General features: G+C 38.6%; 4 protein-coding genes and 1 pseudogene across 4 annotated transcripts; 3 read left to right on the forward strand and 2 right to left on the reverse strand.

The window, feature by feature from the left end:
- The first annotated feature begins 3,635 nt into the window (after window positions 1-3,635).
- gnrhr4 (gonadotropin releasing hormone receptor 4) lies at window positions 3,636-11,760 on the forward strand. The gene is made up of 4 exons (XM_072695176.1): window positions 3,636-4,453; window positions 5,233-5,909; window positions 9,086-9,290; window positions 10,378-11,760. The coding sequence occupies exons 2-4, from the start codon at window positions 5,370-5,372 to the stop codon at window positions 10,890-10,892; spliced, it is 1,260 nt and encodes a 419-aa protein (XP_072551277.1). The 5' UTR covers window positions 3,636-4,453; window positions 5,233-5,369; the 3' UTR covers window positions 10,893-11,760.
- Window positions 11,761-30,365: 18,605 nt separating this feature from the next.
- Window positions 30,366-33,107, forward strand: pex11a (peroxisomal biogenesis factor 11 alpha). Its single transcript, XM_072694512.1, has 3 exons — window positions 30,366-30,753; window positions 30,884-30,999; window positions 31,532-33,107. Exons 1-3 carry the CDS (start codon window positions 30,698-30,700, stop codon window positions 32,098-32,100), a joined length of 741 nt encoding a protein of 246 aa, XP_072550613.1. The 5' UTR covers window positions 30,366-30,697; the 3' UTR covers window positions 32,101-33,107.
- Window positions 33,108-33,308: 201 nt separating this feature from the next.
- LOC140574645 (RNA polymerase II elongation factor ELL2) lies at window positions 33,309-66,098 on the reverse strand. Its single transcript, XM_072694511.1, has 12 exons — window positions 65,928-66,098; window positions 61,160-61,207; window positions 47,686-47,813; window positions 45,953-46,116; window positions 42,713-42,954; window positions 40,444-40,568; window positions 38,035-38,152; window positions 37,247-37,697; window positions 36,724-36,787; window positions 35,939-36,110; window positions 35,785-35,829; window positions 33,309-35,512 (listed from the first exon to the last, which is right to left on the reverse strand). Exons 1-12 carry the CDS (start codon window positions 66,063-66,065, stop codon window positions 35,402-35,404), a joined length of 1,806 nt encoding a protein of 601 aa, XP_072550612.1. The 5' UTR covers window positions 66,066-66,098; the 3' UTR covers window positions 33,309-35,401.
- A 613-nt stretch (window positions 66,099-66,711) lies between these two features.
- Window positions 66,712-66,862, reverse strand: LOC140576025 (U1 spliceosomal RNA; annotated as a pseudogene).
- A 4,503-nt stretch (window positions 66,863-71,365) lies between these two features.
- On the forward strand, window positions 71,366-110,181 carry fkbp16 (FKBP prolyl isomerase 16). Its single transcript, XM_072695691.1, has 8 exons — window positions 71,366-72,019; window positions 72,423-72,592; window positions 73,552-73,640; window positions 100,116-100,333; window positions 102,700-102,878; window positions 104,180-104,257; window positions 109,837-109,974; window positions 110,095-110,181. Exons 1-8 carry the CDS (start codon window positions 71,428-71,430, stop codon window positions 110,179-110,181), a joined length of 1,551 nt encoding a protein of 516 aa, XP_072551792.1. The 5' UTR covers window positions 71,366-71,427.
- Window positions 110,182-111,268: the final 1,087 nt, after the last annotated feature.

Genomic DNA, 111,268 nt, shown 5'->3' on the forward strand with positions numbered 1-111,268 from the left:
AGCAACACCAACCACAATATCATACTGTCAAGACTGGAGAGCACCAAATGAAGCACATGTTTCTTAGAGTGTACCTTGTTTTCACTGTATAAAAACACGCCACTGCCTTTATAGTTGGATGTACTAACTGAGCCCACATTTACAACAGAATGATCAGCATGTTAGGCTACTGATTAGCTTTATCATACTAACAAAAGAAAACTCATGTAAATGTATGACATGGACATTTATGACAAAACACAAATCAGTATAGGTTTGTAAGATCACATTCTTTATACATAAAAAAAAAATACATTGTGAATGCTTGTTTTAGTGATGATAAGATTCAGTGACAGAAAAAATGTCTGTTAGAATCTGTTTTTTGCATTGACTTTGACTGTCAGGAGGCTTTGATGGATTGTCTAAATGTTTTGCACCTTGAACGTTCAGCACACACTAATGTCATGTTGGGGGGATAGGCACAGACAGGGAAACAGCTTTGAATAATTGTGTAAGATAAGCTTTGAAGTCAATTGCAATGTTCATCCCTATGTTCATCCACCATGTATTTTTTTATTTGAAATATTATAAGCAGTCAACTTGCATCAAAATTTATCAGCTTCTTTTTTCGAATGTACACACATATGGATGCGTGCAGAGAGAAGGAACAGGAAAAAGGCAGCAAATAATACTGAAAGAGCAGTGAAAGAGTGGTGAAAGTCATTATATAAATCTAGATTGGCCTTTTCACCTGCGGTTATAATGACATGACAGAAGCATGGTGCACCACTTACATCTCAAAGAAGAATGTCAGAGTGAGTCACTGAACACACAGTATAGGAAATAGCAGGGACAAACATGTCAATTACAAATAAACATCATCCTACAGCATGAGTGCTGTTAAACACAGCATCATACATTAGAAAACCATATACACAGGTTACAAAAATGTCACAAATCTATATGGACAAATAGCACTTTTACACTTAGCCTTACTGCAAAACAAGATTCTGTGAACTCCAGCCACTATTAGGATTTGTTCAATTCCATCAGCAGCTCATCTGATTTTGCTTAATGCATTTAGTAACATGAAATGTAATGTGAAAGTAATTTAGAATTGTCAACGCACTATAAAGATTCCACAGTGTATCACAGTAAGTAGTGTACAAACAATATACACTAACAGACATTGAATACCCATGATCCATTGCGCGGTTTGGTTTTAAGATTGACATATCTGAGGAAGACTGACATTCAGATTGTTTATGTGATGTCTTCTGTCGCACAGTAAAGAGCTCACACGCATAATGAGGTGTCCAAAATCATTCACTACCATGTTGCATTCTGTTCCTTATAACAGTGCTCTACATAGTGATCCAAATGTTCTATGTGTATGTGTTCTCACTACTAGTGTGTTCACTGCCAAGGATGAGTTAAATTGCCTAATGTACCACTAATTCCTTTATTTACAATTTGCACTACTCTTTCTTCTTCATCTCTCAATTTCTGATTGCATTCGAAAAACACACTCTTTCTATAAGGATATGCTGAAAGGTAAGACAAGAGTAAAGTATACTTTGTGATGTCAAGCATAAGTATAAGCATTTGTGAAATCTTTTTTCACAATCCATTTAGTAATTTTGTAATATTGTGTATTTAGTTATTTGTGTTTGCTGCTGCTGTTTTGTTTTCCTTGTGTGTTGGCAGTTTGCAATCCAGTGATTGGTGACCAGGGGGTACTCTCTACTAGGGGCTCCAGACCAACCTGGCACTCTACACTTTTGTTCTGTAGGCTTGTTAGCTTTGTTACACTTTGTCAAACTCTTTCAAATAATTGGAGAAAGTTAGGTGGTGAGCTCTTTTTTTCTGGCCAGGGCATTTGGGCATTTCTTTGTTTTTCTGTTTCCTTTATTTCAGGTTTAATTAGCTGTTTTGTTTGTTGTTTTGGCATATGCATTCCTATTGAAGCCCATTCCTATCACTTAAAGTATAAATAACCCAGTAAATAATTATTGCTGTGTCATTATTTTTAGATTTTATCTCATTATGTTGAGATACTGACATTATTTTGAAATTGTATCTACATTATTGAAATACAGAGTTGTTGTTTTGAGGTTTTATCTAGGACTTATTTTGATATATATTATTTTATGTACTTGTTATTTAAAAAAAGCTTTTGAAATAAAATAAAATACATAATTTATACCAGCAGAAATTGCCTGCCATACAAACAAAATGACTAATTAACAATAAATCCATACTGGTGTGTGCATTCATACTATGTCCTGTCTGAGGGTATGGGGAGAGAGCCCACTCTCACATTCTGTTACCATCTGATCTTAGACTGGGTCATAACATGTGCCTCTGCCAGTTTTCTCTAGATAGTCTTCCAAAAATACCTCAGAGAGCAGCAGATTTAAAATCCCTCCCAAGCAAGTCATCTTCTGACTCTGCCTCTCTAATCTAATTTGCTGTGCATATTATACCTGTAGTGCAGGTAAAATAAGTTTCTCTATTTTTCACCTGCTGCCGTCCTGCATATCAGTATTTATGACTGTGGCTGTGTGTGTGTAAGTGAAAGTGTAAGTATGTAGGTGTTCCAGTATGGGGAGATGTATTAAGAGTAGACTGGGCTGGGCAGTGTTTGTTTTGGTGCTTAATGTAGCAGACAGCTCAGCTCCCCACTGCAAGGAAACAGGGCCGACTCAGGAATGCACTTTTGGGGGTTCCAATTGGGCTCAGCTTTTCTCCACACTGATGCTTCACCTCCTGGTTCAAGTGGCAGAATAGGGGAGGTCACATGACTGTAATTCCATTTCATTATTTAATTTCAGTCAATCAGAACAGCCATTACATTATTCAGTTTTCAGAAGATTACATATGAGATCATCCATGTTAGTTTCCATATCTATACTTCAAAAAAAAATTCAATTAACAGTTTGTGATAAAGCATGACCCTTAACTGCTGTAGTGTGAACAGTTGGGGGCGCAATTTATGGGCAGTGTAGGGTGAATAGTGGGAGGACCTGAATAATGAAGCATCCACAAAAAGTTTCCTTTTCCCGGGTCACTTTCTTATTTACTGCAAAGAACATACTTTATACACGTTTACAGTTGTGCACTGCATTAAAAGTGAAGGAAAAAATAAGAGAAGGAATACGCAGATGTCCAGTTAGTTAACAGTGGGCTAAGACCAAAGACTGCAAAGTTATATTGGTCGAACACCAATTCTTCAAATCTTCTCTCTATGTCTACAGGTATAGCACACCACATACAGAATCGAATAATTAGCATCAATGAAGCATACACAATCATGAGGTTATCAACAGTTAGATGGCTATTGTGTGCACTTATTTACACTTCTGTCCCCTTTACAGGTTCTAACCTCCAGGCCCCTTCAGCAGATGTAGTACTCATCCAAGTAAGTAAAACTTTCATGTTTTACTCTTTTTTGGTCTCAGAAGATGAATATGACCAGTCAACTGAAAAGCAGGTAAGTGTATGCAAAAATGCCTATTGGTAATGAGTAAGGGGTACCTCACATCATTACACAGACATATAGAAAATGGAACCTGAAACAACTGTTCAAATCCTGCTACATACACACTTCAAAGTTTTATTTTCTTATCTGTCCTTCCTTCCTACAAACTGTTAATATACGTTATAAATCATACAGATGTTACAGTGGGATGTTTTCCTTCACTAATGTTTTTAACAATGCTTAGTCCACGCCACAATTATTCTTATGCTTCTTTTTTGCGGTCTACATCCCCCTCCCCGAAGGAATGAAATTCAATTTCAGTCTACCTGCAGTTTTGTCATGCCCATCCAAAACAGCAATCATAGCATAGAAGCATGTTTCAAAATAACAACAAAAACGAAAAATGTTGGACTACTCCTTTAATCGATGCAAATGAATGGGGGTGCGCCATATGCTAGCGCTGCAGGTTGCTCCATCATTTCACAGTTTGATGACGGTTGGAGGGAGGAGTCGAGTAAAGTGGCGCTCGGGGAATCAGCGTGGAAGAGTGAGAGGTTGAAGACACACACATACAGAACCTGGACCACAGAGGACGGCAGGAACGACTTCACACCCCACATTCGCCGAAACTCAAATCGATAAACTCAACAGTATCCTCACAAACACGTTGACTCTATATGCGCTACATGCTACTGCAGTTTTGTTTAAACGTTTCACCAAATACACATCGGTGATACAGACGGTATTCCTTTTTTGTTTTGTCGAATTTAAAACGTGTCTCAGCCGTCTCGCTGAAAGACGCTTTCCTCTCGAACACTCCTCAGCGTGGAGAACCGGCCGCGCACCTGTTTCCACAAGTTCATAGTGTGTTTGAATGTGTCCTCTGTCCTTCTCAGCGCGGGATTCAAGACGGGCAGACTCACATTTCTGAGACAGTCGTTCAACGTCGTCGGATTCTGCACCACGACGCCAGTACAAGCTTAAGATCATGAGGTAGGTGTAAACAGGCTGAATGAGACAATATTAATCGAAGAAACCCTGGGATGGATATTGTTTTCGGCATGATACTTTACAATGACTTAACATCTCTTTGCGAAGTAATAAACTTTTTACATACTGTGTTCAAATGACTTATTAATCAAAATGAAATCGATGAATTCTCTTTGGAAAAGACGTTTAATTAACATGTTTGATGATGGATGATATCATTTCACCCTTTACATCATTTGGGTCTGACAATCCATGAAATCTGCGGACAATTAATTAATAGCTAGAAAAAAATGCTTCCCCCTTTTGATTATATCTATTTATTGTATTAATTTATTTTTTGCACATATTTTGTTCTCTCTTGGTTCCATATTTTCCCATTTCTGTGTAGTCAAATATGTTACTTCATATTCTGGCCATTCAAATGAGATGCGTTTAGCTCTTTTTCTTTCGATTTCTTTCGAATAATTACTGTTTTCCTCTGCATCACTACCAGCAGTCTCTGCACCCCAGAGGTGGGAAAAGCCCACATATGAAGACTGCCTCTAGTTGCACAGAGACGAAGGAAAAAGATCTTCCCATTTTCCCCATCCCCTGTGAGAATACAGAGGACCTGTACAGGTGTCAGGCTATTGTGCACAGTTGGATTCTGTCCCTGCTACCAGCCACAGACATGCTTCTGCACTAATGTTTTTACTGTATGCATCTGCAGGCTACTCAAATGCACTGTTGACACAATGTCAAAAGTAAATTTATGCTACTCCTCTACCTTTTTTCCCCTGCAGGTGATTTGGAATGACAGCGCTATCATGTGGAAGAGTACCCCCTCAGCAAGCTGCTCCTATTTCCACCATTTTAATGTCAGCTTAATGCCAGAGGAAGACAAGCGACTGAGGCAAGTCTGCTCTGCTGTTCTTCAGAGATGAATTACATCTCTCCAAGCATTGCTACCATGTTCAATCAGCTGACAGAGAGTGCCCCAAATGCTAGCTGCGAGTATGGTGAATGCAACAGCACCACCAGGGAGGCAGCTTTGCAGCTGCCCACCTTCTCAATGGCGGCCAAAGCCAGGGTGATCATCACTTTTACTCTGTGCGCTGTTTCGGCTGCATGTAACCTGGCCGTACTGTGGGCGGCCAGCACCAGCACCCGTCGCAAGTCACACGTGCGCATCTTGATCATCAATTTAACTGTGGCCGACCTGCTAGTCACTTTCATTGTGATGCCTGTGGACGCGGCTTGGAACATCACGGTGCAGTGGCTAGCTGGTGACTTTGCCTGCCGGCTACTCATGTTCCTCAAACTGGTTGCTATGTACTCCTGTGCCTTTGTCACTGTGGTTATCAGCCTGGACCGCCACTCTGCAATTCTTAACCCTCTTGCCATCAGTGAGGCCAAGAAGAAAAGCAAGATCATGTTGAGTACTGCCTGGGCCATGAGCATCACATTTTCTGTTCCTCAGGTAAGGAGTGATTTGATGGGGAATTTGTATTAGTGTTTTATTTTATTTATTTTTTTTAGTTTTAGTCATCTCTGAGAGGCTGCACTGACTGCACTCACTGGAAAAATAAACAGAAGCTGGAATTATCTGGGCTGATCACATTATGATTAAATGCAACAGATAGTTCTGTTTCATCTAAGGGGCCTTTGTTCATCATAATTTCATTATCATAATAACATTGTCATTTTTTGTTTTTATTTTAAGATCCTATTTTAAACCATGATTGTACAGTTTATGTTGTAAATATGTTTATGAACGTCTAATACAATTATTCTCTCCCATCTTTTATTGACCCCCCCCAATGGAGAAGTACTAGATTAATCATTTGAAAACTACTAGATTGGTTTGGAGCTAGGGGGGCTCATTGGAGAGGGCTCACTATCTTTGCTATTGTTGCCTTAGGATCATAATATCAGAAGTAGAACAGAGCAGAAAATCTGCCACCACTGACTTCTGTCTCAATGAATTTGCTCAGCCATGAAGATGCTTGGTCTCTTTGTAGTGGGAGATCGCTGACCGCAAATTTCCAATTCTGTCATTCCTAATCCTTAATGAGACATGGTGGGTAGGAATCTGATTTAGATTTGTTCATCTGCACCAGGCTTATGTAAAATAGTCCATTTTAATATTTTTTACATTGATTAATAGATATATAGATACAAAGGCAGACAAGTGATTGTCTTCAGTGAGGAAATCAGGCCTGTCTTGATGTGTGTGTGTGTGTGTGTGTGTGTGTGTGTGTATATATATATATATATATATATATATATATAAGTGCTTTTTACAATTGACATTGTCACAAAGGAGCTTTACAGACTTAGGGGACTTAGGGGTCCAAGCCCCAAGTGAGCAGGCGAGAGGTGACAAGGCAAGGAAAAATTCATTACAGTAAGAGGACGAAACCTTGACAGGAACCATGCTTCATAAATGGGACCATCCACTTTTGTCTGACACTAGGTTGCAAAATAAATAAATAACACATAAGCATGAAATAAAGAAATAACTCAGTTTGATTAGTATGTTATGTTAGTAGATTTTAGTAAGAGTCTCAGTCTCAGGGATCAGTCTTATCATAGGGATGAGTGGAGCATGCTTTTGATGTTTTTTGGCTGGTCCATGGTCTATGATGGTGGAATCGGTCTAAAAGGCAGGCAGCAGATTTCGCTCCACAGTGTTATGTCTGACAATGTGCTGAGCTATTTTAATTGTTCTTTTTTTTATTGGTTTATTGCAAACAGCTAAGAGGTTGTAAATAAATTAAATATATTATATTAATGTAGGACACATTTTCAGGCAGTGTTTATTTTTGCTGTATGGATCATTGTTTTTGAATAGATCCAAAATGTGCATTGTGGAGATATGACAAAGCATTGTAGAGAATGCCCTGTTGGTCAGATTAAGCTGGTCAGAATGGTTGACCATTGTAGCTTATGACCAGCATAGGCCATGTTGTTGTTTTTTTGTTTGATGGTTTAGCTGATCTGTCAGCATGACCAACTTGACCAAGCTACTCAACCAGTATGACCAAGCTTGCAGATTGACCTGCATGGCCAGCCTGACCACGCTGTTCCACCAGTACCAACTAGTTAAATAGCATGCTGAAATGAAACCTAAAAGAAAACATACACTATGCCGATAAAGAACTAAGCTGGATAACCAGCTCTCTATACCTGCATAAACTACAGTCAGACTAGAATGTCTGCATAGCTTTCTCACCATATTATGTAACATTTTGACTTATTATACAATAGATTGAGTTCATTTTTTGCCTCAAACATATACACACAATCGTCAATAATTACAAAGTGAAAACAGGTTTTTAGAAGATAAGCTGTTTCATTTTACTATTATTTACTTTTATTTAGGTTATTACATAATGGTACACACTCACGACACACTTCTTTCTGGACATACTGCCCCTTCCTCTAGGCATATCCTTGCTTCATCAGGTTGAATGGGGACCGTTGGTACACAACTATTTTCAGGTACCTTCCACAGATGTTCACTTGGATTCAGGTCTGGGTTCTGGCTGGTCCACTCAAGAACATTCACAGACCTTCCTCTTTTGTTCTCTTGGCTGTGTGCCTCAGATCATTGTCATGTTGGACACATGTTGCAGACAACTGGCACCAAACGTCTCCCATCTCTAATCTTTAGCAAGTTATGCAACAGCATGGATTGTCTTGATTTATAATCACCTTAATCTACTTTTTGAATGTAAATGTGTAATATTGAACTTCTTTCAGCACAGTGTGCCATACTTAATGTCTTGTACATGAGTGAAGTTATTCATCTGCTGATTTAAAGACATTATGCTTCCTAGAAACCAAAACACATTAAATCAAAGAATTAATGCTTATTTCCATTATATATGGGTACATACATTCAGTATCACAATCAATTTTCAGATTTTATATTTTTAATTAAATTGAAAATCTATGAATACCATGTAAAATTACATTTCAGACATATGTTTGTGTTGTGTGACCTTCAACTATACATTCAAGCTGGTCAGATGTCTCTATTTTATATTTCACCTTTCTCGTCCGGTTTCTCAGCTGATTCTTCTTAGTAAGGATTTGATAATTGACTGCACAGCCTTCAGTTTTGTTGGATTAGGAGACCATTAAACTTTGTAAACCAGGGACAGGAATTAGGTTGAAAACCTTAGGATGTAGGAATAAAGAACTGTGTGAGGGACACTGATCGATCTCCATGTCACATTCACACATGTTGCTCTGTCTACTAGACTGAGTGTATGCTCAGTCAAGCTTCATTACATCAGGTTCACAGTGTGAATAAATCTATTCAGTGGAGACGTCCAAAATACTAAAGCCTCTTGTCTAGAGGATCAGACTGCATCTTTCAGCACAGTTGACAAAATGCATTTGATTAGTAGGCTTTAGGATTACACACATCATATCCGTGTGAACCCCACTAACGCCCACTAAACAGAGCAAAAAAGCTGAAAAGATTTCTGTTTTATTTCCTTGATGTGTATTAGTGAATAACTCCTCTAACATGTTCTGGACTGATAACCATGATTCAGCAAGTTCAGTAACTTCTTTTTTATACTGCTGCGTTTGTACCAATGGCATGTGTACCAAATGGTCAGAGATATTTCTGTTTTTCAACAGATGTTCATTTTTCACACTGTGACCATCACAGTTCCTGCGAACTTTACACAGTGTACTACACGAGGCAGCTTCGTAAAGCACTGGCAGGAGACACTTTACAATATGTTCACCTTTGTCTGTCTGTTCCTGCTGCCTCTGGTCATCATGATCTTCTGCTACACACGCATCTTGATGGAGATCTCTCAGCGAATAACCAAAGGAAACAGTAGGTCATATTTAAGTCATTAGCCATAATAGAGGACAAAAAAAAAATGTGATTGGCAGTTTAAGGTAATTATTATTCAAGCAACAATAGACATTATTTTTATTATCACTTTGCTCTAATAATTAGGTGTTGCTCCGAAACATTGGGCCTCATTGATGAAACCTTCATAAAAACACAACGCAAATTACAATTAAAATGAACCTTCCTTAAAACCTTCCACCAGATTCACAAATGTGTGAACCCCAGATTTATTACAATAAGGCATGTGAAGAAATACCAGTGGTTTGCAAATTAGGCGTGCATGCACATTTATTTTAAAATTACAATACCATTATCACAAACCACACCCATGAATTACAAATGACGACCATATAAGAAAGACCTTAGACTGAGGAATCACAGCGAAAATCATTCAACATCTTTACAAAAAAGTAAAAAAAAAAAAAAACTATTGACATTTTAGTGAATGAAGGGTGTTCAAATTAGCACCTTTTATTTTCACTCAAACACTATAATCATTTCTTCTTGATGCAGCCTCCTTCCATGAGTTTTGAGCAGTTTGACCATCACTGTAGAGGGATCATACAAATGCATGTAGAGTTGTACCTGCTCTGCAAGAGCTCTGTTAAATTTGTACATCTTGAATAAAGCTCAGGGCATGCTGTTAGAAGAAACACACAACTACGTGCAGCAGGGCACAAGCACCCGCAATTTGAATTGAAGTCATTTAGAATCATTTTGGACTATACGCACACTCTAAATTTTCAGGTGTGAATTGTGTTTGTACTTGCGAACATTTTGAGGAAACTAACAATTTATATGTGAAGTTGTTCTGCTTGCTTTTCATGAATAAGGCCCACTGTCTTTATGAAAACCTTTCAAATACATTATATTCTTATATTAAGCTTGAATTAGTATTTCTCCCAAAAATGCTAAGATTGCTAATGATAAGTGGGATCACATCTTTCTTTTAGCTTTAATTTGTCATGATTGTATAAATATGAAGTTAATATAATATGAGCAATTATGAAATAATTATGAAAATGAGCAAAAACATAAGAAAAAAACTTTTCTTCTTTGTTGCCAGTATCTTCAAAAGAGGTCCACCTGCGCCGCTCCAACAACTACATCCCAAAGGCCAGGATGCGAACTTTAAAAATGAGTATCGTCATTGTGACATCGTTCATTGTGTGTTGGACACCATACTATCTACTAGGCCTGTGGTATTGGTTTCTTCCTGACGACTTGGAGGAGACAGTCTCCCACTCACTTACTCACATCCTTTTTATTTTTGGCCTCTTCAATGCTATCCTGGACCCCATCACTTATGGCCTATTTACTATCCACTTCCGCAAAGGGCTAAGACGCTACTGCCACGGCGCAGCTGCTCTGACTGAGCCAGAGAACACTACGGTTCTAACCGGCTCTTTAAAATGTTCACCATCTCCTTTGTGCATGAAAACGTTGCCTCAGCAGGGCCGGAAAACTAAGGCTATGGAAAGTAAAGGGGGCAAGAAGTCAGGGTCACAGAGAAGCAATCTTGTAGTGCCTAAAAGGGAAGGTGGTGACCTAAATCTGTCCACTCCAGAAAGTGTTATATAACTATTGGATAATAAATGCTGCAGCAAACCCAAGGCTCACTCTTCAGACTCATAAGTGCATTACCACCCCTGCTGGCTTGATGTATGTCAGTTTTTCTGTATTGCCTGTTTTACAGCTGTTTTACACTGTTCAAAGCCATGGTTTTTCATTGACATGCAAACAAGATGTTGATTTAAGTTGTGATATATTACAAATGCAAATTGTGTAAACATGGAACCCCAGACCATTTTTAGACGTTTTTTTGAGTTGTTTAATCTTTCTGGAATATTATCCCCACCCTTCGGTTTGACTTTACATTTGGGGTTTCTGCAGATAATAAGTGTGCGGGCATTGAATAACAGTACACATTGCTGTACACATTGCTTTGCTAATAAACACCAGGGCATCGTTCAGATTGCTGATTTTACTGTATTAAAATAATGAATATGTACTGCATGACGGCCTATAACTTTAAAATTAGATTTTTGGTAAAGGGAAGAGGAGGTGAATATGTTGTACATACAATTCTCAGGGAGAGCGCTGCCTTCATTATTAAGGTACTGGAATCCAACTGGAGACAAACAACCTGTATAATGTTTCTCAATAATGCCACATGAAAATATATTTTAATGTAGTGATGTGATTTAAGATTTAGGAATGTTCATGTTTTACCAGTGTTCAGTAGTCACTAGCATTCTAATGTCAGCATGTATAAAACACATTTTTTCAAAATGTCTCTGGATCTTGAGATAGGAAAAAAATAACCTGAATATTTTGTTAGAGCTTTCCTTGTTTTAATCTTTCTGACTACAGAACCACAGAAAAATAATGTTTTCACATACATTTGAAAATGTTTTTTGTTTATCAAAACCATTAACCTTTTGCATTTACTGGAAGCTGTTCTTTGAGAGTACTCTTGAACAACAAAGCTTGCTGAATAGCGCAAAAAAAAAAAAAGCTAAAAAGTTTACCCCTCTCCTAGGCATGACAGACACAATCTGCTGTATTAAATAGATGCTGGTACAAACATGCTTACAAGGCAACTATTCGGGAGATCACTTCTGAACTATACATATTAAGAATGACATGCTGGACCACTATAGCAGCTTAAGATGTTTCACAAGAAAAGACCACATTCATGGTTATGGGGCAATCTTTGTTGAATAAAAATAAAAAAAACAGAGAGAACAAAAGTTAAAATACTTCTGTTATACAAATTCAATGGTCATCTACAGTATCTTTGTAGGTCATCTACAGTCTGTGGTAACGGTCTTGTGCAGAAAGTAAATTTGAATATTGTATATTATATTGTATATTTGCTTAAATGTATATGCAAACCAAATGTTACTGAGTAGGTGTGATACAAGAACATCTGAGTAAATACTGCTGTATGCATGGTAATACAGCATGTGCAATCTGTTTTATTCTTTGTAGCTTGCCATTGCAGTTTACATGTTTTCCTTTCATTTGCAGCGTGTTCTTAGTTTCTCTCACAACAAAATGTTAACACTGACATTGTATTATATGTATTATATTTATTATATGTATACGTATATATAATATGTATCTTTTACTGTACTAAGGTACAGTATATAAAGTGTCTAAAAGTGATAATAATAAATATGAGACGAAAATAAAAGTTATCTATTCTACAAATCTAGCAAATCCACTTTTCCTATGTAGGACTTTTATATACATCACACCATTGTTTGGACTGAGTGATTGATGCACATTTGCAACAGAAATACTTCAACATACAAAATTGTAATTCATATCAAAAGGTTTAGCTACTGTTATATTTTTAGCAGCGTCGCACAACTGGCATCTCCTTTATTTGCAGCAATGACACTAAGAAGCTTTGTGTAATACAGTTACAGCCAACTAGCAACAGCCAAGTCAGAAGTCATATTTAGGAGGCATTACAATGAGTGAATGTTCATTCTTGCTAAAACCTGCACAGTGCTGGAAGCACTGCAGTATTTCCAGTTGTCATAGTCTTACAGTTTTATTAGTCATCCTTCAAACTGTGATGTCTAAGAAATATAGAAAAAATCTTTCTAAAATGGATATGTTCAGACCAATTTTTTTGTGCATTGCGAACTCATAGGAGTCCAGCTGACCATTTCAAGATCCCAATTAATGTTAATTGTCTTACAGTACATTATTGCATTTTATTGCTAAGAAAAAGTCTATTTTATTCTCACTACCATCAGCCTTATTTCACAATTCTTTCAAAAAACATGACTCTGTCCACTCTGGTCATTGTGAACAGTTTACTCAGCTGCAACTAAGGATCCAAGACAATCCAAGACCCAGCTGCAGCTTTCATATTGATCATAAATAATGTAGAGAGATAGATTTGGGAAGAGAAAGCAAAACAGGGAGGCAAACACCAAATACAGGGCAGACATGATGGTGGAGTCTGACAGAGAGATTATTTGAGGTTGGTATAAAATAATCATCTTATAAAGGTGAATACACTGTAACAAATCATTCCTGCACCCTCTTAACAGAGTGATCAATAAGAACTTATTCGTAGTGAGTGAAATCTTCCTTCGAAAGTAATTTGTAAGACTTTCAATTAAATGAGACTCAATTTTTATTTATATTTTTATGTTGGTGGTGATCTGAATAGTCTGGAGCATTCTAGAGGTCAGCAAATCTGGGTACAATACAATGCATCATATATCTTGCGGTGACAGACAGCACATCATTCTCTTAGCTTTGTTGGACAGTGTGTCATATTCCTTGCGGGGGTACATAGTGTATCATTCTGCTTATGGTGGTAGACTGTCATGACTCAGCAGCAGCCCCCCATAGCCAAAATGGCATGTTGTAACAGCACAAAAGATATCCACATTATACCTGAACACAGCACTTTCTGGTTGATATCCATGAAAACAAGAACAATATTCTGACCACCCTCAACCATTCCTTTCTTAAATTGAATGGTAAAACTGCCAGCAATTAGAGATTTATCAGCAACTGGCAGATTTATCAGCAATTGCCTACAACTTTAATATAAAAACAATTCACTGACAGTCAGCAAGCAATCACTACAATCAGAGAAACAAGCATAAAAAAGGCCCAGGGCTTATACTGATGAGTTAACCAGCTGAAAAAAAAGGCATGCCCTAAATGAAATTAATTCAAGACTATGTTTATTGAGAAACAGCAGATGAGTAAGTATACTCAAGTGTGTAATGTGTGCAAGGAAAAGAGCTAGTGTTGGCTTAAACCGGCAGTCAAAAAGAATCACTCAGATGCAGGTATATCTTGGTATATCTTTTGCTGATGTTCAGAAACAGTTCTGGGTGTGCTTGGAGAGAACCACAAAAATCACTTGATTCACCAACACGATAATAAAAGATGACAGTGATGGAGTGGAGAGAAGTGAGGAACTTTAAGTAAGATCTCTACAATTTAACACAACCACCAGATAAACAGCACTAAGAATGCGTGGGACTAGGGTTAGAAAATGTGTGGAGAAAACAGGAGGTGTGTGTACAGCATTGACGAATGTGCATGAAAAATTGTTTAGTGTAGGTCCACCTTTTTTACTAATTACTGATTGTGTAAAGCTGCTTTGTGACAACACCAAAAAGCGCTATACAAACAAATTTGATTTGATTTGAATTGTTTGAATTCTTTGATGGGCTTTTCAAATGTTTTAAAAAGCCCATCAAAGACGTTCAGCGTGTGAACAACTAAAGTTTGCAGCTAAGATTATTTATGATAGTTACAGATAGTCAAATGTATCAATATGACATGCTGTATTCATACTTGCTCATCAGCTTGTTATTTTGAAACTAGTGGTAGGTCAGTAAGTGCTAATGTAAAACATTTGCAGCCTTATGGTTTGTGTTGGTGTTGGTCTATCTGTGATCTCTTAAACATGGATATTTGATACACATGATAAACCTGCTGCTAACTCTTCCCTGGCTGTAACTGCCACATCACATTCAAAACCCTGATGCTGGCCTTCAAAGCCAAGAATCAACCAGCCCCTCGGTACTTGATGGCAATGGTCAAAAGCCGATCTGCACCACGAGCCCTTCAGGCTTCAAGTACGGCTCGGCTTGACCCGCTTTCCCTTAAGCTCCACAGAAGACAAGTGTCCAGCCTTTTTTGTCCTGGCACCGAAGTAGTGGAACTAACTTTCCCTGGGTGTCTGAATGGCAGAGTCGCTCGCTGTCTTCGAACGAAGACTGAAGACCCACCTCTTCCGAGAGTATTTGGGCGAAGTGTAGAGTATTATGGTCTCCATATTGACTTGTGTTTAGTAGTATCTAAGCTTGGAGGTATCTTGGAATTTTAGTCTACTGAAGAATAACCTCAGCCACTTTTGTAAAACACTGCTAAATGCCGTAAATGTAAATCATATTCCAAAAAGTGGTTCATCGATTCAACCACAAAAAAATTTATATGGTAAAAAACAATTGAACACCCAACACCATCTCCCAGCATATTCAGATTAATTGATATATATATATGCACAAATGTACATTTTTAATTCAGTTTCTGATCTTATGAGGGGGCAGCTACAAGTTCAGGTCAAGTAAAGAATGTCACATTGGAAAAAAGGAGGATAATCAAAAATATTTATGAGTGCTAAAACCACTGAAAAATGAAAGCTAGCAAGAAAAAAACAGCTGACCATAAGAAACGATACATCTATTGTTTTGATGAGGTTGGTTAAAAAAATCTTTTAGTTGTTTATTGATTTTTCTACATTTTAATCAGTAATGATGAAAATCAAATGAAGAAATGGTGGCAGATTCTCACCCCTCTCATTTGTGCTGCCCACAGAAAATACCTGACCTAATCTAAGAGCCCAAGGACTGATCTTTGGTTCAGTCCCATTCCTCTTTATGTTCCACTGCTAATACCACACACAAGGTTAATTGAAAAGGTTAATTGCAATAATTATTTGTTTATCTTTCTCTTAAAATTAGAAATTATCAGCACTGGATCTACTACTGACATACAAAACCCTACACATGGCATCGCTTCTGAGTACATGCAAGATTTAATTTCCTATTATGAACCATCACAATTAATTGCATCACAGGGTGCTGACATGAGGAAAATCTTTCCTTATTAATAGAAGAGCAGCCCTCCACCAAATGATAAAATAATGTATTTCATAAAGGACAGAAAAACATTCCCTCTCTTGAGTATCAAGTATCAAGTCATCAGAATAGAATAAACCTACAGTGGCTGGAACACATGCAGAGAATACCTATGTTTGTATGACATTTTACAATGGCAAATAAATACTGAAAATGGTTGATCTGGTAAAATGTTTAAAACTGAAAATGTATGTCCTGGAGCATATTGGCCACAAATTAAAATCAAAGTCCTCTAAATGATATAGTAAACCTTGTTTAAATGTTTTATGTAAAAAATGTTTTATGTGAGTAAGCAGCTTATGTAATTGGCATCATATTATGGATAATATTTATTAACTGTTTAAAATCATTATTATTGTAAAGAAACAATAATAACACAAAAGACATTCAATACTATGCTAAAGTCACTTTGCAGACATCTGAGAAAATTATGTGTAAAGGTACACCTGCATTCAAAATTATTAAATGAGTTGACAGTATGTGGCAACACAAAGATATGCTAATTACTATCAAAATTGAGGAGTGCACTGATCTTGGTCACATCATCTGCTGCTGATGCTCCTATCCTGAAAAGGTTCACCTTATCAAATATGACTTCTAGGACACCTCCTAGATGCTGACAGAAGTTCCCTTTCAGTTTTGGCTTTGAAGCTCCACAAGCTAAGGTTCATAAGTGTTCTGATATGCCAGGGGTTGTAACAGGCTGTGCTGCACACAATGCTGGCAAACAGTGAGCAGCAGAACACACTGCTCCCACCTATCCACTACAAGAGACATCAGAGGTAATGCTTGTGAAGATGTCGCTAGCCTGTGGTGACATCCACACAGGGTAGGTGGGTAGATGGTTCTGGGCTTTGGTCTATTTTGGGGTGGCAAAAAAACGTAGGCCACCCATCTGGTTTTCCTCTTTCTGTTAAGGAGTGAAATACCAGGCTGGGGTGATGTGAAAAGCTATATCTGGCATGGTAGTTTCTTGACAGTTTTATGGACCAAAACTAAACAAGCAAAGGCTGTTGCCTTGTGTATGTCAGCCCCATAGCTTGTGTGTCATTAGGCACAAAAGCACAAAGTCAGTGGGTGAAAAAGCAATGCTCACTAATAATCTGCTGGCAACAACGAAACTCTGTTCTAGAAATGTGGCATTTGGAATCTGGGGAGAGAGGAAGATGATTGTGTTCTTGGCTTTATGGGCATGGTGTGTAATTAATTCCAATTATGTAATCATCATTTAAAGCAGGATTATGATCATGCTTTGAGTTATCGTTAAAGGACACTCTTTCCACATGAATTTCTGGACAGGCTAAGAGTAAAAGAAGCATGTGGACTGATTTATATCAATATTAAATTAATATCAGAGCATTTTTTTAAAATGCATTTTTTCTTATTACAGTTTCTGGTGTGCCGCACGTGTAGTATAACAGAGATGCTATTCTTAATATCACATATTGGTGGAGAATCACAATAGTTTTGAAGCTGTTGTAGGGTAGGTAAAAATGCTACATGCTGCTTTTAAATTCACAACAGTAAATTCCTTTTGAATTAGAAATTAGAAATGACAGGTAACCCTGGAATGGAGTATTGACTCGTTTAACAGAGCAGGAGTTTTGGACAGGTTGTGGTTCATAATTCCAATGTAAAGCCAAACTCAGACAGGATTAAATATACATGGGGTCCTGTGACAATTTTATCTTTTACTGGTACACTGATCTTTGTGATTTTTTCAGGCACATGACTCCTAGTGCATCACACACATCACTGATCACAAAACAGTGGATGCTTTTGAAAAGTCTTTCAAACATTTACGGAAAAGCCTTTCAATCATTTACTTGGTATGGATATAAGATCTCATATGCTCATTATAAGGATCCTTATGACAACATTAGATATAAAGCATTATTTTATATTTGCATCAACTTTATGGTCTCTATGATCTAATAACCTCCACACTACTTTCTTCAAGACATCATTCAGACAGTTTTGTCTTATTGAAAACTAAAACAAAAAACACAACAAAACACTCCAGAGCTCCTGGACATTCAGTTTACACTTCAAGTTCAGTAAGATGGTGGGATGTTGAGCATTGATTTAATATGCAAACCAGTACAAACCCAACAATGAATATTTACTTCCATTTGGGCAGAAGGCATGCAAGGACAGTCATTCAGACCTCCAACTGGCCTAGATTTAATTACATCCAGGAAAGGAATCTTCAAATGAGCGGCATTCAAAGGACAGCTTGAATAGACTTGCAGGTGATTCAGGTGACGTCAGAGAGCTTGATTTTAGGCATGATTTTCATGATATCTAAACAGGTACACACTGGCCTGTGTTCCTGGTAAGGCACAACACCTGTCATATGAGAGCTATTAAGATGCTAAATTGTTGAAATGGCTTGCTAATGAAAAACTGCCGACTGCTGACTTCACACTAGAAGAGCTTACAATTATTTTTTTAACAACCCGCTCAAATGCATGTGGTTGCTAAAAGGCTGAAGGATCCCCTTCCGTCCTATTTTCTAAAATGAACTATATGCAGGAGCATACATAAGAGTGGCAAATGTAGCAGATCTGCTTATGCTAGACTCACTGTTACACAATCACAGTACAGAGAATGTAATGTAATCTGATTTACCTTTTTGCCCCTCTTGCAGAATAAAATCTATACTGACAAGCAGGTAACTAAATTAACAGTATCAAGGCTAGATGCTGTTATCAGCTATATAGACATTAGGTGAAATATTTTAAACCACAGTCAATACATCTGCCCTTTAATTGCTATCCACAGATTCTGGTCAGTTCAACCTGCCCTTCCATAGACAGGTGAAAATGAGGGCAGCGTGAGATACTGATCCAGAGCATGTGTGTTGTCAGGAATCAGAGCTTAAGGGCTTACTTGTATGCACAGCTCACTTGGCTTTGATTCAACAGGAAAGTCTCCATGACTACAATATACCAATACCATTTTTTTTCCTTTAGTTTTTTTTTTTGAAGTCATAATCATACTCTCTGTCTCCATAGGGAATATTGATCCCCCTCCTAATTCAAGTACATATTCAAAATTGTAATCAAACACCAGAAGGCCAAAGATAAAACACAAAAGAGGGGCTCATCAGGGGCTCATTAGAACGGATTGTCTACTAAAGTGTGTTGTGTCCCAAGGTAGTTTCAAGCTTAGCACAGTTCCATACAGGAACCCCACTGCTGCAAACCATGATAGTTCCACACACTTTGGCTGTTTTGTCAATTAATCCAATATAATTATTTAATTTGTGTTTTTGATTAAAAAAACAAATTACTGTTTATGGTTGGCAAATTGGCTAATAGTAGCATGGTAAACACCAAAATGGTGATTACTTATTGTTGACTAAGCTTACAGTAAGCCCCGAACCACACCCATTTTGCAAAGCATCACAAACTGCAAAGTTCTAGCGTGACTACAATTTCAGAGTTAATTATTGCCGGGGGTTGGCAATAGAGGTCTAGCACTGGGCTGTTGAGTGGAACTGCATTATCTGAATCCACTGTTTGATCTACAAAATCTTCAGGATGATTGCAATCAGATTATCTCAGCTATGTTTCAAAGTAATTACAAAACAATTAATTTGTTTGACCATAAACTGAACAGGATCGCTCTCTTTGTACAGCGGCAAGAGTAAATTCTAAATTCAGTCAGATTCAGTGTCTCTTCATGAACCCACTGTTTTTGTTGCCAGCACCTGAGGTCATAATATGCATGCTTGCCTTCTGTCTTATGCAATATATTTTGAGTCCAACTATTTGCATTCAGAATACAAGCCTTATCATTTGGCTGTGCACATGACACTGAGGTGATAACCAGAAGCGACAAGCAAGGTTTTCTTTCTTTTGAAAGTATTTCTTTTAAAAGTCGAATCATGGGAGCTACATCCTAATTTAGGCTGGGTCAGGCTCACCAGTTTCAAAGAGTTTCAAAGAGACTTTTACTGTAGCAAGGTACTTGTCTGTAGGGTACATGGATTTGTTTGAATTAATTAAACATCATGTTGTCCATATTGTACTCTAATTGATGCACTAACACAGGACAATGAGATTTATGGTGTGCAAGCTAAATCAGTAAAATAAAATTGGTAGGGAAAAGGTTTGACTTCCCATACAATTTTATTTGTGTACATGCAATTAGTAAATCTTGATTACAATGCAAATATTAAGTGAGTGATAAGGCTTGTTGGATAACCTCTTGCTGATGTTTTTGTAATTAACCTTTTTAAAATAGTTCTAGGTGTACAGTTTCACCATCCAACACTACGCTTGGTAATGGTAATGCAGATAAATACTGTTCTATTACAAATATATTTAAATTTGTGTGTAATTTGGGATTAAACCTTTGTGTTTTCTTTCTTTTTCATGGTTTTAATGTCTCACTTTATAAGGCACTATCACTCCATATATGGCTAGCATGCTCTTACGTGCTCTCTGTGTGGACGGAAATATTTTCAAAAACAGAGAATGTTACCCTAAATTGTCTTTATGATTGTATGAATTGCACTAATGCCATGTGAACAGCTGATTAAATAACTGCATTAGTTGGTGTACCGGTGTTCTTAATGCAAAGCTAAGTATATGTTTAAAGGTTTGTAGACACCTGCACTTCCAGACCTTTGTCTGAGAACAAGGGTACCAAGGGTAGTAGCCAAAAGTTGATATGTGGACTTGATTGCATTTAGTCACTGGATTGAATTCAGTTTGGTATAGCATCATGGTTACAGTGCTACTGTCCTCCATGCATCCATCATATCCACACATTACATGAAAGCAATATGTGTCCTTAGGCAGGACATCTTAAATTATGTTCATGTACCTCTGTAATACAATTTGAATTGCTCTGGATAAAAGCACCTAATCTGACAAGTCTCAATTTCACACAGATGGTAGGGTCAGAATTTGGCACAAACTCATGGATCCAGAGTCCAGACTGGTGGAGGTAGTGTAATGCTGTGGGGAATGTTTTCTTGGCACACTCTGAGTCTGAGTTTGTGTTAATACCAATCAATCATGACTTGATTGAAATGGCCTATTTGAGGAATAAAAAGGCCCTACCCAGTATTAATGTATTCCTTGTACGTAAGTCCTTGGTAGGTGTACAATAAACGTTCATTAACATATATTTTATATATACATATATTATCGAGTTGTATAACATTTAAAGTAGATAGATCCATTAAAACAACAGTTCTATAAACAATGACTTTTGTAATGGTCAAAATTCTTGCATTAAGCTTTGAAATTTTATTATATAATGATAAATAAAAATACTTAATAAGAACACTTCTCTTTAAACACTCCACAACAATGCCTTCATTCCTTTTGGAAAACAAGCCAACATGCCCCCAAGCAACAGCGTCAGGTTGTGTTAAAAACTTAAAGAAGTATTGTGCTGCTGTCAGTAGTGACTGACAACTGTGGCATGTGCTACCAAACTGTCATCACAGTGTTTCCTAGCTAATATCACTATGGAACACGCACCTGATTCCTGTCAGCAAATTTAGTGATACTGTTATGTGGAATATGCCAACTCTCTACCATAATAAATAATTATTTGTTTGGACAAATGTCAATTGCTGCTGTATACAACTATGTTTCACTCCATTTTCAGTTTTTTTTTAACAAAACTACTACTAAATGTGGTCAGGGTGAGGTATGCCTTTCAAAGCTCCTGTGTGTATACATGCAAAAGAGAGCACTGAGGAGATTACAAACCTGGCAGAGCTTGTCACAGAGAAAAAAAGATTAGCCTAGATGATCACCTTTGGTATTAAGAGACAATGTCCCTCCTCTTTCTGATTATTCCCTTAAGCATCTTACCAGTTCTATAAAAAGTGTGTACACATTCCAGTTAGTTTTTTAAACAATAAGAAATTGAACAGAGATTGAACACAAGGAATGTTGATATTGTAATGTCTCCCTCTGCTGGCCTCAGAGGGGAGCCCATGCACAAGGGCAGGGCTCCGCCTCTCACCTGAGGCTTGACTCCAGGTGCAGTTCATTTCTGTACTGATTAGGACTCCACTTAAGCTTCCCTGTTTTATGTGCTGGTGTGGGGTCTTATTGATGGCATGACCTAATCTTGATGTGCTTGTAGTGTTAGGTGGGTTACTAACACACTGCTACACAGGTGCATCTTGTTTGTTTACATTGCAGTGGTGATCATTACTGAATAAAACTGTTAACGATTAAACTGAATGAATGTTTGTTTTAATTACATGTTCACCCAAAACAAGCTATATTTTATTTATTTTGTATTTCCTTTCAGTCACTGTAACACAGAGCCAGACGGTCATTCTAAGACTGCTGAAAGCTAATCTATGTTCTGTTAAGGTTTTATTATCAATCAAAAAAGTAACCTTAATTAACAATGGTGTATTCCACTGAAGAAATATTGGCATTGGGATGCCCCCAAAAATTATATTATTAACTTGATAATCAATAATTTAATGGCTCCAAATCTAGTCAGACAACATATCAACTCTGCTCTGATTGTCCTGCCTATGCAGTAATGACACACTAAAGAAAAGCAGAAGAAATCTGAAGCAGAAATATTGCTTGTTTTTTTATTGGTTGTTTTTCCAACCCACTACAATTCCAGTATAATTGTGTCCAATTTGTTGGGGGTGGGGTTAAGCACTACTTGCTGTAGACTTTCAAATAAACTCGAATTGGTATTCAGTAGACTCCATTAGCTGAGCAAGATACCAAGATAAAATGATTAATTTTGGATATTACATCCTTTCATTTCTCTTCTACATACTAACCCTAGTGGCCATATTGACCACAAAAAAGAACTGCAGTTTTCTTGTGAGGGAAAAAGTTAATGCCTTATGCCCTAATAGCTGGTATTTCCCCTTTTGGCTGAAATTACTTCAGTTAGACATTTTCTATAATTATCTACCAGTCTCAACTGGGAGAAAAGGTTTTTTTACCCTCTCTCCACTCCTCCATGCAGACGTCTTTCAGCTATATGATATTTCAGCCCCAAACCATGAAATTTCCATCTCCATGCATCACAGTTAATATGTTTTCTGCTCAAATGCTGTCTGGGTTGCCAAACATGTTACTGTGTCCACATAGTTCAACTTTGGAATTATGTGTCCAAAGCACATTGTTTCAAATGTCCTGTTCTCTGAAATACTTTAGTCTTGCTTTGATTTATTTATTTTTTTAAAGAAAGGGTTTCCTCCTTGCACAGCTCCAATGAAAATCAAATGTGTTTGGTCCCTTTCTTACTTAAAAATTAAACTTCCACCTGCAGTTCAGAGAAATAAGAATATTTAGTAAAAAATATACTGAAGCATAATCTTGGCTAAAATAATTAGCTATGATACCAAAACAGTTGAATATTAAAGCTGCTTCTCAATTTCAATTAATGAGCAATTTCATTTTAGACTAGTTTACCAAGGCTAACAGGTTAGCAAGAGGTTATCTTACCAAGGCCAAGATAGGCCTATATTTCTTTGCCCCAACAGGTTTCTATAACCTAGAATTAATACTTATTAATTATTCATTATGAACATCAAATCAATTAAAGTGTATTTTAATTCAGTGTGTACTGTGCCATGTGCCTGTTTTGGCATCATATCTAATTTGTTTAACTAAGATTATGCTGAAGATTATGCTAATATTTTTGTTACCACTTACTTTGAATATTCCCATAATTATTAATAATTTAATTCCCATGGTAATTTTTCCAACTATTAAAAAGAAAAAAAACCATAATATTGCAACTCTAGTTACAACCAAGCAAAAGAAAGCTCAGGAATGTTTATGGCTTAAAAACACACTGCCATTCTTTCAGACTCATGTGAATGCTCGACCTCGTAAACCTGGTGAGAGCTTGCATGTGTACAGTGCAGAGATCACTCGCTTTGTGCTGGACATTACTCTGTGACTGGTTTAGAGACAAATTTGAAGCAGGCATAATCAAACACCTTAAACATACTGGCAATGCTACTCCAATTAAGCAGAGAGACTATAGAGTAACAGAACAGAAAGCAGAAATAGAGAGTAGAGGAAAGCTATAGTCCTTGGGCTGCACCAGTTGTCTTAGGTCAGAAAAAGGATAGCACCTGGAGATTTTGCCTAGACTATAGAAAGCTTAATGCTGTGACCAATAAAGACTCTCATCTGTTCTCAAGCTGACAATGCACTTGATGTTTTATCAGGCTCTGCATCTGTTTTCAACCATGGATCTTCAGCATGACTACTGGCACCAGTCTGCACCAACACACAGAGCAGGGAACACTCTGGACCTGATCTTCAGCAGACCTGTCCCTGCTCTGGATGTGGCTGTGACTCCTTTGGACTTCTCTGATCACCACTTTCTCTCCTTCAACCACTACTTCTGCAAGTTCTTCCACTCTTCACCGCAATCTTCACTCTGTTTTCCCCTCAGCTCTTGCCTCAACTGTCCTGACCACTCTTCCTCATCTTGAATCTTACTCCTCTCTCCCTACAGACACTCTCCTCTCATCTATCTCCACCTCTGTCGACCTTCTCTGCCCTTTCTCACCTAGGTCAGCAAATTCTCCTTCACCTTCCCCGTGGCTGTCAGATGTTCTCCGCAACAACCGTAGAGAGCTAAGAATGACTGAAAGGAAGTGGAGGAAGTCCCAACACGACTCCGACCTCCACTCCTATCAGTCTCTTGTCTCTTCAGAACGGAAGCTGCTGCTGCTAAAGCATCTTACTACAGGGGGAAACTGGAAGCATCTGCATCTGACCCACGCAAACTTTTCACCATCTTCTCCTCTCTCCTCAACACTCCTACTCCCCCACCTCCCACTACCCTGTCTGCACAAGATTTTGTCTCCTTTTTCGAAGAAAAGGTTGACAAGATCCGCCTATCTTTCCCCCCTGCCTCCTCCTTCCTCTTCTCTGTCCTGCTTCTCTCCTCTTTCCACAGATGACCTCCTACATCTTCTCACCTCCAATAATCCCACCACCTGTCCACTAGACCCTGTTCCATCCCCTCTGTTCCAAACAATCGCTCCAAACCTCCTTCCTTTCATCTCCTCTATCATAAACAGCTCTCTGTTGTCAGGTCAGGTACCATCCGCCTTCAAGTCTGCCAGAGTTGTGCCTATCCTAAAGAAGCCAACTCTAGACAGCTTGGACATCGGCAACTACAGACCAATTTCTCTTTTCTCCTTCCTCTCAAAGATTCTCGAACGTTCCGTCTTCAATCAACTGTCTCTCTTTCTCACTCAGAACAATCTACAGGACTCTAACCAGTCTGGCTTCAAAGCTGCACACTCTACTGAAACTGCTCTCATTGCAGTTACAGAGGAGCTCCATGCAGCAAAAGCTGCAGAGAAGTCAAGGAGGATCAGAACCGATGACAGTTTGCTGCCAAACTGTCATCGGTTCTGATCCTCCTTGACTTCTCTGCAGCTTTTGACACAGTGGACCACAAGATGCTCCTGTCTATCCTCGCCGGCCTTGGAATTACCGGCTCTGCATGGCGATGGTTTGTATCATACCTGCAGGGACGCTCATACCAGGTAAAATGGCAGGGGGACACATCCGCTCCTTGTAGTCTCTCCACTGGCATTCCACAAGGCTCGGTTCTTGGTCCTCTTCTTTTCTCACTCTACACTAGCTCTCTTGGTAAAGTGATATCCTCTCATGGATTCTCTTACCACTGTTATGCTGATGACACTCAACTCATGCTCTTTTTCCCACTGTCTGACACAGGTTTCTGCCCGCATCTCAGCATGTCTTGCTGACGTCTCTTCTTGGATGGCGGCTCACCATCTCAAACTTAACCCCAGCAAGACAGAGCACCTGTACATCCCGGGAACTGCTGGACCTAAAAACGATCTTGCCATCTCCTTTGGGAACTCAATGGTCACTCCTTCTACAGAAGCTCAAAGCCTTGGTGTAGTCATGGATGATCAGTTATCGTTCTCAAGCCATGTCGCAAACGTAACTCTGTCCTGCAGATTTCTCCTGTACAACATCCGGAGAATTCGACCCTTTCTCTCTAGAGAGGCCACCCAGGTGCTTGTTCAGTCTCTCGTCACTTCCAGACTTGATTACTGCAACTCTCTTCTGGCTGGTCTCCCTCTGGCCCCTGCAACTCATCCAGAATGCAGCGGCACGGGTCGTCTTCAACGTTCATAAATTCAGCCATGTCACTCCACTGCTGCGTTCCCTTCACTGGCTCCCTGTAGCTGCCTGCATCAGATTCAAAACCCTGACACTGGCCTACAAAGCCCAGAACGGACCAGCCCCTTCATACTTGATGGCAATGGTCAAAAGCCAATCCGCACCGAGAGCCTTCCAGTACGGCTTCCAGTACGGCTCGGCTCGACCCGCCATCCCTTAAAATCCACGGAAGACAAGCATCCAGGCTTTTTTCTGTCCTGGCACCAAAGTGGTGGAACGAGCTTCCCCTGGGTGTCCGAACAGCCGAGTCACTCGCTGACTTCAAACGCAGACTGAAGACTTGGACGAATAGCTGAGTACTATGGTCACCTTATTGACTTGTGTTTAGTAATGTCTAAAGCTTAGAGGTATCTTTGAACTATTAGTCTATTCTAACTAGCTATGGTCTTTCTTGGGTAAATAGCAAAGCACTTTTGTAAGTCGCTCTGGATAAGAGCGTCTGCTAAATGCAGTAAATGTAAATGTAAGTGGAAGAAGAGAGAAAGAGAGAAAAAAACTGGCTCTGGGCCAGCTGAATCGCTCTGTAGATGCAGAGGGCTCTCTGGGCTCTCACCACACCATAGTGCTCTGTGTGGTATTGTGTAAAATAATCTGAACGTGCAAAATTATGCTCAAAGCTAGCTAACAGTTTTAAATTGGTTAGAAAGTTCATATCGTTTTACTGAACCGATCCCGTTGTACTGAATCAGATTCAACTGAATAATTCAGATTGTTGAGTCCCAGTTCATACATAAGCTTAAAAATAGTCATATATCAGTCTCATCATCTTAACAATAAAATTAATGTGTTCTGATATTATTAAATAAAATGTAATGTCTGAATCAGTTCAATCCATTCAATGAAATGAACAGTTTAAATGAATCGGTTCTGTGAGAAATGATGACAATATTGATTAATCTTGTGTATACAGCATGTCCGATATAAAACCTATTTTAAAAGACTAATTTAAAGGTTTTAATAACAAAAGTAGAAAAAGTCTATACCTGTGGATCCACTAAAGATTATGTCTGTGTTGGATTGTTTAAAATACATGCAAGTCCTTTTAAAGCATTAAAGTGTGTAACTTAGGTTCTCATACTTGTGTGTAAATTGTCATATGTTGAGCAGTTTTACCATTCCTGACTGAGAAAACCATTTATTACGCCACACTCTTTAATGCTATCCATGCTTGTGTACCCAACCCACAACCCAACGTTAGTACTCTTCCCCATCACATGTAATGCTCTTAGCACATTTACTGAATGCTTATCATTGCTGTTCAATCAAAAACATGCATGACTTTACAGGAGAGGATGGAGAAAATGGAGATGTGTGTTTTGCATTGGGCAGCAGATATATGTTCTGACTAATTTTAAATTGGTCATCCAAAATTGGAGAGAAATATTGTGTAAAAAACAAAACAAAAAACAAAAACAAAAAAACCACACACAACAGCTTACAGACCCTTTTACACAAAATCTGAAAATACACATAGGTCGTCCAAAATTGGAAAGAAATATTCCATTTCCAAAAAAAAAAAAACACAAAAAAAAAACACAACAAAAAACACACACAACAGCTTACAGACCCTTTTACACAAAATCTGAAAATAAACACAGCACTTTTAGGCAAACAAGTCCAAATTTTAAATTTTCACCAAAAAAAAAAGAAAAAAGAAATTTACTCTCCCTCTTTAAATTGTCCTTCACCATGGAATGCATTTCCTTTTGTGTTTGTGTTTTGTGTCTCAGTACATGAATGCATAATGCATATAGTAATGCATAAAATGATCAGTACAGTTCCAAAGAATTTACTTTTATGAATTCATTGAGCACATAGGATTGGTAGGATTTGGCTTTGGTGGACAGCAAGACCTACAGTTTTATTTGCTCTAAAATCACCTTCCAGCTTGAATTTAGATAATGTGTTATTTAAACAAAATCTACTGGTATTTACATTCACACACAGCTTTTTGATGACAATTAACTATGAAGAACAAAGCTGAATGAGGAAATATTTTCAATTTTTTTCCTAATTTTCAACATGAATAAAGCATGCTGAGTGTTGGTAATGGATTCATTATGTGTAAGTGTATGATGAAATCTAATCTGAATGTATGCGTAACAGTAAGTTAACCACATCTGATCATGTAAACCTTAACCTTGTTATTATGAACATCCAAGTGACTCTCTGTAACACATTTTATCTAACTCATATGGAGCGTACTGGCTACTCAGACCTCCAATTAAACAAATGTTATCATTAAGACTTATTGCTCTTTAAAAATATTCTCTTTAAAATCAGTAAATTTGTGATCAAACTAAAGTGGTAGTGGAGCAGAGGTTGTAAAATATTCTTGAGCTGGAATAACCAGTTAATATATAGGGGGCTTTGTCTGTGTGAAATTCTCAGAAACACTACGTTTACAAAATTCTTTTCATTATTTTCATATATTCATTTAAGCATTCATTACTTCAAAAAAGGCTACACAAATAAAAATATAAATAAAAAAACCTTCAAAACCTAAATCATATCACACGTCCTTCCCCAGAATATAACAAGAGTTATAGATGGATTTTTCTACTTCAGAAATCTTCCACTTTATATCAGGATACATTTCTTATGTCATGTTATTGAAAATACACTTCTACACTTCTGCCGCTTTTCTTAAAGGAGAGCTAAATCTTGTCTGCTTTACCCAAAAACAGGCATAAATTAGGAGGCATGCATTCACATAAAAATACTATATCCACAAATGAATTTGGAGATGATGGATAACAAAGCCACAGATGGAAAGAACCTACCAACATGGTAAGTATTTTCAAACCAATTCGTATGAAACAGCATGAGTACAGAGACCGTGAGACTGTGCTTACATCACATAGCAGTATCTGTTCTACTGACATAAAAAGCTCAGCCTCTGCAGTATTAACTTATTATCCAAAAAGCTCAGCCTGCTTAAAAGATTCAGCACATATAGTCTAAGAACATATATTATGTAACCGCACTTACTCACACTGATAGAACTACCAATGCAATAATTGCAGAGTGTAGGATTCTCATGCCTACTTTAAAAGGCAAATGCACCACTTCTCCCAGAAATCTTTTGCAGTTATGCTTTGGTAAGTCATGGTGGTCATGATTATTTATTTTGTTTGTATTGGAACAACACAAAAAAGCAGTATTTATCGCACTATACTTCATCATCTGAACCAAACGGGTTGCTATGCTAAGAGATCTAGGAGGATACACTGATTTACCAGAACCTACTTGAGGAAACCACAATCCTTCTGGGAGACCAAAATAGTGCACATCATTGTACCATGTATAGAGAGTATACTAGTGTATATATAGAGTTGTTTTGCTGCTTCACACTTGTGTAGTGATCGCAACAACAATTGGGAGAGAGCAACCTTCTGATCTGAGAGACTTAGAGCAGTTGGCAAAAGAAGAGTGGTCCAAAATCTCCACATTCATGCCATTCATAGTATGGTGAAACGCCTTGATAAATCATGCCTTGTAAATCACGTGGACGGTGAGGTGTGCGTCATGGGGACTGGGAAAGAAATGGCAACTAGATGCTGGGAGAGGCAGTGTGATGCTCTGGACAATGTTTTGCAGTGAACGCTCTGGCATTTATGTGGGAGTTACTTTGACACATGGCTAGCGCTACCACCGAGCTAGCGGTGTATAAGGTCTCCAGAGCTTGACACCAAACCAAACAAAACATGTTTGCCCTGCGACAGATGAGACAGAGAGCTGTACTGGTAGACAAATGAATCGGTCGTATCGTCAGCTCACAATGTAAAACCCCGCTAACCACCAGTTAGCCGCTAGACTAGCGAGTCTGACACAGAAACAAATACAGGAAGTAGTGCTACACCAGATCCTTACCGTCAGCTTAAAACACCCGTCCTGAAACAGAAATGAATACTAAAGGATCTGTGATTAAAAACTGAATTTCTATTATGTATTGTACAACTGCTTAACAAAAGCACAATCGTGCAAAAAAATATTTGTGTAGAAGAAAATCAAATAAGTAATTAGTGCTAACCACGACTAAAGCCAATTTTACTGTAAGCACCAGGCGTAAATCTTACTCAAGCAAACGTGAATTGGTCGACAGGTTATCTTTCTGGGGGATCTTTTTTTTTTTTTAATCTTTATGGCTGTGGAACCAATAGTGCCATCAGTAGCGTGGCAAATCAGGCTACCTGGAACCCGTGATGTCTGTTCCTGTGTTTCTCGGCGTGTTGCATGAACTTTCACCAGATTTCAGATCTGCGGTAAAACTTAGTGCTTAGAGGAAGGCTGTTTTAATCTTAGCTACCATGTAGTGAACTTTACACTCCAGTATACCTTGTTAGTTTGTATGGGTGTGTAACAAGATGAAAACACAATTCGCCAAAAGTTAGCTAACGTTCACGTAGCCTGATTCAACTTAGCAGCCCTTTAACTTCCATTGATAACCAAGCCACCAGCCCCTAACCTTAGTCTTCCTGACACTTCTGTAGAAATGGAATCCTTTATTAAAGTCACCAACCAAACCCAAGGAAGAGATCGTATTTTCAGGTAAGTGCACAAGTAACCGTTTTGTACTAGAGCTTGCATATTTCACAGTTGTTGTTGTTGTTTTTTTTTTGTTTGTTTTTTTTCTTCACGTCGTTTAGTTTAGCTTTTCGTTAACTTGGCTTGTTTTTAGGGCAACTCAGTATGCATGTGCCTTGGCAAAGTACGTGCTTCGCAATGATTCGACGAGAAAAGACTTACTGGTAAAACTGCGCAGTTTGGAGGCGAACATGAGCTCCGGACGAAAGCGTAAGTGTGGCGCGACCCCTACTGTGTGCTTTCAGGAGAAAACATCTAGTAAGGAGAATTTCCCAAAAAATTCAGAGCAATTCCATATCGTGCTCTTCTGCGTTAACCCCCTGACACTATTCATGTGTTCTGTGCACCAGGCTATTCCCCAATGAATGGGTTCACATGGAGCTGTAGTGTAATTAAAGTAATTAAGTGTGAATAGTGTCAATCAATGTAGAAATATTTTATTCCAAGTAATTTTGAGCATTAATATTGGTTAATATAATATTAAGTTTGGATGCAATATAAAGAACAACAAGTTAAAAAACTGCAAAACTACAAGATACAAGGATTTGGATAAAATAAGTAACAGTTTTATTTAATGAATTATTTTATTATAAGACACAAATATATATATCTATGTGTGTGTGTGTGTCATTATTAAAGTTGTGTTCATCTGGGATTATATTCCACTGATGATTTGAGTAAATTTGTGAAATGGCATCAGTCATACATCATTAAAAAAACAAGCCACCTGTGTTCTGTTCAGTTTTCAGGCTTGGCAATACTGTGAACTCCATTGATGCGGCCAAGAAAACTCTTTACCTATCTGACCCTGTGTTGCGTCTGTGCCTCACCATGGCCAATCTCAACCGCGCCCTTTATTTCATTTGTGACAACGTGCTCTGGGCCAGGACTCTTGGCCTCATCCAAGGTATCGACAAGGACCGCTGGAACCTTAATGCTAACCGATATTACTTTTTTTCTTTGGTGATGAATCTCACAAGAGATGCCTATGTGATTGTTCAGCTCATGGTGCAGAGGTCTCGGGAGAGGAAATTTCAGCAAAAAGTCAACCAGCATCTGAATGGCAGTCCTGATGTGGCTTGTGTTATTATTCCCCAGCTCGATGCATTTCTGTTTCTGTTAATTGAGAGCCTCAGAAGTCATCCAGCCGTCGCTCTTGATACGCTCAAGAATGTGTGCGATCTTTTTATTCCACTTGACAAGCTGGGAATTTATCAAACAAATGCAGGAATCATAGGGATGTGTGGACTTGTGTCTTCCCTCATAGGGATTCTGTCAGTCCTGAAGCCCAGTTTAAAAATAAAACCATGAGATGAGAATAGAAAAGAAAAGACTAAAAGCTTCAGTCAGATAGTGCTGTTGAGAGAATTTTGAATCAATATATCAGGATAATGAATAATGAACGTTTGCTTCATATGTGGAGGCAAATAACTAGAAGGTCTTATATGGGGGTGGGGGAATAAAATTAGATGTGCCCTCTAGTGGTTTAAGTGGAATTTCCAAAACCTCTGCATAAGTCAATGGTTGAGAGAGTTATTCAGAGTGGTTTGATGTGAAATGGGCCATTGTAAGGAACCGTACTCTTTTCTTTACAATGGTGGTGGATATAAACTAGGAGTTTGCTTCATAACAACTAAATAGTTTTACTTACTATGCAACCCACCAGTGACCAGTAAAATAGTGCTAAATCTTAAACCTAAATCTTGTACAAATAGCCAGCTATCTACAGAACTATGGCTTTGTTTTGGTATCTAAAAAAAGTTTTGCATTTCATTATTTTACAGCTTAAGTAAAAGGGAATGGGAATGGGATTTAGTGCTTCAGAACTAAGGACACTAAGGACTAAAGACAACGTTTCACAACAGAACATGACATTGCAAGCTGGCCAAGACACTGTGTTGTTAATATTCTTTGTTATTTTCCTCATCCATACTGCTTTCTGAAACTGTAGTGTGAGGAACAATGCACTTTTAAATGGGACCTTTTGTAACTGATCTTTTATAGTGATTTGGTACTAATAAGAAAGTTTAACATTACTGCGTGTCATCATTACACAATGTTACAATAATTTTCCCCCCATATGAATTGAGTACAATGCAAATCAAATGTCTTTTTTTTTTTTTAGTTTAACAGATGAGCCTAATAAGAATTCTGAAGCTATTAAACACTATTATTAATACTACTTTTATCTATTGAATAACTTGTGCAATGCATTTCATGGAAATTGAGAATAATTTCATGCAGTTCTTACAGATGCTTTAAAATGGAAAACGGTATTTATCTTGGCATAGTTGAATAAATTTGGTACATGGAAGCGACCTGAACCACTGCTGTCTCTTCATTTAAAAGCAAACCTGCATAACTGAAACAGGGCTGTAAAACAGGCCAATTCTAAAACCCAAAAACCTGTTACGCAACAGTCTGCAAAATACCCTGTAGGTATTTTAAATGAGAGCATCTCTAAGGTCATATTTATCAATTCTATACTTAAGACAGTTCAGGACTTTTTTTACAATGCATTTAAATGCGGTCCAGTTTATTTAAGGCATCTACATCAATACATGAAGTAGCCCCATGAAGGAAGAACATCAGAATATAATAATAATAATAACAAACAAACAAAAAAGACTATGCTATTTTGGCAAATCTATCAGCTTCCACACAGATAACAAATTTGGACTGAGAAGTAGACAGAACTAACACTGCAGGGACATAAATAACAACTTAGCAGTCTCCATAAGAGAAATATCAAAGCACAAAACTTACAAAATACTTTCAAAAATGCATGTTAAGCAAGACGGTAGAATTAGCAGACCCCTGATTATGATGACTTGTTCATCAACATACAGGAACAATCCACTGGTCCACAAGACTTCTTGGTGTTTGGTTTAGTTCATTAAAAAGAACCCAATTAAGGGGCAACAGCAACTTTCAATGGGAGGATACTACCAGGTGTCACACACCTGAGAATAAATCAAAATGTGTTGGATATAAAATCAAACTTAATATCAGGGTTTAGAGCAGGTACTGTATGTCTAACCCTGCTTCCAGAGAACTGTCCTTTTTGCAACTGGAACTCAACTAGAACATAGACTACGTAAGCAAAATAAGCAAGATCTTCAGGAGCAATACTTGTGTAAAAGGTGCTACTTGGGATTGGAAGTAGTAGGATGGCAGTTCTCTAAAAGCAGGATGGGAGGTGCCAGTTTTAGAAGTTATAAACCTTTATCAAAGAAATTGAACAGTGAAAGTGACCATCATACATCCCAGTTGTTTAAGCAACTTAATGGATAACACTAACAAAATAAAGACAGGTGGACTAGAAGGCTTTTCCCCCTCTTTTTTGCATCATGAAATATCTGTCCTATAAGAGAACAGATGTGACTCAATCACTATAATATTACAAAAACCTTTACAGACATTGGCTCAAAAAAAAAAAAAAACAAATGCCAAAAAAAAAGATATTTCGGAAGACAAAAACAAGCCAAAATTTCATTAACACCTGAAAATGAATGTGCTTTAAAACATGATTGTGTATGCTGTGGAGTATAATTATAATAATTCTAATTTTTTAAGGACACAATGTGCTGTAGTGGTTTGAGCACTGGACCCTGGACACAATTCATGGAAATCCTACCACGGTGGTACCCTTTTGCTCCCAAACATAGATTAGGTCTTGTGTTGTACCAAATAAAACTGACAAAGTGCCCAATTAAAATTATTCTTGACTGCTTTTTGGTCCAGTGCTAGGCTTAACCTGAGTCTTGCAATTTGGCTCCAAGTATGAGATCAAAGGGATTTATAACTGCTCCTCGATAAGAGTTTAAAACATACTTGTCCCAAAGTTACATTACATTATTTCTGTCTGAAACGGATCTCAGATCATATTATATAGTAGTAAGACCTAAATGCAGTGTGTAAAAAGCAGGACTGTTGAGATTTAAGGCCCTTCCCTATATTTAGCAAGGATGGTTCAATATCGAATATCTGTTTTCATATCCAAAAACTAACATCCAAGAAAGTGCACCCTGATGCTCCACAGAATTTGTTAGGGTTGCGCCAGATCATCTATATATTTCACGCTTCCCTTATTCTATCCAGTGATTAAAACCCTCTGTTATAGAAGTCATGATCTTACAAGTTTACAAATGTACATTCTGTAAAATAGCAAAATAGAATTTGTGCACAGAGACACAGCAGGAATCTTCCTTATTGTCCAGTCACTATGATTGTACCATAGAATGAGCCCATTGCCCTACAATACAAGGGGTAAGTCGAGAGTTTATGCATGTTGCATTGGGGGGGGGGGGGGTTTGGCTTAAGACACGTCTCTCCATGTGTACCCTCAAAATCGCACCATTGCAACACTTCGCACACAGTCAACAAAAGAAATGGAAAAAAAAAAACCTTAAAGGGATTTTATTCACGAGTTGGAGGTCTCGGCCTGTGTGGGAAGGTCTGACGCTGATGCTAACTTCACCACCATTTGTGCTGAGGAGGAAGTGTATATGCTTCTTCCGGTTCTTTTAAAAGGAACCAGATTTACTCCTTCTTCATGTCCAGTGAGGAGTCTTTTGGTCCATACGGCCAGCCAAGTAGGAACAGCCAAGCACTAGGAGGGAGTTTGAGTGCGATCATAGTCTAGAATTAGGCCTTTGATGTGAGACAGTTTCTGATGGAGATACTCGCAACGTTTCTTCTCTTCCCGGTAGCCAGGACATTTCTGTAACATGAGAGGAAAAAAGGGCCTTCAATATTCATCAGAAATAAGAAACATTTAAGATGGAATCATTCAAAATGCAGTGCTAAGACTCATACACTTCTCAACCTCCAGTTCAATTTTGAACAGTTCAATTCAGTTCAAAAAGTATAAATTAAAAGTGTATCTTAATTTAAAATTAAAATACTTGTTAGTTTAGGTTTAGGTTCAGTTTCGTAATGGAAAACTGGCTCTTAAATCATCAGTTTTTGCAAGAACATGCTTCAGATTCTTACCTTCTTATATTTCCTATACTTCTCCAGTATTTGCTCCTCCATAACCTGAAAGGTTGACAAACAATCTGGATATTATTTATCTTAAAACTTACTGGCCACATAGCTAGCTTACTTCATTTTGATCTAAGGAATTCTAAGGTGCTCATTTCCTTACTTTGTACTCGTGAGTACCAGGTGATAGTGTCTTTATCTTGGACCCCAACTGGACAAACATTTCAGTGACACTCCCAATCCTCTCATGAAGGTCTCTGTACTCATCATACTCAGCACAGAAATCCTCCTTGTAGTGCTGCCGCTGTTCCAAGTCAGTTATAGTGTTGTATTTTCTGGAGACACACAAGACAATAAGCTTGAGACAACCATAAACTGAGAAGGCACTTGGAAATGCATATGGCTCAGTTCTACCAAGTCACCGACAGATGGCACTGTAGCCCAAAGCAAATTTGGATCATTTTCCAACAGCCAAATGAGTTTCATATTGTGAGGATTTTCTGCTGGAGAGTTGGGATTTTATGTTTGAGTTGTGCAATATCATGTCTCATGGTGAGGTATAAATAGAAAATTACAGCCTTGGAGTTTTGTCATTTCCCCTCCCTTTAACCTCTACAGCTGTTTAATGGGTACTGGCATTATATACATGTATGAAGGCTAGGAATCTTTTTTCCTCAATTCATTTGGCTTAGAAGCTAATTGAGCCACTCTTAGTAACCTAAGAGTGTGTAGTCAGCTAGCACCTGCAAAAACCAAATCACTCAAATACACAGATGTGCTTGGAGAACCAAGAAGATCCTTGTAGATGCTTGTTTTTTTTTTTTTTACAGTATACAATTAGGCTTTGATTCACTTTGATTCATTTTGATAAAGCAAATCGACACAAGAAGCCAATCTCTGTACTATTGAATGGTCCCAAGTGTGGCATGCAGTTAGTTCTGAACTTACAATAAATAGTCTGGCAGCTCTTCCGATGAGGCACGGGTCACAGGTGTGTTGGGGCCCTCATGGTCTACACATATACAAACGAGAGAGAAAAAAGAGGTCATTGTAAATCTAACAGTGCAACTGTGATCAAACACCCATGCTATTATAGCAGTTGTTTAACAGCAACTTTTATGATAAAAGAACTGCTGCTGAAAGACTGCCCAGCTTGGGTGGTTGTACTTTGGTAGGAATAGGAAGTCTTGCCATGCCGGTTTGTCCTCAGGGCTGTGGGTCAGCCAGCTGTTATTGAGTCAATCATCAACCGAGCAGAGGCTGGCTGCCACCATACATGCACAAACACACAACTGAACAATTACAGTGGCAATGCTGTTACATACAACTTAATCAGAGATATGCCCTGACTTGTTCTTCATTTGTCTTTGACTATGTCTCTCAATAGAACGCTGATGTCCTACTAATGATTGTGTGATCGTTTACACACCAAGGGTAGGCTTGTTCTTCTCAGATCACAAGACAGACCCACCTTCAAGATTTTCCTGGTTATGCTTTAGGTCAGGGCTAGTCTCCACCCATTCAGGTTTTAAGCGCTCACGCTCCTTTTCTTTGTGCTTCTTTGACTTCTTTTTCTTGTGGCTCTGGCAGTTGGCTAGCTGGTGTTCGGTGCGAATAGGTAGTTCAGTCCTTGGGGTTTTAGGGCTGGCCGAAACAAGAAACTCTGATTTATGGATACCATTAGCTTCATTACATTTGTGCCGTAGGTAAAGGCCATTGGAGCTCTCCTGAACACTGTTGTTGTTGGTCCTCTCATGTTCTGTTTTGTTTAGTGAACTGGAGCTTCCAGGGTCAGAGAAATTGTGGCCCATAGAGGAGCCAAGATGTCCACTGGAAGGAGTTTGCAAGGGCAGGTGCTGGTCTAGTAATTTCGGCTTCTTTGGTGTCAGACTTTCCAGGTGTTCTGAAGGCACTGGACGTTTCTAGGAGCAGGAGTAGAGGAGACAAAAATGTAAATGTCACAGGAAAACAGATGACCACATTAAAACTACAGTGCAGGCCAGGAGACTAATTGGCACTTGAGAAGCAGTAGCAAGTGTCTCTAGCGTGCCCATCAATAAAAAGCAGATGGCACCACATGACACAGTGTAAAGTCTAGTATTTTAGACCATTTTAGTTATTTTAGACCATGAAAGAACATAACAGAAGCATGGATCACACACACCAGGTGTGCAGAAGGAGAGTAACACCACTAAATCAACCTGATTGGAAAAAAAAATACAGAAAAACAAGCAGTTATTGTAATATGTGCATACTCACCACAGAGATATTCTTCATTGGGCTTAGCTGGGATGGAGAATCCCCTGTGGTTTTGTGGAATGAATAGTTGGACTGGAAGGTCTTCAACTGGCTACTGCTGTTAAGAGGCTGAAGCTTTCTGCAGGATCAGATGTACAAACATGCATGTTGCTATAGTTGTTATTCCACACAAACTAGCCATTCACTTGTACGTTAGAAAAACATTATCAACTGCACAAATGCACACAAGGTAATAGTTAGAATTTCCAGTAAGCTATGAAAAAGCCAGGCTGTGCTTTCAGGGAACTGAAAATTAAACAATAATCTGGGCTAGCGCTATGAGGAGGACCAATGTCCAGGAATTATAAAAGTAATCACACACATGGACAAAATTGTTGGTACCCCTCGGTTAATGAAAGAAAAACCCACAATGGTTACATGAAAAACTTGAATCTGACAAAAGTAATAATAAATGAAAGTCCCAAAGTTTCTGGGAGAATGTCCTATGGACAGATGAGACAAAAAATAGAACTTTTGCCAAGACACATCAGCTTTATGTTCACAGACGGAAAAATGAGGCAGATCAAGAAAAGAACACTGTCCCTACTGAGAAACATGGAGGAGGCTCTGTTATGTTCTGGGGCTGCTTTGCTGCATCTGGCACAGGGTGTCTTGAATCTGTGCAGGGTACAATGAAATCTCAAGACTATCAAGGGATTCTAGAGAGAAATGTGCTGCTCAGTGTCAGAAAGCTTGGTCTCAGTCGCAGGTCATGGGTCTTGCAACAGGATAAGGACCCAAAACACAGCTAAAAACACCCAAGAATGGCTAAGAGAACAACATTGGACTATTCTGAAGTGGCCTTCTATGAGCCCTGACCTAAATCCTATTGAACATCTTTGGAAGGAGCTGGAACGTGTCGTCTGGAAAAGGCACCCTTTAAACCTGAGACAACTGGAGCAGTTTGCTCATGAGGAGTGGGCCAACATACCTGCTGAGAGGTGCAGAAGTCTCATTGACAGTTACAGGAATCGTTTGATTGCAGTGATTGCCTCAAAAGGTTGTGCAACAAAATATTAAGGGTACCATCATTTCTGTCCAGGCCTGTTTCATGAGTTTATATTTTTAAATAATTCTGTTGAAGCATGGTTGAAAAGCAATGTCTGACTTTCAATGGTTCATTTTCATAGCATTTTTATTTATTATTACTTTTGTCAGATTCAAGTTATTTCTGTGACCATTGTGGGTTTTTCTTTAATTAACCGAGGGGTACCAACAATTTTTTCCATGTGTGTATTTAGGCTTTGCTGTTCTCGTTGCACGTTCACGACACACTCTTTCACACTCACTCTTGCCCACACCCTAGTCAGAATGTCGGGGCTTGTTAGTTTGGTCCTTCCTTGCTAGGCTGAGTCCAGCTGCTACTTGCATGTTTCCGGGTAGCTGATAAAATCTGCAGTGGAACAAGCGCTGGCTTCGCTGATGTCCAGCAAAGAGAACAATAGTGCCAGACGCATTCTCTCTCCCCGAACGCTCTCCTCTGGCAATCTGCTTCCTACAGCTCTTTCCTCAGATAGAGCAGCCCATTATCTAACCAAGGGATCGTTCCTCCCCTGCGACCTGTTCTGGAACCCCCTTACTGTGACCTGAGAAACCCACTGGTTAAAGTGCAGAGTGACTAAAGCAAAGGAAAAACTCACAGGGTGGCCAGTGTATTACTGGATGAAAGTTCCTTCAAATCTGGCTACATTGTGTAAGCCTAACTCTAGGGGTTTTAAAAAACCCTTGTCCATTGCAAGAGCAATGCTAGAACAAAACTGCCTCCCTCCTAGTCCTGCTTCTGGAAATGGGTAGATAAAGGGTAAAACCAGAGGAATGAAGTGTGTGAATACTCAAAATAAGTGTGGCAAGCTTCCCAAACGGCACCACTGCGAAAGTCCTTTTCCCCATCCTGCTGAAATTTACAGCAGGTAATGCTATTTCCCCTGTTGTTTCTTTGTAGAACACTGTTTCAGAAGCTCTCAGCATAATTCCACTTCACAATGCCATGTGGAAAACTGTGCAAACTATTACTCTGGCAGGCCTTTTAAACTGATCATATATGCTGGGCTTGGAATTTAACAGGGCCCCTCAATGTGTCAGCGCAGTGAACTTCAGGGACAAGGCTACAAGGTGCTAGCTATAGGGCTGAAACAAGCAGTCATCATTCCCCAAAGCTCAACCGAAGCAATCATTCCATTACAGAAGCTTAGGAGGTCAAACCCAGATATGCCTTGAAGCCTCATAGAGGTTCCATACAAAAGCAGCATTTATGTTTATTTAGGCTAAAATGACAGGACACAGTGTTAATGCAAACTCTAAGTAAATGCTGAGCTTCTGATTAGGAAAATAGCAACTGCAGGGTAATACCAAGACGAAAGGTTTGCTAACCTGGATAGAAGCCTGTGGATAAGCTGCTTCTCCTCTTCCAAGTAGCCAGGCCAGTCCCTCTGAATATGCCTGTAGAAGTCATCTCTCAGAGTGAAGCTATGGTCTTTAGGATTTAGTTTTGCCACCTAAAGAGAAAGAGAGAATTTATTTGTGATGGCTGCTAGAGCCTGTTCAAATCACACTTGACCTGCTGGGTTTTTTAAGATTGTCCGGCTTTAGAAGAAATTAGAAGAAAAAGAATATTATACAAGACTGGTAAAAAATTTGTTGTGCATGGTATCTCCAACAAATCCCCCAAAAAAACCATACAAAAAAGTGAAGTGTTTTGTTTTAAAAGTGTATTATAGAAAACATGCAAGTTGAAAGGAGCTTACATTCAGTGCATTCAGTGCGTTATATGCTGATCTTTACAATTGTAGACTAAAAACCTAAAAGTGACCCCAAAACACCAATTTGGTTCTCTAATACTACATGCGTTATATCCAGTGGATCCACCCAACCCTCCCCCATCCAAACACAATCCCTTCCTACAAATGTGATTAAAGCAATGGTCTAATTGCGGCTGCCAGCACCGTAGTCTCCCTCTGATTACTATACTGAGTCTCCCAAAAAAAAGCAAGAAAAATGTACACCAAATAAGACAGATGAGCTCCATTACATTTAGCCTGTAAAGGTGCCTTTTATCAGCTGCCTGGAGCCAATGTCTATTGTTTCAGTATTGAATAAAGATCAGTCACAGTCATTTGGAATTAGAGAATAAAGTCCTGATCCAAGATTACTAATGTGAAAAATAAGTATAGATGATGTTCTTAAATTTATTGCAGTTATTAATAGTAATTCACAAACCCCAAACATATGCATGCATATGTCAGGCACTTGGTATTGCGCCCTCCCCCAGGGCGATCCCGAGCCACCGCCCACAGGCCCAAATAAGGACTTCCTCCTCTGTTCCACCTTGTTTGTCTTCATGTGTGTTCGGTTCTGTTCACTTGTGTTGATTCATGTTTATTTGTGATTGTTCATTGTTTCTTGGTTTTGTTCTTGTGGGACTGGGGGTACTTAAGGAGCTTCAATCCCTTGATTCTCTGCCGAGAATGTATTCATTTGGAATCTCTAGTACGCCCTGAGGTTCCTCACACGTTACTGGCGTGTTCAGGTCAGCTCTAGTTCTCGACTCACGTTCAGGAGTGATCTCCCGTCAACTCTCGTGGCAAGCGATGCACGCTTGCTTCCCAGGTTTCCAGGCGATCCACGTTCAAGAAAGGCGATCCACACTCACGGCAGCACGCTGCATATTCAGGTTAGGTCGGCCTTGCCGTTTGGTCTAGCGGCTAGTTCCCCAGCTGCCCCTCTTTTGTTTATAGAGTGCGGCTCTAGCCTCTGTTCACTTTAACGCCCCGTAGCCCAGACTCTGCCTATAGGTTTTCGTTCAGGTTCCCTATTTGTTTTTCCCCTCTGTATTCCTTTAACTCTAGCTCAGCTCCCGGCTCCTCCCAGTCCCAGGTTTGTTGTGTTTGCCATTTTGGTTGTCACGTTCAGGTTCTGTTTCTTGTTTTACCCCTAGCTGCTGCTCACGTTTTTCATACCCCTGGTGTTTGTGCTCGTTTTGTTTAATAAACTTGCTTGCTTTGTATCCATCTCTGCGTGTGTTCATCCTTCTTGGTCTGGCTGTACACGCCATGACAGCATCATAAAAGAAAATTATAAAATAATTATAGGGATTATATTAAGTTAGATAATAGTAACGGTACACATTACATAGTAACAAATAACTGATGTCTGCTGAAGTCATTATCTTGCAGTGTCTTATTACATCACTTTATGTTTACCAATTATTTGGTTCCTTCCAAACAAATGGTGGCATATAGTAATTGTACACTTTGGAATACGGTCACTGTTTTTTAGTCAAACATCTTAGCTGTCCAGCTGTTTGAAAGAGAGACACTGATGTAAACAGTGCCATGGAACACACCTTTATGTCTTCATGTCTTTCGTTATTGTCTTATGTCTTATGTTCTTTCTTCTTTCTTCTTTATCTCAGTCTTTTATTAATTACTAATTTTGTAAAGCTGCTTTGTGACGACAACAGTTGTAAAAAGCACTATACAAATAAATCTGACTTGTCTTGACTTGACTTTAGCATGCTGGAAGCTGAAGTGGCCACACAACTTTTTCCACCCTCACAAAAAGTGAAAAACCCACATACGTTCTGGCTCTGTGTCATCCTGCTTAAAGTGAGTGTGCATGTGTATGTGTTTATGCATTTTACCTCTTCTAACACAGAGCTCAGGTCAGCTTTGTCCTTGGGACTTGCTCGCTCTCTCTCCAGCCACAACAGCAGCTCAGGTTTCTTGTATGGCTTTAGAGCCAGCAGGTGAATCACACGCTCTCTTAGGGGTCTGTGGGTCACTGCGCTGGGAGCTGTGCTCCTCTTGTTGCTAGGTGAATGTCTGTTAGCACCATCGAAGGTCCCTGGCAGCCCCTGCTTCCTCTTAATCTTAACGCACTTACCTAAACACAAAAGGAAACACCATGCAAAAAGGAAATAAAATGACCATTTCCTAATCTCTCAAAAGCCAAACAATCAAATTATTATATGGATACATTTGTGGCCTATTGCAAAGACGGTTTTGAAGTTATTAGAAAGTGTTTTAAATTGAGACAATACAGCATTAAATTTGACACAGGAAAAGACAAGGGATTATTGCCTAACCCAAGTACTTCTTTAGGACTGAAAATAAACCGAGTGCACCGCAAATAGTCTGTCGCCTCTAGGAACGATCAAATCCCTTAACTTGGGTTATGCAAAACAAGAATGATGGGGGTGGAGAAAGGTTGCAAGGTAAAAGAAGACTGAGGGAGGTAGGGACTTAACAAGAATAGAGAGATACAGTAAGAAAGAAGGTAGTTTGAAGCCCATGGCGTGTCTGTCACACACACAGTAAAGCAAACAGGGCAATGTCGACCCACTTCAGGAAATATGACTTTTAAATAAACAAAGCCCGGCGGAACTAATACTCCGGAGACGCCATGCACCGAGCGACTAGAGAGTGTGAAACAGCTCTAACTGTAAAGGGAGCTTACTTCTGTGCAAACAACACAGCCATGGAAACTGGAGGAGCTCAAACAGAGCCCCCCAAACTCTCCGCCTCCATCTCTGTCTCTCTCTGTCCCCCTCCCTTCCTCTCCCTACCTCTCCCTCTGCTTTCCTCCCTACCTCATCCCTCCCTCTCTTTACCAGTGGGCTAATTCACCTGGAACCTGGCCAGAAGGCCACAGCAGCGTTGACAGATATCAAGCAAGTCTAATCTCATTAAGTAGTTTAAGCCGTGCTCTGAAGGTTGCTGTAAGAGCGAGAGAAGGACAGCCAGTTTGCAGAGTGGGCAACACATGTCCCGTGCTCGTACACATGTATTTTCTGTTTCTGATTGAAGTTTTAGTAGCTTTCACATGAAGTGCAACTGTCCAGGAATTTAGAGAAACATTCAAAAACACATCTAATTTCAAACATTTGGTCATTTTGTCATGTCATGGATAGTCTTTGGGCAAGACACCTAACGCTACATTTGCCTACCTGTGTGACATTATTAAAAAGTAAGTCACTCTGGATAAAAGTATGCTATAATGTTATAAATGTTAATAGTAAATCTAAATGATGGCATGCCACTTAAGCAGTATACTCTACAGATCTGAATAAAAACTGACATTACATACTATTCCCGATGGTGTAAAAATGGTGCAGCGTCACTTTGGAACTTCCCAAAATCAAAACTTAACATTTGCTACCAGATAGTATGGCAAATGTGCACACTATGCTTTAAAGTAAGTACTGTTATGTGATTGTTGCTAATATGTGCCAGTGCTAACAGTTCCTGACTAGAACTTAAAGTACATACTGGACTGTATATAATACCATGGACAGTCTGAGAGAAAACAATGTGCCCATTTATGAGAAACATTTTTGCATCACAAAGTTCAAGATGTTGGCAAACAAGCAAGAGAGAACTGAATTCCTTGCAACGCCTTAGCTTGTTTAATGATTTAGCACTTTTCTGCCTGATTCACAATCAGACCTCCATGTGCATTCAGTCCTTTATACTGGTGGTGGGCTACTGTCTGTGTATTTACATTACTCTCTACCACTTCCAGAAAAAGAATAATGTTTATTAAACCTGAAAATAAGCATTTTTGTAATACAAGACACATGAGTGCATATACATCCAAAAACAAGCTTCCTGTCCACTCAAATCATACAGTAGGTCTCCTCAGACTATTGACTTGGTATACACAATGTATCTTCTGTATACATCTACATAGCTGGGCACAAAAAGTCAAATATAAATTTTATAAATATAAAATATTTCATTTGCTGTGTACAATCTCATCATGCAAAGTGATACTGTACTGACCTCAAAGACAGCCCAGGCCTCTATAATCAAGCTTGCTCTGGAATACCTGCCATACATTCAAAATCACCCTGCTCCAGAATCTGTGATTGCAAAAGCTGCATTTAGAAACACGCTGAAGATAAGCATACCATTAGTTTGCCACAGAAATACAGGGCGCCGCCGCAAGAGGCTTCTCTGCCTGCGACCCTTTTATTCTGCAAGAAAAAATGACCACAGTTCACTGCAAGGCGCTGGTTCCCTGTGTACTGCTGGAACATACACAGTCAGCAGATCAAGCCTGGCTTTGATTACAAAACCAGCTACATCCATCATTGTTTCAAAGAAAAGCCAGAATCTCTCCTACTAAAAAGATTATGTATTATGTTCATGAAGACACAAAGAAATAACTCCTTGCGTGCCCCCTCCAAGATAGTGTATGTCAAGCCATTCCAGGCACACAAAGACAAGGACAAATCTTGTCCATTTCAACCTCCTCAGGGGGAAACCATGGACTTCGCTTCAAAGACAGTGCCCATGTATAATTTAACATTTCTACAGATGAAAACTTTGATTTGAAATTGATTTCCAGCCATGGTAATTAAAATCCCAGGCTTAGCTTCATCCGCATAGCATGACACTTGTTAGCTTCCGACAATCTTAGCCACATTAATGGAGCAGATCTCTGGCTCCATGTCTGTATATAGTGGAGCAAAAAGGGTTAAAGATAGACAAGGATGGGAAGATCCCGCTGCAAACATGCTTTTATTTATCACTGGCAATCTAACCTAACAAATTGACCATAGTGACCATCATTAGGGTAAAGCAGTTTACACATTTGTTGGTATTAGAGAAAATAGAAAGGTCAATATAAAAGATATTCCACTTCCAAACCAAACACTGAAATGGACACAAAACAAATACACTGTATCCTATATAAATATTTGCTATATACTTTGCGTCATACATAATAACTTAGTTCACTGTAATGCATGGTCTCTTGTGTCGTACTATTGTAATTAAGGACTGTTGATGCTCTGCTGTTAACAGCTAAAGAGATTTCCCCCACCTTGGTACTGTTTGTGTATGTACAATTGTGTGGACGGAAAGGGGTTTCTCCTTACTTGGATGCGTGGCCCCAGGTTTGATCTCAATAGCTGATCGACTCCAGATGTCTTTCTCCACCTGGGACATGCGCTCACGGGTCATCTGGTAAGAGTCATCCGTGGCACACACTGTGATCTTGTCCTGAATACTGCCCTGGCCCTCCAGGTGGTCCCTGCCATCCCTGAGGAAAGCCAATGAGTAAAATGTGATAAGATTTGGCTCGCTAGTACTATTAGGGACAACAGAAAAGGCCAGTAAACTCTGATTGTGGTACTGGAATACCCCTGCTCTGCACATTGCAGTGTTTTCTCTGCTCTAAACCAACTACTTCAACTCAAGGGCTTGTTACTTATTATTATTTTGATTATTTTGGATCAGGTGTGTTAGAGAACGGGGGGTGAACACACAAGCTATTACATTTAGACAGCTATTTGTCAGAATTTACTAATAAATAATATGTTTCTAATTACTTTCATTTTATGTATCTGTTGCACAACTTTAATAAAGCTTTGTGTGTTTGCTTTTCTACTCATGTATCTGTGGCACTGTTGGCCCTATTGTGCACAGTTAAACCAGAAAGTCAGTGACTAAATAATGACTAATGTCTTCAACCGGCTTGCTGGAATTGCTTTACATCCTCTTTTTCTACAAACCTATGTAAAACTATTCTTTCTGTTAGACAAGTAAAGTATTGTAGAGCCTACAAGCCTCCTTTGAGCTCCAGAACCAACAGATGTCCACTCGGGCTGTGGGTTGGGGAAAAACAGAATCCTCCAACATTAACACAAACACGGCGATGTAACTCAGGTCTATGGGCCAGTAAAGCGTTTGTCCTCGCAAAATAACGCCTCTGCTAAACATATTTAGCAGCACAGACATGCTTCAGATTACCATTTAATTTAAATGGTTAGATGAGCCTTTTCACAACGTACATATGATTACATCAATATGTCTGGGCCATTACATGCACATTACAGTTAGGTTTTAAATTTTAATTAAATAGTTTTAATTGGACTCAATTAACCACCCATGAGACAATACTAAAAATATGACAAAAGTAAATTATCTGTGGCAAGAAATAACTTGGTACATTTTATAGAGTGATCCACAGCAATTTGCACAGGACACTCAGGACAAATTAATTTCAAGTCACATTTCAAAATAAATTCCAGTGACAGCTGATACTGCATGATGCTATGAACGTTTTTTTAAAAGGTGCCATAGGGTGCATTTATTCAGTATTTTAATGTTTTTTTCATGTATAACTAGTAAGAATGTGTCTTTGATTGAGGTGAAAAATGCCCAGATATGTTTTTACAAACCTATTTTCAACCCTGTTATTTTGCCTCATAAAACATAAAAGGTTTCCTGTTATGGTTGGCTGCTGAAAAGACAATGCTTTACTCTGTATGGGTTTCCTTTGTCATTGTTGCATTGTTGATGGGGCATAAATAAAATGAACTTTTATGAAACTGTACCGTAACTGTCCCATTCTACAGCTCTGTTTGAACTATGTTTGAAGTTCACAGAAGTCACTTTCATGTACCCAACTCTCATGTACCCAAATCTACTCTTATTTAACTATGCCAACATGTTTTTCATTCTAAGGCACCTTTAAAAAATTGTAATTAATAATTGTGAGATCTGAGATTTACAGCCCTATTTTTGCTCATTCTGAGCCTTTTTGTTTTTACCACAAAAGAGACATTTAAAGTAGTTTTGTCTGAGGTTAGCCATCAACACTGCTTACCCTGAGACATACTGGTGAATACAGTCAAAGCTGGCTTGAGGTTTGTCCTTGCTGTCACTGGACAAATAGAAGGAAAATACACGTAGGGCATCAGAGGAATCCACAGTGGGGGCAGGAATCTTGATATACTGCAAAAAGTGAGAATTCTATTATGTTATGCCTAAGTTAGCATTTGTATCAGCATTCAATCATTAAGCTCTAAAACATTAAAATATAACATCTATCATAATATCCAAGCTGAACACAGGTGTGCTTTGATGTGTATATATATAATAAAGGTGATGACATGTCAATTGCCTGTTAAATTACAAAGCAACAGCTGCTCAACTTGAATTAAAAAGCTAGATTTTATTAGGAGCTCTGGCAGGGACGGTTTCATTTTTGTCACAGAATGAGCTTAGCTATTTTGAAAATCTTGACAACCCTAAGCTCACAGTTCTCACTTTATTAACCTAAATCTGACAAATGTCTTTGTTGATTTAATATGAGTATTTTTGGAGAAACTGAGACCCAACAGCTGAAAGCCACGTCTCCTCATGACAAAGTGGGTCTCAGTCTCCTGTCTGCAGCATGGGCTGTGTCCTTATACAGAATTACAACCATAACACCATCTTAAATGAGAGGAATGTGCTATTCTAAAATCAGTATTACCGGAGAGCATTTTGTTCCTGCTACTTCTGACAAAAAATAACTTTAAAACAACAGTACATGATATACAGTAGGATATTTGTGCACAGATGAGACTCTGTGTACTTGGTGGTTGGAGTGAGCATTGAGAGTGCAAGCAGTATGCTCAGTTGAACACAATATTCAAACTCTATTAAGGCTCAGAAACAAAAACAGGGTTTCTAAAAACTTACATGTGTAAATATGGGTCCAAAACACACACACACACGGCATCAGCATGTGGGGTCCACATGCATATATATAACAAGCACTTTGAATGTCTTTGTTCCTATAATTAACCATAACCTTAATTTGAGTAAGGAGAAAATGTTTGAACCCTTTAAGTTAAAAACAGATAATGGCTTTGTTAAAAAAAAAATGCCAGCAGCATTCTGTTGCTCATGAGATTGTAAGTTGTTTGCTGTAACCTTTTCTACACTGATGTTCTGAAATTACCAAAAACAAAATAGAGACATATCAAACTCACAACTGATTTACCTTTCAAAGCCTAACCTGTCAAAGACAACATTTTCATGACACTTTGTGTTTAACATAAATTACTTTGACCTTTTTGAAACCCACCATTTCCCAGGCTTGATATGCACTACATCTGTAGAGTAATCTGTATTGCCAGTTCATATCATAGTACATACAAACAGAAGTTCAGCTGCAATTTGTCTTCATTATGTATATTTTATTGGCTTGTTTCATTTTATTTCTGACAATGAAGTGTGTGTTAATAACTGGTATTACTGAAAAGCAGAGTTTGTACTGAATCAGAGCGTAGAATAATTTGAAAATCTAATATATAATAACCTCTAAATTAAATTACCACTAAATCCAGCCAGCCATTTTATCAACATATCAACATTTGTTGAAGTCTATCTCAGCCAAGGGTTTTGGAAGTAAAACAAGACACTAAAGCTCTGCTCTGTCCTGGGGCAGAGCAGACTTATGGTCACTTTCATTATTGCCCAGCAGTAGGTTTAAACTGTTATTTTGGATAAACTGCAAATTATAAGCAATTCTTTCATGTCAAGAAAGAATTTTTCATGGCAACACCAAAATAGGTCAACGTTACTTGGAGCCAAAGAAGTACTTCCAATTCCAACTTCCAACCCATTGGTGGAGTACATGTAAACCTCTAATTATCATTTATATCATGTGGTTTGCCATGACAAGACAGTGTCAAAACAGGGAAGGAAAACTACATTGGAGAAATACACAAACATGGGTTAATCATACAGCCTCAACACAAAGACAATTTTGTTTTCAAATCAAAGTCAAAGGTCCTTGCCATATGCACAATATAACAATATTCATATTCTTCAACAACATAACAGAGCAGCAATGCAAAACCGTAAGTATGGCTCCTAACTAGAAACACAAAACACAAAAAGGTGCTCACTACAGAGCTCTTGAACAATACTATTCTCTTTAAAAAAAAATGTTTAAACATTTGTTTAATGTTTAAAGCAATTGCATATTCTAAAGGGACGTCCCAGAAACCTAATTTTACTAATTAGAGAGAGTGAAATCCACATACAAATTCACTAGGCAACAGGTATATTGCAGCATCTTTAAAAACAGTGGTCCTTTTTAAAAATGGGAAATTGACAGGCGCTTTAATTGAGGTAGTGCCCTAGATCTGAAGAAAAAGATGTAACAAGCAAGGACTGGGCATTTAATAATAAAAATCTTGCAATTTCGTTTGGTTGGGAATGCAAGGGCACTGGAGTGCCTTACATTCTTAGCTACACCAGCAAAAGAAGGTGCCTGAGAACACAAACTTCATGTTCTTGAGTCCTGAGTTTAAAAGAAAAGTGTAATCTAATGGCTACGTCCTGTTTCTCTTGTGTCAGACTGATATATGTAAATGATCTCCATTGTGCCTTATTCAAAAAGCAACCTCGGCTAAAATACTCCTTATAACTATAGGAAGTGCAGTTTAGTTTCCAGAGATGGGTTGCATGGACTGGGGAGTGAATGGTACATTTGGAAACACTGTGTAATCATTCCAGATGTTTGCACATTACATCAAACTCATTTTTTATTGAAAAAAATATATATATTAGGCACTTTAACATTTAACACTTTACTGCACTTGAAGAAAAAAAAACTAACTGTATTAAACAAATTATCACACTTACACACTTACATAATAATACCCAAATGCTTGTATAAAAAAATATAAAATCTAACACTCTCGTTTATTTATACCTAAAATATCTGTCTCATATTTCAATCATTTAACACATTTAATAGAGGAAGACAGAGACATCCGTCAGGTAGTGTGGCCATAAGCCTTGTGGAGTCCATAACAGCATCTCTTCAAACAACCTCTGCCACCCCTCACCCCTCTCCACACACACAGACCCACACACTTTACTCTTCTTTTCTCTACACACAGCGCCACAGCGTCTGCCTTGTGCACCCAACCCCCATTCCCTACTAGGTGCTCTTTGTAGAATAAAAACACACACAGCCAAAACAACAACCTTTCGCAGCTACAGCTTCTCATGTCAGTAATGACCTATTTCTGTCCATGTCTCAGCAAGACAAAACTTGACATACCTAAACAGAAGTGTACATTGTCTTTTTTATGCTTATTAAGCATGGTCATCCTCTGCCTTACTGTGTTTAAGGGAACAAAAATGGCCACTTGTTAGTATAGTGTATTTTTTGTTCATCCACAGGTAGTGCTGGACAGTACATCTGTGCATAAAACAGTGGTGTCTTTGCTGTACCCAATGATTCTTACTGATGTAGCATGGTGTGCTTACTGGGTTAGTGAATCAAACAATAATCTGACACTGAGAAGGTGGTGGTGTTACTCACTACACTATACCACAACCTTTTCACCATGGTGTAAAAAACTGACACGTACCTGAAAAAGCATGTGCCATTCGCTGAGTGATTACTAAACACGAAGTATTAGAGCAGAGGGAGAGTGAAATTTCATCTTATATTCGCCTTCTGACAAATCACATTTAGTTTGAAAGGCTTTATAAGTATACACATGTTTTACATACATTTACGATTTCTGCAATTTGCACAATACAAATGTGTTTGGTGTATTAGAGCTAAAGTTACATGGTGGTGTTCTAGGCCCGGAGCGGCAATGACAGAAACGCTACTCTCAATATTAAAGTTCAGTAAATCATAAAAAAATATTTTCTGTTATTTAAGGTAAATTGCTACATAAATGTTGCTTGAAGAGAAACAAATAGAACAAAACATGTGGGGGTCAGGTTTAACATAGGTTTGACACTTAGGGAAACAAGAGTTCATTAACATTATTCATTCATAATTGTTTAAATGAAAAGACACAGAGTAGCAAAGTTATGGAAAGTAGTAGCTGATTTTAGCCACATTACAAGCAACAAGTCACTTAAACAGAGAAAGGGGATGGCTCCTATCTGTAGATCAGCATGTCATAGCATTGCAACGCAGACTCAATTTAGTATGAAAAAAATCCTTACTTAGAGGAGGGCACAAGCATAGATTTATAGTGCTAAGTCACCCCCAAAAATTTACAAAACCTCCCTACCCCCTACATCCATTGCCATTAAAGCGATGCATTCTTAAGTTAACACTGCCCCCCTCAAAGCTCTACCATGCATGCTTTGCATTCTAATTCTAATCAATGTCACTCGGGTCACTCCACTCCGAGAGTCACTCATGCACCCTTTTCCCCCTCTGCTGCTTCCTTTGCCATCTTCATAACGATATCATTTAACTTATTGGTTTACTTGTCTCCATGGCTGTTGGATCACATGCAAGGTCGCTATATATCGAGATATAGGGACCATAAAGCATGAAGAACTATTCTTTGGAGGGGTCTTTCTGACACTGTGGGAAAAGGGCACCTTGTAAGCATTTTAGTTTATCTCGCCTATTTGTTGTCTGAATAGAACAGATAATAAATTGAACTGAAAAAACAATTCCATCTAGGCACCTGCAAACAAAATTTGTATCAAAATTTACAGAACAGGATTGCGGTTTCCAAAACAAGCAGGCCCCGACATTCACAGTGACACAGTACTTGACACCTAGACAACATCATGTGGCGCTATTGCTGACTCATAGTAACTCCATGCTGAGTTGCGCAAGCATGTCCTTTATTGACAACCCATGGCTCCATGTAGGGATGAGGAACATGACGATTTTATTTATGTTTTTCTTGTAAGCAGTGTTTTATTGTCGAGACACAATGTGATTTCTGAAGATTTTGTGGAGATCATCAGCACATAAATAACAACCAACTGCATGTTTCATTACAAAGAGCCTAATTAGACCTGCTTCACTGAATTTAATGAAGCAAAAAAAGTCTTTAATAGCATTTGTTTTTAATCTGTCATGCCATAATATTATTATATCATAATATTATGTATTGCAAAACTTTCTTTAAAACTCATACATTAAGACATATACACATCATTGCAGCCAAATAGAATCAGACTGACAGTCCTCAGCACCACATCAGGCTGACCAGCAGCATGGTCAGGGAGCCCAGCTCAACACAAAGCCTTCCTCTGTGGTCCGGACCAAGTCACATCTGCTGCCACTCGGCCCAGAGTGTTTTTAAGATGTCAAATTCTTTTAGCCTGTTGTAAGGCATGAACTGGACTGGAACGGAACGACTTTGGCGGGAGGACTTTGGCCGTTACACAGGACACAAAGGGCACGTTTGGCAGCTGCTGGAGAAGACTCACATTCCCTGAGTTTCATGGCACACTGGAAATCACTTGTGCGAGTTGTAGAATGTGCAGCACATTGACTTCAATGCCATTATGCACAGCAGAGGACACCTTTGCTCTGCTTATGGGAAGAATAAACAGTTGAAAGTTTTTTTCCTTCCTTTGAAAGCACACATCTGTTTTGGAAAAAAGCAAGAAGCTGGCGTATTTTTTCAGGTGCTGTTTTTCCCTGAACGGCTGCGAGTCACCCAGGCCCTCGGCCTCGGCACACTCATTTGAAGCCAGGGCACTGAAAAATAGCACACATTTGCCAAATCCATCCCCATACGCAGGGCCCCACTGTCTGACCATCTAGTCCAATATCAAGACATTGCATGTACAGACATTCACTTTGGGTGCCCGAGTTGCTGTGACCAAAATTACATGAGCGAAGGGCAGCACTTTCATCTGGGGCCATGCAATTACGCCAGTGGCTGTAATTCTTTGGCCCTGATTGGTCATCGAAATGAGTACTCTCTACTTCCTCTCTCTATGGCACAGGTGGAATTAGTTCCACTGGTTTTATTTCATGTGTGCTGGGTTTGCTCCAGCTGGCCACATGCTATTGTTCTCCTCTAGTGCTTCGGCATAGCTTCCTCAGGAGCCGGGCTCGTCTTTTGTTGGAGGAGTAACGTGATGGCACGGAAAGACGCCTAGATTATTCATGACCCACAGTGACGTGTGCCCTGTTGGGGGGCTTGGAAAAGAGGTGGGTAGTGTGTGTGTGTGTCTGTGTGTTTGTAGGAGGGTGTAGGGGGGGTGGCGGGGGAAGGGGGGGTTGGTGTCCTTAGCCAGGACCAACAGAGACAGCAGAAGATAACCCCCACCCAAAACTAAAACCGACACAAAACCACTCATCCAAGGAAAGGGAAGACTAGGAGGTGGCAGGGTGTGTTAGAGAGAAATGTAGAAAATGGGGGCAGGGAAAGAAGGGGAAAAAAAAACAAAAAAATACTTCATCCAATAATGCTATTTATAATGATCAACTATTGGGTTTTCAGACTGGATAACTCCACTGTCGGGTGCTGAGCACAGGAGAATGAAATCGCTTTTGAGTCAGTTTTTCTTCGTATGCAATTAACATTAACCAGAACCACAACCAAGCTGTGATCACTGTCATCTGGTCACTTAAGACAATGAAGCATGGTGTATGATGAAGTATGTAGTAGTTTATACTGGCTGGGGTGGTTAGAAGGGTTTGTTGTTATACATAGAAGCACACAGTGCATGTTAACACTGGCACACAACACGCAGCGGAAAACCCTGATGCGTTTTGACTCACCGTAATGTTGTTTAGCATATGATCAATGAGACTGCCACAAATTATGGCTGGTAAGAGCAGGGATGTGCAAGCCCGTCTTTCTGGCATTAAATCACTCTGAGGCAGTCACTGTGTGCTCAGAGGGGCTCGGATGTCGGTTACATTTAAATGGGCTTGTCTGTTGAGTATGGGGGGTTGGTTGGAAGTTGGAGGAAGGGTTTGTTGATGTGTGGGGGATGGAGTGGGGGTTTGTGGTGCTTGTCTACCTCATCCCTTGAGCTACTGCCTGGGATACCAAGCAAAATCTGTCTCTGCCTCCTCCCCGGCACCTGAGGGCTAATCTGTCAAGCTCAGTAAGCTCTGGGTGACCCAACTCGATAACCAACCCTCTGTGTGCATCTGTGTCATTGTATATATGTGTGTGTGTGTGTGTGTGTGTGTGTGTCTCTCTCTCTCCATCGTGGGGGTGGAGAGCACCCTGTGTGCTGCTTTCATACGTAGCCCATTCGCGGTACAGCCAGAACCCAGCCTCCACTTTCCTATTAGTTACTATAGAGACAGTCATGAGGTAATTTAAACAGGAGCAGATCTAAGCATAAGGGTGAACACCAAGCAGCCTCTCACACCACCTCCTACCTGTAGGCTTTCACTTCACTGTTTAGTGTCAATATAGTAATATAATGTGAACATTTAGAACATTTTGTGAATTGGGCCCAAATTACTAATTGTGAATGAGTAAAAAAACAGCACTTGTTATGGTGGTTACAATGTTATCTGCATGCTTAAAAAGGCCTTGAGCTGAAATGTGTCAGTTTTGTCATCAGATCATGTTATGCTAACTTTAAAAAAAATACTAAAAAGGTCTTTGTGGCTCATTATCCTACAACTTTAAATGCTGTTACAGATGCAGTATTAGTGTAAACAAAGAAAAACAGATTTACTTCGACCTCAAAAGAGGCATGCTTCAAAACATAGTAAATAACAACTTTATATTGGTAAAGCACCACAGGATCTGTCTAGTGGCTAGTTTAAAGCCTGTGGCACATTAAACGGAGTAAATCGTCAAGAGTCTGCATTTCCGAGGCAGAGTTTATTTACAAGAGCGCAGCCCATTTCCTGGTCAGCTCGAGTTCTGAGAAGCCAGTGTTTAAACAAAACTTTGTAAACCTACAGTAATGACAATGAAAATTTGCTGATTTGTCCAAAGCATACCTCTGAGAGGTAACACAGGGTCCAACGAATGTTGCCCTGGTGGTGGCAAGTAATCAATGCCTTTATTCATTTCCTGAACATTATCAGAAATGAACAGAACTGGACAGCTCAGACAATGCTTTCACTGCAAAATGCCAGCAAGATTAAAAGATAGCTATTAACTGCGCATAATTTTTGCAAAACATTAAAATGAAAACCTGGATATGTCCTTTTACAAAGTAGAAGAGATAAACTCTTACTCTTGATTTCAAAAGAAAAAATGAATGAGCAGGGGTCCATATAAATAAGGAATTGAATAAATTCATACCCAGTATTGTTCCTAATGAAGAGCTTGGTAAGCATATAGTGTTTAGTTTATTACATATTACATAATTGGTTTATCATATATTACAAAATTGGTATGTTAGCAGGCTGGCTTCCTTATTCTCATCACGTTAGCCATGGCTGAAATGCTCAATCCCTGATAAACTACTAACTGCACACATCTGTGGCTCTGTCCTGATATTGTCTATTTTGCAACAAAATAATTGCAAGTATCTAATCTGACAACTCTATTCAAGCAGAAACGTAATTGAAAAATGTCATGGCTCCATAAAGCAATGCAATACAGAAATGCAAGCGACATACAAATATCACTACTGCAAATATAATGCTATCTTAACAAAAAGCATGTGCCAAAAAATAATCTGCTTATTTTAATAATTGTGTGGAAGGTACAAAAAAAAAAGTTTCAGGAGACAGTATTGTTCCCCCCTCTTTTGCTTTAAGAGTTCTGTTGTCATCTACGCTTATCTACTGTCACTGATGACAGATTACTACTACTACTACTACTACTAATAATAATAATAATAAAAATAATAGTTGTGGTTAAATGGAATGTATTCTTGGTATAAATGTAGTATTAATGTTAATTATCACATTAACCAAAATATATTTGCTATCACACATCTTACTATAATATGGCACAGGCCTATGTTACTCCCTTTACAGCATTCTCCTATTCCTCACATTTCAGCTGACTGTTAAATTCCCCTGTTCTAACAGTCAATTAGCATTCACTTTAGAAATAAGCACTAAGGTGAAGATGGAAATCTATCCTGCTCTGTTCTTAGGAGCCTAATGGAAACAACAAGACCAGGCAGTGAAACAGCAGTTCTAGTCAAAACACAGGGCCCCAGACGAGAGAGGCACCGTGAAGCCCCAGCAGCGGGCATGTCACATCTGGATGAATAGTGCGACGTGTGCCCATTCACTCACACGTGGGCCCTCTCCCCCTCCTTGGTTGCTCTGCTTCAGGGGACCACCGCTCTCTTTTACACATTCCTCTTATTGTAATTCTAACTAGCTTTCAGGAGGAAAAGAAAGACATGCGCACACAGACATTTGGACGGATGTACTTAAACACCATCTAAACTACCACCTTAAATACAGTCTCCAGCTTGTACAAGCATGCTCTCACACAGCTACACTCAGACTAACAAGGGTATGTCATGCGTATGTTTTTAAGATACACTCACATCTTCAATGAAATACAGAAAGACACACACACACACATACACAAACACTTCACTGTGGTTGGGGTTGGGCTGCTGCATGTGCGAAGGAAGTCCTTGTGACTCCCAGGGAGGGATAGGGAGGCTGGGTAAGCTAAGACAATGATGACAAGAGAGACAGAACGGTGGGGGGGACTGAAACCCCCACACACATACACACACCCCATGAGAACATTTCACCATGAGAAGAATGCACTCTACTCCACCTCCTACCAGCAGCTAGTGACCCACACACAAACACACACACTAATCTCTGATATGAAATAACAGTTTTAAACTAAAAGGATCTACTACTAGGAGTGCACAATACCACTAGGAATCAGACGATATTCACTCCCAACATATTTTACGACAACTATCATGAGTCAGCACAATACACACACGTTTGAACAATATTATTACAATATTAAGTTCTACAGGGCAACCAATGACCCTATGTTTTATTTCACTGCATTTATATAAGCCAGTAAGTGTACATTTCAGGCACAAAGCAAATGATGAGTCTTATTCCAAAATCCAGTATAGCTTTTCTATTAGCAACAATTCTGGTTGTTGTTTATTACACAAATAGAAATAAACAAATTTCTGTCCTATAATAACAACTAAATGATTCCTTGGGTAATGTAAATGTAAATGTAAATTAAAATGTATTTTAATTTTATTACCACTAAACCCTTCAGTTGTTTTGGCTATATGAAAAAGTTGTATAAATAAATAAAATTGGTCTTATAAATTAATGACTGATTAGGCCTGTGCTCCAATGGTGAAGCTCCAACTTGGATACAATATTTGTGTTTGCGCCTCCACTTTGAAGAACATTAGAAACCATCTAAAAATTACCTGAAGAAAAGATACATCTGCTCATGCTATAAGGAACATAATAGGTGGTGTTTACAGAGATTCTGGTGGTACAAGTACCAACAACAACATATATTTTTTTCTTCTGGTATTTTTAGCTGTGGTAGCTAACAATCATAGCAAGCAAACTGAAGTGTAATAAACACATTTTTAAGCTGCGGAGCTAGTATACTGCTGTTACTTTCATTTGGTCACAAAAGTGTATATAATATAGCCAAACAAATTTGTGAATGCCACGTAACTTTAACGTGGCTTCTTTAGCCGATTAGCTTAGCCTGATCGTATAGTCTTCAATGTTGATTCAGTCGATTCTTAGCTCAAAAACAGTAATCCCTTCACACACATGACAAGTCCAGTCAGACCACAGTAGACAGTGACATACTGCAAGCTGCATTTATCTGTTGTATATTTGTTGAATGAAAAATATTTAAATGAACGGCAGCCCAAAAACGTCATAATCCAGCCAGTGTGAACTAACCTAATGCCTAAATGTCTGATGAAGCAAAGCAAAGCAATAATGAAAAGCTGCTTTGTGCAACTGCCCTAAGTGTACATGTTTTATACCATCTTATAAGTACATTTAAAGAATATATTCCTCACCATATTTTGTCTAACATTTAGCGAACAGTAAACCATACAGTGCAGACAGAGGAGGAATAGAGTGCCCTTCCAATTATCTGCAAACTAGGCCTGTAAGGAGTGAAAAATGCATTAATTTAGAAAGGGAAACAGAAGACTATATCAAAAGCCCTTTTGATGATTACACAGAGTAAGGCAGTACTTCCTGTAAAAGCCAAAAGAAAATGGGAACCACTCATGAAATTCCAGACAAGAAGATTCCAGACTTAATGGGAATGCATTCACATAATCCCGCTTATGAGGCTTTCAAAGTCTATTCAATTCTATGATCTGCAGGACTGGGACCTGCTCTCATTAAAGTGAAAGTAGTTTTACACATCGCCCTGATTCTTCTTCTCCATCTTTTTGTTTCATGATGGTTGCATCATTCCTTTTAGCGTCTGTAATTAAGGGCATTGCATCTTACTCCAAATTATGGGGATCTACTGCAGGCCATTTTTCATCTCACTAATGAATGCAGTTGAGTTAGTGATATCAAAACAGATCTGCTTCACCAAGCTATCGTCATCCTCTCAGTGTTTGGAAATGGCTTGAACAGTCTTAAGCAGCATTGTACAGACATCAGTATAATAGCACAACGACGCACAGAAGGCAAGCACACATAACCTGCAACCAACCTGAAGGAGCACTTAAACCAAAAATGCTAACATTGCTACAAACAAAGACTAGATTTGCATGCTTTTCTTTATTTTCATTTGCATTACATTGCATTCATTACATTATTTACGAAATTCTTCTTGAATCTGTCATTTAATGGTGCTATTAAAATGAGTGTTTATATAGTGCTTACAGTTCACAAATTGTAAATTATTGTTTTACCACATTCAGTCCTTCTTTTAATGAAATCAGTAGAGTGGCTGGTAAAACTGAATAAATCCAAACATTGCCCAGAGTGCACAAAGACTTAAGCAACCAAACCTATGTTCTTCTGACTGTATTACATCTAACAAAGATATGGACAAGGTTCCTAAAAACAACTTCTTTGTACGCTACATATAAATGTAGTTGTTTTTATTCTAATGTAACGTAAACAGAGTTTGTGCCTTTCACATAGAAATGCATGTAGGCTCAACACATAGCTTAAGGTGCAAGATTTGTTAAAATAAATTTTAAACAATTTTTCCAACCCACAAGAGCATTTTTATTCCAAATAGCTGTCTGATTAGTGCTTGCCTACCGAACCATGAACTGAATGGTCAGAGCAACAGCTTCTGTATTGTGCACCCAGTCAACCTTGTTCAAATTCCAAGGCGTCATATGCAAATCCAAAGCACTGCCTTCAGCAGTATGACCTCTAGGCTACCCTTAACAAGGTTATGATTCATATTTTTGATGCCACTGATAGCAGTACAGCTTGTCAGAGATTACTGTATCTCTGTAAAAACGATGAGGACTGCCCCCCACAAGTAACAGCTTAATCCCCCACCCCATCTCGCACGCACACACATTCTCTAACGGCTCACATACCTCATTAATGCCCAGCAGCCCATTGTCAGGCCACAGCCAATTTGAATAATGTAATGCTCCAAACAGATATCATCGCTACATTTACTTTTGAAAGTAAAACCCATTTTAACTGCAAACACTCTGACATGACCACTTCTCTCATTGGCATAAACAAATTTGCTGCATGTTTTAATGTAAACTGCTTACTTCAGATACTGCTTTGCCATAAATCGCTATGTGTGCATGGGAAAACTCTGGATTTTGGAGGTTTGCTGCACTGCTGCCTTTAGGATTGAGGTGGACGTGGCCCCCCTCTTCTTGTCGGAGGCCTTTCATGTCTGCACAGAGACAACAGGCACAGAGACACGGGGGGTTCCCTGGGGTTCAGCATCCCCCCGCCTTTTACCCACAGCCACCGCCCCGTGCTCCCTAACAAAGCCCTCCCCAGTTGCCAGCCTGACCCAGTAACCTGGCGAGCAGCCCTGGGGGGGCTGGGGGGGTGTGGGGGGGTAGATACCCTCTCGAGGGGCTTCCCCAGCACCCTAAACGTACACCTTGGCGGCACAGTCCATCATTTGTGTGCCAGAGCAACTCCTTTTCCTTGCCCGTTCATTTAGACAGGAGCGATTGTGCATTTAAATGTTTGCGATGGGGAGGTGCTGGAGCTGAATGTGTTAATCCGTTTAGACACAGCCATCTTTCTTTATAGCCATTTCAGTGGAATTTCTGACCACCGGCTGCATGGCTTGGTATATTCACCTAAATCAGTACATGATACCACAGTCCATAAACTACCAATTCAGAGAGAGACAGACTTTTGTAGTACGTTCTGCAGTAACCCTACTCTAATATGACTTACAAACACATACAGTTCTAAAATACTATAAACGTTGTAATCTACTTGAGCAAGCCTTAAGGGTAGTAGCATTCTCTCTCTCAATGTTGGGGGGAGGCGGTGGTTGGAAAGCTCATGAAATATTGAGATAGTGAAGAGAGATTTTTTTTTTTTTTTTTGCTACATGGCTCAACAATCAAGACTAATTAAAGCATTCTATTTCTGAGACATTCGGGAGGGGTGAGTAAAAACACATTCTTCTTACCCCCTGGTTCCCCTTGAAGCAAATTGCTGGCTGATTTGGTAAGGATCCCTGGGGACAGAGAAGAGAGGTAAAATACATTGGTTAGCGTTTAATATTATTGGCTAAAGTGCCATATGACAAAAGCGAACTTTTCAGGATTCATCAGGCCTCATTTCCAGGGCAAGACAGTTTTGCATAACTGACGCAGACAGCGACAAAACTGCCATGTCTTACTTACAAAGGTAATGTCATCATAACAATGCAGCCACAAACCAAACCCCCCTTTTAAACTTTGTCATTTGTTATAACGACAGCTTTGGGTTTGTTTTCGTCTCATGAGAGAGAGGAGATTTCCAGAAGTAGGATGGTATTTATTTACATCTGCCATATAGTGTAAAGCCTGCCTACCTATTAGCCTGCCTGACCAGTAATTACACGTTTCTGGCCTGGCCCCCCTTAACAGAGGCATGGAGCTGCAGAAGCACTAGTGCATGCAGGGTACTGGAATAAAAGTTGCCTGTCACTGGGCTCTCAGTGTCATGGTTCTGCATGCGTGAGCCTAGAGATCAAGGCTGGGCTTAGCTAATCTGTACTGGAATGTGTTCCCATTAATAAATATGGACTTAAGAGAGCGTACAAGAGTCCATCAAATATTATTGTGGCAGAGGAAGCATGCATGTATATGTGTGTCTGTGCGTGGGGGGTTGGGGAAATGTTTTATTGAAAAGCACAGGATTCTGGCTTTCTAAATGTGTAATACAGGCTTTAAGCTAATAGGTACAGGAAGGGACTAACTGCATTAAATTACTATATTTTTAAAACGTGACAATGGAGTATACACTGATCAGTGATTCTGTGAATTGAATGAATTATCCTCATCTACAGTGGCATCTGTCATCTGTCAAGTGTAACGGCTGGAATAAATTAGGCAAATAGCATATAGCAATATACATGACTTAAGGAATCTGCTGCTAACATTTTGGCGCCAAATACCACAGGACGTCTTCAGAGTCTTCAGAGTTCATGTCTCGATTGGTAAGCACAAGGGGGCCCTACTACTCAGTTAGGTAGGTGATGTTATGGCTGATTGGTGTGTATAAATAAAATATATACACATACCAATCAGCCATAACATTAACACTTCCTTGTTTCTACACTTATTGTCCATTTTATCTGCTTCTCTGACCATATATAGAAACATTCTGTAGTTGTAGCTATATATATATATATATATATATATATATATATATATATATATATATATATATATATATATAATTACAGATAGTGGTCCATCTGTTTTCTCTGCATATTTTGTTAGCCTCATTTTGACCCATTTGTCAATTGTCAGGGCCCCACAGGACCACTACAGAGCAGGCATTATTTGGGTGGTGGGTCATTCTCAGCAATGTAGTGACATGGCAGCATTAGCGCATATTGTGCTTGCACAAGTAAAGTGCTGCTGGAGTTTTTTTAACACCTCAGTGCCACTAATAGACTGAGAATAGTCCACCAACCAGAAATATCCAGCCAATAGCTTTCTGTGGCCACTGATGAAGGTAGGAGTGTCTAATACAGCACACAGGTAAGGCCAATTTATTCTTCTGCATCGTATCTATGCCTATGCATAGCCACGTACCCTACACCGTAGCCTGATGTGCACTTCCCCAGAAATGTAGCTACGTGTTGCAGCAAAACAGACTGCAACAACTGTAATTGGTTTAATTGGTAGAATTGTATATCCACCTTTGCTGACACTGTTAAATGCAGATGGATGAACACAGGATCACAGACTGTGTGTGTGCTGATGTGAGATTAATGGCTGCACACGACTAACCAAATCACCTACATTTTTTGTCTGTGTCTCTCAATGGCAGAAAAAACAACAGAAAAAATAATCACCCTCATTCTGCCTCAGTTCCATCGACATGGACTCTTTTCTTCTCTGATGTCTTCTGTCTCTTTCATTGCAGAGTATTTTGTAAACATAAACAACCCACAAGTTTCTGGTTGCAGACTAATGCAGATTAAACAATATAAATGCTCACAACAATGTAGGCCCCTTGTGCAAACTAGTTGATTCAACTCATCAGTATGACCAGTCCAAAAGTTTGGACACCCTAAGCATGGCAAAGGATCAGCAAAACAAGCTTGAAGCATGGTCACTAGGTCATTCAGGAGGTCAGCTAAATCACATTTTCAAGTTATATATTCTATGACTTTTCAAACCTTGGGCTAACACGGGCAACAGTCTAAAGATCTGAAAATAAAAGTAATCAATGCTCACAAGGTAGAGGAAGGCTGTAAGAACATTGCCAAGCAATGTTTGCAGTTTCTATTGTGCAAAATGTTGTGAATTAGGAATTATATTATTCATAATTCTAAATTATGGAACAGCAATTCAGGGGAACTGTGGTTAAGATCCTGAAGACAAAAAAATTGCTGCTCATATGCTAAGCCATTTCACTATGCTGCATAGCTTGAACAAACAATTTTCACTGAAGAGTGATAAGAAGGAAAGCTTAATTTTGACCATGTCACAAAACCTAGTGTTTAAAGTATGCTACAGAACATCTGAAGACGTCGGATGACTTTCGGAAACAAATGCTGATAAATTCACAAAATACCTATCTGGCCACAATCTGCATGGTATGTTTTGAGAAAAAAGGGACTACATTTCATGAAAAGAACACCTTGCCAATTGTGAAGCACAGAGGTGAATCAATTATGCCTCCCGGACCTTAAACAAGCTGTGCCTGCAAGACATCCCAAGAATATCTGAGAACTAGAGGCCTTCTCCAAAGAAGACTGGGGAAAATTTCAATTACAAGAACTTAAAGACTACATCATCTCTTCCTCTTCTCATAGCAAAACTGATGTGAGTCTACACTGGCCTGTACACGTTCATCTCCAGTGAAAACTGTCCAAGCTAATAGATGTTTATATAACTATGCCCTAGAACGTGCTGTACCTAGCTTTGAACAACTCCGCCATGTCCAAGAACACTCATTAAAGGGAAAGTGGGGGGGGGGGCATTGTCATCAGAGGGGAAAGGGGGAATCTTTCTCTTCTTGGTGTAATTCAAAGTCATAATGCTGGGTCAGAGATAACCCTAATTATCTTCAAGGTACAGCTGCAGTCGTGGTCAACAACATGTTTATCTGTTATGGATGCTAAAGGGAAAGGATGTCCTGCTCTGCCCAGTGCTGCCCAGTTACTCAGAGCCAGAAAGGCAGAACTCATAGGTCCAGCAATTGTGGGATTAGTTGATTATTAGGTTCACAAGCTTTTTTTATATGCTTTCAGAGAGAAAGCCTTATGTTCACAGTGAGTAAAAGACATAGCATGACCCTACCTGACTTAATTTAAGAAGACAAGTCAATTTTAATATATAGCTGCAGCACAACCAATATGATAATCCAGAAAAGCAGTGAAGCCAACAACGACAAATTAATAAATTACAGTTACAGTACAGTTTTTTAACTGACAACTAGTGGCTTCTTTAAGACTAGTCTCAAACTCCAAGTTAGCTCAGACCGTGTCAAAGCAGCGATATTTGACACCGCCTTTAAAATCTGGAGCGTTTCCAGCGTTTAAAGGGCAGTGCAGGCTAGCTATATCAATAAAACCAAAAGGCACCAGAAACAAAAACACACTTCTAGCCTCGGTCTGGCTTCAACAATAACAACGGAGCAAAACAGACAGTACTGGAATCCGTGTTCTTTTGAATTAATCTTCGCCGCTGTTAGTTTGGACAGAAATGTGGCTTTATGCCGTTGCTAAACTGCACTAAATAGCCAAGACACTCATCGCTATTAATCGCTGTTAATGTTTTTCTTGTAGTTAGCTGACTAGCAAACATGTTAAATATGAGTCCCTCTAATCGTCTGGACGGTTTAAAATTGTTTATTGGCGAACTTGTGGTTTTCAGTTTCCTGTCTACGAGAACACAGTCCAGTCTGCTGGGAAAACAGTCTAACTGGCAGTGGCTGAAGGGGGTAGGGAGTTGCGAGGTAAATGGTTTAGCAGCTAACTAACTGCGTTTTAACTCACAATAAAAGACCGAACAAAAGAATTCTTCAAAAAACAATCTATGAATGGCTGAAAATAAAATACTAACCATTAGCTGTCCTTAATTATACGAATATGGTAAATGAGAAGTCGACTTAAGGTTTAGCCTACTTTAGTAATGATCAATTCTGGCTTGCCTTGTGCCCCTCTCAGACCGTACGATCCCTATAAGTAGCTCAATTTGAGAAAATTTTAGAGGAACCGGTCTCTAAACACTAGCCACATCGCACAGGGACCTGACACAGTCGACACTTTCTTTCAGTCGTGTTATTTCGACTTTACAGTTCATTCGATGGGAGTGAAGCGAACTTAGCTAGCTATAAAGTGGGTAGGGGAATCTTTCGTGCTGTTTTTGCAAGACTGACTGCCAAATTATGTAGACTGGAGGGAAGCCAATAGGTTTCTATACAAAACAGTAAATGTTGCCTGAAAATAGGAGCCAATACACAACTACGCCGACTGGTTTTATCTTCTAAGCCATCGGTCAGCTCCGTTTACTCATGCGACAGAAACTGTAGCCTCAGCGTAACATGACAAATTACAGCTAAAAAACTACAAAACTAACTCTTTAAAAGATAGAGTTTAGGAGACATAACAGATCACTTGAGGTCAGTTTAACTTCTGCCAACTTGCATTTTAAGCGTTGTCCCCCACTGACGCGACTTCACACTGGAAACTGCCAGTCTGAGTAAACAAAAATAAAACGCCTAACGTTTACCTTAAGGTTCTGATAGGCTTCCAGTGTCCGAATGGCAGTGTCGGTCAGCTTGACGTGATAGATAGTTCTGTTGGGAGTGTTTTTATGAGTCTTTGCGCAGGAGAGTCCATACCGATGCTCCTGTTTCAGCGCTGCCATGTCTAGAACTGACTGAGAGGCGAACTAGCGACATTCTCTCTGAAACGTCACTCGAGTGGAGGTGGAGCCGGCGCGAGCGCTCGGAGCACGTCACTCTCACACACAAGCACGTACACAAACACTCGCACACACTCAGAGGCACATAGTGCACGCACCCACATAGACAGAAACACACACACAAACACAAACACAGAGCCCACCTGTAATTTCTCGTATGAACAAAACAAAGGGCGGAATTCCAGATATTTGACGCAACACTTTTTAGGGAAACTAAATGTATGCCTTGTGCCAGACGACCTCAAAAACACCAACATAGTAACCTAGTAACGTTAATAGCATTTGCCAATGTTGAAATGTTTCTGCATAAAGGTTCTCTGAAACCAAACTGTTTGTACCGTACCATAGTTGAATAATGAGTATTCGGTACCATATTCACCATTTGTGTTAGACACAGATGGCCTTCACCTTTAACCCATCTATGCGGTGAACACACACATAAACACTAGTGAGCACATACACACATGTGCCCGAAGGGGTGGGCAGCCATTGCTGCTGCTTAAGGGCCTTGCTCAAGGACCCAACAGTGGCGGCTTGCTTGTCATCAACAACATGGTGCTCTACCTGCTGAGCCACCACTGCTCCAAAACAGAGGAGAGCGCAAACGTAGTTCCTCACTACCACAAATTATGTAGTCAAGATTTCTGCATGTGGGGAATTCGCAAGGGGCAATACAACCCAAGTGCAATGGCCGAGCCTTAACCTTTGTGATCATGGTATCACTCCTGCCAGGTAAAAGTAAAACCCAAACAGGGTTGTAAAACATACAAATTCCCAAACATTTTATTTACGCTCCCAAGATTAGATTCTAAATGCAGGTTCTTTGAGATTTTAGAAGTGAGGGTAAAACAGCTAAAAGCTAACGCTAGCCATCCAGGTGAAGCACTGCTCAGAGAGAAGGAAGTGCTGCTGCATATATGTACTTGAAAGCCGCAAGGAGAGCCGCGAGCCGCTAAAGCGACGAGGTGCTAGGCTAAAACGAATTCTACCAGCCCCTACTACAATCTCTACAGTCAACAAGACACTGAGAAGACACAGAGAAGACAGCAACACTGTCCGATAAAACTCACGAAAAATCACAAATTGGTATGGGTAGAACAAGGTTTTTGAAGCAGTAACACATTTGAAGCCAAAATGGTTTGAAGCTTCGAAGGATTTGAAACACAGCTCTACACCACCTGTTGTGCACATAAAAAGCTATACCACCTTTGCTTGAGTTGATAAGCTTTGTCCAAACTGAAATCAGAGCGCCATTCAGTAATGTATGTATTTTATCTAAGATTTTAATTTTGTTGGCATAAAATGACAGTGTTTGTTAATATTTGATAATGCAAAGGCAGATATCAAATATGCATGTAGACCGTACATCTGTAGAACACAGAAATAAACAACATAAATAGACTTAAATATTTTAAATTAAGATTAAGTTTCACATCAGGGACTGTCAAGGACTATCATCTTTTTAGCAGTTTGGGGAAAAAAAGCACCTGACATTCAAACCAAATATATGCATGATTTGTTATTTTTAAAAAGAAACTCAAACTTTTAAAACTTTTTTTAAAAAAAGAAAACCAAACACACAAATGTAATTTTTAAAATATTTTAATTAAGTTACTGTATAATGATGTGTAATAGAATTATAGTATAGTATAGTAGTACAATTACATTTTATATTTAGCTTGTTGTGATCGGGACAGGGGAAAGGATGCGTCTTATGAATGTGTTTCATCAATGAAGTGAAGCATCCGAAGCTTTTTTTTCACATGATTATTGAGCAAGACTTTAACCACTGTTTCAAAGCGGTACTGCTTCTGAAACTCAAAAGGCTAGGCTATGCTATGCTATAAGGCTGTGCGGCGTCCACTGTGAGTGGAGTTTATAACTGTTTTTCCAGAAGCCCACCATAAAAGAAAGTAAAAGTTGTAAAAAAAAAAAAGTATTTGAACATTTTTTACCTATAACAAATTCACATATTCACATTCACATTTCATATGCATAATACATAATAGACCAGTTTTTACTCATCCTTACTATATATATAAACCTAGCACAAAATGTAAGGATGTTTGGTAGATCTGTTTGGCAGAGCTGAGTATGTGGGTTGTGTGCATGAACAATTTACCAAATCTATACTATCTCACAAGAGACTACTTTCTTTACAATGAGAATTGCAATGAAATGGTTTTCTTAGTGAACTATTTTGCCTTATCATACAATTCATGTAACTGAATGGAATTCGTTTTTTATATTTTTAGATCAAAATCTCAAAATCATTAAACAGTGGTACATGAGTCAGTGTGTTATAAGCATTATTTGGATCTTTTAGTGATCACATCACCACCACTTTAAACAGTTCGGACTCCTTACTTTTCTACAGAATACAGCATTTCACTTCAAACCACTCTTAATTACTTCATTATTAACAATTTAAATATGTCAATTTTGTGAATATGAGTAGAATTCTTATTTAAGATCAGGTGTACATTTGTATAAATGTATAATGTCCTGAGAAATAGCTGATTTATGAAAATGCCTTTCAAGGTTTTGGAAAGTAAACCCTGAGCAAATGCACTGGTCAAGCACTGGTCTTGCTTTGTCCACATTAGTCATACTATAATTTTTAAGTAGAATGTTTTTGTAAAATGTGATAAACACAATATCTTGACCTGTGTGAAAAACACAACTGGCCAGAACATTTGGGTTCTGTTGCTCTTTCATACAAGGAAATAAATCAAATCCAAATATCCTCTTAAAGACAAAGTCCTGAAAAACAAACACTGTCAGTGATGTATAAAAATACAAATATGGTCCTCACATTTGTCAGTCAGATTTATTGCACCAGCATAGATGCAATAAAGTTTGAGATTACAAAAGCATTAAAGAAATCAGTCTTGTATGGTTGGGAGTGGAAGGGGGATGGGCAAACACTGTAAGATAGATTAAATCACATGGAGAAAAATGATTGATTTAATCTGACCGGACAACCCTTTCCACCTTGCTAAGCTTACAAACTGATGAGGTGAAAGGACAGTGGTTAAAAAAAAGGAATTTGGGTTAATTAGAGGCATATAATCCAGAGTGGAGAAGGTGCTTGCATTGGGATTATGGAATGTTCTTGTAGTATCTAATGGAGATTTGGTACACCATATGGCTGCCCGAGATAAAGGAGCATTTCGAATCAAACTGACAAACAAGACACGTCACTTGAGTTTGAGCTGCACAGAAATGTGTCATTCAGCCTCCGGCCTTTGTTTCTAATGGAATCCTAAGTGATTTGTTCCAATATGTTTGCACTTGGGCATTGTGCTTGGTCCATTTAGGTTTATTAGATATAATCAGCCACTGTCTTATTCTGAAGCGTTAAACATCAATAAAAGTGAACCGTAGGCTTCTTAGACATAATATGCATAGTTAGTTTATATGGGAAGTTAATATTAAAATCTAAAATGTACAGAGATGCAATATTCCAACATATCTTATTGTATTGAATTGTGCTACAGTGCATCATACTGTATTGCTGTATCATGAGCTTGAGGGTAACATATTGTCTTATGGCTAGATTGTTAGATTGGGACACACAAATCAGCTTTTGTTTCAATATTGTAATTCTATAAGATGAATTCTGTAAACTATACTATAAAACTATAAACATTAACTTTTAACTTTAACTTTGAACAAAAAATAATGTAGTTTTTAGTGGCTTTTTTTGTACTGAATCGAGCCATAACTACATTATTGAATTTTGAACACACCTTTACAATTGTAATGTAAATACAGCTAGTTAATTAAGACAAAAGTTGTGAAATACTGGCACATTAGTGTCTTTAGTCTGCAAAGTCTATTTTAATCTGTTCAACTTCCTAACCTAGGGTTTCCTCAGTTCTAGTTCTATCTGGTTCTGTAGAAGTCCAGCACAGTTTGGTGGTCTATCTGATTAGACATACCCGATTTAAATCATGTGTTAATTTCAAGGTTTATCAGATGTGTTTGAGTAGGGAGCTCACCAAACAGTGTTGGCCAACCAGAACCTGCACATGGTAGCGGTATGTGCTATCATGGCCAAAAAGACTGCCTTGAAGCCTCTGGGTGGGAAAAGTACTCAAAAAGAACTAATAACATTTTATGAATTCAGAGTTACATTCATTATTTGAGTAGATTTGTCAAGCATAAAATGAAACAGTGAATAAGCAAGTGACTAAACAACATATATTATATTTCATGTTACCTAACACTGAACATTATACAATCAGTCAAAACAGTGTTTAGTTGAAGTGAAAAAAAAAATCATCTACAATAAATGTTTTACATTTTCCTTTACTGTATAGTAATGATTGGCATTTTTCTACTCAGTTACAAATTCAGCACTGCTGACTGTCTACAATAGTTTTCCAAGAAGCATGTGCAGACACACAGAGGCCTGTCTTGTCTTGAAATTCTCTGTTGCTCATTGACTGTTCTGCACATGGCATGTTACAAGCCTGGAAAAACCTGTTCATGTCTAGAGTGCTATCCTAGGTCAACTTTTCAATAAAGAAGAAGGTATTTTCGCCTCTTTCAACATGCTGACTACGCCATAGCTAAAGTACAGTAACTCAAATTAGACTCTGATGTAGAAGCCTGTTAAATACATGACAACACACACATTAAATGAAACCCAGTAAAGTTAGCATATTTGAATGTATCATTTCCAAATGTGTAGTGTTGCAACTGTCTGTTAAAGTCAAATTTAAGTAAATTAAGAGTATCCAGTGCTTTAAGCTGATGCTAGACAAAACTGAAATAGGGGACAGGAGCTCCTGAAATCTTATTGGTGGACATGTTCATGGAAATTGCATTGTGGGACAGCGTGATGAAGTCATTAAGGAGCTTACAGACATTGGGGCAGATTAGATTTTGCTCTTCTAATCCAGCAGATTACCATCGCACAACCCTACTGACTGTCAGGGCTCTGCTGTGCGGCATAGTTTCTGCACACTGATCATTTCTGGTTACATTCTGGTACATGTGGGCTTAAACTGACAACAAAATGACTGCACCCTGACTTTGATTTTACCGGAGAGGAGAAATCTGCCCAGGAAAACGACCCAGTGCCATCAGGACGGTAATGCATTCTCAATCTAATTCAATTAAAGTGAATGTAGACACCTGACTTTAGAAAATACTACAGGCTGTCACTCATGGATACAGGAGCCCCTTGGCCTTAGCTGAGCCACCAGGCACCAGCCACGCTTCTGTCCCAGGTGTCAGAGGTGCGCAGTCAAGGAGCGGCGGGAAAGGAACTGTCTGGCTTGGCAAAGCTCAATAGATGGAATCCCTTGCTCCCTGCACAGAGATGGAACCAGAACCAGGGGAGGCAGACAGCAAAGCACTGGAACTAGAAGAACCTTCAGTGAAACGGACCAGTCTAGTTCCTGAGAGCAGCAAAGGTTTACAAGCGGAAATATTTCCCCAGAATCACCAACAAGGAACCAGTTCTGGTCTGGAGAGGCTGCAGGAGAGTACAATGGTGGACGAGGAGAAGAATGGAGTGGTAGACAAGGTGACCAGAAGAGACGGAAATGAGATGGATGAAATGGTGGTCAAAAAGGCAGAGGGCCAAGCTATGTACATTCACGATGGAACAAGTGACATGGGTAATGAGTATAATGAACCCAATAGTGACGATATTAACTCTCAGACCCACAATATATCCACAATTAGGGACCAGTCAGAGAAGGAGGAATTGCAAAAGCTGAGAAAAACACCCAGTTTTGGGAAAACAGTACGGTTTTCAGAGACAGAGGAGGTGGAGGAAAGAGAGAGCTTTCCCAGTCTTTTCCCAGAATATATGCTTGAAGAATGGACAGATGCTTGCTTTGAGGAGCTGTTCATGGCAGATGACTGGATTGACATCACTGGTAAGCTGTTTGGCATGAGTAGTTCAAATGAGGCTTGTTTTTGGGATGACACTTAAAATTAGGACTGCACAATATAGAAAAGCTGTTTTTCATCTTGTAGTTCTGTTATTTATTTTGCTATCTGGTGTTGTCGACCAGAGGGGGATGGGTTCCCTTTTTGAGTCCCTAGACTTGCTCAAAGGAGGCGGTAAAGCTGCTTTGTAACAACATTCATTGTGAAAGGTGCTATATAAATAAATGTGAATTTGAATGTTGAATTTATTTTTCAAGTGCAGTAGCAAATTTCAGAAGAGCCTATAACATGTCCTTGCTTGCTGAGACATTCCAGGGCCTGTTTAAACAACAAGTAGATTAGCCCAGTCTTGTTGTCCTCTCCTTCACGGCCATGACTGCCTGCCTGCAGATGATCGTCTGCTCAGGAAGAAAGTTCTGGAACCGGGGCCTGAGCAAGCCCCATGCCCTGTGTGGGGTCAGGAGGTCATCCTGAAAATGCAGGGTGTGCTGGAGGACAGGACCATGGTGGAAAAAGACTGTAAGCTGGTCTTTGTCATCGGGGAGGGAGATGTCAACCAGGTGAGAGGTATACTGAACAAACACACCAGCACACACACCCACAGGTTTCTCTTGAGCACCTGCCAGCGTGCAGGTTGTCACCTTGCACCTGCTGCATGTTGAGTTCTCTGCAGGGAATAGCCTGTTTTCACATGTCAGCTACTGTATATGTTTATTCTGTACTGAAAGGCAGTTTCACTACTTGTATATCTGAAACCAAATCAAGACAAAATGTTTTTGTTGGAAATTAAATTGTTGCCTATGCTTGTTTGGACAACACCATGCAAGCCTGTATGAGACAAATTAAGCATATTCAAGCAAGGGAAGTCCATATAAGCAAAGAGCAAACAATCAGAACATTTTATTTTTTAATATTTATAAACTCTTTTAAAGTCTGTTGAGTTAAAGCGAAAACATGTAACAAATATATAATTCCTCATTCGAAAAGGTTGAAAGGGCTCTGGCTAGAGTTAATTTAAATCATTCAAAATTTGGTAGGTTTTGACTGTTATTGTGTTATCTTTAAAATAGTGTACACTGTAGTCCTGTTGTAGCCCTTGTGTTAGGAATTTAATGTCTAATGTCTAAATTCTTTTTTAGATTGGTATACATCTACTACATCATATTCCTTGGTTTTGTTATAATTGAGATTAATATGAAAAACATGGCTTATTGTGATATTGATTTTTGTGAGTCGAGGTATTAGTACTTCAGCACAGTCACAGGCATGGATTATCAACGACACACTTCAGAGTAACCAAAAATAAATATGTTTGATGTCTGCTTATGCTCTTAATTTAGCTTGCATATGCTGATAACATGCATCAGTGAAGTATAAAACAAAGCACTAGTGTGTACATATGAACTTATGAACTACATATTTTGGACCAGATAATAGATTTGTTTAACTTCTAATCAATGCTCTTTTGTATCCAGTATCACATTGAAAAACTGCATCTATCCATTGTATTTTTGTACAGGCTTTAGAGGAGTGTGCCATCTCAATGAAGAAGGAAGAGATTGCGTTACTGCTGGCAGACTCTCAGTACACCTACGGCCTTCTGGGAAGGTAGAAAAAAACTGTTTATCACAATTATGCTTCAATGGGTATCATTCAGATCAAACTGAGCATTCATAAGATCTACATAGTTTTGGTGGAACAATTTTGGAATCCTGCTACATATGAAAGAACTAAGCGTTTCAGAGTAGCAGATTGATTAGACCCCTGAAACAGTCCAGTGATGACACTGCTTTGAGTAATGTGACATCTATCTTCACACAGTGGGACAAAGCCCTTTTGTACCTGTTGCTGTCTCTCCCCACTAGCTTGCTAAATGAACCGTAAATAGGAGCAGATGGTCTCCCACCCAATACCATTCAGGCATTGGCCAGAGGTTTCTGCCCCTCCCGTCATAAACCAGAGGGACCAGTGCTCCAATTTCAGCCAACGGCTGTTTTACCACGGTCAAGTAAAAGTGCACTGAAGACCTAAAATTGAATTGATGTCAACTGAGATAAAATTTTGTACAAACTAATTTGATGTGTGTTGTGAAATTGATGAGATTTGATGTGAGTCAAGATGGTGTAAATACAGTACATACACAAACACGGGTGTGCTACTAAACCATTATGCTATATGAACATTCATTATCCTTTAAAGATACACCTTAGCACACATTTTTTATTATTTAAAGAAGTTTGAGTTAGTATATAAATATGTTTCGATATATATCATTCCCTCCTTATATGTAAACTATGTTGTCAAAACAGCCTGCTCGAAATGTTGTTACATATAAACCCTATATGCTCCTTCTACAAACCATGTTTAGATTTTTTACATACAATGTATAGTACATTGAAATTGGCCAAGGTATGTGGATCGGGTAGCAACAGTGCCAAGTCCTCGGTGGTGGTGGAGTTGCTTCTTTGCCTACTTCTACTCCTGACCTCCCAATTCCTTGCTTGCTAGCAGGCTAACGCTAGCACTGTTAGCATTTTAAGCCAGCATAAATATAGCAGCAAGTGTGGTACTTTGGGTAGCCTGCCCTGACTGTTTATCTGCCTTAACAGCTTAATGCCTCAATAACATTAGCACTTTACCATTTTGCTGGAGTCTAGCATCATTCTGTAGACAGTGCTCTTGTTAAAGGGTGCTTTAGGAATACACACCTAGACCAAGCTGTTCATCATAAGACTACACTGTGTGGTCTCATGCCATGGCAGGCCTTGTTTTCCTGCCTATCCTATAAATGTGTGTGTGTTAGGGATTCAGAGAGGGCTCCAGAGTGATTGTTAGGCTTGGCTGAAGTAGAAGAGAGCCAGGCACTGATGGGACGTGCTCCCATGCGGCTCCCTCTGTTATGAGTGGCCTCCTGAGAGAGCAGGCCAGTCGAGTAGAGGCAGCCAGATCCCGAGCTAATGGTTGTTTTTGATACTGCTGATTAGGGCACTCTGCACAAGAGTCAAATTTAGCCTAGCCCCTAAGGTAGATCTCACAGGCTTCTCACCAGCAGTTTAAAGGGGGGCAGCAAAGCCACTGTGACAACATCTCCTCCCATGGCACTTAAATGGGTACAATAAAAGAAAATATACACACTGCTCTGCTCTAAAAAGCTTCCACACACCCTGCTGACATAGCTCCATCCCAAGCAGGTTTCATCTTGTTTTTGCACATGTCAAAACAACACACATCTGATCATCAACATATAACAAATGCGGATGATTCAATGACACATCCAATGTGTATGTGAGGAAAAAAGAACATGGGACACTCCAGAACATTTTGCTATGCTAGGCTTGATTAGGCCCATTTGCAGTGGAAAGTGGCACTCAAAGATAAATGTAATCACCAGCAACTTGTTTTCCTTGCTTGGCTGTGACACTTTTATCAGAATAGCGCTGTGGAAGCGGAAAGGTTTTTCAGGCAGCAGGGAGAGAAGAAAGAGAGGGAGAGAGCTAAGAGAGAAAAAATCTCATTTAGTCACTCTCCAGGAGCGGTGGCACGCATTGATTAAGCTCTGTTGGTTGCCTGTTACAGGCAGGCCTGTCTTGTCTGAGGGCACTTCACAGCTTTTAGCATTTGCCGTCTGCAGACATACTGATTCAACCAACTGGTAGAAGAATGGAGGCTCAAAGAATGGGCATGCTCTTGCTTGCTTATTTAAAAAGACAGCTTTTTAAAAGGTGCTCGAGAGCAGGCATATTAGCCTACGGAACATAGAGAACTCTTTTGCCACTAACAATTTAGAAGTCTTAATGTGACTGGCATTGCGGGAAGTGATGTTAAACAGTATAAGCTGTGGCCCACAAGTCATGGAGAAAAACACCTTAAGATCAGCACAGTTAAGAGGCTAGAAACTTTCCAGGCTAGAAATATATATATATAAAATAATAATACATAAAATTACTCTTCAAACATTTCAAAGAAGGTATCAAATCACATGACAGGTATGACAAATCAGTTAAAATCTGCTCTGTACCAAAACCAGAAGAGGAAACCGTGGGGACAAGTGCATGGAAGAGGACGTTCTCACTGCATCAACACTGTTTCTCAGGTCTAAGAACAGCCATGTCCCATGTTACCACACTTGTCTGTATCACTAAAAATATTCAGTAGGGAGCTTCAATATGTTTTGGAAGACGCAAGAGATATTTTCCCTAAGGAGAGTTACAAGTTCACAGGAGTGTCTGCAAGAGAGTCTTTCCAGTCTGTCCAGACATAATAATGTAAAGCAGAAATGCTGTTTTGGTTTGCAATGAGTTTAAAGGAATGTTAGTAGAGAGAAGAAATCTGATTTTATTTCTCGCTGTGCAAGTCATCACAGTTGCCCTAAATCCTGCCTTTTTAAATAATGCCACTCTCAAATGTACTTTTTTTTTAAAGGAAAGATAGCATAGCATACTTAGATATGGCAGTAGCAGTCTGAATTCAGTCTGTACTTTCTATTTTTAACCAATAACATTGTACAGTACTTGGTATTCCAGAACAACCTAATACAGTTTGAGGCAAACGTGCTATGATTTAGCACAAAAATCATTACATTACACTCATTTCATATTTCACTATATTCTTATTTTTTATATTCTTTTTTTTATTCCAAATGATTTTACTTGGTTTTGAGATCCAGATTTCTGCTTCTATTTTCTTAAGACAAAATTGGCTACTTTAATGAATGTGACTAAATGCAATAAATTACATGCTATGTTTTCGATGGATGAGATTCCATTACTTAAAACAAAAACTTTGGAATATATTTCCAGCACAGCCCTGACACAAACATAACAAACACTGACAAATATACAGTGGCAAACTGTACAGACAAATACAGCACAGCACTTAATTATGTATTTCTGAAACATCCAGGCTGGTGAGCATTGTGATGATATGGAAATCCCATGACGCTTTTAAAAAGGTTCCTAAAGTGAATGACTGGGAAACACGATAGCCACTGACCAGTTGCTCACCCACCAGCTACACACACGCATACACGCATCTTCACCTCCAGTCTTTAGGTCAAATTCTAAAGTCACCCCCAGCTATAAACAGCTGGATGTGGTCGAATGACAAATGTTGGCTTGAACTACCTACATTGAAAGACAGAAGAACGTGTGTCATGACTGGGATATGAGGCTGTCATTACTAGCATGAGCAGAAAAAGTATCTCCTCCCTGTTATCCTTGGCAGAAGATGCGGCCAGCTCAATGAACCCTGGCAGGGAGGTGAATGTATATTTACTTGCACACAGACACGTCATATTATGTCCCAAGCAAACCCCAGATGGCTTGGGAAAAGTGAACTTGAGTGAACTCGTTCCATATCAATACACTCCGCTTAGGACAGAGCCGCCCCAGGGGGAGCAGATTAAAAGCAAAAACAAGGGGAGCTGAAGTAAATGATCTAATACTTTGGCAGTACAGCCTTCTGTAAACATGGCAACATTCTGTGTTAGCCACACGTTACCAAGGTCCAGGCTACTACCCCAACAGTGACCCCCGGTCTTTACTTCAGTCAGCTGCTGAAAGCTTGACACAAAAGAAAGCTTTGTACTGGCTAAGCAGAGCACCAAAAGAAAGGTCAAAGTTCAGAAGGGCATTACTGGCATTCTGTTTATTATTTTATTAATATTGTTTATTATTATATGGGTCTACATTGTTTTTGCTTGAGAAAGCTGCTTCAATACAGCAGGACAAAGCACCCTAAATAATTCTTGGTTCTAGGGAAACTACAATTTAATCTACTAAATTCGCTACTACTGAATAATATACTGAATAATCTAATGGCCTCATGTGCCAGACCATCAGAAAATTACACATTATCTCAAACCCTGCTTGTAGTTGACTTTGTTCTTTCTAAATATTAAGTAAGTTGTTACTAAAGTTAGTAAAGCTAGTAAAACACTGTATGTAACATTGCAATAAAGTGATCTCTTAGAGAGTAATTCAGGTTAAAATGAGTAAAAATATATTTTTTTTGTGGCTGAAATGTGTGATAATAAAGTAAGGCATCTTATGAGCATGTAATCTTATAGTACATATGTGAGTACATATGTGTTTTTACGTGACAAGGGACATTGAGACAGAGTAAAGCTAGAACTGCCAAAATACTATACATAAAGCTAAAACATGAATAACAATTAAGCCAAAAGCTCACATTAAGTTACTCCTTTGTGGACCGCAGGATAAAATGTGCCACCAGTACAGTATTTATTACAGCCAAGCAGTCCCTTGTTCCCTTGTGTATTCTCAGTACATTACACACCCATTTGTAGCAGAAAAAGCCTGCTTCATTGCAGCAATAGAAACATTTCTAAGGAACTGCGATAAGGAGTGCAAACAAATTGGACCTTTGAGCAAATGGCACTGTCAGAGAGAGAGAGAGAGAGAGAGAGAGAGAGAGAGAGAGAGACAGAGAGAGAGAGAGAGAGAGAGAGAGAGAGAGAGAGAGAGAGAGAGAAAGAGAGAGTCATCTCTCCTCAAATGTCAAAGTGAAGAATTCATGGGTGTTGGTGCAATTGATAACCATCTATCTTCTACTCTGACATATCCACACAGCCTGAACATATGGAGGCAAGCTAACATGCTTAAACACACACACATATACACACATGCACACTGTTATGCAGCCAAGTGATGAGTGTGTTCACAGCAGGCTTTTAAATCAACACACACAGAGTCCTGATGACTCCTCTTCTTTGCCAAGTTCTGAGAAAAAGCAGATTGACATCAGAGAAAGAACTGGCAGTGGGCCCCTATTCATTTGTCTTAAGAAAAAAATAGCTCTGCAATCCTGAAAGTACTAAAACTGGTTGTGTAATCAAACATTGCATACTCACCACCAGGAATGTACTTGGGCACTTGATTGACAGTTTTAGGTGGCACTATTTGAATACTGTAGAGATATTTGGTTACTTGGTTGTTCCATTTCACAAAGACAGAAAATATACAAGCAAACAATTGTTCGTATTTCCAAGTAAGTATGTATGTTACATCTTTCTACCAAAAACACCAGTGCCCTACATTATATAGCATTTTCACCATCTTCAAAATAACTTAACATTTTATTGATGTTTAGCTGACTTGTAATAAGGAGGCTGCGCTATGTAACTCACTCACAAGAACTGCATAACGCTGCATAACCCGAGTCATATTTGTGTAAAATCCTGTAATATGACGCTTCTTTCACTTTGTGTTGTTGGACGAAGAGAGTTCGTGGAACTGGGTCTGATGTGGCCTGTATCCTATTTCTATGTCCGTTTGCTAGATCTAAAAACATTGAAAATATAGTTCTCTGACATATTGGCACCACTGGGGATAAAAGACCTCGTCATCAGCATTCAACACTGTACCGATTAGCTCTGCAAGCTCATTTGAAGCGGCAGCCTCCATTATTCATAACACATAAAACCTACTATTTTTAAATTGTATTCTTCTGTGTGCTACAAAATGTTATGAATGGGATTTTTTTTTATACCGGATATCGGATATCAACTCTTATGAACTTTCCGCTACTGCATGTTTGTGAATTGTAGTTATTTTATGTGAAGGCACATTTAGTATGTCATGCCTGCCCCTGTTTTGTGTTGCCTTGTGCTCCAAAGCACATGGCTCTGTTTGTGTCTTGTCTGTACTAGCCCCTGGTCTTGTGCATGTGCATGTTTGTGTGTGTTCATGGCAGTTTAACGGTGTGTTGACTTGGCCTATTTGTGTGTGATTCTTGGTCTTTGGTCTGAGTGCTTGTTTTGTTTTATTTTCATTTATTAATAAATATCCTGCATGTACGTCCACCTCCGTCTTCAACCTCTACAAACTGTGACATAGTAAAAGAGAGATAGTACATTAGGAAATTTTAAATAATGAATAAATGTCACCAGAAAGTTTTATTGTGAATTAGCTTGACTACGAAATGTCAGCATGATGTTTAAGTTTTAAAAGCTTTCTTTATTGCAGTGCTCAGGTTAAATCGGCGATGTCACAACATTTACAAAATCAGTAAGAAGACAAGAAATCAACAACATAAAAAGTAATGTCAAGTAAATAGATTTTTTGAAGTATTTCTAATTAAGAACTATTTAGTGACTATTTTTAATGCTCTTTTTTAGGGTTTTAGACTGTTCCGATACACCCCCAAAATGCCCTCAAATGCCTTATCATGCCACAGTCCACAGATTTGTGATTACGAACAAAATGCAAAAATGCTGTTTGCACAAATGTAAACGCACAGTACATACTGTGAAGCAGAATGAAGTTATAATAAGCTTGCAGTAAGCATTCATGCCTCTGTTACTGTGATAAAATCACAAATACTAACAGTGCAAACATACCAAAAGTTCTAGGTTGCGTCTAATTATAGTGTAGAGTAGGGACGACAAACACTAGTCCTGACAGGCCACAGCACTGTATAGTGTTTCCCTGCTGTAACACACCTGAATCATCAGCTTTTATCAACTCCCAGATTTGTAGAGCAGACTGCATGGTGTTTTTAATCATGATGTTTTTAAATTATATATATCTAAAATAGGGCAGATCAAAACAATTAAATGAAAAGAAAACTATGTTTGATAAAGCAATGGCAATATAAAAAGTGTCTTTTGGAAAATAGTGTCTTTGTCTCTATATAAATACTCTGTATTTACTGGATATATATATTCTCACAAATCACCTTTTTCAATGTTTCTCAGCATTAAGTGAGTGGTCTGTGTATAATATTGGCTCAGTGCAGTTGATTTACAAGCAGGTATTAGACCCACAGATACATCACTTTGTGAGTGGTTGTGTGGTGAGACACAGGTGTATGTGTTTTTTTAGAGGTGTGTGTGTGTGACTCAGATGACCAGTGCTAGCCAGCGCTTTATGTGCAGCTACATCTTTTGGAGGCTCACACCTCTTGCATGTGTGTGTGTGTACTGGCAAGTGTACATATACTGTGAAATAATGTAATAGGGGTGTCCAGGCATTTAGGTTTGCCAAGCATGAACCACTGCAACTGTGCCCTGATCAATTGCCCTTCAGCCCAAAGCAGGGAATGTCTTCAGAAGATTTGAACCTCCAACTCCTGGACATTTGTGGTTACTTCCTAGTGGAGGGAATACACATTAGAATTATACTGTCCCCTTATTTGAGGAGCTCCACCCATGGCTTGAGGAGAAGAAGTTGTTTGCAAGTGCCAAACTCGCTAGCATTATGTTGAAACTAAGATCTAAGCACGATGAACTGTATCATGAATGTATGCAGTCTGTATGTATACAGTGTGTGTGTGTGTATGTGGCACGAGAAGTGAGCAAAAGCAAGAGAAAGACAACAATGTTTGTATGTGATGCATGAGAGCGAGTGAGAAAGAGATGTAAACTCCAGGTGAAGTAAATGCTAACTAGCTAGTGCAGACAAGATCAAGTAAGAATAAACTTTAAAGTTATGTTTAAGAGTTTGTATAACTGAGAGGGGATGGGAAGTGAGCGAGCAGTGGCTCATAATTATTGAAAGTTGAAGTTTTTACTTTGTTCACTTTAGGATAAGTGGTACAATATGTCAGCATTAAAATGCCTGGTTACTTCCCAGATGAACAGCCTTAAATATTATTTTCTAAGTTTCCGAAGACTTCACTTACCCACCTACAGTTTAAGACCTGTCAATTGGCTTTGGCCACCGAATGTTCTCTATTAAGTTTGATGAAATGACTGTAGAACTAAATTTTTTAGGTTTGACCTGCTCTCCCAATCTACTATTGCCTTTAATATTTAAGGTTTTCTTTAGTTTGTTGCAAGCCCATTTCATGTCTTCTGCATCATCCTGAATGCCAGTGTAGCATGGTAACTGTCCCATCTCCACTTCTGCTTTCCATTTTTAGAAAGTCTGTGGCATTCTGTGTCTATTGAACCCTTATCAAGAATCAGATGTCAGTTTGCTGCTGCTGGTCAATCTAAATTGAGCTTAGACCTGAAACTGTCATCATCAAAGCTTGTCTGAGGTCAGCAGGCCATAAAAGAGTACAGATATATTGATCTTAATTATTTCTTATTTAATTTGCTATAAATTTTCTTTGTGTATTAGTGTTTTATAATAGTTCAGATGTTTGTAAGCAGCTGCCTATTTATGAAGTTCAGGGAACTACATCTTTCAAATATATTTTTATGATCATTTAGAGGCCGAGTGTATAACAGGAAGAACAAAGAGACAGGCTGCAGTAAAAGGAGAGGCAGTTTCTCAGTAATCAAATGCTCAGGCTTACTGCCATATATGTAACCTACTGTTCAGGCAGATAGAGCAGATGATTAGAGTGGATTTTGAAGTAGGAGCGGTTCCACCCTGTGAGTGAACAGGTGCCAGATTTCTTTGCAATGAGTTGTTGTAAAAAAAATTACAACTCAGCACAGACCAGCCTCCTCCAAATCAGGTTAAGACTTTTTACCAGTGCAAGTGGGAAATAAGGTCAGAATTGCTTTCACTATGTGAACGTGAACAAAGAGTCCTACTCAGTGCTGTAAGGGACGTAAAGTGAGATAGCACCTCCTGATATTTACCTTCCTCTCTCACTCTGTATTTTGTATATGTATAGCTCACCTCACACAAACTTGCACACTGGCAACCCTTATCAAGTGTTTGCCCTGAGAGTAATCCTTCTGTCAAAGTCATGGATGACATGTAGAACAAAACAAATATTTTTCCCTGTGAAATATTTTTCTTCTTGTAGTTCACCAATAGCTTTGGAACGAGTCCTAAGGTCTAAGCACACATTGTATATGAAAGCACAAACATGCTATGTGCTTAACCAGCAAGCCTATATGTGTCTCATTTCAATAACAAGACCATTAAGTAGTTGAAATAAAAAATATAACCACCACTACGTCTACTACACGCTAACACCTCTGCACACTGAAATGATGAGAAATAAAACTGCAAACCAGCAAACTTTGTCAAGTATGGTAGATAAGTTACAACAGTCATATACAGCTAGCTGTGTGTTGTATAATGTATAATAAACTGCACATATCTTGAATGGACACAAATCTAAAATACAGGTATCTTGAGCTAGACCTAATCATTGTAGATATCTTTAATTATACTATTTACTAGTAACATTTTAATCATAGGTATAACAGTGATATTCCATGTACATACATGGTAACATATAACTAGTCAAAACAACATTAGAATATGTCATCCTAGCAGTTTGACTTGTAAGAAAAGCTTTGGTGATCTGATTTTATTACTAGTAAAACTTTCATAGTTAAATAGTTACAATTACAATTTCTACTAGGAAAAATTGCTATGGCTTAAAATAAAAGTTATGGCTTACCAGCGCTGGTGGTGTTTTGGCCTAAAACGGCTTGCCATATAAAATTGCTCTTATTGCACACCCTTTCTTCTGAGTAATTTCTTTTTCTTTTACAGAGAAATCAACTGCGGGCGCTAACGTCATTGTGTGTTTGGCCTCACATACATGTCATTTCCGCCGTTGTATAGAGCAGAGACTACAGGAAAAACGTGTGTTCTCCCAGTCTGTGTTTTCATAGCTGGTCTTAATACTGGCTGTGATTTTCCATTCCCAATATGTGTTTGATTAGGTCTCACACTCAAACGGCCACACTACTTTGTATGCACAAGCACAGAGCAGAGGGTTAGAATGTACCACACACACACCGGCTGTGTCCAGAAGGTAACAAGGCTGTGGTGAAGGCTGATGTGCAATTGGTCAGACAGCTCCAACTGCGTGTGCCTGTGTCTCTGCGTCACACACCCGTTTCTCTTTGAGAGCAGATCGGTCTGGTGGAGTCGGTGAAAAACTGAGAGTAAATGCGTGCTTCATCTAAAGCCACTAAGCTGACAGAGCGGACTCGTGGCAGGATACACTCTGCCACGCAGAGCCAGCACACACACACACACACACACACACACACACACACACTTAGGCGTAGAGGTAGTGAGTCAGACAGGGAGAGAGACGTCAGATCTTCGTCACTAGCCTTCAGCATCAGCATGCGACTCACTTCTAGTCACATTGCGAGTGCACACATACTGTGCCTGTAAATGTGCTCTAAGCCAATACTCTCATTTTAAAAATGCACTAATGCTACAAGATATATATTTATATAATAATCTATAGCATTTTCTTTGACCTTTTTAACATTTACATTTAGTATCATGTAGTCATTCTCCAGAATTTTCTGTAACATGTAACATTCTCCAAAAATTTCCAGTACAATTCTGTAGAAATTTCCATTTTCAGTTTATTGGCACATTTTAAACGTGTAATCACAGTTGTGTTTTGGATGCTTGCATGCTGGTTAACAGCAAGAGAAACTAGTATACCAATGACTTTTTTTGATAATTATTTTGACAAAATCTGAAAACTCCAGCTGCCTTACATCTTGTGTAATTTTCTCATAATGAATGGATCAGTTGTTCAACATTATTCGGAATAAAGTCTCTTTCCATTGACTTTCTTTGAAAACGGAAAAGTTGGCACCCCCCTTCCCTTGTTGGTGTGTGTATCGGCCATATACAGCAAATCATAATGAATTACATTCTGAACTAATTTATTTTAGTTTGGAAGTTTGGACCACGCCCAAACTCCTCCCCTCCATCACTATGCACTATAAAACCAATCCCCTCCATTCTCGTTCTGGTGATGAAATCTTGCACCCCACCACCACCCCTGCTCCTCCTGATGATCCAATTATACTCAACCTCCACCTCCAAGGGGGGGTCTGGCTTTATTTCACATCAGCCTCAGCTAGCATGGTCCACACTTTGCAAACTATTCTTTTTATCATATCTAAAATTAATACATACAATTTTAATAAAACAAGATCTCTATTGTACATCATCTCTATGCTACTATATATCATAGTTGCCCAGCACTTAAACTACTTTTTTTACTAGACCTGATTTTTTAGACCTGATTGTATTGTAAAACTAATTAGCAAAGAGTTTACATCAATGTATCACTTACAAAAGGTAATTCATATGCATGAAATGGTTAATGGAGTTGCGTCACTTTTTGTCACCACAATAAGTCACAGATTGATTTTATGAACTGTCCGAATATATCCTTGAAGTGTGATGATCATAGACGTTGGGTGTTCTTTTGCTATATATATATAGAGCTTTGCTATACTAGTCTAGGGCATGTGCACAAGATTGTGGAATTGTGCATTGTACAGATTGTAGGACTGGGAAAGAGGAAGGCTAAGCAGTCAGTGTATTGCTCTGTCTCAGCATACTCAAGAATTGTGTGATGACTCTGAACTATCATTTGTGTTTTACATGTATTTTATTTTATATGTTAACAAAATATGTTTATTTTATATGTAAAATTCAAAGTATTTGTGTGTGTATGTATAACCACTCACTCCACCTAGTTAACAACCTCAGTCTCTGCTTTTTCTGCAGTGTTACTACAGATCTTACAGTAGTAGCAGTATTAATATTACTGTTTTATATTACTTATTGACTAGTTTGTTCTAGACTCGTGGAGAGAACTGGAAAAGGTGAGCATCACACAGTGCCCTCTGAGTAATGCAGTTTATGTAGCATCATTATGAATCGCCCAGGACCTCATTTTGAGAGTGCCAAAAATCTGATTGCCAGAATGTGATTCCCACTTACTCTGTTGCACCCATATGATTGAACGAATGGTCTGGTTGAACTTTAAAAGGGAGTCAAAATTCACCACAACATCTTTGTAAGGTCCACAGGAAAAGGTCACAGAGTGAAACTGCGTGCCAGTTAAGAATGTTTTTTACTTTTCATGTAGTCGTTTTGGAAAGTTTCTGATATGACATGCTGGGAGACCAGCTAGACTGGCACCAGACTAACATAAACCAACTAAGACCAGCATGGAATTCATTTTGGTTTAAGCATTTATCTGAGACTTTAGAACTTATGCAAACGAACACACTAACTGCAAATTAAGATGCTAGCCCCGGGCTACTGTGGTAGCGCTAAGTTATCCTGCTAACTGTAATCCACAATTTAACTTTGTCTTTTAAAGCAGTAAACAGCATTGTTTTTTCAAAGTAAAGTCATTTTCAACCAGTCAACTTCCTATCCCTGTTACTACATTTGACAGCCAATAAGCCTCTGCAACATTGGCATCCATTTGAACTATGTATGTATTAAATGACTAGCCCTGCCAGCCTTTACTCATCCAGCAGTGATCTAAAGACAATCAATGTGAAGGGTCAGACTGATGGCAGTGCTATAATTAGCTTCCCAGATGTGGAGAGCTCTTCCATGACAACCCCAGACATGTCTGTCTCATTAGCAGTAGAATGTGCTTGGCAGTTCTTGTGGCCCACACTGAGTCTTGAGGGTGAGAAAGAAAGAGAGAGGACAAGTGGGACAGGGCACCCAACCTGACAAAACAGCTATGTAATCTTTTTTTTTTTTTTGGCTGATGGTTTTATAACTAGCTTCTGGTTATCTAACCAACAAGCTATAATCTCTATAATCTCTATGTCAAAAATATAAACAAAATACATAAATGCAATACCAGTTCCATGACCAGTGATTTTATAGGCTATGTGTCATAGTGAATTCAGAGTAGGTGAATGTCATTTAGTAGGTGAATGTCCCTTACACCCAAAATACATACACCCAGACCGGAAGTCTGAAATTATTTATCTTTCTTTACAAATGCTCTGTTCTGATTAGCTGCACTGTATTGTGCCTCAAACACTTTTCAGTCATTTCAGTGAGTATGGGCAGGGAGCTTGACCGCTATAAACTTAAAGCTTAGAGATATGTAAATGCGTAGGATTTTGTGACATCACTTAAATATGTCTGTTTGCAGCTTAGCTTCCAAATATCAGTCTTTTTTGCAAATAAGCGGTTTGTTAGTAACAAGGCTTTATATGCCTTTATTTAGTACCAATCTCATCTCCTTAATTGAAACACTTTTTACCAATTAGCTTTTAGTCATTAACAAAACATTACACAAACTGTTTCTAGCCTGCCCTGTAGATTTACTCAATATGCTCAATAGAATACATGAACAGTACTATTGTTTGTATATTATTAGATTTAGATTAGATTATTAGGTTATTGGAATTATAATATAATATAATAATAGAATTAAGACTTGCAATCCACTTACATTTACTTTAAACTGTTTCTTGTAAAAGTACCTTAAACCAATGGTGTAATGTCTAAAATAAGATAAATTCCTGAAATTAGTCATCCACCCATACATTATGATTTATGTATAAAGACTAATATTAGTCTAGTCTAGTTGTTTTTTCAGCTGCTGCTCTCTCACTCCTAACTGCTTCTCATAATTCATACCATTATCACCTGGTTTGCGTCATTTTCTTTTTAGAGCTCTGAATACACTTGAGTTTCCTTTTCCAACAGAGGGAGAAATCAAATGGAGGTGCAGTGTAACTTAAAAAGAGACAATGCGTAACTGTGGAGAACAGATTATTAATTTTACTTGGAAGACAGTATTCTTGTAGTGATTTTTCACTCACTCCCCCAACATTCAAACCCTTACCTCCATCGAATCCACACATTTCTGCACTTCATTACACATTTGGCTGAAGAAAGAAGAAGATTACAGTTCATAAATGGAGGACAGCCATTGTCTCTTCTAATAATTCACACAGAATAATACATGTAATACCTTGTTTTGACATCATCCCTTTTTCGCTGACAGACCTTAAGATAAAAGTTGTCCTTAATCACAAACAGTGGAGCATTGAATGTGTAGTATTTTGTACAGACTATTAATTAACCCAGTGTAAAGGAATGTACTTTAATGTGCTTTATTTCAAAGACCCTGTCATCCAAATAAAGACAATTTTTTTACCAAACATTCATTAATATTTTGCCACTGTTTATTATGCCCTGTCCATGCATAATTAGCATAATTAGATGCTAATCATTAAAAAGAAGTAATTTGCTTTGCTTTGCAAAGTTGTGATTTTCCTTTCTTAGGTAGGGTTGACACCTGTATCAATGAATAAATCAGATCAATTATTGTAACAATTTCTATCAAATTCTATCACAATTGTCTTCTTTTAGAGACTTCAGAGGAATGTTGGTGGTTCTTCAATGCAGTGAAAAATAAATGGTTCTCACATTACTGTAACAGCAGTATCAGAAAATGCAACAGACTATTTAAACCACAAGAGAACAAACTCTGTAATGCTGCTCTCATCTCCCAGTAAATAAGCATGAGAGAGAGAGAGAGAGAGAGAGAGAGAGAATACCATACCAGCATAGAAAGGGCACAAAATGTTACTACATGCTTCATTATTCTTTAAAACTTTAAATGTGATATTTACTAATATATCACTGATACGTGATATAAACTTCAAATCTTGCCCTACATCAGGTTGACCACACACACCACACTGCATAGTCTACAACAGTCAGAAAAGCTACTTTTAATTGCATAGCGAATGCCAGAAGCTTTTTCAAACCTCCCTTTTCAGTCACCTAAAATGCTGTATTTGTGTGAAAGGGAGACTAAAACACTAAGAAAATGCTATGTTTTTAGTATCCAAAAATATCTGGATATGTGTGGACAGGGCCTCAGTCAGAATTAAATTAATGGGCAGTGTGTAGCCTCCACAATTATTTTCTTTTTTGTCAGAGCATTTGATTTATTGCTTGATATTGGGATGTAAAGAGTATTATAAGAACCATAAGAAAAATCTTTTTAAAATAAACCACAAATTGCAGTTACGAAATTGTGCTTTAGTGAAGAACATCAATTAAAATCGGCTCATTTTGAAGTGATATTTGCTATTCCAACATTCAAAACCTGTGAAAAACATTTTTTTTTCATTACCTAATTCATATTTTTATTTAAAATTTATTGTTTTTTTAATGTCACAAATCTTGATTCAAGCCACAACTTTTAAGCTTCACACATTTACAATAAAGTGCTTTAGGCAGGACTGCTTTTTTAATAAAACCTTATTCAGGGCAACCATATAGAACAGAGATTTATCAGTCATTTACATTTATCAGTCCTTAAGGCATGCTAACAAAACATGTTTATAAACGGAGGTTGGAAAATGGTCATGTAAAAATTAAATATGACTGTGTTTGAGACATACAGTCACATTAATGTCCTAAGTGCCTTTCAGGGTAAAAATAAAGAAAGATGTAGGATATGGGCCCTGTAAATAAGCATATCAATATTAACATCCTTGTAGCAGCACATACATGCATGCAACCTTCATAACCTCAACATCTTCCTACAAATCTCCTCACGCACAGACAAACACACACAAATGCATACATATACACACACACAAACACAACGGCAGCAGCAGCAACCCATAAAGCAGCTGGCGCCAGTGGCCGCAGGGCTAAGTTTGGGTAGATTTTAAACGGCCGAGGAAGCCTGCTCCACATTATATGAGCACTTCTGACGAGCTCTCACAGTGGCGCTGCTCTCATCGCTGCCTTGATTCCTCCACTGTCTGAGCACAGGGAGCAAATAAAAAAGCAGACAATACTGAAAACAGTGACTAGTAAACGTGCCTTCTACATGTAATTGACAACATAAAAGGTTAGTCCAGCCTGTCTGTAACCTTCTGTCCCCCTAGTAGTAAATGAGCTATGGTGAAAAGAAAAACAGCTGTGACATTGCACTGAATTGGGGATTAAAGCTAAGCTTCTTTTTGTCTGGGTTTGATAATGTGGTGTGCTCAGACACTTTTTGAATGCAAAAAAAAAGTCTGTCCAAACAGAAAAAAGAATGAGACCAATTTAAACAGGCTTCCACTTTCCACAAGAAGTCTTTCTACTCCATTTCTGTTTTCCTATTGTTTTACACAATTAGTTGTAGATAGTGTTCCCCCAATTCAGTGTTTATAGTTGCAGGTTATTGCTATGACAACCAACCTGAAGAACATTCTGGTCACCTCCATCCTTTCTGTGCTCATATGATAAAACTGAGGTGTGACATAAAAGGTGACATCCTTTTGTTCTCACGCTCACTGTTCTCTTGTTATTTCACCCTGTTCATTCGGACTGGCAAAGAGAAATAGATGACGGACATAACGGTGAATCAGAAGGTGCCAGGGGGGCTGTTAACCCAGCAGGGAAGGTGCATTAATGGTCATACTACTCCTTAGCAAAATGGATGAAGTCACTGTTGCAAAGAGTTAGTCTCTCCAGGAATTGGTTTGTACTCTTACTGATCCCATAGCTATATTTAGCATCAATTATGTAATCACGTAAATGGCAACATGGGCATAACATGGGTTATGTCTGGTAGGTATAATAATAATAATTCTGCTCGGTTAACCATGAAGAAAATGACTTAGAACTTAGAAATGCATTAGATAACAAAGTGTGTACTGTGCACATTAAGTAATGCCCCGATCAGCTTCTACAATAACCAAGTCAGTTCTCTGTTAACTTGAAAAGGAAACACATAACACATTATCTGTTATCACAGATTTATTATTGAAAACATGGGCCCTTGTTGAGATCACTTGTCTAATATCTTAGAATTGTGGCATTGGTTGCATTTCAAAGGACAATCTATAGTATGTTCACCTGTTTCAACAGATACCTCAAAATCGTAGCTAGAATCACTGATTATATGTGTTGAAAGCAGCTGGGACTCATGCAACAGTTTGGACCCATGGAGGTGACCTGAATGCTGCGACTTTAAATGGCTTTCCAGAGGTGAGCAGACATAACCTGACCCCCCCCCCCCCCCCCCCCCACACACACACACACACACACACACCTTTGTCACAGCTCCCAGGACTTTTGGCCAGAGCTTCAGCAGTTGCTATAGTGACGAGACAGAGTGGGCCTGTTGAGTTCCTGGCAGACGATGGAGACTGATTTATTATGTCAGTTAGTACATATGCACTGCAGTATTGCCAGAGGAGAAGAGCAAGAGCAAGACCACAGATTGATAATGTCATTGAAATGGTGCTTGAACATGTGGAAAAGACTTTATTCTTGCCTATATAGCCAAGCAAAGCCCAATGAGACAGTTCCACAATCTCTTGTACACCAGAAAGCTAGCCACCACTATTCCTCACACACCGACCACAGTGGCTGTATTTAGCCAGGCCTGGCGTAGGCATGTCCAAAAGGAGAGACCAGTAAATGCTTCATATGGAATTAGAGTAGGCGTATGCAGTCTCGCTGGAGTCGTGTTTTCCATGATGACAGGAGATACAATGTCCAGCCCAAAGTTAAAAACAATCCTGCTTGTTGCACCATTTTACCCACATTTCATTTTTGAGACTAAGGAAAGGTATGAGCATAGACTGAATTACACTTTTATCTGATAATCTCCATTCAGATGTTTTATTGCTTGTCTTATGCCTTAGCAGGAACTGCCACTGTATGTTCAGAAAACCTGATTTCAGCCAAATTAATGCAGGCAGTCCACATTTTTGCTTTGTCCCAGCTCCCAACACACCTGAATCAAGCCGTTAAGTACACTGAATGCCCAATGAATACAGGTTACAGCAAAAAATTTGAACATCTGGTAGCCCCTAAGGTCTGGGCAAAGAAACATTGCATTAATTAACCTTCAGTTCCTTATTATGAGTTTGGCTGGAAGGGTTAAAGTTTCACTGGGTGCTTTTGGAGTGGATGGATAACTGGACTCTTTCCTGAACAAAAGACCTAAACTAATTCCTCTGTGCTTTAATCAGCCCCTGATGAGCCATAATGTCAATTAGTGTCATACATAGGTTCCTTACTGTGACTGTTCTTCTATTATTATGTCTGATACCACTCCTCTTTCAAGTCCCCATGGCTTGTTAAAATACTCCAAATTCCAACTGCAGGTATTCTGCCTTGAGATGTTTGTTCTAACTCTGCACACCACCAGATTTGCTCTTGGGCAAAATAACTACTCAATGAGAAAGTAAACCTAATTTGTGAAAGAGTGGTAGTAAATAGTTGTCAGTTGGTGCTGCAGCCTTTGGGTGACCTAGTTAAGATGTGTCAGTGTGATGGAATCAACAGCTTGAGATATAAGCCTCTTTTCATGGCTGTCTTCACTTACCTACAAAGATATGAACACCATCCAACATGCCTCATGTGTGTGAAGTTATTGCCAGTATTTAATTCAAGTTATTGAATTGAATGTTGTCTACAGTCTTACAGTGAGCTCATGAGGACATCTAATATTGAAGCAAACATGCTGGCACATGTGACAGAAGCTCCCAGTCTTTTACAAAAGCCACATCTATCTAAAGCTGCCACAACCTGCATTGATTAAAGAATGACTCATACCTCCAACAAAGTGGCTTTGCAGAAATGCAGAAACCTCTTTTAATACTATAAGATATGAAAAGTGTCTGCATTAATATGTCTGCATTAATGACATTATACTTTGTTACTTAAATATACAGAGATCTGGCAAGCCAGTCATATGTAAGGAACCTGCTTTTTAATATAAATGAAATGTGCAGTTGTGGCCAATTCAAGTTGTTCAGCTAAAAGGAATTCTGGTTTTGACCACTTTCTGTTATAGTTCTAGTAGTTTTTAACATATATGCTTAGAGAAATATATGTCTGTGTGATTCATCCAATCAAGTCATGTATGAATACGTAATTGTCTGTTAATCAATCACAACATGGAGATATCTATTAGCATGTCAATTACATCCATGGTACATGGTCATACATGTTTGTATGTATGTTATGTTGCTCTATATATTATGGACAGGTAATTATTTTGCATAGTAAAATAATAATAATAACAAGAAGCACACTACTACTTATTTTACACATACTACCTTTTAATTTTGGCTATTTGATCTAATTTACATTTCATGCACAAGCCTGGCCTTTTTATGGCATGTCTTATATGTCTCATTGCATAATATATACACTGTGATGAAAAACAGATAAAGGAATGTGAACTGCAAACACAGACATATCAAGGTTATAAGAACCAACAGATATATTCTATGTAGCAGGACAAGCAGGGGGGACTTATTCAAATGACGACAATCACAGTGTCCAATTTTAGGACCATAATTATCTATGGCATTACTAAACTTTTGCAAATGGTAAAAATAATAATCTGTCCTTATCTAATGACCATCTATTCTCTCTGCCTCTCCACTATTTATACTGTAATACCAATTCAGTGTCACGTTACCCAACATGTGGACTGACTATTCCAGAAGGTCTAGAAGCTGAAGTAAATGCAAAAATAAACATGTTGCTCTGCTCTAGTTAATCCCTGTTTACTTGTTGTAGTTTGAGATATATTTAAAGTGAACTGATTGAAAGCTTTAATACTGTACATTAGACAACAGTTATGAAAGATAGATTCAATAAAGATATTTCCTGGATTTATTCACACAAGTAGTATTTATAGCCTCCAGCTCAGAAAATGATCCAGTTATGAAGCTTGGGCAACCTTAAAATCCTCTCTAGGAATAAAAGAAATACCAGTAAAAAAACATTTCAATAGTATACATAAACAGTTATATCTCATGTAAGCATAACAAATCTGTGTACAACAGCAGACAGCAGATTTAAGAAACATTAAGAAACAATAAATCTAACCAAATACATCTTTAGGTTCAGTGCAGTTTCTTTGTGTTGCAGCATTTACATCTCAATGGTCTCTTTGCTGACTTGAGCAAGTGTGTGTTTGTGTGGGAGTGTGTGCAGTCTGTGCTCTGTGTGCTGAACTCTGTCCATCCTCCATCTGTCTGCATAGTCACTTTGCCCCAATTCCACATTGAGAAGATTAACTGTAACAAATCTTCAAGTGAAAATAGGCTTTAACTATGAGGTGATGGGTGCCATGTTCTGCTCACCAACAAAACACATCGCCATCTCATTAAAAATCACCACAAAATGGTCATTTCTGTAAATAAAGCTATGCAAAACATTCTGCCAGTGGATTATAACAATGAAAACAAGTTAAAATGGTTAGAAAATGGCAATATATAAGAAATATTATATAATATACAGTGGGGGGGGGGAATATTTAGTCAGTCACCAATTGTGCAAGATCTTCCACTTAAAAAAATAAGAGAGGCCTGTAATTGACATCATAGGTAGACCTCAACTATGAGAGACAAAATGAGAAAAAAAATTCTAAAAATCACATGATGTTTAAAGAATTTATTTGCAAATAATGGTGGAAAATAAGTATTTGGTCACCTACAAACAAGCAAGATTTCTGGCTGTCACAGACCTGTAACTTCTTCTTTAAGAGGCTTCTCTGTCCTCCACTCATTACCTGTATTAATGGCACCTGTTTAAACTTGTTAACAGTATAAAAGACACCTGCCCACAACCTCAAACAGTCACACTCCAAACTCCACTATGGTGAAGAACAAAGAGCTGTCGAAGGACACCAGAAACAAAATTGGAGACCTGCACCAGGCTGGGAAGACTGAATCTGCAATAGGCAAGCAGCTTGGTGTGAAGAAATCTACTGTGGGAGCAATAATCAGAAAATGGGAGACCTACAAGACCACTGTTAATCTCCCTCAATCAGGGGCTCCACGCAAGATCTCAGCCCGTGGGGTCAAAATGATCACAAGAACGGTGAACAAAAATCCCAGAACCACACGGGAGGACCTAGTGAATGACCTGCAGAAAGCTGGGACCAACGTTACAAAGGCTACTGTTAGTAACACACTACGCCGCCAGGGACTCAGATCTTGCAGTGCCAGACGTGTTCACCTGCTTAAGCCAGTACATATCCGGGCACATCTGAAGTTTGCTAGAGAGCATTGATGTTCTGAAAGAGTATTGGGAGAATGTCTTATGGTCAGATGAAACCAAAGTAGAACTGTTTGGTACAAACACAACTCGTTGTGTTTGGAGGAGAGTGAATGCTGAGTTGCATCCAAAGAACACCATACCAACTGTGAAGCATGGGGGTGGCAACATCATGCTTTGGGGCTGTTTCTCTGCAAAGGGACTAGGACGACTGGTCCGTGTACATGAAAGAATGAATGGGGCCATGTATTGTGAGATTTTGAACCTCTTTCCATCAGCAAGGGCATTGAAGATGAAACGTGGCTGGGTCTTTCAGCATGACAATGATCCCAAGCACACTGCCAGGGCAACAAAGGAGTAGCTTCGTAAGAAGCATTTCAAGGTCCTGGAGTGGCCCAGCCAGTCTCCAGATCTCAACCCCATAGAAAACCTTTGGAGGGAGTTTAAAAAAAAGTCTGTGTTGCCCACAGACAGCCCCAAAACATCACTGCTCTAGAGGAGATCTGCATGGAGGAATGGGCCAACATTCCAGCAACGGTGTGTGCCAACCTTGTGAAGATTTACAGAAAACGTTTGACCTCTGTCATTGCCAACAAAGGATATATAACAAAGTATTGAGATTAACTTTTGTTATTGACCAAATACTTATTTTCCACCATTGTTTGCAAATAAAAAATCAGACAATGTGATTTTCTGAATTTTTTTTTCTCATTTTGTCTCTCATAGTTGAGGTCTACCTATGATGTCAATTACAGGCCTCTCTCATCTTTTTAAGTGGAAGAACTTGCACAATTGGGACTGACTAAATACTTTTTTTCCCCACTGTATAATAATATTTCTATATATATTTCTATAGTAATATACACAGTAAAGCAGTATATATAAGACATTATATATATCAAGAAATCCAGTGCTTTCAGCAGTGTTAGTGAAAGTTATGTGGTAGCCATGTGCCCTATTGCAAGTCTGCAATACATTGCTTACAAGAAGTGCCCTAAAAGAAATATTTTGAAGAACTACACCAAAAGTACTGGTAAGTCCAAAGAAGAAGTATGGATTTTAAAATACTTAATACAATAAAATTACATTTCCAGGTGTCTAAATAACTTACAGTACTGTACAAAATCCTGAGATGACCCTCTATTTATTTTTTATTTAATGTAAATCGCCATTAAACAAACAAGTAAATAAATGAAAACATACATTTCAGCATTTGGAAAAAGCAGAACCATATATTTAACAGAATTGTCAACTAAATATATTATGAATATTTTTTGTCTATCCTTTACCTTCATTTCTTAGGATTTTTACTTTCAGTTTTAAAAGTTTGTACTAAAAGGCTGTTTTTGACCGGGAATTTAATACATGAAGAGTGCTGTCTGAGCTTTCCCGTAGTACTGTTTATCCTAACTAACAACTGGTATAATAAATTGATTTTATGCTGTGATAGATCAGTAAAGAAAAACTGTGGAGTTGGCAGTATCATATTTCATTTAAATTTCATTTACCTCTTTTCTACTCAATCAATATTTCTGGGATGAAATCATTGTTAAGTGCAAAGGGTAAAGTGCACATTTTTCCTCTAAATTAAATTTTCTTTCATTGAGGGAATATTGGGAAATAAATCCATATAGGTAATCTTTGAAGAGAAAAGATAAATTAAAAACAGTTTAATTGGTCCCCCCTGTGAAGGAAGATGTGTGGTGGTTGGGATTAGATAAATAAATAAATGACCAAACAAAACAAAAATTACTACTCATTAAAAAAATGTTAAGCCAAAAAAATATGATTGGTGTGCCTTTAGGACAGGTAGAAAGTGCTGCCGTTGGCTTGCTTACTGGGGGTCTTTTTTCATGTTTTTTTATGTTATAAATTTTTTTGGTCTTTAATTACTACTTACTAATTACTGATGTAAGGCTGCTTTGTGACAACAACAAAAAAGCACTATACAAATAAATTTGACCCATACAGTATAAATAGGTAATTTACAGTCCCAGTGTGCATTATGCATAAGCTAACACAACAGGCTGATCTTCTGTCGTGAAAACAAGTAAGGCTTAACAGTGGCATCAGAGGAACATGGAATATATAGTATTTCGCAACGATAGGGAGGAAGCTGCTCTAGGAAATATTGAGTCCTTTTTCTCTGGTAAAATGTTGGGCTAGAGTTTGTGACAGACTGAACTTACTTACAAAGCACAAAAATGTACAACACAAAACGGCAAAGTTTTATATTGAAATGACGTAAAACACACATAGTTCTAGTTTTTAGCATTTTTAATAAAGTTTTGTGATTTCTTTCAAAGGATTGAGGATTAAAAAGTGTCTTGGCAAAATAAAACACCCACACAGACATACACATACACAGCTGATGTCAGAGACACACACATGATAATGATTATATTATGCCCTGAGGGATCACAGAGGTCAACAGATCATAAACCAATGAACTGTCCTTTCAGATATCCCGACGCAGCCACAACTAAAGCACAGTTGTACCATATCCAATTTCATTTAGACTGGCTTAAAATAGTCCCGCCCCCCCATGCTGACTTTGATATTAAGGTTCAAATTTACAGCAGCAGGACCATGGACTGCACTGAGATGGCTGCAGCTGTACAAACAAGTATGCATGGCTTCTATAGAAACACGGACTGACTAACTGCTGTTTTATGTTTTTTTGTAAAGTACAAAGTAAAACATTGAGTGGGTAACACTACCTTTCTACCTTCCTAACACTACCTTACACACTATGCTGCACTAGTAAGATCTCTTGAGGAAGACTAACTCCTGGGCTTGTCTTTTTGAAACATGTTGGCTTTAAATGCCATGTCTCTGACGCACTTTCTTTTAAAATGTGTCTTCCAAAAAAAAACAGGCAATACTCAGTACCCCAGTATCAACTTAATCTCTGTTCGGAACACTCTATTGTACAGTCATACACAGAATAATTTTAAGTAATTTCAGCACAATTTGCTTGCAGAAAAGTAGAATACCTGTTCAAAATGCTCTTGTAATAGAAAGAAATGGTTATTTGCCTCAGATAACTGGATGCTACAGATGTCGCAAATTCATTTAAAAGCCTTGTACAACTCTATTGAAGGAATTAGTAAAAGGTGGATGTTGAAAAGTTGTGAACGATGTAATGAATCAAACTGTTAATTATTAAATTATATCTCTCCATGAGCAGCCATGAAGCGAATATTATACTCAGCTAGTGGGGCCGTGTAAAATCTGTCTTGTGTTTTAGTCCATGCTAGGAGTTTCTTATCTTTTTTGATGGACAAATCAAAGCTTTTGAGGCAAAAACTAGACCATGATTTCAAGTGATTTCTCTGACATACTTGCAATCCATTTTACCTCATTCATTCAGACATGCAGTTCTGTTTTTAATCATTATAAAAAATGCATTGACAGTGAAACACAAAATGTGGTCTTGTTGTGGCAGGAGCCAGGAGCAAAGTTCACTCGTGATGATTTGTGAATTTATTACGTATGTAAGTATTGCGACTACAAGGGTATGGATTTGTATTCTTTTTGTAGGAGCTGCAGTTAACGCTCTTACAATATATGTAAAACTACATACTAAAACATCACCAAATTATTAATATACACTTCAGTTTTGAGCACTGTAGCTTCAGCTTTTTGTTCTTGGTTGACAGAAGTGGTATTATGCTGCCATAGCCCATATGACATATTTCTGTTGACTGTTGACTCAACAAAGCGTTTCTGTCTACAGATTTGCCACTCACGCCACTGGATGTTTTTTTTTGTTTGTTTGTTTTATTGCCAAATTCTGAGTAAACTCTAGAGATTGTTATAAATGAAAATCTCTGAAAAGATCAGCAGCTATAAAATATGTAACCAGCCAATCTGGTCCGGCAACAACAATCAAGCACATTTCAATCATTACACATAGGAACATTGAATTTGACTTAAATGCCCATCCTTAAGGGAAATGAAGCTAGTGAAAACAAGATAGCATCTGAGTGCAATTTATTTCTATGACACTAAATTGCACCCACTTGTTTTCATGTATTTATTTTTGGTGTTACTCATTATCAGTGACTCCTAAGCTCACATGTCTATCCACACTAGAAACATCCTGCCAGAGCAGATGGTATTCTTATGAAGACTGTGCCAACAACTGATTTCAGAGTTGGGCGAAGGGAGGACAAAACAAGCAACAGGGTTCATAGTAAGAGTTCAGCCACTCCAATAACACCAGTAATAGAAAGCCATAGATTATGTGGGCTTTGTTGTATGAAAGCTTTTTTTTTGTACCGTCCAGATTTGTTTGTTTGATACCCGTCTCTGTATTAAAACCATTTGTTATGAGTTATGCATGCACAGTTTCATACTGGTCTTCTTTTTAAAATGTTCTATGGGCTATGTAGTGCCAAGAATTTGGTGATACAATACCAGGACTCCTATCCCGAACTGAAAATCAACTGTCCCAAAATAGTTTTTTTTAAACATTTCTGTTTTATTTGTGTATTTTTATACTGCCACAATGTCATCAGCTGTTTGGATTATCTTGACTATAAGTATTTTATGTATTTACTAGTTAAGCACAAGTATTGGTAAGAACAACACAAATTCACTATTATATCGTACTTTCAATTAAAACATTTTTACCCTGTGGAATTATACTTAAATGTGGGAAAGATGGGACAAATTCTGCCAAGTAATCTGGTTTAGTCATTTATTACTGTTTTCACGCACAATCAGTGAGTACCCACAGCGCTACCATAAATGTACATGGAAAAACAAAATGGGAAGAATAAGCTTTATTTTTTTGTCTACTAGATAGACACAAAACAAAAATTCAACAGATCATAGATGTACTTTTAAAATACTGTCAACACCGTATAGCCATAATGCTATTATACCACCTCACCCTATCACTGAAATTCCATACCATAACTCAGTACCATAATTAATTTGTGGCTAGTATTTAGGCTATGCAAGGTGAATTGGAATGCAATGAATGTGAATAAAATGCAAGACATATGGACTGCCACTAATACCAAATTCCAAAGTAAAACAAATAACAAGACACACCACAGATACTAATGGCTAAAAATAATCCCACCAACAGATTAAAAGGTGGTTTACATTGACAGATAACAAGTAAAGCCTGTGTTGTTTAAAGCAGCACATACTGTCTCCAGAGCTGACAACGGGGCTAGTGGTGCAAAGACCATGTCCGACAAAATTATCCAAGAACAGCCAACAGACACCATAATGAGGAGATTCAGAGAAAAGATAACTGTGGACTAAGGCCATGTGAATATATCCAGTGAGACTAATGTCTGTGTGTGTGTGTGTGTGTGTGTGTGTGTGTGTGTATCTGCAGAGAGCCTGATATACCAGCCTGGACTCCAATCCTATACCAGCTGCAGCTTGTGGAGATCAGAGATAAAGCAGACTCCCTATCTCTGCCCATTTCTGACCGGATCCGCATCGGAAATCAGAAACGAGAGCGAGGGAACTTCTACTTTCAAAGAGAAGAGTACAGCATGGCAGCGCAAGCCTACTGTATTGCCCTGGATGTGCTGACCACACACACACATGGTAACTTAAGGGTGGGGAATATAGTACAAATATTATGATGTTTAAAGATGTTTTGGTGACACCCAATATATATCCAGATTTTTAGTTCTGAGTTGGAACAGACATGGTGCACCAGTAGTGCCAGATTTAACCCCAGATTTAATTATTCAGCTAATAGTCTTAGTATCAGTATCTGCTAACAAATAATTCAAGTGATTTAGTAACTAAAAATGTCCCTATCCATCCAATATATTGTAATGCTGACTATCAGTTGATGCCAAACATGTGTTTTTATAGATAATAATAGTCATATAATTTAGTTTGGTAAACAGGACATTCTGGAACAATTTTTTTATATGTATGGCCTACATTTTTAAAACAACCATTTTCTGACTGATCATTTGGCTACTGGTTACTTTAAAACACTGCAGTGAAATCACTTTTGTGTACTATAAGCACTATAAGCACCTTTTGATGTGCTTATAGTGATAATACTCTGAAAACTGAAACTTTAGTTTTTTTGTGGATTGTTGATGTTAAATAAGTGTCGTGAATGCAGACTAACACATGCTCGGTTTTGAAAGCGCTCTTCGTAAATAAACATTGGCAACTAGGTATCAAATGTAGCAATTACAATGCAAGTAAAAACATCCTTCTCAGTAAACTCTTTGTTCCGGGTTGAAGACGTGAATTCATCCTTCAAATAATGAAAGGTGAAAGATGAATGAAAGAAAATGTCACTCCAAAAGCTATACTTGTTTTCAGTCACGTTTAAAGCTGTAGTAAAAATACTAGAATTCTGTAGTAATGCGCTCTAAAAGCCATCCAAAGTAAGTCAATTTCATAGGGAAGCCATGGCCTAAAGGTTAGAAAAGCAAGCTTGGGACCGGAATGTCACTGGTTCGATCCAGGACCGGCATCCGAGGCTGCCCCTTCACTTCCACGGATGGGTTAAATACAGAGGTTGAATTGTACTGCTTATATTGATAAGCAGTACAATTCAACCTCTGTATTTAACCCATCCGTGCTACCATGCAAATAGTGCCTATTTATTCATTTTTTTATCATGCTCAGTCCAAACAGATTAAATGTGCATTTTATATATATTGTTTACTCTGAGAGGGCGTACACATCAAACAGATCTAATCATTGATCAACAGATCAACAAATCATTAGAAAAAGCAAAAGACACTATTAGCAAAACACTAATGGTGTTCATTTAAGAGCATTATAAAGAAAGTCGCTTCACACCAACACTGAAACCTCATCCCAGCTGTGAGGCATGGTGGAGGGAGTATCATGGTTTGGGGCTGCTCTGCTGCCTCAGGGTCTGGATGCCTGGGAATCATTGAGGAAACAATCATTTTAACAGTGTGCCATATTTTTTTTAAAACACACTAAAGCATTTTTACAGCACTCCTAGAGTAACTGCATGTGGTCGCCTCTGAGTCACTATCACCTGCCTAGCAGAAGTGAAAAAAAAACACAATCTCAAGACAAAAAGACTCTCATTGTTTCCCATTCAACATTTCACCACAAAAAAGAAGCCCTTTTAGATACAGGAGACCATATTTATTTCACACTCCTGACATACAAGCTAGGCAGTTTGCTAGCACATCTGAACAACAATGGTGTCATTTGAGTGCTCAGTCACGTCCGCAGGATGTGAGTAATGCTTTTATTAAAGCTTTGGCTAATCAAACGTAAGAAATCTACATGTTATTTCCACCCCCTTAATCATGGTAATTGCCATGAAGCCGCTTCAACCTCGAGAGGAACATTTGACAGTAATGAGACAGTGAAGTGCAAGGTGCCATATTGCAGCACACACTGAAATTGACCACATACACATATAAAAAGAAGATCCATCTTCTCTACTTGTTCCATGCGTTATGGATAGTCTTTGCTTGGTTGCTTAGTTTTAGTCACAGAGATGAGCTTGTCAGAGTTGCAGAAAAATCCCTGTCATGTGCAATAATCAGCTGCACTTAGTGATATGTTGCATGTTTTGTTTACATTGTTGTTATGATAATAATAATGCCTGTCTATTAATGTTTTTTATCAGATATTATTAAAATATGATTGAATCAATAAAACAAAGGCTTCAATTTAATTAAAAACGTAGTTTAGTTTAGTAATTTTTTAAAGACCTGTCTGACCTTTATAATTAATGATATATGAATATATTCAAGAACACATCTGACATGGAAGACCTTACATAATACTTCTTGCTTGGACTCCACATGGCTGTTAACAATGCCACTTTACAGTCTGAAGCACACTAACATTCAACTAACACCAATGTTGAGCTCAGGTGTGAGCTACAAAGGAGATGCATTCACGCATAACAATAGATGAGAGGGATGGCTATTTGTGTGTGTTCTCAGATGGCCGAGTCTGTGCACTGGAGGAAGAGGAGGAAGTGAATGACTACCGGGTGAAGTGTCTGAACAACCTGGCGGCGGCACAGCTGAAGCTGGAGCAGTACAGTGAGGCACTACACACCAGTCAGGATGTACTCTTCCTCGATCCCAACAATGTGAAGGCACTCTTCCGGAAAGGGAAGGTTAGGGGCACTTTTTTGAGACCTTTCAGAGCTGATTCTAGTCCAGATTCTGGTCAATTTTAGTTCAAGCCTTAAATGTATGGACATTTTACATTTCATCAACAGTTTGTACTGATCCTCATATGGGTGCATGGTATATTTTTTGTTTTTGCAATAAGGACTTTTAACCAGTCACGTTTTTTTTTACTAAGAATCTTTACCAATCACAGTTATAGATGTTTCTGTTTCTGTAATCCAACAAAAATAAACAATTTTATCACATTACAGTCTCCCAAGTAATGCAACAATCTAAGAGTTGGCCTGAAAACTGCCTGAAAATTTCTCACTTTTTGTCCTTTCTCTCCAGCATCACACACTGCAGTGCTAGCCAACATTTGTGTGTCAGCTAATGAAACAGAATTGGCATTTTGAGATCTGCTACAATGCACATTCATTTGTCCTTTGGCGTTGCATTTGTGGCAGTGATGAGTCAGTGGTGCTTCATGTGACTCAGAGGAAGTGCATGCTGGCTTTTACCCTCCAGAGCTAATGACATTATGATGTCAGTGACCTAGCTTGTGGGTGGGAATTGGCAATAATGAATTTGGGGAGAAAATCTCAAATATAAATAAATAAAAATCAAAGAATTCTGCAGACCAGGGAGCAAACCTACTTACCCAGAGTTGCGCTCTCTCAGACTCAAATGGCTGTGGCTTTGTTATGATTAAACTGGCACCCTTCTGACGGGGCCAAAGCTTAGATGGCTACTAATACCCCATTATCGGTTTACAAATACAAGTTATATTAAAATTGCAATACAATCACAATTAATCTGATTTCTTCCATGTCCTACAGAAGTCATTAGAAACCTACCAATTCATCTCAAGGCTGCCAGGACAGCTGTCAAAACACCTTATTTACATCAAGAGTATATTTATATTTTGATATTTGTCATTTGTTATTTTGCCATTTAACTCAACAAATAAAGGGAGCAAAAGATGAGCTCACAGGTCCCTAGCAGCCCAAAGTATGCACTTAAAGGATAATGAATTGTGTTGACTCAGCGCAGTATGGAGGAAGGGCAGTTGGAGGGGTCATTTTTCTACCGTGCCAAGCAGTCTTTTATATCATAAACACAAAACTGATCCTAATACTTTTGCTGAGATGCTTGATGCGTAAGATCCGATTTGAATCCCGGTACTTGCCCTCTTCTTATGTCAGTCAATTAAAGTAATACAGTAGACTGTCTCTGGTTGATTATGAAGTATAGTTCCAGACAGTTAAATAAATATTATTACTAAGGACCTGAAATCTATTTGCAGCTTCTATCTGACAAGGGTGATTACGAGGAAGCCATGGAGACCCTGAAGAAAGCTTTAAAACTGGAGCCGTCTACTAAGGTGAGAACTCAACTCTTGTCCACTCCTTACTTTTGAACACTGCTATACAATGTGGTTCACCCTGAGATATTCTTGGCTTAGGCAAGGACTGGACGGTATATAAATGTCTGGACTTTATGAAGCTCTCTAAACTTTACGTCAGATACCAATCATGCTATCAGTGATCTTTAATAAATGTTGTGAGCTCATGTGGTGAAATATTAATGATTCTCTTTACATAAAACTTTCATTAGCAGGAGCTATTTCAACATACAGTTAAAAGGGAATAAAGACATAAAGAGCAACTCACATCTCATTTGGTGTAAGTGGACCATAACATTTGTGTACTGGCTAATGAATGCTTTGCCTAAAAATGCTAACACAGCTATCAGTAATTAAGCTAGTGGTGACCAGTTTATATGTTCTCATTTCTAAGATTAACTAAACATTACCAATGTGAAAGGCACTATTCAGATATAGATGATGACTAACAAGTTAACAATTGAAAATGCTTCAAAGGTAATAATGACCAAGCTGGAAAAGAAAAGAGAAGAAAACTAGAGATGACTCATTTAGTTTCCAATGGCTTACTAAATAATATTTACATGTAATATTCTATTAATTTTTAATGTCAACCCTTTAATAGTTACACTAAAGAATTCAAATTAATAAATACATTTCAAAAATCCCTCACTCATTTAGGAAGTGAATACGTAAGTAAATGAGTTACAATACATAAAATAAAGAAAATACATTTTGCTGTCAAATAATAAATCTAGAATATGAAATATAACTGAAATCAAGTTTACTGAGCTAACATTCATTACAGCCTCCTATATATGTTACAGTGGGGAAAAAAAGGATTTAGTCAGTCACCAATTGTGCAAGTTCTCCCACTTAAAAAAAATGAGAGAGGCCTGTAATTGACATCATAGGTAGACCTCAACTATGAGAGACAAAATGAGAAAAAAAATTCTAAAAATCACATTGTCTAATTTTTAAAGAATTTATTTGCAAATAATGGTGGAAAATAAGTATTTGGTCACCTACAAACAAGCAAGATTTCTGGCTGTCACAGACCTGTAACTTCTTCTTTAAGAGGCTTCTCTGTCCTCCACTCATTACCTGTATTAATGGCACCTGTTTGAACTGTTAACAGTATAAAAGACACCTGCCCACAACCTCAAACAGTCACACACTCCAAACTCCACTATGGTGAAGACCAAAGAGCTGTCGAAGGACACCAGAAACAAAATTGGAGACCTGCACCAGGCTGGGAAGACTGAATGTGCAATAGGCAAGCAGCTTGGTGTGAAGAAATCTACTGAGGGAGCAATAATCAGAAAATGGGAGACCTACAAGACCACTGCTAATCTCCCTCGATCAGGGGCTCCACGCAAGATCTCAGCCCGTGGTGTTAAAATGATCACAAGAACGGTGAACAAAAATAACAGAACCACATGGGGGGACCTAGTGAATTACCTGCAGAAAGCTGGGACCAACGTTACAAAGGCTACTGTCAGTAACACATTACGCCGCCAGGGACTCAGTCGTTATTGCATCGTATCAGTCGTGTTCCCCTGCTTAAGCCAGTACATATCCGGGCGCGTCTGAAGTTTGCTAGAGAGCATTTAGGTGTTCCGGAAGAGTATTGGGAGAATGTCTTATGGTCAGATGAAACCAAAGTAGAACTGTTTGGTACAACACACAACCCGTTGTATTTGGAGGAGAGTGAATGCTGAGTTGCATCTAAAGAACACCATACCAACTGTGAAGCTTGGGGTGGCAACATCATGCTTTGGGGCTGTTTCTCTCCAAAGGGACTAGGACGACTGATCCGTGTACATGAAAGAATGAATGGGGCCATGTATTGTGAGATTTTGAGTGCAAACCTCCTTCCATCAGCAAGGGCATTGAAGATGAAACGTGGCTGGGTCTTTCAGCATGACAGTGATCCCAAGCACACTGCCAGGGCAACAAAGGAGTGACTTCGTAAGAAGCATTTCAAGGTCCTGGAGTGGCCTAGCCAGTTTCCAGATCTCAACCCTATAGAAAACCTTTGGAGGGAGTTGAAAGTCTGTGTTGCCCACCGACAGCCCCAAAACATCACTGCTCTAGAGGAGATCTGCATGGAGGAATGGGCCAACATACCAGCAACTGTGTGTGCCAACCTTGTGAAGACTTACAGAAAACGTTTGACCTCTGTCATTGCCAACAAAGGATATATAACAAAGTATTGAGATGAACTTTTGTTATTGACCACATCACGCCAATACACTTACGTTTTCAGAAAATGATAATTTAACGACATTACATGGTCCGTTCAATGAGGAGGAAATAAGATCAAATAGCTGAATATGGGTTTTTATTACAGCATTTTGATTGTGAAAAATGACAATTACAATATCTGTTAAAGTTTTTAAACAATGGGCTGCAAAAAAAACTCTTTAGACTACTTTATAGTCAATTTTCTACTGCTTTTCAGGGGTTACTCAAATGTGCACTTTACTGTCTGACAAAAAAACGAATACTTGAGTTCTAAAATTATGAACACATAATATTTGGCTTCCAGAGTATAAAATTATACTCTATAATTAAAGGAATTGTTTTAAATATGAGAAGCATGTGCACATGTGGACCTGCATGCATGTAGCAGTTTGAGGTTTTCATTTTGTGGACATACTTTAATGAGAAGGAATAACCATAAACCCAAACCAGCAGGAGCTCACAAATTCACAATTACCATCATAACTTATAAATTGAGAGCTGTTTTTTAAAAGTTTATTTCCAAAAGATGTATAATTACACAACATTATGTTATTTAATGGGTGAATTTTAAAAAAAACATATAAGCTAAACCTAGATGATGTATTTGTGTGTGGCAAAACATGAATCAATAATCTGGATTTGTCAACAAGAAAGTACTGTCTCCCAGGCCTACCTACCAACACTTTCTCATGAGCAGGGATGTACATTTTTAAAGCAGATATATACCTTTAATATTGTTTAACTGTCCTATTGGCCAGAATATGACTGCTCAGAGCCCCTTTCTGATTTCTCACATCTGGGCAAGTCAAAATACTTGTTTATTACATACTGCAGATAAGATATCTTAGACATTGAAAATTCCCTGGGACTGTTTAAACATAAATACATGGCTTTCTCTATGGAAATCAGTAATTAAAGCATTAAAAGGGTTCACTTATACTTTATTATTTGCATTATTTGCACATTGTTACAATAAGATGTGGATGGGGATATGGACTAATACAGGCCTGCTACTGACAGGGCTGAAACCTGTCCTGTCATGCCTCTGTAGATTGTACAGCCTGCCAAATCCTCAGTGCAGCCACAGAGATTAGAGCCTGTCTGGAGCCATTACACATACACACACTCCCACACTTTATTATGGAGCAGCCAAAAGTGTGGGGGATGTTGTACCTCTTCAGTTAAATGACCACAGCAGGCAGTATGTACAGGATGATGCAGGGCCCTAACACTGCATGACTGATTTAGTAGTAAAGCAACAGCAACATGCAACAGACCTTATAGGGAAGACACTTTAAAATGGTCGTGAAGCACTTAATATGCTTATGGAATCTTATCATTCTAATATCTTTCTCAGGCCAACTCTTATTAACACCGCCATCAAACAGCTCATTTAAGTGAATAAACTTTATGTCCCTTTCAGTGTTTGGTGGCCTCAGTTCCCCTCCCACCTTGCTTTCACCCACTCCACACAGTTACTGTGGTGGCAAGTGAACCATGTCTAGACAAAACTGCAAATATCTGCTGTTGCTCTAATGACAACTTCATCTGGATGGAACAACAACAACAACAAAAAAACTTTCCCCAGAGAGCAAGAGAGAGAGAGCGCATCTGGGATTGAGAAGACACCATGCAGTTGTTGTACACTGCGCTTGAGGGTTTTTTTGAAGAAGCCCACATGTTTACAGTGTGTTCCTTATTTAAGTAGTTGCTGAATCAACCTGTGGTTTTAGTGAAACATGGATTCTGAATCCAGCCCATGCCCACTTCAATGCATTCTGTTGCTTATTAGCAAGCAAAGCTCCATCTGACAGCATGGGTGAACAAAAATTATGTTACCATCAACTATCATGAAGGAATCCAACATCAAAGACAACAGGTGAGGATGGTACAGTCTACAGACAACATAATTGCATTTGGAGCAATAGTATGCTATCAGCTCAAATGATCTTGTTCTTTGGCAGTACATTAGAAAGCACTTTATTTATGGAACTACAAAACTGCTGATCATTGAATGAAAGCAGACTGAAGTTATGCTATGACCATTATTCATTATTATTTATCAATATACCATAAGAGTTCCTTGAAACATTTGCTGCATTGGGTTTTGGACCTGGTTTATTAAAGTGTTCATAGCTAGTTTGTGCAATAATTGGCAGTACTCAGTAACTGGCTATATATTTTGTCAAGCTCTAGTCAACGGTCATTTTAATAAACTATAAGTACTAGATTAATGTGCTGAGACGTTTAGACATTATGTCAGTGTTAACAGTGAAATGGAAAACACTACGATATGTATGAAAGGCAGGCCAGCGATGCCAGTGACATTGAGCCACTTAATGCCAGGGGTCTCAGACACTAAGGTGAGAAGAGAAAAAACATGATTAAAGTTTGTCTATCAGACAGAAATCTAACACAAAAACACACTCTGCTGGGCTGCAGACACAATAGTTTCACACTAATAAGGATAATTCTGTTTATTTTTCAAATAATAACAAAGTTATAGTGCAAGACAAATGACTATTTTATGCAGTGCAGGAGGGCTCAAAAAACCTTCCATGGTCCATGGAAGCAAGTCCATGATCCATCCGTAGAGCTCAAGATATTTTATGAGGAAATTGCGAAAATGAGCTGTACAATCATGATCTGATAACCATGGGTATGGTGGGCATTCCGGTTGGTAGGTGTTCCTTACTTTGCCACCTGCTGTTGATAGACAAGAGATAACAAGTGAGCATTTAAGCAAACATTTTTCATGTGGGGCAATGAAATGTTATGAAATATGAAATGATCTGGATAGGAATTACTGATTGTATAAAGATCAGATAGGTTAGATAACTGGTATTATATAACTCAGGTAGCATCTACTGTGTGCTAAAAGGCTGTAGCTTGCACAAAAGGCGTACAAGAAGTATCCATTTTTGGTTTATTTTTTTTACAAAACTTTGATCAAACATTGATTACAAAAAAATTAAATACTGAGGAATAAATAAAAGAAAAAAGCTAAATTGAAGTTTGTCACAAGAACACAGGCTGCTAGGAGACATGCTTAAACAAGTTGTATGCCAACTGATGAACATATAACATTATGAAATGTTGAATTCTTAATAAAATAATTACAGTAGTGCTCAAAAGAAAGCGTGCATCACTGATGCACATTTAGCAAACAGGAATACCTTTAAGATTTCCAATACACTACCAACTGTCCAACTAATGAACAACGAAACGTTTTCTTAAAGCCTGTCCAACACTGCCATCTGCAGGATATTATAAACATTTCAAGTATGACAAACATTCAATAGCAGCGACTACTTTTTTTTTTTGCTCTACAGGCTATACATGCTGAACTGTCAAAGCTGGTCAAAAGACAAGCAGGAGTCAATGAGATGCAGAGGTGGAAACCAAAATCTGCTCAGCTGCTTGGGGAGAACATAGCACCTTTCCTCAACCCCCCCAAAAAGAAGCCCCCTGTAAGTGAATGATCACTGACATGAGAAGAGAAGAAAGGTGTTGTAGGGGGTAGGAATTTTTGCCAAAAAGTGTGGATCTATCTTTTCTTATTTTCATGCTGTGGGTTTCTGTTGTTTCAGGGCATGTCTTGGAAGCTTCTGCTTGGTGCTCTGGTGGTGGCTTTGGGCAGTTTAGTCACCTCAGTGGTCCTGACTGCAAGAAACTAACATTCTCTAAAACACAACAAGTGAACACCTAACTATAAACAACTATTCCACAGCACTGCAACTAGAATAGTGTTGAGGAAAAAGTGCAGAAAGCAATTTAAATATCTTTCCCAGATTGGCTCTTGTATTGACAACCATTGAACTAAACAAAATGTTCTGTGTAAAAGGCTTGGGTAGATAATTCTATTTAAAAAGCTATTTAACTGGGCCATAATTATTTTTTTTTTAGCAAAAAGGTATTCAAATAACAAGTTGAATAAAAGGTCAAATAACTAATAATATTAATACAGTATTGCATCAATGTGTTCACTTAACCATTTACCAATCTCTCCTTAAAACAGCTTATGGACTGATTACTCAGTTCTTCCATAAGTTAAATCAGGTGAGCTGCTGGTAGGGGTTTTGAACAAACCAGTGCAATGGCTGGTGGCAACAAGCTCACAACATTTGAAATGTAACACTGAAATTCTTGTTACTATCTACCGCATTCATGTTTTTTATATTTAGTATATGTTATATATCATTTTACCAAAAACACACTCCTTGCCCAGATAAATGGTTTTAAAGACTTTTACATGCTACTGTTTATGCAGAAAAAGGTGAATTAACATTATGTGCTCAGGATATATCTTAATTGTAATATTGCTTGAAATTGAAGCAATAAAAGTTATAGAAAATCCTCAAGATGAAGGTTTATTTGAAGAATTCTTATTAATTCATAGTGCTGATGTCAGTAAAACATGGGGGCAGCTACTACCAAGCTAACAAAACCAGACTCCACTTGTCTCATACTGTGCCCATCTCATAAATTGGTTTATATTTCATTTGTATTACATGATCTTTATTACAAGATCTCAGGAACCAGTAAGATGATGTTAAGTGATGTCCAATTGCCATGCACATTAAAACAACAGTATGGCTAGTGCATTGTTTTAGAAGATAGCAGTGTAGAACTTTGTAGAAATGTGTTCAAGTTTTATTATGTTTCACTCAGTTCTATTGCTGTGATATGTCATTAAACAACTTCCCTGCTGATTCCTGATAATGATAATCAGCTGTTATTTTCATGTATTATCAGCTGTCATTT

Source organism: Salminus brasiliensis, chromosome 13, assembly GCF_030463535.1.
Source record: "Salminus brasiliensis chromosome 13, fSalBra1.hap2, whole genome shotgun sequence".
Taxonomy (NCBI): domain Eukaryota; kingdom Metazoa; phylum Chordata; class Actinopteri; order Characiformes; family Bryconidae; genus Salminus; species Salminus brasiliensis.

Excerpts from the sequence above, each read along its gene's own strand:
- gnrhr4 (XM_072695176.1), top strand. The coding sequence starts at position 5,370 with ATGAATTACATCTCTCCAAGCATTGCTACCATGTTCAATCAGCTGACA. Across the intron at positions 5,910-9,085 it reads TCACATTTTCTGTTCCTCAG|ATGTTCATTTTTCACACTGT; the intron begins GTAAGGAGTGAT and ends GTTTTTCAACAG. Across the intron at positions 9,291-10,377 it reads GCGAATAACCAAAGGAAACA|TATCTTCAAAAGAGGTCCAC; the intron begins GTAGGTCATATT and ends CTTTGTTGCCAG.
- pex11a (XM_072694512.1), top strand. The coding sequence starts at position 30,698 with ATGGAATCCTTTATTAAAGTCACCAACCAAACCCAAGGAAGAGATCGT. Across the intron at positions 30,754-30,883 it reads GGAAGAGATCGTATTTTCAG|GGCAACTCAGTATGCATGTG; the intron begins GTAAGTGCACAA and ends GCTTGTTTTTAG. Across the intron at positions 31,000-31,531 it reads CATGAGCTCCGGACGAAAGC|TTTTCAGGCTTGGCAATACT; the intron begins GTAAGTGTGGCG and ends TGTTCTGTTCAG.
- LOC140574645 (XM_072694511.1), bottom strand. The coding sequence starts at position 66,065 with ATGGCAGCGCTGAAACAGGAGCATCGGTATGGACTCTCCTGCGCAAAG. Across the intron at positions 35,830-35,938 it reads CTGGTACTCACGAGTACAAA|GTTATGGAGGAGCAAATACT; the intron begins GTAAGGAAATGA and ends TCAACCTTTCAG. Across the intron at positions 35,513-35,784 it reads AGTATAGGAAATATAAGAAG|AAATGTCCTGGCTACCGGGA; the intron begins GTAAGAATCTGA and ends CTCATGTTACAG.
- fkbp16 (XM_072695691.1), top strand. The coding sequence starts at position 71,428 with ATGGAATCCCTTGCTCCCTGCACAGAGATGGAACCAGAACCAGGGGAG. Across the intron at positions 72,593-73,551 it reads GGGAGGGAGATGTCAACCAG|GCTTTAGAGGAGTGTGCCAT; the intron begins GTGAGAGGTATA and ends ATTTTTGTACAG. Across the intron at positions 100,334-102,699 it reads GCTGACCACACACACACATG|ATGGCCGAGTCTGTGCACTG; the intron begins GTAACTTAAGGG and ends GTGTGTTCTCAG.